The sequence below is a fragment of the Daphnia magna genome, linkage group LG7 (assembly GCF_020631705.1).
Source record: "Daphnia magna isolate NIES linkage group LG7, ASM2063170v1.1, whole genome shotgun sequence".
Lineage (NCBI taxonomy): Eukaryota > Metazoa > Arthropoda > Branchiopoda > Diplostraca > Daphniidae > Daphnia > Daphnia magna.
The window spans coordinates 6,373,645-6,495,540 of NC_059188.1; the positions used below are offsets into that span (position 1 = coordinate 6,373,645).

A 121,896-nucleotide genomic window follows, 5' to 3' on the forward strand; every position below is an offset into this window, starting at 1 on the left:
TTTCCTTTATCTGATTATTGGGCATTCACTATATAATAGCAACTGGTAGAACGATGTAACGACCTACATGGCTACATAACGAAAGAAAAAATCTTCTGAGTTTCACACTTCCTTTAAAGATAATACATGATATGTTTGAAACAAATTATTAGCACAATTTGGACGTTAGTTATTGGCATTGATCATTAGGCACATGAGGCACTAATCATACTCGTAATTGACTAAAACTTTCTGGTGAATAACTCTACCAGATCTTGTGCGCTGAACTTTATCAGTTGAACAAACACCAACACTTTCATTACAAATGACTGAATTAGCGAGAGATGTTAGATTCTCCTTATTTGAAGTCTTTTCTTGAACTTGGAACTTCCGACTCTTCTTTTTCTCCACATGAGCTACAGGTGTTTCATTCTCCTTATTTGAAATGTTATCTTTTACTTTGGACTTTCTGCTCTTCTTTTTTTCTATACAAACGATAGGTGTTTCATTCTTCTTAGTTAAACTTTCACTCTGAACTTGATTATTCCGTGACTTGCATTTTTCCTTCTGTTGCGGTAGGAGAGCCCGTTTTGCTTTTGTAGACTTCATTAGCTTTTCTTGTTGCCGAACATAATCTTGTTCAATTTCGTCTTTCTCTGGCGTATCTGTGAGAACTCTAGATTTCCCCACACGAGATTTCGTTACACGAACTTTTGCTGACTGAATTGCCTTTGGATAAGGTCTGACCTGGATGATTTGTACATAAGGCTTCGGCGAAGGAATAAGTTCAATGGAATCATTTGATAGATCACAAACAGGTGGAGGAATAAGCTCAATGGAATCACTTGATGGATCAGGAACAGGCGGAGGAATAAGCTCAATGTAATCACTCGATAGATCAGGAACAGGCGGATGAATAACTTCAATGTAATCATTCGAGAGATCAGAAACAGGCGGAGGAACAAGTTTCTCGACCACATTATCTGACATAAGATGTAAATATCGTTAGACGAAAGAAAAGATTAATATTTACAACAATTAATTACCAATTGGACAATCACGATCGGTTACCAAAGATGGTGCATATCTCTCTTCTGGTATAGCAAATCTATTAAAGGGTTCGATCCCTGTGGTCCGAAACGCCGATATGATGTTTGCTGGTGTGAAAGCTGCAACATAAGCTGGTTTTGTTAATTCTGCTATTTCCTTCACTGTTATTCGTTTTCCTGGATTCAATTGCAGCCAATCATTATGGCTGACACCTAAAGCTCTCTTAAAAGGTGAATAGACGCATACGTCTAGTGGTTGCAACGCGTGGGAACAGTGTGGCGGAAATGTAAGTAAAATGATGCCATTTTCCTTCGCAAACTTTACTGCCTCATAATGAAGATGAGACACATGGTTATCCATAGTTAAGAGAATTGGGTTAGTGATTGTTGATTTTACAAATCCATGAAAGTGTTTCAGAGATTTCAAAAAATTCTCGCCGGTCATCCAGCCTTAAATAGATGAGGTAGTGTTGTTAATACTACTTTACTAAAAGTATTTTTTAAAACATTACCTGTTTCGCTCGGAAACCCTACGCAACCACTTGGTCCCTTGTTGTACAATTCAGGGTACATCTTCTTACGAGGGAAAATAAATGTTGGGGGGATTGAAGACCCATCAGCACAGATGAAGGCCAACATCGTCACGTTGTTACCCCTTTCTCCTGAGACTGTTTGTTGTACCTTCAGAAGTCAAATAACAAGCATTTATAAAGATGAAATAAGAATAAGAATGATATAAGAGTTATTAACATACCTGCTTTGTTCCCTTAGCAGCAATTACGTTTGGTGGAGCCTCAACTGTTGTGTTGGAGGTTTCATCCAAGTTCCAAACTTGATTAGGCTTGAATGAATACTTCACCTTAACTCTAAGAAGTTTGTCATAAAATGACATCACCACTGGCTTGTTGAATGCTGCTGCTCGTGCCTGACTTGTTGGCTCTGGTTTCCTAATGGAAAGTGTAGAGTTTCTCTTCATAAAGGCGTACAACCAATCATGTGAAGCTTTTTCATTTTTTTTCCAATTAGATGGAATTGAAACTTCATTTGCTAAGGCAAATATATATGCAAGCTGGCGAGTCTGGATCGTTGTGATGCCGTGGTTCAGTAATGCACATCTCTTAAGATAGGAACATAATTCAATTTCCATTTCTTCTGACAAAATTGTTTTCGCAGGAGCTGTAACTCTTTGTGGAGCAAGGATCCCACATCCATGATGGAGCTTTGAATATCTGCCAACTGTTGTTTTTGTTAGCCCGTATTGTTGTGCAGCCTTCCTTATTGTCATGACACCACGTAGCACATCTCCTACTGCCTTCTTCAAGATTTCTTCATTTGGTCGTTCGTGACTTGTCTTCTTAACATAATTTCTGACCATCTATTAATAAAAATCATGAAGGTTTAATGAATTGACTAGCACTTAAACCAAGACTGCTTACTTTTAACTTTGACGAGTGAAGTTCAATGTTAACATATCACTTATGTAACTGTCGAGAGCATCCCAAGGAAAATACTCTGCGGTTTCAGAACTAAAGAATTTTCCTGTGGTTTCTTCATAAAACCAAGTGATACAAATACCTTAACAAAAATGTAAATATCAACTTGTTAGATAACATAGTTTCGAAAAGTTACGTCATTAGATAAAACATAAATTGTGTGTTGGAAATCAATAAAAATAATATAATTTTAAAATGTCTATTCAATGGACTTAAACTTTAATCATAAAAAATAGTTACCAGTTTCTCTATCTATTGTAGTAAAGAAAAAATCTTCTTCTACGCCTTCAAGCCCATCACTCATCACTGAGCTCATGACGCCATTATTGTTCCTTACAATGATAACAAGCAATCGATTATTCAGCATATTAATCGATTACAATAAGCCCAACCCCCACCTATCTTGTAATAAGGGTTTTTTTATCATATAGGAAAATTTTTTTATTAACACAATAATCAAATTGAAACATTTATTAACATATAAAGTCTATGCAGTGGGACGCTATTTCAATTTTTACAAATTTTTTTAATGAATTTTAAGGCGAAAACGGAGGACGTCCTTCACCACCCACCCTAGTGTCCTCACTTACCCCTCAAAATAGGCTACTCCCACAAATTTCAGAAAACTTTAAAGGTCTTATATGGGAAAATGGTTTATTATTAAATTATATAAAAAATATGGGGGGTACATTACAGTGTGGAATACATAAAAACAAAATAATAAATTAATTTAATGATTAGTTTGGGAGATATAGGGGGAAAACGAAAACTGTCCCGGCTTACTCCAGTCTCCCCTATTACATCAAACAGGGCCATTTTTTTAATTCTGCGATAACAAGAACAATAATGATTCGATTTTAATCAATATTTTTTCTAGAACGTTAAACATTGCAGTCTATACAAAAATAAAAAAAAAAAATTTTTCCATAACATGTAGCACTTAGGGTCTTTGTCCAATATGACCCGTGTCCAAGTTGACCCCGTTCTCCCCTATCGTCATCCTAGGGATTTTTCTTGCAGCTATTCGCGAACGTTTTTTCCGAAGTGTCCTCGTCGTCGTGTGTTACGCCCATGTCGACCTTCTTTTTTAGCTGTTGATTTTCTTGCTCAAAATAGATGATTGTTTTGTTTAAGTGTTCTATTTGCGTTTTGATGTTTTCTATTGTTTGTTCAAAATCGTTTGTTTGTTCTATTTCCAGCTCGTAGTGGAGTGACTTGTATCCACTGTCTGTCGGCAAGGTCAGTTCGTTTATATCTCCCACTAGTTTGGTTATTTCTCCTGGTTCGTCCTCGTCTAGCCTTGAGTCGTTGGAGTTTTCAGTCTCGATGAATTTAACTTGAAGTTTTTGTATTCTTTCACCCGGTTTTCTATTAATATTATTTGATTTTCTTGTCCTCGTACCCGATCTTGTAGTTCTTGAAGGTCTTTTTCAAGATTCTTGTTCTTCGAAGTAAAATCTAGCAAGTTTTTCTTTAAATTGATTTTCTCTGTTGAAGGATTGTCGAGTCTGTCTGCCAAAACTTTTTTCTCTTTCTGGAGCTGCTCTGCTGTTCCTGATAATGGTTTTATCTGGTTTTCTGCAGTGCTGAGTTTCTGGATCAGTCTGGTCTTCTCATCTTCAAGTTTGTTAATTATTTCTTGCCCTTTGGTCTCGACAGCTGCGTTGTTTTCCTCCTTTTTTTTTTAGAAGATTCTGCAATTGGCTCTCGGTTGCTAAGGTGGCTTCAAGATTTTGTTCTAGGTCGGCGATTCGGGAATTGGCTTTTTCAAGGGAGTTTTTCAGAGCCTCGTTGTTTTCTTGAAGTTGCTCTAACGAACTGCTTAAAGCGTATTTGGAACTTTTTGCCTTCTTTTTGTTACTCTCCAATTGTTTTTGCGCGTTTGAAAGTTCAAATTTTAGCGTAGATATCTGCTTTTTATCTTCAATTAGTGTAATTACTGACACTTTCTGCAATACACTGATGGTGCCGAACAAAAATTATTTTTCCTTTCCGTGCAATGTGTGTAGCTGTTGGAGTAAACTATCGAGTGTTCTGGTGTTCCCACCTTGTGCGACTATATCGTCTTTGAGTGTTTTAGTAGCATTTGCAATGGTTTCTGCCGTTACACCATATGTTACTTTTAAAGTTTGTTCTAGAAGGTAATAAGTGTAAAAATGCAGCGAATTTTGCGTCACCTGACTTTCTTCTTGTTTCTGTGTTTGTAACTGTTGGATATTTTCAGTTGTTGAGGTCTGGTATGATTTACTTCTTTCTAAGTCTTGCTTAAATTCTAAGTCTATTAAGGTCTTCCAATGGTCCAAAAATTGTTCTCGATGGTGACTTAGGTTTGGTTCTTGGTCGGTTAAATCAGATTCTTGTAGTACGGGGTATAAAGGTAGTAGTGTGTTTAAAGGTAGTAGCAGTCTTTTGTACAGGTGAATCAAACGGCATTCGCTTACCTCGATGGTGTTCCGATGTCGGTTGCTTGAAGACTTGGTAATAGAAGCGTAGAACACTTGCAGCTGGCAAATGAAGCACATATCAGAAATTTTTTCTTCCAGAGTCTCGTTGTTATTCTTGACTGTCTCGTTGGGACCTCCAAATGTAATAGTTTCTTGACTGTGTATTTGCCAGTAAACTAACTCTAATTAAGATGATACAACCATGCACTTATATACCAAAAGATTGAAGGTTAGGAAGGGAGGGGTTTACAATAACTTTTACTTTTGTCATAAACTATTAACCTCAGGGAAGGTTGCATTCGTGACGACCTTCTTGCTGGGTGGGACTGCTGTTGCTGGGAGGAGTTGCTGCGGTCTATTACAAGGGAAAAAATTCTAACAACGGCTACTGCCGATATCGGCCACCAAGAAGGCTCTGCTTGGCAGCGCCCCTGGCGGCCTACACAAAGTTTACAATAACAGGATACTTTACAAGTCAAAAATAATAGGCCGTCTGACGGGCCTTCCAAATTTATAAACTCGTTCTTCAGGTGGACTTTTGCAATCCGCAACATCCTTCCCGCCGGAATCGCCAGCTTCCTCGCGCGATTCTAAATTCTTCTTACGGAGCGGATTCTTCTTTCTCGTAGACGTAGTCTTTTCCACTGTGCCGATTCCGGTATCATCGATGGGCGTGTCGAAATCGGCTTGGACTTCTAATGGGTAGATAGTCTGGATGCTCCTGGTGGTTTCCTTACCCGAACGTAGTCGTAAAACAACCACTCGCACCTTGGCGTCGGTTCCAGGTATCACTCCTTAACAATAGCCGTCGACCACGAAACACGTTTGATGTTAGGTTTTCTGGACGGAATTCTGGTGCCCTTTCCCTTGCGACAGTGAAATCTTTTAAGATCAGACAGGTATGACTCTTGCCACAGCCTCCACCATGTCAAGGCGTGTTCGCTCCTCTGCTTGTCCAGCTCGATGAGGCCGTCACGGCTCATCTTCGTTGAGTCGGGTGACTCTGATGTAGCTCCAGGTTGTCTTCCGGTCAGCAACTTTTGTGGAGACAAAACTTCGTAGGAATGTGCGTCGCCAGAAACATAAGTAAGGGGCCGTGAATTCACGATAGCTTCAATTTCCACCAGTAAGGCGTGAACTTGGTCGAAACTAACCTTCATTTTCCCCAGCACCTTTCTTAGCGGTTCTTTAACGAAGCGGACCATCCTCTCCCAAAACCCACCCCACCATGGAGCTAGGCTAGGAGAAAACTTCCATTCTATACCCTTACTTGAAAGCCAGTTGGCTAGGGTAGGATCTTCCGTCACTAATTTTGCGGCACAAGTAAACGTTGACGCGTTGTCCCTGTAGATAATTTTGCAATCTTCTCGACGTGACATCATTCTTCTTAACGCGTACATAAAAGTTTGTGTTGTCAGATCAGTCACAAGCTCTAAGTGGACAGCCCTTGTGACTGCACAAGTAAACAAACACGCATGCACTTTCTTTTCGCCAACACGAGTTTTCTCGATATCGTTCCCACCACTGTCCTTTTCAATAAGAATCACTTCTTCTAGCACATATACTAGGCCGAAGTAGTCGAACCCGATCACTTAAAAAGGCTGCGCTTTCTTGGTTCGATCCAATGGCATTTCAGCAGTTTCTTCGTTAAAGGGACGCGATTGAACTCGTTGGCACTTTACACACTTTTAATCCGTTTTATTGCGTGCACGAATGATCCAAAAACGATTTCGTAAGAACGTCAGTGTTTTGGACACCAGCATGCTTCCGTTAACATGATTATAGTGAATCATCATGTCGACAATCCTCTCGTTTGATGGAAGAAGGATGGGTGGATCGATGAGCAGTTATTTTAGGGCCAGGCCTATTCTTCCAGTCACTCGGATGAGTTGCTCCTTTGCATCCCAAATGGGCCTGAATGTATCAATACCGTGAAGCAGTTTACCATATGGTTTTCCCTTTTGTAAGGACTCGTAGATTTCTGCAAATGCCCTTTTTTGAATGAGTTTTAAGATGAAGTTCTCGGTGACGGCAACTTCGTGAACAGAGAGACAGGGAACTTCCACTCCCCTGATCATTTCGGTTGCTTTGCCGGGCGACTCCTTCTTAAAAATCCTAAACATCCAGGCGATTGTACGTAAAACTCTCAGATAACTGCTCGCTCTTGATACGAGTACGTCAAACCAATCCGAAGTACTGTTAGCTGGAGGGATTTGCAGTTTCTGGTTCAATTTTGCTTCGATCTCCATCAATTGCATTACTTCCGATGTCGGCATCTCTTGTTGCGGCCATTCTGTCTTTTCCAGCTTCAGCCAGGAGGGACCTCCCCACCAGGAGAAGCCGCAACTATCTTCTTTGCTGTCAAGCTTCTTGATGCGTGGTCTGCTGGATTGTCCATCCCCGGACAATGCTTCCAGTGATCTTGCCCAAACCTCTTCTGGATGGCTTCAACTCTGTTGAAACGGTTTGCTTCTCCACGAATCCATCCAAGGGTTGCCATGGAGTCAGTCCAAAAAATGAACTTCCCAATTTACTTTGTCAATTGCGTTGACAATTCTTTCAGCTAGAACACTGCTGAGTTCAGCACTATGTTACTCTAACCGTGGTAGAGATACCTCGTTCTTCGGGAGTGGTGCTGCTCTGGTTTTGCAGCAAATTAGCCGAATGAAATCTGGATGTCTGAATTTCACGTAAGCAACAGCTCCATACGCTTTGGTTGAAGCGTCACAAAAACATGCAGTTCTTGCGTGTGTTTGCTAGGTGCCATAGAAATCATCCTTGGCACTTGTATCTTGTCAATGTATCTTAAGTCTTCAACAATTGTTCTGAATCGGCTTTCCGTTTCTTCGGGCACCTTCTCGTCCCATCCAATCCTGAATTGCCACAATTCATGAAAAAGAAGCTTAAATTGGAGCGTTACGGGTCCAATTAATCCAAGTGGATCGAACAATTTTGTAGAAATTTTTGCAAAAGCTCGTTTAGTCAACACTTGAACTTTTGCTGCTGCGTCTACGATAACGTCTGCCTTGAAATAAAAGTAATCCGTGCTAGTATTCCATCTAACTCCAAGCACTTTTTGTGGGTCTAAATTAAGACATGAGTGTGACTTGTCTTAGTCATTGGTTAGGCCTTGTTTTTGTAGATATCTACGCAGCTGTTGGCTGTTTGTCACCCATTTTATTAAGTCCATGTTTGCGTCAGCAAAAAGTTTCAGCACAATTCCGATTACGGCCATTGCTTCTTCTACTGTAGATGCATTTGACAAGTAGTCATCTACATATAGGTGGCGTAGAATTTGTTTGCTGTTTTCTGCTAAGTTACCTTCATAGGACTCCAAATGTTTCTTCAGGACAGTCCTGAGCACTGCCGGGCTGCATGTGAGTCCAAATGGAAGCCTGTTTCATTTATAAAGTTGTAGTGATCCTGGGACGTCTTCATCCTCTAGAAAAAACCTTAACGCTTCCGCGTCTTCTTTAAGCAGTTTCACCATTAGAAACGCTTGCCTAATGTCAGCTGTCCAGGCAATGGGGTTGAGCCTAAACTGTAACATGATGTCAAGAATGTCCGAGTTCTAGGCAATTGGGTCCTTCTTCTAGGCAATCATTGGCGCTGAAACTCGTTTTCGGTTTTGCTGAACCATTGAAAACTGGCCTTACTCTACTGGTGGTTTTGTCTTTTATGACAACCGGATGATGGGGCAGAACCGTGTAGATACCGTCGAATGACATATCCGCCTTGGAAATGAACCTAAGTTCCTTTAATTTGCCGAACTCGGCTTTGTATGAAGTCTTCATCTCCTGGTCTCTGTCCAATCTTCTTATCAGTGCCTTTGCCTGACCTTCTGCCATGGCTTCATTCTTGCTAAGGTATTTTTTGTTCCCATTCCATGGGAGCGGTGCTACATAATGTCCATCATCATCTTGAGTGATGAACTCTGCAAAGGTCTTCCACTGTACTGAAAGTGGCAACTTTTCCAGTGGATCTAGACTCTCTAGTTTCCACCATCTGGAAAAATCGATTTCTTCCTTTTTCGGGTCAGTGTCTCCATGTAAATCTTTGGGTGTTCCTAGTTTAGCTTTTAAGAGAAAGCTGATAGCCGTTGTAGACGATAGCGCCACCTTCTCATTTTGCCCTAGTAGTAGCCATCCCAATTTACTTTCTATCGCTCGAATACCTGTATTCGACACGATCTGTTTTGAGCCGAGAACCTTCCAAACTTGATTCGCTCCGATCAAGACGTCTATTTGGCAGGGTCCTGCTTTTCTGCTCAGTATTCTGTCGTCGGCTAGTTGGTATCCTTGTCTCCAAAGTTCACTGACGAATTCTGTCTTACTTGACCCAGCAATTTTCCCGACTTCGGGTTGCTCTATTGCTTCAAGTTCAATATCTTCCGCCTGTGGGATTGTTCCGCGAAGTCGTAGCTTTCTTACGCTTCTTTCCTTTTCTGGATGGATGTGTCCCACTGCTTGCAGCTTCAGATGGATTTTCCCGACTTCTTGTAGCCCTAAAATCTGTGCCAATTCACTCCTAACAAGGGTTGCATTCGATCCTTGATCGATATAGGCGATAGCTTTATGCCACCCGTTTGGGCCCTCCACTACCACCGTTGCCGTTTGGACGTATACGCCACCAAATAGGCGTGCTTCGATTGAGAGAGGAGCGCCATCTACTACTTTTAACATTGGAGACGCTGCCACAGTTGCTGTCACCGATTTCGGCTTAACTGCCTTGTTGCAGATAGGCGTGTGGTGACCCATTCCGCACTTGTTGCACTTTCTTGTACTCCTACACTCTCTCACCTGATGATTTTGTCCCAGGCACTTCCAACACCTTTTTTCTTTCTTGATTAGCTCCAGTTTCTTCTCTAGGGTGATATCACATTTTGCCGGGGAATGTTTATCATTGCAGAATAAACATCTTCTTTTGACCGAAGTGTTCAGTTTCCTATCTTTATATTCTGTAGCAGTGCCTGTGACTGCTAGTTCAACTGCCGTAGGTGTGGTGGCAAATGCTACCCTTTGCGTCTTTTCGCTTGCTTCTAGTCTTGTTTTCTTCTTTTCTTGCTTCTCGGTTGAGTAAGCATAGAGTTGGCTAACGTTCGAAGTTGCCAGTTCGATGAAATTGTGAAAAAAAAATTGGACACGAACTAGTAACAGTTCTTGCATGGCGGCTTACGGAGTTTCGCCCGTTGTAGTTTTAGTTTTAATTTTTTCCATTGAAATTATCTTCCGTTCCATTCATAATTGGATTACGAAATTCCTTCGTTATCAGGTAATCTTGTAATTTTTATTTGACCTCGATATAGACTGTACTTTATTTATTATTAATTTTTTTGTAGACGTGTTTACTTTCTGTAGCAGACAAATGGATGTTGTAATAGTTTACACGCGCGTGGAGCGTGCAAACTATCACATGAATTTGAAAGTAAATAAAATCTTTTGCTTTACCGCATTGTATTTAGGCTGGCACAGGTCGGGACAGATCGGTACAACTGGCGAGAGAGAGAAGAGAAGACTGAAGGGGCAAGCTAAATCTAGTCCTATTTATTAGGTCTTGAGGAAGCATTTTTTCCTTGGTTGGCGTGGGTCGTGGTAGCGTCCTTTCCAACGGTCAACTTGACCTTCCTCTTTGTTCGAGAACAAGGGGGCTTTTTCCCGCAACGGTCAACTCCCCGTATTGCTTGGGGCGCCAGAGGGGTGACTTTTTAGAAAGTCGAAGACATCGTTTCTCTGTTGTCAGAGATCTCGATTCTTTACAATGTTGTAGAGGAAACTGGCGGGCTGATAAAGGAGCCCATAATAACAATCTGTGAATTAAGTGACTATGCACAGGGACTTGATGAAAAAGACAAACGACAGTATGTAGAAAAACTAGTTAAATGTGAAATAGATTGCCCATTATAATTAATTCATTAATTATTATAACGAAGGGCACAGTTTTTCGATAACAACGGCTTCCACTACCCACATTTGTTGTGGAATAAAAAAAGGGCAATCTATTTCACATTTAACTACGAAGTACCTTTCAAAAAGTTTCCTGGAAAAATAACAGCTTTTTTGGAGATAAAATTTTTTGTATTATATCAGCACAGAGGTATAGTACACGATTCCAAAAGTTTTGTAATAAAACTAACTACAACTTAATTAAATATATTATTTTTCATTTCCCTCCTATAGGGCCCGAGAGGACAAATACCGCAGGTCGGAATTCAGCCTTGGCAACTCAGCATCCGATCTTGGTCTATTAATAATGAAACTTAGTGATCGGCCCCAATTAGTTCTAATCGAGTTAACCACCCGGCACCGATAAAGTGCATTCGGGGTTGAAATGAGGTGCCACTTTTTCAACCGGGGCGGTGCGGGGAAAAATTTGAGGTTAACCCGTTGCCCCGAAGCAATAAAAAAAATGCCGTTCTTTCGGTTTCAGAGTAAAAATCGGGGCAAGTGGGTAGAACGAGCTATTATCGGGGTTGTTATCGGATAGATCGGATCAATCGATAATGTTTCTTGCATTGATGAATCGGTTGATTGCAATCCAATTGATTGCAAACCCCAATTGAATTCGGGGAGAAGAAGTTTCCACCCTGAGCCACGCCTCGATGGCCCGAAATGAGAAACCCGATTTGCAAAAAAGTGCCCCGATTGGCTCGAGGCCGATCCTTAAATGAAACAATTGAAAATCTTTTTGGCTGTTGGAAGGGGGTCCGCAGAATATAATTTTCGCACATCCATTGCACTTCCAAGGTGACTAGCCGACGGACATCCCTGGAACTACCCATTGAGTACATAGATATCTAACGGATGTTCGGCCATGATACGGACATCCGACGGCAGAAATGTGCTATATGGGCGAGGTGTTAAAACTACCTTTTCCTCACTTTCGATATCCAAAACATCTGGTATTATTAGTTCATTGTCTGGTGATGGTGATGGTGAAAGTTTCTTAAACAAGAAAGCTGAATTTCCTTCTTTGTTTTCTGGGTTTTCAACATAAATTGTAGATCCGTTTTCACAACGTTTTTCCTGTGTTTTCGGGCCAGTGAGTTTTTTATTCTCTTGAGGTACAATAGGCTCACTGTTGTAGGATGAACTGTCCATCATAACGCTGCGCCTCTTCCAGTGTAAATAACATATCCAAATTAAGAAGCTTACCATGGTCAATCCTAAGATGTCTTCCATTTTGGAAATTTCTATTTGGTGATGCTTAACGAATGTATTCCTGGCTGAATTTTGACGTCTTCTTATAGTATTGCAAGTGCTGATAATAGAGCAGTAAAACATCCTGCATTGCGCGTTTTCCACAAATGCGAAAATCTCATTTGTGTCCAAGTTGGTCTGCTGCGGCTGCAGCTTCTTATGGAGAAACCATCTTCTTCACGTTAAAAATTAAGCTTTCATAACTATAATTTAGATTTTCCCCTTTTCTTCCTAGCAGTGGGTACCCTATTCATCTTTTCATTTCCCAATATTTTTTTCTAGCTCCAGTTCTATCTACTTTATTTTTATTTTATTTTTGTTTGTAAGTTGCTCGTCTCTTTTAGCCGAAGAATTTCGTTTCCTGCCAGAAATTCGTCTGCTACAAGGGGATGAACAACAAACCATTCACAAACAATAGCTAAATAAAAATAAACCAGATAGAACTAGGACTAGAAAAAAAATTGGGAAATGAAAAAATGAATAGGGTACCCTCTGCTAGGAAGAAAAGGGGGAAAATCTTAATTATATTTATGAAAACTTATTTTTTAACACGAAGAAGTTGGTTTCTCCATAAGACGCTGCAGCCGCAGCAGACCAACTTGGACACAAATGAGATTTTCGCATTTGTGGAGAACGTGCAACGTAGGATGTTTTACTGCTCTATTCGATAGCAAACCACTCTTTTCTCAAAAATGCTATTTTGCAAAAGTTACCTTTAGTTAACTTTAGCTTCTTGTTGCACGTCGATTCGTGACATGTATTTCACACATATTTCAAGTGAAAAAAAAACATGCAAAAATTAAGTTTGTCTTAATTTTCTTGAAAATTACAATGTCGAATCGGACATGGGTTTCATACGATTTGTTCTTAGAGAGAAGCGATGTAGCGCTTTCATGAATGGCTTAAGATGTTATGCTTTTCTTGGAATAGTTATTGCTTATCATAATCTAATTATAAAAACGTTTATTTGCAATGTAATTGTTAAAAAAAATTACGATCAAGTGGTAAAATGCACAAAAAGTGAATAATTAACGATTTGAGAATATCTCTCTGGCGCGTGGAGACCATGTTGAAATAGGTTGATCTTTCGAGATCCAAGTCCAAGAACGCCATCTGTTATAAAAGGTGATAACAACCGCGAGTATTGAGTTAGATTTTTACCGAAGATGTCTGGAAGAACAACATAATAATAAGGGCGTTAGTGACTCAAATGCTAATTGTTATTTAAAAAGTTGAATCACGTTTATTAGAATGTCAAGTGATTCAGAAGAATTTTATGACCTGGATGAACAGGACGTCACAATCGTTGCTGGGGACAAGTACCATTGTTTTTTATATATAGCTAACATCAGCCGAAAACTAGAAAATGAACTGCTTGCAACCAAATATATTTTGTGTAAATCTTAAAGAAAAATGTGTAACTAAATAATAGAAAGAAAAACTCATGTTGTCTCAGGTCAGCTATGGAAGTGACTACCTTATTCTTTCCAAATGTGACAAGTGGGAGCCACACTGAAGATGTTCATCCTTCCAGCCTTAATTCTGTGCAACAAGTTTACCCAACATCAGATTTTCCCACAGAAAAAGAAACAGAAACTGTCCAACAAACAAAACCAATTCAAAGACCAGCAGCACTAGAAGGATTAGATTCCCCAGTAAGTAGTTTATTGTTATTGCTGCTTCAAAGATTGTAACAATCTAATTTTTTTAAACATCATTATATCTAGTCTGTGTCTGGGGCTATTGAGAAACGAAGGAAAAAACTAGAAGAATTACGTAAACGGATGTTAACAGATGAAGATGAAGGTAATGCTAATACTTCCCCGCCAGGTAGCCATCCATCGTCAGTGGAAGGGCTCTATGCAGTTAGTAAACCGTCACACCCATTCAAGTAAGTGGCCACAATACAATGCATCAAGTATCATTGGAACATAATCCTTATCTGGATTCAGGTTCATTGATCATGAGACCATGAGCATGCAGAGCACAGTGTCCCTCGGGCGAGTCGGTCGTGTTTTAGGTGGAGAGATCAAGCTCGTGTCCAGATCAGGTAGCAGAGAAAACATGAGCCGTGCCACCACTCCTGAAGTGAAGACTCCATCTTCGACGGTGGAAACCCCGAAGACTTCATTGCCTGTTGTTGTGAACTGCCATGAACCAGACGTTGTTGCCAGTGCCAAAGCGTCTATTCAAACGGACGTGCCACTTTTCACGGTATTGGCTAATCCAGTAGATGAGACAACACGGCCACACTTCGAACCAGTTGCTCCACCACGACGAAGGCGAAATAAAACCCAAGCACCCACTCCTCCTGCTGTCATTTCTTTGACCCCTCCGACTCTTCAAGAACCGATTCCATCAGCAACACCAAAAATTCCGGTTGCTATACCCGTTTCTACGTCAGACCCGCTACTGACTTCTTCTGTGCCACCTACTATTGTATTGGAGCCAAGCAAAAAGACCCCACTTCACTCCTTAACCAAAGAACTGGAATTTTCGCTTGATTTGATGTCGGCTACTAAAGGGAGTTACGTCATAAAACCTCAGGTGGGATCTTTGTCAAAGTTGATCTCATCAGCAGGTGTTGTACAATATTTTCTTCCTCCTAGGACGAAGAGTGTACCAGAGGTGAAAGGAGAAACTCCTTGACGGACACGGCGAGCAGGACCCCCGAACGAAGTTTGACAGGAGATGGGGATGTAAAAATTGACAAAGTGAGCTGTGATCCCAATTGCGAGGAAGAAGCAAGTGGGATTCAAACGCTCAACATGTTTGTTCGGACTCGAACTGATTCGGGTAAGCCATTGAGTGACATGGAAATCCTTGAACAAGTGACGGTGTTGAATCTCGATACTGGAGAGCAGATTCCTCTTAGCATTGCTGAAGACAAATTGCCCCAGTGCCTGAATCCTCTTTCATTACATATCATGAGGCTAACCTCTGAATACATAAGGTAAGTTCATTTTGATAGATTTCCACCTGAAAATAACCCATCTAAGTATTTTATCTTCTTGTTTGAAGTAATTCGAGCCTTGAAAAGGATAAAGAATCCGACAACGAAAGCGTAGACTCGAAGAAAACGTACAACATTCAATCGGACAATGTCTCCGATGGTGATTCAGTATCTCTTCGCAAAAAGACGTAATTATTTTTTTGTCTTTTTCTTTGCTTGTTTTTTCTTCCTGAAAATAATTGTTCCCACTTTTTGCCTAGATCGCAACTTAAGAAATTTTTGGGATCTAAAGTTCGTCGTACCGTGGGAAAAGCAAGGATGATAGCTCAAGAAGTGTCGTTACCAGGGCGCCAAAAAGAGGAAATGATCGATATCCCCGACGAGTTAACTGGTGGAGAACAACACGTCAAGGTAACTTTACTTGTTGCTCTTCGTCATTCAAAGCAAACACGAAATATAATTCTTTTTATTGTCGTTTGGTTTTTCGTAGATGAAAGCGTCGTCTAGTCACAAAGGACCTTACGAGTTCGATACACTTCAGTGCGTTCAAGAAATGCATGGAGAACATCTCGGTCCCATCTGGTGCATGAAATTTTCGCCTTGTGGACGTCTTTTGGCTACAGCCGGCCAAGACCGTATCCTACGTATCTGGGTGCTGAAGACGGCCTTTAACCATTTTCAGGACATGCGATCTCGCTGCAACGCCGACAGTAAATCGTCCCCGACTCCTTCGCAAGAGTCTCTAGTGTCGCAGCATTCGATCGAAGATCCCGTTGCAGCCATGGTGGCTGAAAAAGAGTCAGATGCTCGTTCACCCTTTGTTGAGCGACCGTTTTGCACGTATGTTGCGCACACGTCTGATCTTCTCGATGTTTCCTGGTCCAAGGTATGCCAAGCGATCAGAAAACTACCGACATTTCAATTTCACTAATGAATTCTTTCATGTCCTTAAGAATTATTTTATCTTGTCGTCTTCGATGGATAAGACAGTCCGACTGTGGCACATATCTCGTAAAGAATGCCTGTGCTGCTTCCAACATATTGACTTCGTGACGGCCATCGCGTTTCATCCTAGAGTACGTATTCTACGCTCTATGAAAAGCAATTGAATAAGTACATGGGAACAAGTGCAATTCTTGATCCTTCCAATTTTAGGATGACCGGTATTTTCTCAGTGGGTCGCTTGATGGCAAACTTCGTTTGTGGAATATACCTGACAAAAAAGTAGCCCTCTGGAACGAGCTAGATGGACAGCACAAGTTAATAACGGCCGCCAATTTCTGCCAGGTTATTATTATTTGTTTTCTACTGCCGTGATTGACTGACTTTTATTTATTGTAACAACCGTGTTTAACAGAACGGAAAATTTGCCGTTGTTGGTTCATACGATGGTCGCTGTGTTTTCTATACCACAGAACATCTGAAATATTACACGCAAATCCACGTCAGGTCGACCCGCGGACGCAATTCCAAAGGGCGTAAGATTACTGGCATTGAATCTCTCCCGAACGAAGATAAGGTAAATTTTAGCTTTCTTGTTGGTTGGTGGTCTCTTATTGTGACATTTTCGTTTGTGCCTTCATGCAGATTCTAGTGACATCTAACGATAGCCGAATCCGACTCTACGACCTCCGCGATCTGAACCTCTCGTGCAAATACAAAGGATACGTGAATAATTCAAGTCAGATTCGTGCCTGCTTTAGGTAAGTCAATTTCTCTTGATTTATTTGCGTTTCGGTGAGGAAAAAAATCGTTTTCGTTTCTCAACTGTTAAACGCCATGGCTTTGATGTCGCTACGGCAATATTCGAAAGCGTCAGAATCCATAATCTGTTGAACGTTCCATTGGCAAGGCAGGGTGAAGAAAAATTCAGGTTTTTCGACACCGACCAATGTTAACCATTCGTCCATTTGGGGTAATACGTTGCGGCTTTTAAAATCGTATTTCGTCAGTATAGGAAACTGGTTTTCCAAATCTAGATAGCGTTTAAAAAGATGCGATTGACGCATCTCTTTCAAATTGAGAAGCATTAACTCAGTGTTGAATCCCGGCCAGCCGTGAGGAGGTGAGAGACCCAAATTAGAATGTGGTTGCAAGTAACGATAGACTGAAAAAGCCGCTGCGAATTTAGCGTCTTGTAACAACGTCAATCCAATCCCTTGTTGTGGCTTGAAACGGTCGAAATGCTCGTACAATTCGACGATATCGGCCCTGAATTTGATGTTGTTGCTGACGAATATCATGCGATCCTGGTTGTAGTAGTGCCATGGCAAAACAAGCGGCAACATCTGAGTTGCCACGTGGTCTTTTACTGCGTCGATCTTGAGATTCGGTACATTCGTTTTTAAATGATCCAGCAGCTGATCGTAGATGTGGTCAATTAACTCAGTGGTGTAAACAAAGCGACAGTCGGCTCGGCGTTCAACCCGCGTCATGATAGTGTCGATCACAGCGACGCTGTTGCTGTCGCTTAAAATGTGGAAATGGATGGGTGCGGTGCTGTGCACTAAAATCCACATGATCGTGTCCTTAGCACTGGTGATATACAAAGTCATGAAAATAAAAAAATCGCTTTGAATTCCAAACAGTATGAATACATACTTGGCTGAGGCATGAGGGTCATTGCTGATGAACAGGAGTAACATACTGACGTGGACAGTGATCCCGGCCTTCAACGAAGCCAACGCACTCACTCGTTTTTCTTTGAAGATCTGCTGGTAGATGAGATCATCTTCAATCTGCCGCATTTAGAATACTGAATTAGACATTTCCAGACATTGAGATGAGAAATTGTAATTACGTCAAAGTTGACTAGACTGGTTCTTTCTGAATGGATGTACACGATAAAGATTACGCAAGCCATAAAAAATGCAGAAGTGTACCGTTTCCATTTTCGTAAGAAAAAAATGAACAACAAACGAGAAACCAAAAATAAAAGTATTCGATTGAAACTTGGCACCATTTTAGCCTTCTCTTAAACCGGATATTAAATAGCAACACAATGTTGTTGGTAGAATCTGGATAAACTTTGATGCAATAACGATGTGATCATGCAAGGAAATTTCAGAATTCTTTCGCCGTTTCAGACGTCTAGTGTTTGCAGTAGTCAAATGCGAACTAGTTACTTTTTTCGGACTTATTCGGAAACAACGAGTTAATAGCAAAGACAATACCGTTATTCCTTTTTTTGTAAGCAACTTTTGAACCGGCACATCTGCGTAACCATATACCAGGGGGAAAAAAATATGTGTAATTTATAGGGAACAACAACAAAAACAGATTTTCTTTTTTTTTTTTTCTTTTCTTTTACCGCTATTTGTGGATCCTCCCTTTCTCTTGGTTACCCGCTGACAACAAACAGCTGTCGCTTCTTCTCGTTTAATTTTGATTGATATTCGAAAAAAAAAGTGCACAATCTTTTTGTCCTGCTTAAAATTTCAATTTAATTTTTTTTTCGCAGCTGCCAAAGCTCTGACACAACTAATCTCCCAATAATTCATTTAAAAAAAAACGAGTTCGTACCCTTCTTATCGTTCCCGTCTTGTGCAAGTAACAGGTTTTTTTTTAGAACTATATAAAATATTAGTTCAGTAGTTTTTCAGTTTCGCATTAGTCTAGTGAGGCGACACGTAAACTCACTCTTAAGCTGCCTCCTAGGTAATAGCAGTAAGGTAGACGCAGCGTCCGTCATGTTGTACCGTTTTAGCTCTATAGCTGGATTTTTTTCCGTCCTTTGAGGGAGCCTTCGACGTTTTTATGGTTTATGTAGTGGCACGAATACTTTAAAGAAGTTTACGGTCGTCATGCTCTGACGGAGTTCTTCAGATGTCCAACTTACCTACAAGTAGCTATTGGCAGTAAATAAAAAGCATTGCAGTGTTGCGCTCTAATTAATGTGTGGAAATTCCATCGTAAAGTGACACGTGTTCAAGGCTGCCCTCGGTGGAAGGCAAAACCCTGCAGCTCATTGGTGATTGGGCCAAAATCGTTCGCCATTCCAAATCTGGGTGGTTTTGTTGTTGATACGATTATCTATTTCATCGAACCTTGAATTTGAGAAATCTGTTTAATTTTGGACTAAAGAAATTCTTCTTTTAAGTCATTAAAAAAATATAACGGATTTTATCGAAATCTTTTGCAGTCATGATGGTAAATACATAATTAGCGGCTCAGAGAATCAGTACATTTACATGTGGAAGACACATCACGATTATGCAAAATTCTCTTCGGCCCGCCGTGATCGCAACGATTATTGGGAGGCCATTAAAGGTATGCTGGATTGCGTTTTTAAAGTTTGCTAAAGTGTCCATCCCTTCTACCAATTCATCATTTTGAACACTTTTTTTTTGCAGCGCACAATGCAGTAGTGACATCGGCTGTCTTTGCACCCGATTCGCATTCGTTGATTGAGCAAATGGAACGGCACCGACGTGAAAAAGAAGAAGAAAAGGCATCCTCACTGTCAACAGATGCTTCAGCAGGCAAGCGTTTGGCGGCATCCGGACCAGCTGATGGAACGAGGCAAAAACCGAATGTTGAAGGAGGTGCCTCTTCGGGCAACGGTTACGTCCTGGTCAGCGCCGATTTCAATGGTTGCATCAAGGTGTTTGTCAACCGCGTTAAACCGAAGCACAGTTCTTTGCCAGTTTCCGCTATGTCCTAAAGACGGGGAACGGCAGAGACGCGGAAGTTACAGTCGACGTTTATAGTCGCTTCTCAGTCGACACGACAAGAATTATTGTTCGAAGTTCAATTGGAGATTATGTATAATTACGCAACCCAAAGAAATTCTATAATTTAGCATGCGCAATGATTTATGGCGATGAATAATGGAACGCCTCCACAATATATTATTGATGTCAAAAACAGGTTTCATAAATCATAAGTCTGTCAGTTTAATTTCGTCCGCTAGATGGTATACCAATCGATCTTTATTATTAATATATTTTTTTTTTTTTTCATTGGCTTGTGAAGACAACCGAGGTGGCACAAGAAATAGTCGTTCGCTAGTACTGTACTTTTATGATTCTCTAAAGGTAACACAAAACATTATATGGGGGCTCATACAATAGAGCCAGCTGCAATCGCAAGGTTTTGCCGACAAGGAAAAAGGGAATCTCCTAGCTACCAGCTGTCTTGACCTGCAATAGGTTTAGAATTTCTATAGAGAACAAATCTAGGGCCCCGCTTTTATACGTTTGTTGAAATCCTACACAATAGGCACAACTAGAAACGGAAGTTCGTTCATTGGTCTTGGCCTTTTTTCTTCACAAGATTCTTGGAGCACAAATGCCATCCAGTTCATCTGATTAACAGCTGTTAGGTCAAAGGTGTTTTTTAAATATTTTATGTGAGTATGGGCTAGGAGTAATAGACTACTTTAAAACTAGAGGGCTTTTTAAGACCTACATTTTAGGTGTAACATGTGCCGATGTGCGATGTGCCCACCATTTTATTGTGACGAAAACACAGACAATTAACGCATGTTTGGGGCATTTTTAGACAAATTGTTTCCGAAGTCATACGTAGCAATTTTGAAAAAACTGGTTGTTTCTCACAACCTTTATTCGATCTTCCACTGAATTTTCTAGATATTAATTGTTCACAAGCGGCGTAACAATTATACGGTAAAAACAGAGGGAAGTTGGACCACCATCTTCGACCGAATTTTTACTAAATAGTATTTAAAACATGGTCTCAAGACTAAATGAACACCCGTTTTGCAATTATCAAAGCACGTTGCGACGTAGACATTGTTTCAGCATTTACACAGGAAGACAAAAGCACAGTTGCCACTCAAGTACTGGAACAGAAAACTGACTTTGTTTATTCAAAGAAACCCAAATTTTGGGCAATAAGAGTTCCAGAAAGTTATTATCATCGTGAGCGGCAAGTTATACAAGAACATTACACAGGGCAAAAATTAAGGTAGACATTTTAAATTCACAAGTGGCAGACCGAAACCTCAACCCTTTCTTAGGTTATCGGTTGAAGGTGAACGCACACACACTGAATTGTAACCAACTACAATCAACCTGACACACACCAAGGAGAAAAACAAGAACCAACAAATAATAGAAGGGCGAATGGGAAAATACGGGAATGCTTCAAGTCAGAACGATAGGTACTCAACGCAACCTTTGTACATTGAACTTTTGGATTCTTTTATAACAACATCCTTCCTTCGTTGGCAAAACGGATTTGCCTACAGGAATTGGTTCATGAAAAGAATTTTTCTATTCAGGCAAAGGGACAGGGAAGGAGGGGGTGGTTACCCGTCCAGAGGAGGACCTAAGTAGACCATCGAGACTTCCGTGTGCCCATAAACGGCAGACACTGAAGGATATAGGAGCTTTTCTGGCAATCCCCTAAATGCCACTCCGAGAAACTCATAATTCCTCTCGAACGCGAGTGTGTTGTCATCACAATCGAGAATGACTCGTATCCGTTCTCCAACCTAAGGAAACGGCGCCACTGGCTTAACATCAATAAATCCAAATGATAAAAATAAGGTGTAATTTACTACTTGGTATTTGGGTGCATTGTTCAACATTGGGTAATTGCCTTGGGAATCTCCATTATGAAGTAAATGGTTATCAACCAAATTCCAACCCCAACTTTGGTCATCAGATCCTAGTAAAGCTATGTAGCCATGTGTCTATCATAAAGAGGTTATGGAATAAATTTTAAATTATAGCTTGCACATTTTATACATGAACTACCTGAAGAGTTGCTTCCTTTGTGGCAATTCCAACAACTGCAACTGTGCCAAGGGGGCCTTCCCATACAACCTCCCAAGCATGCCTACCATGACTGAATCCTGGCAAATATTTAAGTCATGAGTAAAGAATTAGTAAGACAATTTTTACAATCTGTACGATATTGATATATTGCATATTTACCAATTTTCCCTCTCACAGCATCCGTACTCTGGGCAACAGGATTTCTGTGTATAGTAAAACCATTAGGTTTTATATAAATGTTTCTAGAGCAGTCTTCTGGGTTCCAAGCATGGTGAAAGGCTTTTAACTTTGTCTTGTATGTTGGAGTGGAGGACAGAAGGTCTGAGCTTAAGACTTCTTCTGCTAGCTTGTGAATACAGTGCAACCTCCAGACATCATTATCCTCATCATTCAGTATACTAATTCAAAAACAAAGAAAAAAGAGCTCTTTAACCATACAAATGCTTTCGTGTTTGTTTCTGAAGGAAGTATAGACTAACGAATGATCAAATTGTTGAGGATTTCACAAGAAACCTACCTATACCATCGCTTGCACACCAAAGAACTGCTTCTTAAATCCTGTAGCGATAAATACGAAAAAATATTCCCTAGTATAATGTCCGGTAGGAAATCCACGTGCATTCTAAAAGCCGGCTCTCAAAACCCCCAACATTCATTTAGAAATTTTTTCTTTCGATTTTTTTATTGACAAAGTGTCTACACAGACAGTGTTGCCACATCGTTATGAAAATGTCATGGTACTCGACTCTCAACTTGGCGTTTCGACTCTCGAGTGGTCGAGTCCTCATCCTCAGACTCAGTACACACGTACGTGTACTTACGTCTCCCAAAAACTGTTGACTTTGTTGAAATACAATTAATTTAAGCACGTACCAAAACGATATAAGAAAGGTTTATAAAACTTATCATTTACAAATATTACTGATCGGTGAATACTAATTTTAGTTTGTAAAAGGTATTATAGGCTCACACTTCCTACTGTTCCTAGCTTCCCGCCCCGGACGGACTAGCAGACAGCATTTCGGATTCGTCTTTTCTTTTTTAAGGGCTCTCTGGGCATAACTAAAACACGGGAAATGGTGAACTATATATCTCAGGAGTTCCGGATTAACGTCCATTTCTCGGTTGCTACTTCGTTACTCTTCTAGTTTTAGTTATGTCGGAATCACTTCCAATATTTCATGAATTGGTTCAGGAATATACTAAAGAAAATTTAAAGCATATGAGGGAACATGGAAACCGTTTAAATCGTCTTTCAGTTATATCGCGGAAAGATCATTAAACTGTTAAATTGGAAATTTGCGGTCCAACGTAGTAAAAACGTTACCCCTTTGTAAGGTGTGAAATGAGCCAACATAGGATTCATTTTCCAGAACTGTATAGATGGATATTTGTCACACCAAATTGTTCTATGTTTAAACAATATCTTTAATTTAAAGTACATTTGACTAATGATTTCTCTTTTTCCCCTATCGTTTGTGTCTTACATTTGCAGTATGTATGCCTTAAAAGGCTTATCGTTGTTGAACAGCTCTAGGTTTCTAGGAGATTTCTTCTGTCGGATATCTTGGTGGAGCAGGAATCATTTCATTATAAAATAGACCAATCAGACAAGCACAATGACATCTGCACTCAGCAATTGCCTGCCATAGCTGAAGCTATTGGCAGGTGCATCGTGGAAACCGATTTAGAACTAAAGGCGAGAAATCTGTTCAGCCAGCCAAACCCTAAATGTGGTGCTAACATTCATTCATCACTCGGAACTTCTCGTTTATGCACAAAAAGTCAAACAGTATCACGAATGATTACGATTCTTCACAATTCAAAGCTACCAGACCAAGCAGGATTGTATGGGTTCAAGAAAAGCATTAAGTTGGTCAAAAGCTTCAAGCTTCAACCTATCGTCTGTCGTACTTGTCGCCTGGGTAATATTTTCCATCAAATCATTCAAAGGCGATAATATAGCCTGACCATAGAACAGATATTTTCCATACTAATACATGAAAGACAATTACTCTTAGAGTCTTAGTCGAGTTTTAGTTTTCTGCAGACGGCGTGGCTAAGAGGACAAGAAATCTAAATTCTAGAACTCGCAACTCCGAGGAAAATACTCAAGCAGACGAGAAATGGGGCTCCCACAACTCACTTGCCGTGTTTTAGTAGTTACCCATTTCTGTTTCCCTAGTATAGTTAGCCCCGGTTTTATACCAAGATTCATTCATACATGCAACTGAGAATTCGCTACCTAATTTCTGTGGAGAAAAGAGAATAAAAATAAAAGAATGATGCAGATAATAACAAATTTTATGTTCTGATGTTAATTTGTGCAAAAAATTAAATAAAAAATATATAAATTGTTTCAATGTGCTTTTTCCGATTGTCGTCGTATATTATCATGTTTTTTCAGAGATGCTTTTTGATCTTCACATTCTTGTGTAAATATTGGCGAAAACGAGGAGAACTAGACTTAAGCGAGAAAACCATTAGTTCGCATGTGTCCTACTTAATCGAAGATCAAGGGTTTGTTTGAATTTCAAATTTCTGCCCGTTGAAGTATCGATTGAATTTCCAACTCGTGCTCGATAGATAGGGACGAACTCATGGAGCAGTTATAATGGAATTGAATCCTAGTCTCATATGACGTACATATAAGACGCTGTCTCAACCCCCCTGGACGAAAAAATAAAGAAAATATATTTAAACTAAGCTGCTGGCCTGCTGTGCTACTACTATCAGCCCCTCGTGCATTCGGTGTGCCCTATCTGCTTGCTGATGCTTCAGTTTGTGTTTGGTGACGATCGTGCTCTGTAAAGTTGGCCAGCATAGGTAAAACCTATTGTTTCTTTTTTGGGGGTTGACTGGTAATTTATTGTTAGATCTGTAAGCGAAGATTTATCTTTGGAGAAGATAATAGGTCGGTGAATTTTCAAAACCAAAACGAATATGTTGAGAAATGTGTGAATATAAGAGGGGGTGATACCGGTCTAGGGTATCGTTAGTGGTGGCGTTTTGGGCGCCATTTCGTTCATCGTTTCTCCAATAGTCTGGTGGAGAAAAGAAGATTGATATTTTATCTCCAGTCTACTCACCTGATGTAGTCGCTCTAAGTAATGCATGGATTGATGACACTCCGTAATTTGACAGGAAGTTCGAATTAAAAGCGACATTCGGTCATACTTTTGGTCCCACCCACCACAGATGCTCGTTAGAAAAAACGTTGTCAGCAGATTGGGTCTTCTGTGATCTCTTTCTGTAACACTATTTTGCCATAAGAGTTAAAGGGTTACAAAGCGATGGCACAGTCTACACCAACAGGAAATATCACAAATATTTGGATCCAGGATGCCAATGGTATGTCAGAGTTTTGACTGATAAATATTTTAAAAAGTTATTCCTAGAATCAACGTCAATCAACTGTCTTGTGTAATTCAGGTCAGCCCCAGATGATAAAAGTAGTGCATGCTACTGCTGGCAAAGGTGTCCCAGTGTCTATGGCCTCTGGAGCAGTGAGAGCTGTATTAAGATCAAATGTGAGCCAAGATACAGACCGAATTTCAAACACTGTGAATATGCCAATAATTCTGTTTTCACTTCTTAGGGGACTGTTTTGGCTGCCACACCTCAAATGCTACAATCACTTGGTAGGGTGGCAAGAGCACCTGTTCCCCGTGGGCAGGTAGCAGCTGGTCAAATTCTAGCAATACCATTATCTTCTGGAAATGGGTCCACTCAGAGCAACAAAAATACTGCTGTGCAATTGCCTGTAGTACCTGTTGTGCTCAGCACTCCTCAACGTTTAAACCAGCAGCAACAACAGGGGAAAAATTTCATTTCACCAATTCTTGATCATAGTGGTTCACGTAAAAGACAGGATCCTGACCATGATCATGGTTCTGAGAGGTAATTTTCTAACTTGATGTTTTCCTCATTGTTTTCTACAGATATATTGAAACAAATTTATCTTAGTAAACGACGTAAGGTAGACAAAGGAGGAAAAGGTTTACGCCATTTTTCCATGAAGGTGTGTGAAAAAGTTCAGAAAAAGGGTACCACGACGTATAATGAGGTCGCCGATGAACTTGTAGCTGAATTCACCGATCCCTCTCGTTGCACCTCACCTGCTGACCAAGTTAGTTTCTTTCAATTTAACCGATTTATATTCGAATGGAATTTAATTGTTCTCTCCTTATATCACTATTCCAGTATGACCAAAAAAATATCCGGCGTCGAGTTTATGATGCCTTAAACGTGTTAATGGCCATGAACATTATATCGAAGGAAAAGAAAGAAATAAAGTGGCTTGGTTTACCTACAAACTCGTTGCAAGAATTCCAGGCTCTGGAAGCAGAGAAGCAACGTCGTTTAGAGAGGATTAAGCAGAAGACACAACAGCTACAAGAATTAGTCCTTCAGCAGATCGCCTTCAAGAGCTTGGTTGTTCATATTTAGTTGTAAAAAAACAAAAAAAAATAACCCTTTTTATTAATATACTTTTTGATTTCAGGTCCAAAGAAACAAGCATAATGAGCGTCTGTACGGTGGTCCTGCCAGTAATTCAACCATACAGCTACCCTTTTTGGTCGTTAATACTAGCAAGAAGACGGTGATTGACTGCTCTATATCTAGCGATAAGATGGAGTATCTCTTCACCTTTGATGATACTTTCGAAATTCATGACGATATTGAAGTACTCAAACGAATGGGCATGGCTCTTGGGCTTAACGAAGCTACTTGCACTGAAGAGAATCTCGCAAAGGTTAATCAAATAGTTATTAAGAAACAATATATGTGAATTCTCATATTTCCTGTTTTAGGCCAAATCTTATGTTCCAAAAGCATTGGAACACTATGTAGATCAGTTGGCCAGCGGTCAGGCCGAACCGCAGTGGCCAGAAGATGTCAATCCTGTGGTTAAGGAAACCTCCGATCATTTTGCGAATCAAGGAGTTCGAGCAGTTACACCAACAGCATCTGTCTCAACAGGTTTCTCAGACTCCGAAGACGATGACGTTGATGAGGACGAAGACAATTCTGATGTAGAAATCAATTGAAGGGTCGATGATTCTACCATGGCGTTGTCTCATTGCTTCTGCCGCTTCACTTGCGGCTGTCATCGCTGATTGGATGCATTTCTTTTCGCTTGTTCTTGGTTCAGTGTTAACCTTTCCTTAGAACCTCCATTTTCAATGTCGCCAATTTAAGCCAAGTGAGAGTATCCATCAATGATTTCGTCGTATCATCCGCGCGCGCATGTGTATTAAATGACGTAGTGCTCTTGTCGGTAAAGAAGACCGCATCGACAACTGGAAACATTGGAAACTCAGGTGATGATAATTTGCTAAAGTGCCTGTCGATGTCTTTTTGAGTAGAAGTGAGGTTTCATTGTCGATAACAGTTTTTTCGTTCATATTTGTTTCCCGTCGTACAAACAGTGTCGCTCGTTATTTTCGTCTATTAAATGTTCATATCTTGTTCATTCATCTCGTTAGAAAAACACGGGATTGTCCGCATCATTAGTCTCAACGGCTATAAACTATTCCATTTCAATGTGCCCTACCTTAAAGGGTATTTATTGCAAACTTCACAATTGTATTACATTCATTTCATGAGTACACAAAAAAACTTATGTTTTGGTTATCTTATGCAAGATCATCATCATCACACAAATCTGCAAATCCTATAAAACACAAAATAAAACCTTAATTTCATTTTTCATTTAGTTGTTAGATGTTTGATACCATTGTAGAAATCACCATGAACAGCTTTCTCATTTGACGTTAAATCAACTATCATGCCTGATGGGCCAGCTGATTGCTAAACATTGCAAAGAATGATGAGAATAGGTCAAAATACTTTTGAAAATTAGTCTAAATATTATGAAGGTTGATGTAAAAGGTCAAAATACAATTGAAAACCAGCACAATGAACAAAGCATTTGCAATACGATGAATTGTAGGAATAAATCCCTGAATCTCACATGCTAATAGTATTAGATCAAAGCAAAGACTGGATGGCTCAGAACCTAGGCAACTCACAGTTGTAGGTTTGTTTAGTTAATTCTGGTAAAACTACGTATAATATCGAAAACACCAACGATTAGTCTTAGTATTCACGTTAACGTACCTCATCGAGATCCATGTAGCTGCCAGCGCCTATATAGCAAAAAAGTACAATATTTCGATTAATCCATCGTATTTCTAATGCCTATTGCATTCTACAGACCTTCAGGGAACATTTCATCGACTACTACACTTGGTTTCATGGTAAAGCTTTACGTGGGGTCAGATGATGGTTGAATGTCTAAAACAAACAAATTCTAGAACTTCTAGTTTACTTTTTAGTTCTCAGGGTTTCAGGTTTCGACTTCAAATAGTCGACTGCAACTCGTTGCTTTTTTTTTCACCGTTGCCAGTTTATAGACCATTTTCACCTTGCGAAAAGCAGTATTCATGTAGTCCGGCAACCCTGCAAGCCGCCATTTGTAGTCTTACTTAGCCTTGTTTAGGTGGATTTAACATAGGCTAACGACTTTGAGGAATGATTTCTCCCATTAATTTTGCTACCAGGAGCAAAATTATTATGGCACGTTGTACGTCAGGATATTGCCAACATTTCAAGTGCCAAATTTTCAAGAATTCGCTACAACTAGTACTTCAAATCGTCGTTACAGTGAAGGGTGTAATGGTCCGAAACTGTGTTGTCCGTTGCTGTCACTCAAAACATGCCAGTGATGTTCGGCTATTTTCAATCCCACTTTCTTATGACAATAGAAACCCGGATGATTTTAAGTAATAGTTTACCGATTATAATTAATTAATTTCCATGAGACCCGTCAATCCACACTGACATAAACAACCAATATTCAATCGGTTTATTATTCGAGTAGATATTTTAAAGCAATAGTTTTTACAGACTTAGATAGCCCCCATTATGAGTTATCCATTTCTGTAAAATTTTTTGTTTCGGAGTAATAGTTCTATTGATAGAAGCTATTTTAATTTCGTGTACTACTGGGACAAGAAGATTAACCCGAGACACGTTTAACCGCAGTAATACCACAGACTACGAAGTAGAAGTCTAGAAGACTATGATTCAACTTGGTCTGCGCGAGACGGACTCGAAGGGTCGAGACCTTCAAAACACAGTCTTCACCCGTGAACGGATTCAGATCCAAGTACAGTATCCTGCACAAAAATCCGAACACCTATTTAATTTTTTAAAGCCACCTATTGGCGGGGTAAAGGGTTTTTTGTTTGTTTTTCTTTAAGAGGGAGGGTAGACGGGGTGATGGACACATAGGGCAGGGTTGGGTAAGTCTAGACTTTTTTTTTTATGCCTTAAGGTATTACGCTTTAAGGCAAATAACAGGTCGGGACATTTTTGCAACCCCCAGGGTGGTGTGTTTTTTTAAAACGACAGTTGGAAATGTTGGACTTAGGCTGTGTAATACTCCTTACCCAAATAAATTAGATAGCTGCCTGTGCACAATTATCTCGATACCGATGGCATATGTGTAGAGCCTCTGATTGCGACGCCGTAGATCAGAGTTCGATTCCCAAAAAGGAATTGCAAAATATTTGGTATCGTTATAATATTCTTCATTCGAATTTGCTGGAAATATTAATTTCTCTAGAATGAAGGAGATTATTATTTTTTTAATTATTTAATAAACAAAAAAAGCACATATTGCTCGATGAAAATTTGTTTTATATATAAACGAGAATTTCTCGTAAGTTAACCATATTAACTCAGCACCTCATCTGGAATCGAACGCCGATCTCCAGCATCTTTTTTTTTGTTTTTTTGTTCACATTCAGAAACGCTACACCTACGCCATTGATATCGACGTAAACATTTACAGGCAGCTGGAACATCAGCTAAATTGTTTCGGCAACATTACCAAGCCCAAGCCCTAAATTTCCAACTGTCGTTTTAAAAAACACACCACCCTGGGGGTTGCAAAAATGTCCCGACCTGTAACTTGCCTTAAAGCGTAATACCTTAAGGCACCTTTTTAAAATGTCTAGACTTACCCAACCCTACCCTGTCGTGTCCATCACCCCGTCTACCCTCCCCCTTAAAGAAAAACAAACAAAAAACCCACTACCCCGCCAATAGGTGGCTTTAAAAAATTAAATCGTGTTCGGATTTTTGTGCAGGATACTGTACGTTATTCCATGAAAACGGATGCCGCGAGTGGTGACCAACGGATTCGTTTCCCTTCACTGATGGGCAAGTAATCGCGCCACCTTTCCTCCGTACATGTGAGTATAATAGTTCGAAGGCGCTCAGATTTGAATCCATTCACGGAAGTATAAAGTCATGTTTCCTTTTTTCAGAGTTTGAATGTTGAATTTCTGTTCACGGATTGTATTTCAATTTTCAGTGTAAAATTTGTATTACAAGTATTACAATGTTTACAGGATTTGTTTCCGTTTACGAATTGTTTACCTTATTTATACACGTGCCTAATTCTTAATTTTCATTAACCACTTAAAACTACTTAATTAATATTGATTGAATTGTTGTTTTCTCCAACAGTTGGTTTTCTTTTGGATTAAAATGCTTTTATCGGAAGAGCTTAAGGCAATAAAACAGATTTGCAGTACAACAGTTTTACGTGTATTAATTAATATTTAAGTTTTGCATGATTAGCAACAAGAAATTTGAAGAACTGAATCACTGAACTGATAATTACTGAAATAATGCCATTTAGTGTTATTTATTTTATACTGAATTAGAAATTATTAATAATCAATAATAGTTAAGTGATTTACGTTTAGTTTTCAATGGAAAAAGACGAAATTTTAACTGGCGCCAAAAAATGATGGCCGCCGTCGTGCTCTTTCACGATTGGTTCATACATATTTGATGATTCCTAATCTAAAACTATGTTTAATGACGTTTTTCTAAGTGTCATCGTGTTTCTCATGATAAGAGGATCACGAAAAGTACATTGTATATTAGTTTAAATGAAGAAAATTATCCAAACGGTGTACGAAAAGTTGGGTGTGTATCTACGTCATCCCCCCTCCTCCCCCAAATTTGGCAAAATTGAATAATTTATTGTATCCAAACGAAAGGTGCCATCATTATGAATTTTATGGCAATCGATAGCTATCATTAAGAGCTTTCGATTTCCGTAAAAAAAAAAATATTAATATGGAAAAAAATCCTATCATAATGAAAACATTTCCGTTTTATCGACTAGACCGAGATATGCGTTACAGCGAAAAAACGGAAATTTTTTCATTATGATAGGATTTCTTTTCTTATGCCCGCATTTGGTTGCGCAACAAAGTTTTTTTTCATTTCCATTTTTTCTGTTCTTATAAAGCGTTTTAATACAAAGATCGAATAATAACACAACAATCTTATCTATTTTAACATTTAATTTTAATAATCATTAAAACGAATAAATAACCCTAATCTGTAGTAATCCCTTATATGTCTAGATTATAGAGGTTTTTCCATTTGGTTCGTGTAAGTAGAGGGAAAAGTCGGTGCGGCTAGTCGACTAGTGCGCACCATGGCGGGGGATAGCCGAAACTTGCTGCAGACTTTGCTTGATCCAACCAATAGACCCAACTGTGTCTATTGGCTTGGAGCGTCAATCCAGATTGGCCTCCATTTGCTTTACATGGCCATCCAGATTGGCTTGACGCTCAAGCCAAGTTCAGACTACGGCCCCTGTTCAGAAGAATCAACTAGATGGATATTAGAAAAAGAGAACAGCTACCTAATTTCTCAAGAATCAGAAATGTGTCTTTTTATACTGAACATTGAAGGTTAAGATGGGAGAGGTTTATGGTCACTTTCACTTAACAGTTAGCCTATAAAGGAAGATTGAGTACGTGATGACCTTCCTACTGGGTGGGGTGCTGTTGCTAGGTGGGGTTGTAGCTGCCTGTCACAACACACTGGATTTCTTCTTGTAATTATTTCATTTTTTAACTATGTATTAAGATTTTAATTATATTTATCTATTCCCCAATTTGTGCAAATTATTTCAAAATTCTAGCGTTTTCCTAGCATTCAACGAAAAAATAGTTAATCCTTGAGAGATTTACCTTGGTAAAGCTAGAAGGCTATGCCGTGGTTATTATGGGTCCCAAACTGTTTATTGTTTCCCCAGGGGTTCCAGCCAGGTGGCGATTGGCAGCGAATTGGACAAAATTTTTGCGTGCAGAAACGGGAACTTTTTCGTTTTAATTTTTTTTTGTTTTATTCGCCGTCTAAAACTACGTGCCCTAGGCCTGTTTCGAAATCTGTAGGTTTCTTTGTTAATTTTAATTTTTTTTTTGTTTGATCAAAATTCAAATTTCAGTCTTATAAGTCGGGCTGTGATTGGTTGGTGAATTCAGGGAACCTACTGTGTCACGAGTGTTCTTTTTTTGGTGAAATTTTCCTTCTGTTCGATTCTCCATGTAAAACTGTATTGTTTAAGGTATTTTTCGTGATGAAAGATTGGTTAGTTAATTTTTAATTTGTGTTTGTTTAGAAATGGCGAGGGTGGCTGTCGTTTGTCATTTGTTTTATTAGCATTTTAAGAACAATGAAGTCAGCCGTGAAAACTGCTTGTACGAGTCTTGAACTACTTGATGGAGTCTTGGATACAAATGAGATTTTCGCATTTGTGGAAAACGCGCAACGCAGGATGTTTTGCTGGTCTATAACGGATTTAGGTGTGCAATAGCTGTTTAAACACCACGCCCCTACTGGCCGGGGGGAAATAGACAGTTTTGTCCCTAGCGCCCCCCGGCAGGCGGGGGAAATAGCACATTTTGACATTAGCGCCCCCCGACTGCCGGGGGAAAATAGGTGGGACCATATATGTATATATAGCCATGGACTACTCTAACTAAAGGACGGGACTCTTTCCCTATCTCGCCTTGTTAAAGAGTGTCGTTGTGGGCTATTTTCACGATAAAATAAAGAATACACCATTAAATGCAGCTTTAAAAGGCGATTGTAACCATAAAATTTTTTCTTTATAAAACGAATTATTTAAGAAGATATTGCGATTTTAATTTTGGTAGGAGGGAGAATTAGGCGGGCCGCCGGTGCCATCTATCAACCAAAAATGGTAAGTTCTTGCTGATTGACAACTGAACTCGAAATTGTCGGGTGCCATCTATCAACTAAAATCGCATGATCTTGCTTGATTGACAACTGAACTTGAAATTGTAGCAACTTGGTCTCCGCGAGACGGTCTCGAAGGGTCGAGACCGTCACCCGTACATCCCAGTGGGACTATCCCGGCCCTCTGATTGGCTCTCTTCACCCTTACATCCTTCTATGTCTTTCTGCTTTCCGCTCCCACATTTTCCTGATGTAGGGGAGACTGGAGTAAGCCGGGACGGTTTTCGTTTTCCCCCTATATCTCCCAACAGTGTGTTGGATTTGGGGCCATCAAATCACTCAAATCCAAATCAAATCCGAAAAATTTGAGGATTTGGATTGGATTTCCCAATGTGGGAAATGGCAGTGATTTGATTTGGATTTGACGCAAAATGTCATGAAAATCAAATCAATTTCAAATCCAAATCCAAATCATTAAGAGTAACTTAACCAATGGCCCACCAGAGGTCTGACTTCGCTGACGCTTTTCGTTCGGCAGTTGTTTCCCCGTACTCCTGGCCTAATTTGAGCTCATATTCCTTCACACGTTGAGTATCTGAATTCTGTGTTTTTATTTTAATGTAACTCTGAGTGAATTTTCTGCAGGTATAAATGTTTAATTAATATTTTTACTTTCTGTTCGGTTTTATACATGTTCCCATTTTGGCATTTTCCTTTTTGGTTTGGTCTTTTCAATAGACCACTATTCCACTAAGTTAACGGGACTGTAGGACCTCGTGATTGTGCCAGCTTTGCAATCTACATCTATCAATTACATCAAAGATTCAAAGACAATTAATAAAGGTATCAGTGTATAAGTCCTGTTTATACGCCATGTTATACGCCATTGCTAGAGACGTGTTTTTTTTTATGTTTTCTTCTTAAGTTTTTAGTTAATAAGTTATGTACAGTGACAGTTGACAAGTTGAGTGAAGAACCCAGAATAAACAAGTTTTTTTCTTAATAGACCAGTTTCGGATGCTGCGTTGCAAAATTTAAAATAATCCAGGGGGGTTTCGATTGCAGGGGGAGATAGGAAAAAAGGGGGTTTTTGATTTATTTACCCTAGTAATACTTTTCCAATTCAGGAAATGTTCTAGAATACTACACTTTAAGACATTCTGCGTCTTCTCCAGTCTTTATAAATAATTAATCAACCTTAGTTTATCTAAAAAAATTTTTAATTTTATTAAAATCAACTATTTTTCCCCCTACAGAGGCAATTCACATCGCGGTTTCGCGTGTCAATTGTTTCGATGTCCGCCATTTTCTCTGGTTGTTTATGTCATGTGTTGCGTTGTTTGTATTGGCTGAAAGTGTTATTTCCCAATACAAAGTGGATTTTGTGAATCAGTGTTTAATTTTTTTTAATTTTTTTTTGTGTCAGTTAATTGCTACGTATCTTGGTTAGTATGTGTAGCAATTTCTGTTTCCAGATCACATTTTTTGTATTTTTAAAAAAATCTTTTCTGTAGGGCTGTCATGGGTTTTCAATATTGTTGTGCCCCGGGTTGCAAAAACAAATAACATTAGAGTTTGTAATGCACATTTTGTTCTAGGTAAGTCTCGACAAATTTATTAATAGTGAATGTGTCTATCTAATTCTTCTATTTGAAATCACACAGGAAAATCTTTTTAGTACACTGGAGAAACACACCCAGACTGGGCCCCATCCCTGAATCTTGACAAAGTGTATGTTAACGCTAAGTCAGCCATGGATAGAGAGTCAAGAATAGTAATTTTAAATGTTCAAGAGGTAATACAAATTATGAAGTATAATTTATTCATACGTTATGACAACAAAAAGTTATATGTTATAGTAATGTTACAAATAAACAAATGAAGAGTAATAACCTTCGCTTTCATCAACAAATTTTTGTTTAAAAGACTGATTGCACAAAATGATCCAATTCCCTCATCGATAAATCTCTTGTAGGTCTCAAGGCCCTTGTAAGCCTTTAAATCTTCATGCGTGTATGGAGACTTGGAACATAGCAGGTAATTTACCAAATCAAGATTGGTTACCAGTGGCATTTTTCCTGCGATGCTGACAATAATTACTTTTACTGATAATACCTGATAAGTAATTAATGATTTGAAGACACTTGACTCAGGTAAATTGTTGCTGATTCTCTAGCTTTTATTCAGATTCTGACACAACTTATAATGGCGTCTGCTCTACCTTGTTGAACAATTGCGAAGAAGGAACATTAACCGAGATCGGCCACCAAGAAGACGCTGAACACAGCACCCCTGGCGGCCTTACACATACTATAAATCAAAAATAGTGGGCTTGCGAACTAGTCGGCCCGACCTAGTTAATTGCCCGTCAGGTGGCGGGTCGTGATCCGCAACATCCTCCCCACCGGAATCGCGAGTCCTCCTCGGTGATTCCTTTTTCTTCTTGCGGGGGGGTTTCTTCTTAGGCGCGGATGCACCTCCTTCTTCTTGGCCAGCCTCGGCTTCTCTAGATCCGTCTACGGAAACATTGACGGGCGGATCCACGTCATGTTGAATTTCCAATGGATAAATGGTCTGGAGACCTCGTGTTGTTTCCTTTTCTGAACGAAGACGTAACTTTACAGCTCGTATCTTGCCGTCATAGCCGGGAATCAATTTCGTTATAATGGCCGTAGGCCACGAAACACGCTTGATATTTGGCTCCTTTAGCAGGACGATTTCGCCAACGCGGGGGATTCTAGTACCCTTTCCCTTGCGACAATGGAATCTTTTTAAGTCGGACAAGTAAGATTCTTGCCATAGCCTCCACCAAGTTAGAGCGTGTTCGCTACGTTGCTTATCTAAGTCGATCAGCTCGTTGTGGCTCATTGTGGTCAGCTCGGAAGCCTCCGGCGTGGCGCCAGGCTGTCTTCCAGTCAAAAGTCTTTGTGGAGATAGCACTTCATACGCTTGTGCGTCTCCGGAAACATATGTGAGAGGTCGTGAGTTCACGATTGCTTCAATTTCCACCAGGATGGTGTGAAGTTGATCGTAGCTCACCTTCATTTTCCCTAATACCTTGCGTAACGGCTCCTTTACCGAACGCACCATTCTCTCCCAAAACCCGCCCCACCAGGGTGCCAAGCTCGGAGAGAATTTCCACTCAATTCCCTTACTTGATAGCCAATTTGCTAAAGTAGGGTCTTCTGTTACAAGTTTAGCGGCGCATGTGAATGTTGATGCGTTATCGCTATAGATTGTCTTACAATCTTCTCTTCTGGACATCATTCTGCGTAGAGCGAGCATGAACGTTTTCGTGGTAAGGATTGTCACGAGCTCAAGATGTACAGCTCTTGTGACGGCACAAGTGAATAAACACGCGTGCACCTTTTTTTCACCAACCCGAGTTTTCTCGACATCGTTCCCTTCCTTGTCTTTCTCAATCAAAAGGACCTCTTCCAAAACGTACATCGGCCCGAAATAATCAATTCCAATGATTTCGAATGGCTGTGCCTTCTTGGTACGATCCAAAGGCATGGAAGCGGCTTCTTCGTCGAAAGGGCGCGACTGAGCTCGTTGGCATTTTCCACAATGCTTGATGACACTCTTGATGCGTTGTCGAACACGAATAATCCAGAACCGATTACGGAGATAGGTTAATGTTGATTGAACACCGGTGTGTTTCCGTTTGACATGATGATGGTGGATCAGCAAGTCGACTATTCTCTCATTTGCAGGGAGAAGTATCGGCGGTTCAATAAGTAGGTCTCTTAAGGCTGGACCTACTCTACCTGTCACTCGTATCAGTTGTTGTTTTTCGTCCCAGATTGGTCGTAATGTGTCGAGATCGCGTAGCAGTTTCTTGTTGGATTTTCCTTCTTTAAGGGATCCATAAATTTCTGGGAACGCTTTCTGTTGAATAGTCCTTAGAATGAAGTTCTCGGCGGTGCTGATTTCGCAGACAGAGAGGCAATGAATTTCTGCTACTCCGACTGTTTCTATTGCCTTACCGGGCGGTAACTTCTTCATGAGTCTGTACATCCAGGCTATTGTTCTCAGTAATCGCAGATAACTGCTTACTCTCAAAACCAGTGAATCCAACCAATCTGGCATGTTGAAAACTGCTAGAATTTGTATTCTCTGTTTGGATTTCGTTTCGACTTCCATTAATTGTAGGTCATCCGAAGTTGGGTTGTCTTGCTGAGGCCATTCAGACGATTCTTGTTTCAGCCAGGAGGGACCTTCCCACCAGGAAAAAGCCTCTGTCAACTTCTTGACGGAGCAACTTCGAGATGCGAAATCCGCTGGGTTGTCTTTTCCAGGACAGTGTTTCCAGTGTTCTGGTTTGAATCTCTTCTGAATTGTCTCTACTCTATTCCGTACGAATAGTTTCCATCGCCTTGGATCTCCTTTGATCCAACCTAACGCTGCCATAGAGTCAGTCCATAGTGTCACTTCCCACTTCACTTTGTCAATTGCGTTTACGATTCGTTCAGCTAAGACACTGCCGAGTTCGGCGCTAAGCAGTTCTAGCCTTGGTAGTGAAACTTCGTTTTCGGGAGTGGTGCTGCCCTAGTTTTACAGCAAACAAGTCGGATGAATCCAGGATATCTTGACTTGGCGTATGCTACAGCTCCGTACGCTTTTGTTGAAGCGTCGCAGAATACATGTAATTCTTGAATTACATCTGTCGGTGCTGTTGAGATCATGCGAGGTATTTGGATTCTGTCTATACCTTTCAAATCTTCCACTATAGCTCTGAATCGACTCTCCGTTTGTGAATTCACATTGTCATCCCATCCGATTTTTTCTTGCCACAATTCCTGGAAGAGTAGCTTGAACTGTAGTGTTATGGGTCCAATGAATCCAAGGGGGTCGAAAAGCTTGGTCGAGATTTTAGCAAACGATCTTTTTGTTAGCACTTTTACTTTTGCGGCTGCATCTACGATTACGTCAGACTTGAAATAGAAGCAATCTGTGCTGGTATTCCACCTCACTCCTAGTACCTTTTGTGGGTCTAAATTAAGACACGAGTACGAATCGGATGAGTCGTCTGTCAAATTGCTCTGTTGTAGATACTCTCGCAGCTGCGGGTCGTTAGTTACCCATTTTCTCAATTCCATCTTTGCGTCTGAAAAAGTTTGAGTACCGTACCGATTACGGTCTTTGCTGCTTCTAATGTAGGCGCATTTGACAAGTAGTCGTCTACATATAGATGCCGTAACATTTGGCGACTGCTTACTGCTAGTTCGCCTTTGTATGACTCGAGGTGTTTCTTTAGGACGGTCCTGAGCACTGCCGGGCTACATGTTAGCCCAAATGGTAGTCTATTCCATTTGTAGGTCTGCAGCGTTCCTGGGACGTTTTCGTCTTCTAAAAGGAACCTTAACGCTTCCGCGTCCTCGTTTAACAATTTTACCATTAAAAATGCTTGTCGGATATCAGCTGTCCAGGCAATTGGATTTAGCCTAAACGTCAGGATAACATCAAGAATGTCAGGATTCAGATTGGGTCCTTCTTCGAGACAGTCGTTGGCGCTGAATCCTGTTTTCGGCTTCGCAGAACCATTGAAAACAGGTCTCACTTTGCTGGTGATTTTGTCTTTACGGACAACTGGGTGATGGGGTAGAATCGTGTAGATACCCTTAAAATTGGTGTCTGCTTTAGAGATGAATCTAAGTTCTTTCAGTTTTCTGAACTCAGCTTCGTATGAAGTCATCATCTCGTTATCCTTCTCCATCCTTTTCATCAGCGCTCTTGCCTGACCTTCTGCCATGGCGTCATTCTTGCTCACTCTTTGTTTGTTTTCATTCCATGGGAGCGGTGCGACATAATGTCCATCTTCGTCTTGTTTGATGGAGTCTGTATAAGATTTCCAGCGATCCGAAAGTGGCACATTTTCTAGTGGATCTAGACTTTCTAATTTCCACCACTTCGCAAATTCAATTTCATCGTTTCTGTTCGAATTCGGGCCTTGCATTGGGTATTGTGGTGTTCCTTCTTTTGCCTTTAGGAGGAAGCCGATCGCCGTAGTGGTTGAAATCGCAACTGTCTCATCCTGCCCAAGTAGTAACCAACCCAATTTGCTTTCGATGGCTCTAATTCCAGTCTTCGAAACGATCTGTTTTGAGCCTAGTACCTTCCAGACTTGATTGGCTCCAATCAAAATGTCTATTTGGCAAGGTCCTGCTGTCCCGCTCAAAATTCTATCATCAGCCAACTTGTAACCTTGGTTCCAGAGTTCACTGACGAATTCGGTCTTTGTCGATCCAGCAACCTTTCCTATTTCGGGTTGCTCAATCGCCTCTAAATCAATTGATTCGGCATCCGGAATTATCCCGCGTAGTCGTAACTTTCTTACACTTCATTCCTTTTCTGGGTGAAGATGACCCACTGCCTGAAGTTTCAATTTGATTTTTCCCACTTCCTGAAGTCCTAGAGTTTGAGCGAGTTCGCTTCGAATCAGTGTTGCATTCGATCCTTGATCAATGTACGCTATAGCTTTGTGCCAACCGTTTGGCCCTTCCACTATAACAGTTGCTGTTTGGACGTACACGCCACCGAATAGGCGTGCTTCTATTGAGAGTGGAGCGTCATCTGCTGCCTTTAACATTGGGGACGCTGCTACCGTAGCTGTCACTGTTTTCGCCCGAACTGTCTGATTACAGATGGCTGTATGGTGACCCTTGCCACATTTGGCGCAATTGCTTGTCTTCCAACAGGCTCTCACTTGGTGACTCTGTCCGAGGCACCTCCAACACCTTTTCTCCTTCCGAACTTGCTCTAGTTTCTTCTCTATTGCGACTTCGCATTTGTACGTGGGGTGTTTGTCTTTGCAGAACAAACATAGTCTTTTTATTGTTGTTGAGGTCTTCTCTTTTCGATCTTTCGGATGTATTGTTGCAGTTCCTGTCACTGCTAATTCCGCTGCCGTTGGTGTGGATGCAAATGTAACTCGATTTGCTTTTTCAGTAGCCTCTTGCTTAGGTTTTTTCTTCTCGTTCTTTTCAGTCGAGAACGCATATTCCCAATCTTCTGCTACACTGTCGATGAAGGTAAAGAGATCTTTTAACGTTTTACGGGATCTTCTTGTTTCCCCATGCCATCTTGAAACTAATTCAAGAGGTAGTTTTCTTGTAATTATCTCTGAAATTGCTTCATTTTGTGCAGAATTCTTTTCTAAGTCGCCAAGATTCAAGGCGTGACCCATTGCTCTGTCGTGCAACTTCCTCATTGCCTTGTAGTCTTCTACTCGATCTACCATAGGCAATTCCGTAATTGCGATGTAGTGGTCTGCTCTTGCTGATCTCGGCCTGTTGTATTTCCCATTTAAAATGTCGATTGCCTTGGTGTAATTTTCTTCTGTTAAGTCCAGGTATGAAATTGCACCAGCAGCGTCTTCGCTCATGTGCATCTTCAATCTGCTGAATTTTTCGATGGGTCGTAGTGATGGATTTTCGTGGATAAGTGTTCGAAAAATCGCCCACCAATCTCTCCATTTGTTTGAATCCCCTTCAAATTTCGCTAATTCAATTCTTGGTAGCAGATGAGCAATGCTCATGATGTTTTGCTGTTGTTGCAGTGCAACTGTATTGTCTGCTTGTACACCTGTTGCTTGCGCAACGTTTCCTGCTGTTGCCGGAGTTGTCTCCTCTCCATCCGAATTTTCCGAATGTTCAGAGGGGTCTGCTTCCGAAGGTGCAGTTGGCCTTCTTCTTTTCCAATCGATAACCATTCTATGATGATGGTCTACAAACTCTTCGTGTTTGTCGACATATTTTGCTTGCATCTCGGCGTCTAGTTGGGGTATGACATTTCTATAATGCTTAAGAAGCCTTAGCGCTCTGTCATCAGCTAGTTCGTAAGCTGTTTCTGCTTCTTCCAACAAATTGTCTGTGCAAGCTTCATCATAACTTTTCAAATTCTTGTGTAATTCCCTTTCCAATGTCTCTATTGTTAAGAGTGTTAAAGTCTGCGCCTGTTGCTTTTTGTTTGCGGTCGCCATTGTTTGGAATTACACTGATTTCAGCCTGAATACAGGCCATTGCCCCACGGTGTAACAATTGATGCAAAACTAGGTGCCTACGAAGAAGGTTTCTATAGCGTTGCAATCAAATATCTTCCCCGTGACGAAGCTGTTGCCATCACCAACATCAGAGTGAACGCTGATTATGCAAGATACCTAAACTTCCTGAGAGGATTACCGACTTGTGAGCCAACGCCAAGAGAACAAATTCATCCAGAGATTCCCTTGCCAGCTGTGCTCCAGCACCCAACACCACGTGCACCAGACTACGGAAGCACTCCGATTGCAAGATTTTACGGGTACCAAGGACCTAGAAGCCATCCGAGGTCGCGTGGTCAATCTACCGTTGCAGAGCAGTCAACATCTGTAGCAACCAGGAACGTGGTCGTTCGCAGCCTTCTCGAAAACGAAAGAAGAAGAGAGGCTGAGGTTATTGAACAAGAAGTCGGTGCAGAAGGTACAGAAGACATCACTGAAGTGGAGACGAATTTTTCGATCAGAACAAACGATTCTGAGACTGTCATTCAAGAAGAAAGTGAAGTAGAGGAAACAGTGAAAGGAGAAAGTGAAGAAAGCGGTTCGACCACATCTGAGGAATTCATCTTGTCCATCAACGAACGAGAATTTTGAAAACCCTCAGCGAATTCTCTCAAGAAGAGGCTTCATTTTATTGTTTTAAGTTTCCTTCGTGTTATGTTAAACTAAGATCTTAGCCATCTAGTGGTAACAAACAAATTTTTACGTTTGTAACTCGACGAATACGTCAATAGACTGGTTTTCAACAAGCATATTTTCTTGTTGCTTTCTCAAAATTTAAAATACTGCCTTGAACAACTTTAATTTCCTTTTCCTCAAGATCGATTCTCAAATTCGTAGATTACTGAAATCAGTGTAATTCCAAACAATGGCGACCGCAAACAAAAAGCAACAGGCGCAGACTTTAACACTCTTAACAATAGAGACATTGGAAAGGGAATTACACAAGAATTTGAAAAGTTATGATGAAGCTTGCACAGACAATTTGTTGGAAGAAGCAGAAACAGCTTACGAACTAGCTGATGACAGTGCGCTAAGGCTTCTTAAGCATTATAGAAATGTCATACCCCAACTAGACGCCGAGATGCAAGCAAAATATGTCGACAAACACGAAGAGTTTGTAGACCATCATCATAGAATGGTTATCGATTGGAAAAGAAGAAGGCCAACTGCACCTTCGGAAGCAGACCCCTCTGAACATTCGGAAAATTCGGATGGAGAGGAGACAACTCCGGCAACAGCAGGAAACGTTGCGCAAGCAACAGGTGTACAAGCAGACAATACAGTTGCACTGCAACAACAGCAAAACATCATGAGCATTGCTCATCTGCTACCAAGAATTGAATTAGCGAAATTTGAAGGGGATTCAAACAAATGGAGAGATTGGTGGGCGATTTTTCGAACACTTATCCACGAAAATCCATCACTACGACCCATCGAAAAATTCAGCAGATTGAAGATGCACATGAGCGAAGACGCTGCTGGTGCAATTTCATACCTGGACTTAACAGAAGAAAATTACACCAAGGCAATCGACATTTTAAATGGGAAATACAACAGGCCGAGATCAGCAAGAGCAGACCACTACATCGCAATTACGGAATTGCCTAGGGTAGATCGAGTAGAAGACTACAAGGCAATGAGGAAGTTGCACGACAGAGCAATGGGTCACGCCTTGAATCTTGGCGACTTAGAAAAGAATTCTGCACAAAATGAAGCAATTTCAGAGATAATTACAAGAAAACTACCTCTTGAATTAGTTTCAAGATGGCATGGGGAAACAAGAAGATCCCGTAAAACGTTAAAAGATCTCTTTACCTTCATCGACAGTGTAGCAGAAGATTGGGAATATGCGTTCTCGACTGAAAAGAACGAGAAGAAAAAACCTAAGCAAGAGGCTACTGAAAAAGCAAATCGAGTTACATTTGCATCCACACCAACGGCAGCGGAATTAGCAGTGACAGGAACTGCAACAATACATCCGAAAGATCGAAAAGAGAAGACCTCAACAACAATAAAAAGACTATGTTTGTTCTGCAAAGACAAACACCCCACGTACAAATGCGAAGTCGCAATAGAGAAGAAACTAGAGCAAGTTCGGAAGGAGAAAAGGTGTTGGAGGTGCCTCGGACAGAGTCACCAAGTGAGAGCCTGTTGGAAGACAAGCAATTGCGCCAAATGTGGCAAGGGTCACCATACAGCCATCTGTAATCAGACAGTTCGGGCGAAAACAGTGACAGCTACGGTAGCAGCGTCCCCAATGTTAAAGGCAGCAGATGACGCTCCACTCTCAATAGAAGCACGCCTATTCGGTGGCGTGTACGTCCAAACAGCAACTGTTATAGTGGAAGGGCCAAACGGTTGGCACAAAGCTATAGCGTACATTGATCAAGGATCGAATGCAACACTGATTCGAAGCGAACTCGCTCAAACTCTAGGACTTCAGGAAGTGGGAAAAATCAAATTGAAACTTCAGGCAGTGGGTCATCTTCACCCAGAAAAGGAATGAAGTGTAAGAAAGTTACGACTACGCGGGATAATTCCGGATGCCGAATCAATTGATTTAGAGGCGATTGAGCAACCCGAAATAGGAAAGGTTGCTGGATCGACAAAGACCGAATTCGTCAGTGAACTCTGGAACCAAGGTTACAAGTTGGCTGATGATAGAATTTTGAGCGGGACAGCAGGACCTTGCCAAATAGACATTTTGATTGGAGCCAATCAAGTCTGGAAGGTACTAGGCTCAAAACAGATCGTTTCGAAGACTGGAATTAGAGCCATCGAAAGCAAATTGGGTTGGTTACTACTTGGGCAGGATGAGACAGTTGCGATTTCAACCACTACGGCGATCGGCTTCCTCCTAAAGGCAAAAGAAGGAACACCACAATACCCAATGCAAGGCCCGAATTCGAACAGAAACGATGAAATTGAATTTGCGAAGTGGTGGAAATTAGAAAGTCTAGATCCACTAGAAAATGTGCCACTTTCGGATCGCTGGAAATCTTATACAGACTCCATCAAACAAGACGAAGATGGACATTATGTCGCACCGCTCCCATGGAATGAAAACAAACAAAGAGTGAGCAAGAATGACGCCATGGCAGAAGGTCAGGCAAGAGCGCTGATGAAAAGGATGGAGAAGGATAACGAGATGATGACTTCATACGAAGCTGAGTTCAGAAAACTGAAAGAACTTAGATTCATCTCTAAAGCAGACACCAATTTTAAGGGTATCTACACGATTCTACCCCATCACCCAGTTGTCCGTAAAGACAAAATCACCAGCAAAGTGAGACCTGTTTTCAATGGTTCTGCGAAGCCGAAAACAGGATTCAGCGCCAACGACTGTCTCGAAGAAGGACCCAATCTGAATCCTGACATTCTTGATGTTATCCTGACGTTTAGGCTAAATCCAATTGCCTGGACAGCTGATATCCGACAAGCATTTTTAATGGTAAAATTGTTAAACGAGGACGCGGAAGCGTTAAGGTTCCTTTTAGAAGACGAAAACGTCCCAGGAACGCTGCAGACCTACAAATGGAATAGACTACCATTTGGGCTAACATGTAGCCCGGCAGTGCTCAGGACCGTCCTAAAGAAACACCTCGAGTCATACAAAGGCGAACTAGCAGTAAGCAGTCGCCAAATGTTACGGCATCTATATGTAGACGACTACTTGTCAAATGCGCCTACATTAGAAGCAGCAAAGACCGTAATCGGTACGGTACTCAAACTTTTTCAGACGCAAAGATGGAATTGAGAAAATGGGTAACTAACGACCCGCAGCTGCGAGAGTATCTACAACAGAGCAATTTGACAGACGACTCATCCGATTCGTACTCGTGTCTTAATTTAGACCCACAAAAGGTACTAGGAGTGAGGTGGAATACCAGCACAGATTGCTTCTATTTCAAGTCTGACGTAATCGTAGATGCAGCCGCAAAAGTAAAAGTGCTAACAAAAAGATCGTTTGCTAAAATCTCGACCAAGCTTTTCGACCCCCTTGGATTCATTGGACCCATAACACTACAGTTCAAGCTACTCTTCCAGGAATTGTGGCAAGAAAAAATCGGATGGGATGACAATGTGAATTCACAAACGGAGAGTCGATTCAGAGCTATAGTGGAAGATTTGAAAGGTATAGACAGAATCCAAATACCTCGCATGATCTCAACAGCACCGACAGATGTAATTCAAGAATTACATGTATTCTGCGACGCTTCAACAAAAGCGTACGGAGCTGTAGCATACGCCAAGTCAAGATATCCTGGATTCATCCGACTTGTTTGCTGTAAAACTAGGGCAGCACCACTCCCGAAAAACGAAGTTTCACTACCAAGGCTAGAACTGCTTAGCGCCGAACTCGGCAGTGTCTTAGCTGAACGAATCGTAAACGCAATTGACAAAGTGAAGTGGGAAGTGACACTATGGACTGACTCTATGGCAGCGTTAGGTTGGATCAAAGGAGATCCAAGGCGATGGAAACTATTCGTACGGAATAGAGTAGAGACAATTCAGAAGAGATTCAAACCAGAACACTGGAAACACTGTCCTGGAAAAGACAACCCAGCGGATTTCGCATCTCGAAGTTGCTCCGTCAAGAAGTTGACAGAGGCTTTTTGCCTGGTGGGGAGGTCCCTCCTGGCTGAAACAAGAATCGTCTGAATGGCCTCAGCAAGACAACCCAACTTCGGATGACCTACAATTAATGGAGGTCGAAACGAAATCCAAACAGAGAATACAAATTCTAGCAGTTTTCAACATGCCAGATTGGTTGGATTCACTAGTCCTATAACTGGTCCTATAGTTTCCCCGAAAAAAATTATTTAAAGTTCCCGTATTACTGGGAGATGAGGGTTAACTTAGACCCGCTAAACTGCACCGACCTACATGAAAATTGCCGAAGAGGTTTACTTCTCTAATAAGGAAATTTTGAGCAATATTTTAACAGAAATGGATAGATCTTATCAAGATATATCCATTCCTATAATTGTTAAAACTTTTGGACTTTTAGTTTTCCCGATTGTCCCAAAATCGGGTGTTGAAACCGTTTTTCTCCACTCCGCACCAACCCAGTTGCCCATGAGAGTTCATTCGTAACAATAATTCTGATGGAAACACACCGATGTTTAATTCATTACTGTTTTATAAATTGTAAAGCGATTTAATAAAGGTATAAGTAGTGTAATAGCATAAATTAATAAATTAAAAACAAAAAACGAACAATAACGAAAAAATATTCATACACAAAAAAGTTTAAAAAAAAATTAATATTGTTACTTAAGTCTATTGGATCTAGTATATATATCTAGAGCGCAAAAACTACAAACAACGTCTTGTCCAAAATTTGTTTGTTTATGAAAATTATGTTAATTATTTTACAGAAATGGATAGCGCTTACAAAGAGCTATCCATTTCTGCAAAATTTATTAATTTTTTCCTTATAGTTTTCCCGCAATAAATTATTGAAATATGACGTATTTTTATGAGGGGGGTTCCTTTGACCCGCTAAACCGCACTGACCTACCCGTAAAATGGAAAAGCGGTTTACTTTCCTAATTAGTACACCCTAAGCAAAATTTTTGCAGAATTGGATAGACCTTATCAAGATTTATCCATTCCTATAAGTATTAAAACTTTTGGACATATAGTTTTCCCGATTCTCCCAAAATTGGGTTTTGAACCTTTTTTCTCCGACCCGCACCAACCCAATTGCCCGTGGATGACAATTCACAATAGTTATAATGAAAACACACCAATATTTAATTTATTCCTGTGCTATAAAATTTAAAACGATATAATGAAGATACAAATAGTTTATTAACAAAATAGTAAGTTAGAAACAATAAATATAAACATAAATAAACATAAATAAATAAACATGAAAAACAAACAAATGAAGGCGGCAGCCCGACTACTCCACACACGCCACAGCCCCATAGGCCACACACCACAAGCAGAAGGGGTGGAGGGGCTATAGGGTGAGGAGAGGGAGAGAGCCAATCAGAGGGCCGGGATAGTCCCACTGGGATGTACGGGTGACGGTCTCGACTCGACCCTTCGAGACCGTCTCGCGGAGACCAAGTTGAATTGTAGAAAGAAAACAAGCAATGAGTTAGGATTTTTGGCTCCCAGATGGCACCGGCGGCCCGCCCAATTTCCCTATTTTCTGATAGAAAATATTTAATATCTCTTTAAAGGTTAATTTTCAATATAGGGACATTTGGTAAGTCAATAATTATTTTTTTAAACTGAATTTAATAAAAAATTTAAAAAAATTACATGGGTGGCATAGGAAATGTCGAAGAGTCCCGTCCTTTAGTTAGAGTAGTCCATGATATAGCCCGGTCCTCAAAAATCGAAAAAATTCGAGAAGGCAGAATGTTACCAGCATTTGAATACACATCAAAATTGATAAAAAAGAAAAAATAGAAAAGTAAAACTAGTCAAGTGACAGATAAATTGAATCTATGTAAGCTTTATTTTAACAAACTATCTGGAATAATATTTACAGTGAAGTTTAGAGTTCTTTTGCAGCTTCACACATAATGAATCTAAATTACTTTAGATTATCCAAGAAATCTTTGGCTTCATTGATCTTAGCAGCCAAATATGGTGAACCTCCCCTATCTGGATGATTTGCAAGCATGATTCTTTTATGGGCTTCTTTTACTCTAATTTTGTTGGCTGTAGGTGATATTCCAAGTATCAAGGATGCTTCTCGTTTGGACATTTTTGCATCAAAGCCACCCTTGTAGTATCGGCTTCCAAGTAAAGACTATAAAGATAGAAGTCATAAGATCAAAATTAGAACATCATTTAGTATTCAGGTTATGAACGTGGAACAAATAAATTTCCCTAAATAGATCAATTGTACCTCGGAATCCATAGGGAACTGCTTGAGTATTTCGTTAAATTTTGTCGTCACTGTGGGAGCAGACCGTAGAATCATACGACCAGCAAATCCAACAGCAGCCAGACCAAGGCCAGCAACTATCGCCGAAGATGCCTGTAAAAAGAATAAATTAAGCCGTTGTATAAATATGAAGCTTTATCATAAATTATTTTTGTAGAACGGATCATTTTTACCATTGATGGGCAGATAGGAATAATGCCTAAGAAGATACCTCACGTTGTCCGTAACGCGTAGTCTGTATTAAGAAGTATGGAACTCATGTACGTTTCTAGCAATAGATGGCTTTGAACTTTGTTTATATGGCACGTAAGCTTTTCTGATTGGTCCACATCTATAAGCAGACAAAATCAGAGAAAATCGAAGTGATGATGTGTGTTTCTCTTCAATCTTCTTTTCTGTTCTGAAGTGGTCTTTTGTTTCTTCCCAAAGCTTGTCGTGTTAGATCAGAATGATAACTTTAAAAATCGCTGATTGGGGTCCACCGCCTATACAAATCTACTCAGTGTTTATTTGTCTAATTAGCAGCGGGATCCTTGCAGGCAAGCCGGTTTCCTTACTTTTCGAGAATTTTCATTCTCTCATAAGCTTTGCATCTAAATTCTTCATTCTCTATTTAGTTAATGGCAATGTTAATCCGTCAGAAATCGAAAAACATTTAGAGCTTGGAAAAGAAATGATGGCTAGGGGCCAACTCCAAGATGCACTTACCCATTTTCATGCTGCACTTGAAGGAGACCCTACTAACTACTTAACGTTGTACAGAAGAGCCACTGTTTACCTTGCACAGGGAAGGGCAAGAGCTGCCCTAGAAGATTTAAACCGTGTTCTTGAAATTCAACCAGAATTTATCCAAGCCAGAGCTCAGAAGGGAAATATCCTGATGAAACTTGGGCGTCTGGATGAGGCACATATTGAGTTAGAAAAAGTTGTAAGTCAAAATATTTTAAATGGTTATCATCATACACTAAAAGTATTGTATTTTGAGTAGCTTAAGAAAGAACCTGCAAACATGGAAGCAAACAAGAATTATTTAGCAATTGAAACTTTGAAGAAAAGCTACATGCAGGCTCGAATGTTTTTCAGTGACAAGGACCACCATCATGCCATTGACATCTTGACTCAAATTATAGAAGTATGGTTCCTTCAAATTAACTTGGTGTCTTTTTTAACAATAGTTTCTTGCTAATGCAGATTTGTCCATGGGATATTAGTTTACGAGAAATGCGCTCTGAGTGCTATCTTGCCATTGGGGAATCATCAAAAGCAATTTCAGATTTAAAAGCAGCCACGAAATTGATGTCGGATAACACGGGCGCATTCATGAAGCTGTCTAAACTGTATTATGCCTTAGGAGAGCCAGAGGAGTCTTTGAAGTAATTGCTCTTTTTATTCTTTTGACATTAGATAAAGTAGCTATCTTTTAATTGTTTTAAACAGTCAAATCAGAGAGTGTTTGAAACTTGACCCAGAACACAAAGAATGCTTCCCCCACTATAAGAAAGTGAAGAAAGTTGCAAAGCTTGTGCAGGATCTACAGGCTAATGCCAATGACAATAATTACCAAGGATGCGTTGCATCTGCTAAAAAGGTAGTCTACCTATTTTATTTTGCAGGCAAAGGGACAAATAAATAATTGACAGATTAGGTTTTGAAAGTGGATCCGAGCGTACCAGAATTATTGTTTCTGGCTGAAGACAAACTCTGTCATTGTTATCTTCATTTGGGTGAGCATACAGAAAGTCTAGAGTTCTGTTCGTTAGCCTTGGCACGACATGCAGAGCCGAGGATATTTTGTGACCGAGCCGAAGACTATATCGCCCTGGATATGCTTGATGAAGCTCAACAAGACTATTCTAAGGTAATTTTAGTAGTAATAATAATGTAAAAACTTTTGTTTAATATTTAACGTTATGAATATGAATGCTTCTTTATTTTACAAAAATATTGTATCAGGCGCTAGAAATTGAAGAATCGTTTGCACGTGCAAAGGAAGGTCTGCAGAAAGTTCAGAAACTTCAAAAACAAGCAAAGAAACGTGATTATTATAAGATACTCGGTGTTAAAAAGAATGCCAACAAACGAGAGATTATAAAAGCTTACAGGTAAGTAGTTAAAATTTAACTCTTACTACAAGCTTTTCTTTTATTCCTTGCAAATGTTTTATCTTGCATTTAGAAAACAAGCACAGCAATGGCATCCAGACAATTTTCAAAATGATGAAGAGTCTAGAAAAAGGCAGAAAAGAAATTTATTGACATCGCTGCAGCTAAAGAGGTTTTGACGGATCCAGGTAGTTAACAATTAAAGTTGTTTGTTCACCTTGTAGGGATCTGATCAAACTCTTTTCATCACCAGAAAAGCGACAAAAGTACGACAACGGTGAGGATCCTTTGGATCCCGAATCCCAACAAGGCCAAGGCTTCAACCCTTTTCAACAAGGAGGATTCCATAATTTCCATGGTGGCCAGTTCAAGTTCCATTTTAATTAAGCAAATAAAAAACAAAAGAAAATTAATAAAATAGCATGGCTCACTTTTGTGGAGTCGTAACAACCATTTTTGTCATAAAAGATCGTTTAGGTCTCGTCATCGTGGGTCATTGACATTTATCTTTTTTGTTTGTTTGTTTTCTTTTTGTTCTTTTTTCTTTTTTTAACCTTACAATTTTCATCGATTCGGCATGCCTGTGAATTTTGTACATAGAACTTTTGGTATCTGATTAAATATTGATACTCAAACCCCCAGACTTAAAACCGCCGAATTTTTATTTTATTTTTTTACAGCAGTAGATATCTGAAAAAAATTTTTAGCTTAACTTTTCAGCGACATTTTTTTTCAACAGTATGCTATCTTGCGGAGAAAATCGTGTCTTGCAAGCAAGCAGCGATAAGCTAAATAAAACTATCTTTCGAATAAGTCCGTGTGCCCAAATTGCACCAGAAATAAGTTGGATTTCATGCAATCCCACCACGAAAACAGAAGGAAACCACGAAATAATCAAGAAGTAAGTTTGAAAACTCGGCATTTTATTGCATAATGTTACCGGTTTTTTTATGAGGACGAAAAACTCTTAACGCTAAAAAAACATTTGAAATACTAAATGAGCCAGTACAAACATGTAAATTATAATTCTTTAAATGAAACACTTGTAAAATGGCGTTATAAAAAACGTTCATAAAGTGATGAAAAAAGTGTCCCGTACGAAATTTCTAGCTATCAGCACGATTACGTATTCAGAAACATGTTGGCTCAGCGCCCACGCGGCCACGCGCATAAATTTTATCACTAGTATACTTCACCCCATGAATTATTGATATTTATCAAATGACTTTTTAATTTTTACCCTATTTTTTTTCCTGTATCTTAAAGGCACATTGGAAATCTGTAAAGTGAGGATCCAGTTAAAGACTGAATTAGAGTTTTACTTGGGATCACGTAAAGTTATTGCACGTGGTGATTGCATATCTTCTCAGGGAGCTGCGGTAAAATGAGAGAAATTCGAATAGGTACGAATAGGGTTTGCGAGTGTCAGTTTATTTGTTTTAAATAAAAACATAAACCAAAACGACTAGAAGTCTAGAATTCTTCAAAATCACATTTGAATTCAGGTTTGATTGCTGTATATGATCTGTGGAATGCACATAAATCAGCCATTAATACTATTACGCCATCTGTTCCTTTAGCCAACTTATAGTTAACAGTGTTCGGATCGGTTTTGACAGGAATAGGCAGAGAGATCTCCATAGAGCCCTGAGGTTTTCTATCTATGTGTTGTCTATTGTTCTCTAGTTCCAATTTAAGGGCTATGATCTTGGGGTGTTCGACTGTCATAGTTTTTTTTTTAATGGCAGATGCAAATAAACCTTCAATGTCGAACATAACTTGAGGCCAGGTGTACGTAATGGTAGCAAACGTCGTTGCGGGCCCAGTGCCATCAAGAGTGAAGCGGATATCAGTGACACCACTAGGAAGCGTAACACAGATAGAGACTATCTCGGCTAATGAGTGATCCTTATAAACTGCCATCAGGACCGGCTGGTTCTGGTGAATTATCCTGCTATCCAAATCTTCTATTTCCTCGTTTAAGTCAGACTCTTGATCGTCACGGAGGCGTTTGCGAGAAACGATAAGAGAGCTGGTACTACTAGAGTTGGCCGAGTCCTCCAAACAACTCAGGGCAGACGATGAGCTTTTTTCGGAATTTTTTACTATAAAAAATATCTGAAAATATAATAATTGCTAAACAAATAGAGAATAATAAAATGTGGTATACATTCGAGGCCATGCAATTGCCTAAGCTGCCTGAAGTTGTTGTAAAAGACCGGCATGGTAAACTTGGCAAATTCTGGGTGAAACGAGAATGCAGCTTTTGCAGTGGTTGCTGGATCAATTTTTCCGTCTGCGAACATTTGACTAAGAATAGTGTGGGCTTTACACGGAGGATTGTGTTTCCACTGCGGCATTTTTTGCTCATTCTAAGCTTGAAATTAGCTATTAAAGAAATGAACACTGAGTGTGGCAAAAGACGTGACTTTCTTAAACAAAAATTATTGTCTGCTTTGTTGTGACAAGGTTGAATGATTTCTATTATTGGAAAATTTGCAAAATGTTTTTAAATGGTTAAATTAATTAATAATAGTTGTCGAAAAGTTGTTTTATGCAACATGCAATTGCCTTGACGAGTTTTGCCTTAAATTAAGCGTTCATATGGAATAACTTTTAAAAAAAGTAACTTATGCGGAACATTTCAAAAGTTTAAAAGATTTTAAAAGTCGAGATTTTCGGGATCTTTAAGATGCTAATTTGTCTTCAATATTGTTTAAATAATGGAAATTTCTTTATAAAGCTGTTGTAGACATGAATCTGCGGCTATGTGCAGTGAAAAAACTAATAAACCTGCCTTGCGGTGAAAAAATTAGTGGATTGAATGTTAAAAAATTTGAGCTTTTCTTCAAATATTTGAACATTCAATCCACTAATTTTTTCACCACAAGGAAGGTTTATTAGTTTTTTCACTGCACATAGCCGCAGATTTATGTCTACAACAGCTTTAAAAAGAAATTTCCATTATTTAAACAATATTGAAGACAAATTAGCATCTTAAAGATCCTAAAAATCTCGACATTTTTAATCTTTTAAACTTTTGAAATGTTCCGCATAAGTTACTTTTTTAAAAGTTATTCCATATGAACGCTTAATTTAAGGCAAAACTCGTCAAGGCAATTTAATCATTCATAAAAGAATTTCTTGACACCCATTTTTAAATATTTTACAAATTCTCTAATTACACAAACAGTTCAACCCTGTCAAGCAGACGAAAATCTATTGGACTTAGTGATTTACTGGGTTTTCGGTCTTGTTTTTTTATACTTTTTCATACTAAAAAAAAATGGCATCAGCTGAAACTTTCTGGCGGCTTGGCCATAATATTACTAAACATGACGTTGACGGTAGTATTGCTTTAGGCTATCGGAAATTCAGATCCTTTTTGGGACTTCCCCGAGTGTGTGCTGCTGCTTATGACAATTTATCTCATGTCCGTCCCATTAAATCGCGCCCAGAGCATCTTTTATGGACATTATTGCATTTGAAGCATTATGCTACTGAACACATAAGTTCTGCTCTAGTTGGAGTGTCGGAAAAAACATTTCGGAAGTGGTGCCATATTTTCATTCGCCTTCTCGCAAAAATGCCAGTGGTAGGAGACAACATTAATTTCTTTGGGGTTTATATATAATGCTAATTTGTTTTCATTCATAGATTGAATGGGAGAATCGTTTCCATAGAGCCCTTAAAGGCTCCAACATTCTGGTATCTATTGATGGAGTAGATTTCAGAATCATGGAGCCATCGCCATTCAACCCCAAATGGTACTCACATAAATTTCATGGTCCCGGTCTTAGATACGAACTAGCCATTTGTATCCGAACCGGAGACATTGTTTGGGCTTACGGTGGACTTCCCTGTGGCGAATGGTCAGATCTTAGGCTAGCCCGAGATGTCTTTATTTTCGGTCTTAGAGAAGGAGAGAAAGCCATTGCCGATCGCGGTTACAACGACCCAAACTTTTTTGATTTCCCTAACGGAAACAATGATGGGAAGAAAAAACAGGTTTTAGCAAGGCACGAAACCTTGAACCGACGATTAAAGCAATTTGACTGCTTACAACAAAGATTCCGCCATGATCTGTATTTGCATCCCCTTTATTTCCATTCTGTAGTAAATCTAACGCAAATGATGATTGATCATGGTGAAACATTGTACTCAGTTGACTTTTAAATTTTGATACGCAAAATAAATCTCAATCTCATTTTGATAAAAATGTACTTCTGTGTACTCTTTTGGTGTACATTTAAGAATTCATCAAAGTTAAACTAAACGAGGTAACATCTTGTAAAACTCGCATTTTACCGCTGCTCCCCGCTCCGTAAATGGCAATAATCTATTGCCTAAGGCAAAAAAATTTTCTTTTTCGTCTGCTAAGTGTTAATTTTTCTTCTTTAAATTGTCGTCTGCTTCTCAGCTGTTCTGCTTGTGGGCTGTTGCTATGCGGCCCATTGTCGTCCCAACTTTTGTTGTAAGCTTCGAAATTTAACGCCTTCTTTGACTCTTCTCCGGAGGTTGGAGTAAAATCCAACTGGAAAATTAATTATTGCTTTGTTTCGATTGACATTCCTAGTGTTGCTATCTTTCAATGGAGAAAGCTATCTAATTAACTAACCATGCTGTCACTGAAGCATTTTGCACTCACATTGTGCAAAGAAAAAAGATCTGGATGTGTGATCAGACATTTGACTCATTTTGCTTCATCACAGTCAAACAGTATTGGAAACAACAGCAAAACTCCTCCACAAAGTAACCCTAGTGTCAGTTCCTATTACAAAGTCAACAATCAGAGTGCCATTGACACAGCTGCTGGGAAAGTGAGATATTTACAATAAATTGCCTATTTTGGTTATCATATTAGCTTTTTCTAAAATATAGCCCTCCGTGAGATTGACACCCTATATGATCCTCTACTCTGGAAAAAGTCATGATGGAAGCCATTTGTTGGTAGGTGTTAGTTTTTAAAAATAAGTCACACTACAAGTTTATAATGATAACCCCCACCCCAGAAAAGTGCCCAGTATTTATGGAAGGAGCTTCCTGTGAGGATTGCACATAGAATCCATGAATTTAGGTCCTTACCTTTCATCATAGGTTGCAACCCAACCATACTTGAAGTGGTATATCACTATTTATTACATGTTGGATGTTTCTCGTGTAAATTTTTTTTCAATTAGCATGAACTTTATATTCGAGCATTTAACATCTTGAACAATCATCCTGCAATTCGAACTGCTGATGATGAAGCTGCATATAGCCGCCTATTGAGAGACCTACTTGATGATCATACACATGTTGTCACTCAGCTTGCTGCTGGGTTTAAAGAGTGCCGTAAACATATTCAAGTAAGCGCCAATAAATTGAATTCCTAGTACGGATATTATCATTTTTGCTTTGAAGAATGAAGATGTAGTGCGACAGTTTTGTGATCGAACTTTAACATCTCGCTTGGGCATTCGTCTTTTGGTTACCCATCACTTGTCGTTACGCGAAGAGAAGGTTTTTTCCCCCTCCTATTTGTTAAATTTTATTACATTCTTCCAACTAATCACTTTTATCCAAAACCTTTGTAGCCTCATCATGTCGGCATCATCAATAAATCTCTTCGATTAAAGGATCTCGTCGAGAAGTGGGCTGAATTTACCCGACGTTTAGCCTTTCAGCGTTACGGCAAGTCCCCTGACATTCGTTTGAGCGGACACATCGGTTCAACCTTTCCTTATATTACTCTACCGCTAGGTAAGCAGTATATTAAAATGCGCATATACTTTCTTGGCGAAAGAGTTTAATTCTATTTGATTTTTCATTTTAGACTATATATTACCAGAATTATTTAAAAATGCTGTGCGCGCAACAATTGAATCTCATCCAGATGCTTCGGAATCGTCGCTGCCATCAGTTCATGTTACAATTGCAAATAATGAAGTAGATTTTATTCTTAGGTAAAATCACGTTAGGCACGTTAGGATTTACTGCTTTTTAAAGAAGTTTTTCATTATTCGTGATAACGTAAATTAGGATTTCCGACCGTGGAGGAGGAATTCCACATGCCGTCCTGCCGAAAGTGATGCATTATAACTTCACTACAGCGGAAGAGAGCACGGAACAGCGGCTTGAAGTTGATCCTCTGGGTAACATCATTGACGCGAGTAATCCAGGTTCGGGCTCTACCATGTCCCCAATGCATGGCTTTGGCTTCGGTCTGCCAACGTCAAGGGCCTATGCTGAATACCTTGGGGGATCCTTGACTATTCAATCTCTTCAAGGTAAGATAATATAAGGTTTTGTTCATATTCTTGGGTTTTCGTCTCATTTTCTCGATGTTTCCAACAGGTTTAGGAACGGATGTTTACTTGCGATTGAAGCATATCGACTCAAAGCATGATGCCTTCAGAATTTAGACCGTGACTCAAACTAGTTTCTCATTCGATTGCTATCGAAAAGGTTAAGCATATGTACCTTTATGCTACCATTATTGGATCTTACCACTACGGCTTTCAACGCAACTCTTAATAATAACTTAATAATAGTTAAACGTCAACCGAACTGCCGTTTCCCGTGTTTTAAGTGCATTGTTTTTTTCTTTTCAATCTCGCTGGAAGAGAATGGTCGCTCGAGTTTGCTCTATTTTTCTTTCTCGTTTTTTTTTAAGGACATCTTTTCGTTTTTTTATTTTTATTTTGTAAGATCGTTACTTATTTGATTTTAATCTTGATATCAACCATAGTTTGACAGCATTAATGTGATGCCCTATCTTGGAAGCAAACTGAAAGTAAATGTACTCACTGAAAGACTGGTTGGCGGTAGAAAATGGAATTTGATATATTTCATAAATTTGTAGAAACGTTTAAAAAGAATAACCATCAACGGGTTGAGGAAAGAAAGGAATAGAGATTCGACATTTGTTCACCGTGTGTGAAATATTAAAAAAGAACAAAACATCTTTTCTAGTCGATCTAGTTAGAGTTAAAATTGTTGAGTGCTAACAGCAAATGGAATTGTGAACGATAAGACAACAGTAATATTTGTGCACTTGTTCGCATGAAATGGCAGGAAGTGAGGACAAAGGATAGGATTTAAGTGCATGATGCTGCGCTTCGTGATAATCGGATATTAAATCGCAAAATGGATCTTATAAGAAATAGGAAAGGAGTATGCGAAAATCCTAAATACCTATTCACTATCGGCAAGTCGTTTGTGGTATTTAAGTGGTATAAGGGGAAAGAAAATGTAAGTAGCGAATATTCCACGTTGAGTGGTAACTGGCAAAATTGAACGCGAACGTTCATGAAAAGTTGCGGAACGCGGTTATTGGAACGAAGCCAATGCAACACGTGATTAGCTACTGGGAGCTCACATCTGTTGCAGCTTCACGAAGTACGGGCAAGTCCAACGATACTCCCCTAAACGGAGTAAAATTAATGTCGAAATATATATGCAATACTGGGAAAGGACATGATACCTTTCGAAGAAAACACTGTAGGAATCCGGAGCCGAATTGGACCTTCCACCTGATTGAAATCGCAATTGCTTCCCCATCATCTCCGAACGTCCTGCTTTGACTAACGATGGATTGGAATTTACTGCAAATACAAAACAAGTTGTTTAGTGCAAACTATGTCTTACAAATATGCTTTACCTGATTACTAGCGATAACGGTTTACCTTTAAAGGGATGCTGGAATGAATGTTTGCGTAACATGGCTTTGACGAGAATGAGCGATGCGAGATGTGGAATGGAGCGAACCGAGTGAGCCACATCTTCAGCAGTAATCTCTAGAGGTCCGCTTTTGCAGTTTTCCTCTTCTGCCGGAAGCGGCCAGGAACCGTCACAAGTTACCCATGAGTGAACTTTGATCTCTGGAACAGTGATACGCTTGCTTGGGTCTTTGCAAAGCATACGAATCAACAAGTCCTTTAACTTGGCGGAAGTCGATGGTCTGGCAGGAAATCTCAACCCTTGATGTTGAATCAGTCCGTATAATGCTACGATGTTGGTGTCGTAGAAAGGAAGACTGCCATAGACGAAGGCGTAAAGAGTGATTCCCATCGACCAGATATCTGCTGCCTTGCCAGAAAACTTGCCAACCAATGCTTCCGGTGCCAAGAAAGCTGGAGTTCCGACCGTATTGTCAAGCCAAACATCTTCAGCTCCATGAAATTCGTTACAGACACCGAAATCAGCGATGCGTAGCAGACCGTCGTCTCCAAGAAGCAAGTTCGCTGGTTTGATGTCACGGTGGATAACGTGATTATGATGCACTGAAATGAAATATGTTTGTATAAAAAAAGTAATAAATCTAGATGCCTTATTCAGTCAATGTTCTTACGATATTCAATTCCCAACAACAAATCACGAAAGCGAATCCGAGCTTGATCTTCTTCCATCGGATTATCATTTGGCACTTCCACCACGGGTCCCAATTCCAGTAGTTCAAACACTGTGCACCGAAACGAGTGAATTACTACTATGTTGAGTAAATTTTAAATGTTGATGGCAATACCCAAGTATAGATTGTCTTGAGCAGGATCATCAAGGACTTCTACCAATTTGACGACATTGGGATGATCCAGTTTCTTAAGAACGGCTATTTCTCGATGAACTCGATCGAGGGGGTGTGTTATGGTCCCAGTGCTACCACTTTTACCGAGTTTATTTCTTTGTGGAGCTAGCCGGCCATAAACACCTGCTTTTTGGAGTAGTTTTTTCTTTGAAAGGATCTTCATGGCCTTTTCGAATAAATAAATAATTTAACAAATAATTAAATAAATAATTAAATAAAATAAAAATTGTAAATAAATGAAAATCGATACAGGAGGCAAAAAACAAACTATTGAGGCGGATAAACTTACATAGTGGATGTCATCGGCTTCATTGTAAGCCAATTTGACGATTCCATAAGAACCCTGGTTTTCAAACAATTACAAAGGCTAACAACGTGAATGAAATAGTCAGAATCGTAATACAATGCTTTACCTGGCCAATCGGTTCTTTCAATAAATACTGGTTGAGTTGGATGTACTGGCCAGTTTTTTCTATGCTAACATGACGGCTTTGTTTCAGAGGACAGCGACGGCGGACATTGGAGGGTGAGCTCATGGGTGAGTAAGGCAAATTGGGGAAGATGGGACGCTTAAAGTGTAGCGAGATTCCGCTTGGGATGGCAATAGCATGACTTGGGGAACGACTATTCTCGCCGCCGTCGCTCCCGTTGAGGTCCATACTTTGAATTTGGTTGGAGACATTCACAAGGCCTGTCAACGTATCATGAATACTCCAAATGTTGCTCGGTATTGATAAGTAACGTAAAATTACAACGATATTAAACCATTTACACTTTACCTGAATGACTAAGGCAGGGGTGTGGGAGGGTGGAGGGTGAAGGCACTGAACTGCTAAAGACGATTTCATGCTGAATTTCTACACCCATGGATGATTTCGCGCTGTTGTTGACTTTTCTGGATGGTAAAAAAAAGCCACTGGATGTGTTAGCCGTCTTCTCTTTCTCGGGATGCATTATTTGTAAGATCCTATAAATTCTGAATCCAAGTACTACATCGAACTATCAACCACCGCCACGCTCAATGCCCTATAAAATGAACAAAAAGAAATCAGAAGTTGAAACTACAATATACCTTCGGGGAGTAGACAATGGTTGGGCCGTAGCTCATGTCCACAACCACCACATGAAAAGCCAACAACCGGTTTCGAGGCTCGCCGCAATTTTTTAGAGTAATGCGATATGTTACGTATCCCAATGGGAAAGTCGGGAAACTAATCTTAGATTTCTTTTTTTTTTTTTTTTTTGTTTAATATTGACGCACATTTTCACTGGGCTGACTAGTACAGATTAGAGTCAAGGTTAGCTTTACATTTCTCTCAATTAATAAGGTTTTTGAATTTATGTCTTGCTGTATTAATATTTTTTAATGTTTATCCACATCTATTAAACACACTTTTACAGCTAGTTAACCAATATTTACATAATGTACTTACCAATAAATATGTCAAAAATAACATTAAGAATGCCTGACATAGAAATAAAGCTAGTTCAAGTTTATGTTATACAGTTTATCTGTACCCTAATTTTTAAATTAAAGGATGCTGAACATTAAAATTTATTTATTGGTTTTGGAAGTTTGAAATAAACATTAGTTCCTTAAATTCAGAATATCTGTTTTTAAATTTTTAAACACAATTATTGTGCACAAAAATATCTTTCCTCAGGCCAAACTAGAAAATGATTATCAAGAACAAGGTTCCTATCTTCATGTGGAAAACTAAAAACGAAAAAACCAAAACAAAGAAAAAAAACGATAGCGGTTGAATGTGTAGTCAGGTACGCCAGTCTCGATGTCTCTCGTCCGTACACACTACTATGCATGAAACTGGGTCGAAGTATGGGTAGGCATCAGACTCATTAAAACAACCGCGTACTATGTTGCAAACTGTTTCTTGAACATACTGTACAAATCGCAATATTCTAGAACTACTCTACAGGTTTCCACTTACATTTCGGGACAATATCGTGAAGATAAACATTCACCCACCGAGGATGAGCGACACTTAAGAATGTCAAGCACGGTCAAAGAGGTTTGCCAGTACCTTACTGTTGTTGTGGCTGTGAAACGCCGCCTATTGATAGCATGCTTAACGAAATGGTGGTTTTCTTCACACCCGCGCCTTATTCAAATTGGTGCTATGCAACAACAAAAATATTTAAAATCAATCTTTTCGTTATTTATACTTCATTCAATGTTTTGATTTAAATCTATAGAAAACTTATAAACTCATCATGCAATTACATTCAGATTCTTTCATGTTTCACAAAATCTCTCATTCTTGGGTCTGGAAACTCGCTTGTACAAACGTCGCATAGATGTAAATACCACTAAGGGTATTTTGTTGAAAAACATAAATTTTATAATACATCTCTGTAAATTTCGTCACACAAATTATACGAATAACTATTTCGATGACTGTACCAACAGTACCACCCGTTCATAGTCTGTATAGGTAACGTACAGGCATCCATGAAATATAGGCGTCTACTTTATTTCCCTATGTCGAAAATCACACAGATAAGAAATTTGATAAAAATATCATACAACAGAACTATAATGAAGACATCTACACATAAAGACAGGACAGTGGAAGGATAAAACCGCTTAAAATACATCCAATTATATTAAATAGTATTTACACCTCTGATCTAATTTGGTCGTGGGACTGGAAGTAAGGTAATCTGTAAAAAGTCAAAATAAATTCTCTCGAGATGATTTTAAGCTACTTAAGGTTAATAGGCAAAGAGATTACATACTTTGATTTTACGTCGGATGTCAAATGCTGCTGAACCCATTCATGATGAACAATGCTCTTCAAATCTAGGCGTTCCTCGGGTTGATATTTAAGCAATTTGCTGATAATGTCACGGGCGCCATTCGTCACGTGTGCGGGGAAGCGCAAATCAACACTGAATAAAACACGAATAAATTAAAAATCCATTAGCATAAATCAACAAAAATGGAAGTACCTGCATATCCTCTTGTAAGTCAAGTCTGTTTTTTCCTCCTCAAATGGTGGCTTGCCCACGAGAAACTCGTAGCACAAGATCCCTAATGTCCATAAATCAACTCTTTCGTCATGGGATCGACCCTCAACCATTTCCGGGGCCAAATAATCAAGTGTTCCACACATTGTTGTGCGTCTATACAAAGTAGTATGTTAGTGAAACAACTATTACAGCAACAAAAACTAAAAATACCTACCGTGAAGATGGAGCGTGGACTGACCAGCCGAAATCTGCTATTTTAACATCTCCATTTGCTCCCAATAGCAAGTTTTCGGGTTTAATATCGCGATGAATTACCTTACGAGCATGGCAATACATCAAGGCATCAGCTAATTGTGCCATATAATTTGCCACCCTAAAATTCAGATAATTAGTAGTCAGTTATATCTAATCTTTTGCTAAGAACAAAGCTTACGTTGGTTCCTCAAATCGCTGAAGTGGCTGTGCCATCAGGAATTTGTACATTTCCCCCTTTGATGCATACTCTAATATCAAGTATACTCGAGTTTCATCAAAAAAGTAACCATACATCCTCAAAATATTTGGATGCCTAAAAAGAAAAATCGAATAATTTGCTCTCCAATCTAATGAACACATCATACCTCAAATGAGACTGTATTTCAATTTCTCTGCGTAGCTGGTGTTCCAAATGACTTTTCTGAAGCTGCGACTTGAATAAAACTTTAAGAGCTACTACAAATTTTGATTTCTTCTCCCTAGCTAAATATACATTTCCAAATTTTCCCTTTCCCAATGGACGGCCAATTTCAAAGTTTTCCAAAGTCCACCTGCATTCACATGATTTAAGAGCACACACCAATAATGAACACACAAAGTCAAGAATACTTCAACTAGTAATGTAATCATCCATACTTAGGTTTTGATCTTTCATTCTCAAGTTTGACATCCGTTTTTGCTAATGGGGTAGCCGTCAAAGGCTTGGTCACGTTTTGCAAGTCCCTTAACGGTTGTTTGGTATCCATATCTAACAAAGGAATTTGTCTTTATTCAATCTTTATCAATACAACGATAAATTTTTAATTAATGCTAAATTCGACATGTAAGAAAGATCAATGTTATACCTAGTTATGACAAAAAATACAATGAGCAAGTCTACTGGGACCGGAATTGTCAACGGGAACGATGTTCCTTGTTTAAAAGTCAGAGAACATTTGTCTGTCTACTAGTCGAATTTGAAATTTGAACAATGACGCTAGAGGGCCGAGAGTGGCTTTTTAAACGGAAAACCCACCCTTCTAAAACTCGATTGGTCAATCACCCAACCCAAGGCCGTTTGGGAAACGATCAATATTTAATTTATTTTCTACTTATTGAGTTGTATAATATTTGAGTTTAAAGGAAAAATAAATTATTTTAAAGGTAAAATGAAGTTCCAAACGCAAATAACGAATTAACTTCAAGGTGCAATAGTTGGCAACTTCTAGGCGGATTAGCGCCCAAAGCCAAGTTTATAGCCTTGGCTGAAGCACAGTTAACTGATACTAACGAATGAATTAATCGAAATTGACTTCTTCAGTCCTTCCTCAATTTTGGAAGAATGAAAGAATGCAATGATTGTTTGCAGATTATTCACATATTAGCAAAATTGAGCTTGAAGACAAAGTTTATTTATAAGGGCTTTAGCATTTTGGCATTCAGTCTTTGATTTCTTAAGATGCAACAATATTACCTGGAACTGTGATCTATTATTATTATTTAGTAGATTGAATATTCTCCGGTTAATGTGTCATGTTCCAGTCCTCGTATAACAAAACGTAATACCAATGATAAAGGCTCAGACGTAAAAAAAAATTACTCAGCGAAATTTTCGTTAAGATGTTTGTTATAATACACTTTAAGGATTTAATTAAATTTTTTTTCGGTTGGCCACGATTGTAACGGTATGAAGCGGAACTGCTAAACAACAGTTGGGTCGCTGATTCGTGTTTTGAAAACAAAAGGCAATTGGGCAATATCACTCGAGTAGCGGAGTAGATGTCATTTCTGGTATCGATCGAGGAATCAGTTCTTCAGTTCTCGTAGCATGGTAATTTCTTAAAATCATGTTGTATTCCAACTCTTTCCTTGGTGATGCTGTTGAAGTCTAGGTTCTAATAATTTTCTCTAAATTGCTCACTTTTTAGGTGGATGAAAAATCTTTTGGTGATCAACAGTCTACCTTGTGGGTCGAGCTCTTCGTGGAGTATTTTGTTAATCTGATTTACGTTCTTGTCACTTCCGTCATTCACTTGACCGAAGTATTGGTTGAATACGGGAGCATTTTCTTCAATCCATTTTCCTACTGTTGATTAGTTTATCAGAAACAATAGTCGCTATTTTTGATTTGGCATTCTCTGACTTCCAAATCAAACTACTGCAAGTATTCTTTTGCATACTAGCCATCCACATATTGGCTATCTGTGTTGCATGGAAAATTTATAGTGAAAGAATAACACAAAGGTTTCTGAAACCAAGTCTCTACGAAATATCAAGTGAACAGCTAAAGACAGCAGTTTCAGAGCTCAAACTTCCAGCTGAACACACACCACGCTGGTAGAAAATCATAATGGATAAGATCAAGAAGTTTTTTGAAAAGAAGAAAGCTGATACAAAGTTTAAACTAGCAGGTAAGGTTGTGTTATGTTTTGTATTGTGAAAAAATTAAAGAAAAATTATGACTCTATTCAGGAGAAGGACATAGACTCAACGAAACAGTCCAGCCACCAACAGTAAACAGAAGTATTCAATCCCAGGCTCGTCTCAGAGGCTTCAACTAGTGCAGCACAACAACAGGCTGCCGCTGCAGCATTAGCACGTCTTGAAAAGAAAAAAGATCCCACCCCTCAGCAAAGATCTGCAGCAATAATACGAGCCCAAGCATTAAAGGAATTAGAACTAGAGAAACAGGATGCCCCTATTCAAGAACTGTCTCTGTCTGATAAAACTCAAAAATTTCTACCAGCAGATCAATTTGCTGTCAGTGGGGTTTATTACAAGTGCCCCCTTGTAGGTAATCCAAATCATTCTGGAATATTTGGAAATTAATAAAGCATACCTGTTTACACTACATAAATTATTTTTTAGGGCCTGATGTATTGCCGAAAAAGGAAATTGAAAATTTGATAAAGGAATTTCTCTATCAGCAATTAGAATGTGAAGAAGCAGGACTAACTGCATGTCTTGTTATACACACCTTGAACAAGCCTCCAGATAAGGTAATAAGCTTCTTTTTTGAATAACAATTATAATAATAATAGTAGAAGTTAAAAATATATATACCAAAGGTAAAAACAAAAGCTTTAAGCAACTACATTGTATACATGTATTTCGCATCGTTAGGTTCAGCAATGCATCGAGACGTTGTTTCGGTATCTAGACAACATCGTTCAGAATCCCACGGAGGAGAAGTATCACAAAATCCGTATCAACAATAAAATTTACCAAGAACGTGTTGCTCAACTCGAGGGAGTTCAGCATTTTTTGCAAGCAGCCGGCTTTCAACTGAAATCTGTACAAAATTCCCAGCAAGAATTGGAGGATGTCTGGGTCTTATTAAATACGCAGCCGGAACACATCGAATACATTAGTGTATTTAGTCCACAAAGGTTAATTTCTAAATCCAAGTTAATACCGAACGCTTATTGTTTGCACAGAATTTACGTGATAGTTTAATCAGCGCCGAGCCGATACGTCCTGAATTAGATCGAGGACTGCAGATTTTGATGCCGTCGCAGGCTGCCAAGCGAGTTGAATTGCCATCTGATTTCTTCTGGCTTACTGCAGAAGAAATAAAACGAGAACAACAGTTGAAAACTGAGCAGGCTGAGCGAGGGTTAATGCTACGGACGCGGGCCATGAGGGAGCGTGACGAGAAGGCTGCATCACGAAAATACCGATTTACTCTCATCCGCGTTAAGTTTCCTGATGGTCCAGTGCTACAAGGCACGTTCAAAGTGAATGAAACCATGCAAGACGTCCGTCTGTTTGTTTCCGAAGCCCTCCAAGAACCCTTCATAGAATTTAGCTTAGTATCACCAGCAGCTGGTGTTACTAATCCGGCCGATGTCCAAAACCCAAGTCTACTTGATCTTCAGCTATGTCCATCAGCACTCTTTCACTTTGCCCCAGCCGTTCCTTCATCTTCTGGCTACCTGAAAGACGATTTAATGATCCTTATGCAATCCATATGATTGTTTCCTGGTTTGTTGCAAAACCGAAATACTTGTACACTTTCCAAAAATTCCTATATTAGTCACCTTATATTGCATCGCTTCCTGTTTACTACATAGTAAAATAACTAAATTTATATTAGATGTTTAACAGCGACAATGGATGTATTCTTTAATTGGATTTTTTGGAATCCAAGGATTAAATCCATAATGACTAGGTAATCAATACATAACCGATAATTTGACATGGGTACACAACCGGTTCGTACGTTCGTTTCAATTAATCTAAACACAGGACAAAGTAAACAAAGACTGGGGTGTGGCATAACAGTTTCTGCTGACAAACATAAATTATTGTGGTTAAACATGAAATTTTAACTGAGGGTTGGAGTATTTATGATCACTTTTGTAAAACAAAACATTGAAAGGAACACTTAGATTAAGCAAAACGAAAAGTGCCATGGACAAAGGAGTTATTACCATCGCCTGAGCGGTGTACAGGAATGTATGTTTTCAACCCTCACTAAAATCGCATGCAGTAAAGTGATGACACAGTTACTTAATCGTGCGAGGTGGGACAGGTGGAAGATTCCTGGCTGGGATCGGTGGAGGAGCCCTCATTATGTTGACGGCTGGCTGGATTTGCGGCGCAGTTACAATTCCGTTGGGAGGCAAAGCTTGTCGCATTTGCACCACAGGAGGACCTGGTGGGGGAAGAGAAGTTTGCGATGCATTCCGTGCCGGAACAGGTGGGAGAGGTCGCGACACTTGTGATGGAGCTTGAATGGGCGGGGCGGGTGGGGGAGGCTCAACCGGCGGGGGAGCGCTGTTGGCAGTGTTCCACTCTTTGGTTTGTTGCTGTTGTTGTAGAGCTAAACTGTTCGGCGGTGGCGGACGTGGCATCATCGGAGATCGTGAGGATCCTGTTTGTATGTTTGGAGCTGGTTTGAATAGGCCTATGTGGGGTGATATAACATTGTTTCAATGTAGACAACGAAATAAAAATAACGTTTAATTTTCCTGTTACCGTCATTAGTTTGAATTTGGTTGGCCAATTGTGCCAACACGCGGATATCTTCATCAACCGTACGACTTTCTAATGGTATTACAGAACCTTCAGGTATGAACAGAGGTACTGTGTTAGCAGCTGCTAAAAGGAAGTCTCTTGCGACAGCTGCTGGCCAATCAGTGGTTTTTAGTTTGATGCCTAGGCGAAGATGGTTCACCTGTTTCAACAAAGAAGATCATTCAAAAATTGTCACGGAATGAGTACGAAGAAAAAAAGACCTGTATAGGCGAAAGCGCCACAGCGGCCAGAGCCGCTGTTCCGCTGCGAAAGGTCAAGAGGAGACCATCGTGGGCAAAACGAATTAACAAAACATCGCCAGCTGCCTGGTTGACTCGGCTAAGCATTGAAGTCAAAATCATTTCATCATCAGCCCAACTTGTTTGATCATCATCGTGTTCCAATTTGCCTAGAAGTTGGACTATAACAGTGGCATCCGACGGTCCTAGTCTACCAACCACGTCTTCCAAGACCGACCGCGTTTTTTCTATGCGTGTAGCGAGGATTTCTATGTCTATAAAGGCCATCACAGGCCTATGATCACTCTGTTTTAGTTCCGCACGACCGTAATAGGCAATTCGTCCTGGGTTTTGACCGTGATCGCGCCGTTTGCGGAATAGTACACGATCTGTCCAGGCCGGGGCTCGGCATTTCTCACTCGTGTCATAATCGTCGGAGAAAAGATCGTATTTGTACGTTGGCGGAAAGCTAATTTCGCCTTCAACGTAATTTACGAACGTATTGCCTTGCGCTTGTTGAATTTTAAGTTGGTCATACTGCAGAAGAGAAGACCACTCCCTTAAACTGACGTATTCTTTAACCTATTCAAGGCAAACACAGAATACGAATATTGATTTTCAGGGCGATAAGGTTGTATCAAATGGTTTTACCTCATCCCGATCGAGATCAATACGGTAATTGAAATCCCCGCACCAGAAAACGAAATCATGCTGCTCCACCTTCCTTCCATGAGGGAAAGAGATGCGTCGCGTGATCTCTGCGTAGTCAGCATTGCGCTCAGCCCACTGAGATTGGCCAGCGGCAAAGTGACTGCAGACAAAACACAACGAAGTATTGCGCAGCAAAAAGCGGATAGCCACGCCACCTTTATTTCCCGTCGCACCACCAAGACCGGTTTTGACCGAGTCGGTGGCCACGTCCCGCACATCAGCCGCTAATTCGGGTCGAATAAAAACGTAGAGACATACGCCAACAAGTTGAACGTAAGTCAGTAGCGTGAACGGGCGATCCCGCGAGAGCACCTTGAACGATATTATTTTTCATCATTGAATGTCTATTTGATTGATTTCATTTTAACAAAAACCTTTTGTAGCTCAGTTGCCCAGGCTTTGGCATTCTCACTGCTCGCTGCCATGATATTTGAAGCGTTCAAGTCCACGATTTCTTCGAAACCTACGGCATAGATGTCCGCTGACCGCCAACCTTCTTCCTCGCTGAGACATACCAATGATCTATTTAAACAAAGTAATAAAAAAAAAAAGGAAAAAAGGATAGAGAAATGAACTAGTAAGAACAAAACTGTAGAGTGATTTAAACCCAAAAGGACAACTCAGAATAAACAATTATTCAAAGAGTTATACTACAATAAAAAACAAACACTTGCATGCCGTAATTTTTTAAATACTTAACATGCTTCAGATGTAAATATTAAAAACTCACCGAAAAAACGGGAAAATAATTTTGCAAAAAAGAAATTTGGTAAATTTTTTTACATTACTTAAACGAATTTTTTGAAATACGAATTATTTTTACCTAGCAGCAGCTGAGTCCTGATGTGGACTGTCAAGCAACCAGTCGGCTAAAGTTGAGTCCTTGTAAACAACACTACGGAAATGGTGACCACCATTGACGTTGTACGTCCCAACGGCAATACGAATGGGTAACGGTTGTGTGAATTCCGCATAACGCGAGCACAAACCATGTAATATATCAGCAGGCAAAACACTCCAATGTGGGGGTAAAAGACTGCGAGCCAGATCGAAGATGAACTCATTTCCCGTACCTCCATGAATCAATAGATCGAATGCTTCCTATTTGTGATAGAAGAAAACAGTTTCTCTCAAGCTAAACAAACAAGGCAAAATATTGAAAAACGTTCTACCTGCTTGCTGCTGTCCAGTAAGTTATTCTAAAGGCATTTTTAGATTTTTGAATAAAAGTCTCGAAACAATAATAGTAAAAACAAAGCTCAAAACATCAGCTTACTTGGATTGTACGAGCTGCTGAGCGCGCTCCATCCATAATCTTTGATCCACCCTGTAAAAATAATACCATGGTTGTTAAGCAGAAGTTAAAAGCAGCTAACACAAACAGTCACTTGGATAGCTCCAGTTCCGGCATAGATTTTACTGATTTCATTTCCGTTGTTCACCCACATTGCCCGGAAAACTTCTTCAAACCTTGTCCAGGTCTGAGGTTTCGTTTGAGGTTCTAGCGCCTCCAATTGAAGCGCTAAGATCTCTAAGCCGATGAATGTCTGCACACTAATTACAAGTTTGTAACAATATTCGAATAACTGATTTACGTTAAAATTATCGTTAACATTTTTAGTTTTTACCAGTTTGTTCTGTCGAGGCAGTCGAGGCAATTGGTTCGAATAACGCCTTTTTGTTGAGATACGACTTGCTGATTCTTGAGCAAGAACAAGGAATGGCGCTCAAAGATAGGCTGCAAACTTTGTTTCAATTTTGCGAGATTCTGGAGATTACCACCTTTACATTCTTGGTGATAGTCGAACATGATGTGAGGCATCGACTCATAATAGCGCTTCTGGTCAGCTTGGAAGAGTTGACTCAATGAAGCTTCCCCTTCTTTGCGCCGACCATGTTGAGACCGAGTAGGTTCACGATAGCTGTGTCATGATAACGCTCTTGCATGAGCTTCAAATGGCGTTCTAAAGCTGGTGAAGAGGCTTCGGGACCACGCGAAAACCTGACTTTATGCGATCCTACTTGAACTCCTGGCTGTTCCCAGAAAAGTGGGACAGAGCCACGTGTTTGAAGGAAAGACGAGGCATCACCTTGATCGCCATAGATTAGTTGTTCCGTTTCGACAAAATTAGCCACATGGCCTTCATCGTTGACGCCACGTACATTAAATCGTGTACCGGCTCGCTCGCAACTAAGACGGGAGAAGATCGCTGCCTTAAACTGACGATGACCAGCATAAACAGTACGGATTTCAACACTGCCGCATGTAACTCGTAAAAGCCAGTGGGAACAATCAATTCCATAGTGTTGCAATGGTAAGTGCAACAGCCTGTAAATTTCACGAGATTATTTTTAAAATTATTATTGCACTGTGAGCCAGCCTATAGGGAATATCCACCTATTCCAGAAGAATCTGTTGTCTGTTCCACGATTCTGCTGGAGCTTTTGGGTGCATAAAGTGGCATCAATTGGGTCTTCGCCAGATGACCAGAGGAAATAGAATGTTCCAGAGTTAAAGAGCTTCCGCAGCTCAGTCACTCTTTCTTCTTCTACTGTCTGTGGCCCTTTCAGAGGTACAAAAGTTGTTTGATTGATGCGAAAAACTTCAGATTCCCCAATCTTCCCAACAGAAACACAACCTGTAACCAGGACTAGGTATTGCAAGGGTCCATCTCCTAAATACATTTAAGTATCATAAATAATTTTCAATTTTTATTCTAATTCATTTGACAGACCTGTGTTAACTAGTAGTACACCAAGACATCCATATGCATCAGAAAGTTTTGTGTACAACTTCTTTACTACATCAACCTCAGCAGGACCTGGAAAATATTTAGCAGTTATATGCAGTTTTTTTCCTTTTACTATTTTATTTTAGTTTTTTAAAAATATTTTAGCTTGATTACCCAGAGCAGCAATAACTAAAGATTCAAAGAGAAGAGCTTCGTCTCGGTTTCGTTGTTCAAGCAAAACACTGTACGGTCCCTGCCCATTAATTTTATGCCAAATCTTGTAACTTTTTCCCATAGCCATTTTAATGACTCAGTTTCAAAACACTACCCGGTCGATTGTATTTAGAATGTCATTAGCTGATATGCGACTTCGAATCAGTTTGTACGCTTGGTGTGATTCCTTATGTCAAAATCAGTTGAAATCAGCTGTGCTAGTCCAAACGGGGCAACATGGTCGCGCATGACTAGTCGATCGTTTGAGACGAATCGCACCGGCACTTTTTTCAATGGGTGTAGTCGACTGTTATAGACTAGTCTATCGCAGTCGACTGTTTAATGAGAAGTCGATGGTTATTCACTAGTTTCTCGTGCCCCAAAAAATCCATGCAACAATTCAGCCAATTTTCTAAAGTGACAATAATTCGTACTGCATCTATTAGTGTAGAGGTAAATATGAAAACATTTGCGGTTCATAAGCCTCGATATAAACGCACTTTTTTAGAAGTGTATGTTATAGATATAGATAATGCTTCGCATGAGATATGACCTATGGTGCTTATAGAGCAAGGGCGAAACGCGTACCCCCTTCTGATTTACGAACGCACCTTGCGCGTGGCGGCCATGTTTGTATCTTGAGAGTTTTCTGCGGTTTTTTGTCCTACTATTCCTTACGTGATTGGAACTCCGTCTTCTAAGAATATTCACAAAAAATATTTGCGTAACAGTTGGATTATCTAAAACTACATCATTACAAAGGTAAGTAAGCAAGCTACATTTCTATATAAAATTTATCGTTAAAAAAAATGCTCGTATTAATGTAAATTTAATTTACATTAATGTGTTTACAGTTTCACGATGTGCTGCATAGTAAAAGGATGCACTCGAAGTAGATTAACTAATAACGACGCAAGGTTTTACTCCATTCCCAAAGTGAGAAATGACGAAACAGAGTTGTTGGTGGAAAGAAGAGCTCTTTGGTTAAAAAGAGTTAACATTAAAGAAAAACAACTGCTTGTTTCTGGTAAAGTTTGCGACAAGCACTTCATTTTAGGTATAACTATGACATTTAAAATAAACTTACCATGTTTTACTTGTCAATTTGTAGCTAATACTTTCCTTTATATTCATAATAGGCAAACCTAGTTATGAACGTGATATATCTAATCCAGATTGGGCACCAACTTTGTTATTAGAAAACAACGAACAGCTTTCAGCAAACAGGTGTCAGAGAAGATATATACATAGCCAGGCTAGAGGTTTGTGGTTGAAGTTCAAATATATTTCTGTTGTCATCAATAACACTAGTTTACAGCATTATTAGATATTTCAGCAAGGTTTGCTAGGAAATTAGCTGAACTAAAAATTGTTTTATGCTTGACTATAACCATTCGTACGATGCTTCCATGACCATGAGTGCGATCTGTCTGCTTAACGGTAAAGCATCGTACGAATGGTTATAGTCAAGCATAAAACAATTTTTAGTTCAGCTATAGGCCACAGTGGTGCGCATCCGCGTAAGCTGCGCACGACTTTTGGCTTGTCGCGTACTTTTGAATTGCAATAAGATCTATACCTTTACAGTTTTGTTTTCATTTTTTACAATATGACTCAACTAGGCAACGGTATGCTTTAATTTTAATTAAGGTCACGCCTATTTCCCCCCGGCAGTCGGGGGGCGCTAATGTCAAAATGTGCTATTTCCCCCCGGCTGCCGGGGGGCGCTAGTGACAAAACTGTCTATTTCCCCCCGGCCAGTAGGGGCGTTGGTGTTTAAATAGCTATTGCACACCTGAATCAGTGAACACAATCAGGTGGATACTACGGGAAAATACAGTACAGTAGTTGTTACTTCAAGCAGAGTCAACACTGACCGCTGCTTCAAGTAAAAGAAAACGACCAGTAAAAGATAAAATTATGTAACAAGTAGCTTGCTTGCTTGTTATTTAATTTTATTTCACCTGATTGTTGCAAGTACTACCCTCTATTGTCGCATTTTATAACTATAAATGTTTCCCCTTCTGGGTCAATCCGCGCCAACTCCACAAATCGGTGGCGCGATGAAACCTCCGATTTTATTCAAATTTGCACAGTAGGTCAAGAACTACTATGCAATCACAACCCCTAAAGGATTTTTAAAAATATTTAGCCGTTAAAAAGTTACGGTGTTTTTAGTTTTGATTTTTGACACTTTCCCGTGGGCCTCTTTTGAATACAGTTTTTTAAAATTTTCAGCCTGTCTCGTCCCCTTATTCATTAAACATATAACATTATAACAATTCGATAGAGAATTTGATTCTCTTTCGAATGCTTGTTTAATTTTTAAAATTTATTCATAAATAGAGGAGTTATGTGAAAAAAAGTGTTCAAATGTTTGCCCACTTTAAAAATTAATTGTAATTAAAGCTGCTAACCGATTTTTATAATTTTTTTGTTAAATAACAAAGCGTTTTTAGAACTGTTAGCTGTATTTTTTTTAAAAAGGTGTTTTTTGTTGTTGTCCTGTAATAATTCTTCAAACGCAAACCGTTTTCCGGCTTTTCGCCGGTTTCCCCCACATCTTGCCCTTGAAAGGGGTGGAGCCTACTTCTCTTCGGGTTTTGCCCGGTTCCATTTGCGGCTGTTGCCGAAAATCTGTTGTAACAGAATTATAACTATTTTCCTCGGTGTACTAACAAAAAAGAGATAAATCTAATATATGAGCTTTATTTATATTGGTTTACTAAATATTATGGAATAAGAGAAAAATAATTATTTAAGGTATTTATCAGTTTATTTCACAAATAACATTTGGTGGCTGTGTTTTAGCTATTGTGTGTGAATGGTTTGTTGTTCATCCCCTTGTAGCAGACGAATTTCTTGCAGCAAACGAAATTCTTCGGCTAAAAGAGACGAGCAACTTACAAACAAAAATAAAATAAAATAAAGTAGATAGAACTGGGGCTAGAGAAAAAATTGGGAAATGAAAAGATGAATAGGATACCCACTGCTAGGAAGAAAAGGGGGAAATCTAAATTATAGTTATGAAAATTTAATTTTTAACGTGAAGAAGATGGTTTCTCCATAAGACGCTGCAGCCGTAGCAGACCAACTTGGACACAAATGAGATTTTCGCATTTGTGAAAAATGCGCAACGCAGGATGTTTTACTGCTCTATTGGCGCCGATGGCCATTTGGCTAGTGTAACCGGTTCCACAACCCAATTAAATTATTTTGTACCCTGTTTGCCCCGTTCCGTGTAATTACATTGTATTTTTATTGATTTCCCTTCACTTGCCCACCCTTGGAAGGCAACATGCCCATTCATGTTATTGATCTTGCCTAATGTTCATTGCCTATCGTTCAAGACGAGGGAAAGGAAGATGAAATGATTGCGGAAAATGTGCCCGAGATTACTGAGCAATCACAGCAAACAACCAGGGGTAAGTAAAAGGAATATTTTTTTTCCCGGGAAAACTTAGAGTTAATCATTGCATTTTAAAAATCATAATACACGTAGATCGCATCCATCAGGATACAACAATGGTTCTTGCAGATGACGTTGAAAGTCCAAATAACATTTTTTCTACTTGTTCTATGGAGAGGCCAATGAGCTGTCCATTGCCCCACACAGTCTGGCCAGAGAACTATCAATATCAGTACTGAAAACTTCATTCCTAAGGTTGATTAGATTTAAGTTTTGCATCAGTTCATTAAGTACTAGTTTTTGTCCATCTACATTTACAGTTGGATAATATCGTTTCAGATTTCAGAGCGAATCACAAAACGTACCTTTCATTGGCGGCGCTTGTCGAAATACATTCTGAATGGCACTGGTCGTTCAGGAACAAGGAAAAAACCATTGATGCCACCAATTCGAATCCATCGACTAGAGCGGATGGGTCACTCCTGATTTAGACGGTCAGGGTAAAAGACGTTCAGTTGTTGTCGTATCATTACCACGGAGATATTGTATCCCCCGATCGGACTAGCACAAAATTTCACTTCTTACGAACATCTCGGAGAATTGATGACAGCCTTTGATGGCACAAAACCTTGTACCGCCATTACTGAGCGATCATGAATAGAATTGGAAAAGTCCTCGTCGTCACGATTGCCGTATAGAATGAACAGGGGTTGCTGACAGTAGAACTCCTCTTCAGCAGTCAGTCTTGTGTCAGTCTGGTTTCAGTCGCTTTTCGTTCATCTTCGAGTCTATTTGCAGTCTTCGGCAGTAAGTCTCTTTTAATCGGACTCGTCTTGTTAACTGTTATCTCGGTCTTTGGCAAAAACGTTGTGCAACAATAAACCCATCATCATCACACACAACTATTCCCCATATTCAATATTAAAAGTAAGAAAACCATTCCCCATCCTTACACAAGTATGTTATTCCATGAGAACCATGCCGCGAGTGGTAACCAATGGATCCGTTTCCCTTCACGGATGGGCAAGTAACTTCAATCGCGCCACCTTTCCTCCGTACATGTGAGTATAATAGTTCGAAGGCGCTCAGATTTGAATCCATTCGCAGAAGTATAAAGTCATGTTTCCTTTTTTCAGAGTTTGAATGTTGAATTTCCGTTCATGGATTGTATTTCAATTTTCAGTGTCCCACACAGCACATTTGGTTCCCCAGGACCTCCCAAGATCCTCTTAATTTCCTCCTCAGTCTTACTTGTGAGCTTCCTAAATTCCTCTAAAAACCATCTTTTTGGTTACCTGGTGGCTTCCTGATAACCTCCTCAGTACCTTTCTCACCTTCCCGAGGATCTCCCCACAACCTCCAATAATGAAACAAATTAACCATATATATACCGGCTAGTATTCCGTACCCAGTTCCGGTTTTCAGCAATAATTGTTATGATAAAATGAATACATATAAACAAAACACATTTTTCAAATGTTTTATTTATTCATCAACTACATTTGACTTTTCAAATTCTGCTGACAGTGACGAAGCCACTCGGTTACTTGATACTGCACTTTAACTGTAGTTTTCTCATCACCAGCAAGGTCTTTGTTACCGAGGACGGCACCTGTAGAACATTGCAAAATTTGTTACTATTAAGCCAGAATAAATTTATCTTTATTGATCTTTACCAGAGATTGCAGCATAGATATTCTTCAGATCAGAAAATTTAGCTTTCTCGATTCCTTTTGAGGATTTTCCCGTCCAAGTGAACTTAGTTCCAATTTCGTATGAGAATAACTTTTCCATTATTGCATAAACCGTTTTCTGGAGATTTATTCCACCGATACGGAGCAGCAAAAGGATCTGAAAAAAAATTAAAGGTTGCAAACAGAAATAATAAAAACTGAATATTTACTGTTACCATTTGTTGTCGAGATTGTTGGTCCTTCATTGAATTTTCAAGATGCTCAATAGCATCGAACGAATCCAAAGGCAAAAGGAATTGCTGTTCATTTTCTTCGATTCTTTGTATTGTACAAATACACGGTTTCGGTCTCGAGTCCAAAAGATCGTCGATTTTTGCAGTCATTTCTCGAAATTGGATTTTTAAAAATTCTAAACTTCTTTTAGTGTAGTCTTGAAATACTTAAAAGATGAAGTACAAAAAATGGATTACATTAAATTCAGTTTTAATAAAGAAATTGTTGAAAAAATCACCTGCATTCGGCATTTCAAGAAGACTTTGGGATGACTGTTGACGGGAATTAACTCGTGAAGACGGAGTAGTAAGAGCATACTGTTGTTGAAATGGCATAATTCCCTGGCCTGCATTTGAATTCACTTTTGGGCGTAAATTCTCATTCCGAGACGGTCCAGGCCGAATAATCTGATGATGTTGTGCGTTCAGCGACAGATTGGAATTCATCTCTCGAGACGGGCCAGGCCGGATAACGTGTTGCTGTTGATTAGGGGAGACTGGAGAAAGCCGGGATGGTTTTCGTTTTACCCCTATATCTCCCAAACTAATCGTTAAATTAATTTATTATTTTGTTTTTATGTATTCCATACGGTTATGTACCCCCCATATTTTTTATATAATTTAATAATAAACCATTTTCCCATATAAGACCTTTAAAGTTTTCTTAGATTTGTGGGAGGTTCCTATTTTGAGGGGTATGTGAGGACACTAGGGTGGGTGGTGAGGGACGTCCTCCGTTTTCGCCTTAAAATTCATTAAAAAAATTTGTAAAAATTGAAATAGCGTCCCACTGCATACACTCTATAAGTTAATAAATGTTTCAATTTGACTATTGTGTTAATAAAATTTTTTTCTTATATGATAAAAAACCCTTATTACAAGATAGGTGGGGGTTGTGCTTATTGTAATCGATTAATATGCTGAATAATCGATTGCTTGTGATCATTGTAAGGAACAGTAATGGCGTCATGAGCTCGGTGATAATTGATGGGCTTGAAGGCCAAACCCGCCCACTAATGGTATGGCGACAGTAGAACTCCAAAACAGTAGAACTCGAAAGACAGTAGAACTCCAAGACATTAGAACTCCACTTTTAAAAATATTTTAAAAAATTTTTGGTAAATCCGACAGTAGAACTCCATGTACAATAGAACTCCAAAGACATTAGAACCCAACTTTTAAAAATATATAAAAAAATTGTAGATAAATCCGACAGTAGAACTCCATGAACGATAGAACTCCAAAGACATTAGAACCCCCAAAAAAAAAATAATGAAAAAGGTATGGTGACAGTAGAACTCCAAGACAGTAGAACTCCAAAGACAGTAGAACTCCAAGACATTAGAACTCCACTTTTAAAAATATTTTAAAAAATTGTTGGTAAATCCGACAGTAGAACTACATGTACAATAGAACTTCAAAGACATTAGAACCCCACTTTTAAAAAAATATTTAAAAATTGTAGATAAATCCGACAGTAGAACTCCATGTACAATAGAACTCCAAAGACATTAGAACCCAACTTTTTAAAATATATTTAAAAATTGTTGATAAGTCCGACAGTAGAACTCCATGTACAATAGAACTCCAAAGACATTAGAACCCAACTTTTAAAAATATATAAAAAAATTGTAGATAAATCCGACAGTAGAACTCCATGAACGATAGAACTCCAAAGACATTAGAACCCCAAAAAAAAAAATAATGAAAAAGGTATGGTGACAGTAGAACTCCAAGACAGTAGAACTCCAAAGACAGTAGAACTCCAAGACATTAGAACTCCACTTTTAAAAATATTTTAAAAAATTGTTGGTAAATCCGACAGTAGAACTCCATGTACAATAGAACTTCAAAGACATTAGAACCCCACTTTTAAAAAAAATATTTAAAAATTGTAGATAAATCCGACAGTAGAACTCCATGTACAATAGAACTCCAAAGACATTAGAACCCAACTTTTTAAAATATATTTAAAAATTGTTGATAAGTCCGACAGTAGAACTCCATGTACAATAGAACTCCAAAGACATTAGAACCCAACTTTCAAAAATATATAAAAAATTGTAGATAAATCCGACAGTAGAACTCCATGAACGATAGAACTCCAAAGACATTAGAACCCCAAAAAAAAAAAATAATGAAAAAGGTATGGTGACAGTAGAACTCCAAGACAGTAGAACTCCAAAGACAGTAGAACTCCAAGACATTAGAACTCCACTTTTAAAAATATTTTAAAAAATTGTTGGTAAATCCGACAGTAGAACTCCATGTACAATAGAACTTCAAAGACATTAGAACCCCACTTTTAAAAAAATATTTAAAAATTGTAGATAAATCCGACAGTAGAACTCCATGTACAATAGAACTCCAAAGACATTAGAACCCAACTTTTTAAAATATATTTAAAAATTGTTGATAAGTCCGACAGTAGAACTCCATGTACAATAGAACTCCAAAGACATTAGAACCCCACAAAAAAAAATTAAAAATAACAAATAGCATGAGACAATAGAACTCTTCTGTCCGACAATAGCACTCCAATGCCCGACAACAGAACTCCAACGATTTTTATAAAATATCAAATGCCCGACAGTAGAACTCTAGTAACCGACATTAGAACTCTTTATGGTAATTTTTTTTTCCGAACTATAGAACTCCAATAATTTAAATATTGCATTATTTACCCGACAGTAGTACCCCGCCACCCGACAGTAGAACCCCACCACCCGACAGTAGAACTAATATGATTTTTAAAAATATATTTTTTTGTCCGACAATAGAACTCCAATACCTTAAATATGATATTTAATGCCCGACAGTAGAACCCCAACACCCGACACTAGAACCCAAACACCCGACAGTAAAACTCCACTGAATATTTAAATAATTATTACGGCCGACAGTAGAACTCCAAGACTTTATTTTTCATTTCAATAAAAATCATAAAAGTAGGGCTCGGCCCCGATCACATTCTAATCGGGTACACCGCTAACGTTCACCGATAAAAATTAATCGGGGAAGTTTGACGCGGGGATTTTTTTGTCGGTGTCAGAATTGGTGCTGCACCGATTGCACCGTCTTAGCCATAGCTGGCCATAAGCGAGTGGCCTTATCAGTGACCTTGTGTTTTGATAGGACAACGAGAATCACGTGACTAGGGTCACATGGTCGCATGCTAGATGGCAGTGCCACCAAGTGCCTTAAAGGCAGTGTTGCCACTTTGCAGGTTTTAACCTGTTCTGCAGGTTTTTGAGGGTCGGGACAAGTTTTCTTTTTTATCTTGCAGGTTTGCAAGTTTCTGTAGGTTTTTATCACTTTTGCAGGTTTTTCACAGTTTTTTTCAGTTATTTTGTGTCTTTTTTGGACATTTTTTCAGTTTTTTAGAAAAAAGTGGTGTAAATTAGATGAGTTGACAACGCCACATATAAAAAATTGGAATTGGCCGCGTTTACGCCTTGTCGTTTTCGTCTAATCGTCTGTTCTGGTGAACGAAAAAGGAAAAACCATGCTCAAAGCCTCAGATCCTTTATATTTATTTAAACTATTACTTCGTTTTTGCTCAGAATTTTGATGTTAAACAAAGTAGTTGGCCCCAATTCATGTCTTCTTCGTCCACATTAGATTTGAACTGACGGAAAAAAAATGACATACTCGTGAGTTTATTGCATATAAAAAAATGGTTTTTAGATGAAGGAAAAAGCGCTCACAATCATAATTTTCCTGACGAACTACTTGAAGTAGTTTCAAAAGTCAAATCTGATGCAGTTGTCGATCCTGGTGAAAGAGATGGAGTCAAATAGAAGTCCTTTCCTTCTATCAGAGAATTTCGCTGATAATTTTTCAAATGTAAATCGAAAGTTTTCGTGATGCACAATGTGATTCTCGTTCCATAATATTTAATCCAGTTAACGTTTTCTGTTTGTCTTATTCTTAATGATCTCCTATGTTCAACTGTTTCAAAAATTGAAATTTAAATACAGATAAAGACTTAAAAAGGTCATTTTCATGAAAATATTACAAATTTTCAGCAAGTTTTTTCAGGTTTTTCAAAAAAAAAATCAAGATTTTAGCAGGGTTTCTAGAAAAATTTGCAAGTTTTCAGCAGGTTTACAGTGATCTGGCAATCAGGTTTTTCAGGTCTTTTGTAAAAAATTCCGAGTTTTCCCGATTTTCGAAGTGGCACCACTGCTTAAAGGTGCAATAGGGGAAGGCACCGAACACTGAAATCACCGCACCGATAAGAATTGTCACCGCACCGAATCGACTAAAAAGCTCCCCGATTAGCGCGGGGCCGAGCGCTAATTACCGATGCCAGAGTTTACTCCATACGTTGCGGTAATTCAACTAGGATCGATAACATTAAAAAAATCTAGATCAACAAACACACGGCAGTAATTGTTTTGTCTTCTTCTACGTATTCAAATTTAGGTAACATTTTAATTTTCGATTTCAATAGTATTAATATTCTTTTCGTATTTTAAAAATTATTGGTTCAAAAATATTGAAGCTATGGCAACGGTGACGCTGTTGACTGTTGATTTTTAGTTTAGTTTATTTAGTCGTCTGCCGAATAAGAAAGATATCGAATGAACTAAACGATTTCATAAGAGATGTAGGTTCTTTCCTGACTTTTGCATCGACTAGACGTGTACAAAGTGTCTCCAAAAATCTCGGAAAAACCGCGAAGCCTTTCAATTCCCCCCCCCCCCCTCCAAGTGAAATAAGCTTCCCCCACAGGTGACGCCCCCAAAGCCCAAAATGGCGTCGCTAGTCACTGAATCAAAGCAAATACCGCTTTTCATTAAAAGAGAAGACGGATTATCGTTTAAGCAAATGAAAACTTGTGAAATCTCCCAAATATTACAAGAACTTGAATCGAAGCTAGGCCCCTTCGAAGCTGGAGGAGTGACAATCGCCGCCGGAGGAGACCGTTTTATAAGGCCGAAATCCAAAGAACAACAAGAATTACTACTCAAGGTGAAGTACGTTCTAAACGGCAGAATAATGGTCGCGTGCACACAACCCAAATCAGCAAGCAGAACCCGAGTCACCATCCATCAAGTCCCTACAGGCGACTCAGAGGAAGAAATCTATGATGCCCTAAGAAGCAAAGGGTATCCAATCCTTTCCGTGTATCGCTTTAAAACTGATAGAGGATCAGGAACAGTCCCAACCTCCACGGTAGCACTAGACTTTGACGGACTCGCACCAGAAAAAATCCTAATCAACGAGATAGCATTCACACCGAGACCATATTTCCCGGGCCCTCCAAGGTGCGCCAAAAAGTGCCAAAAATTAGGCCATACAAGCAACAACTGCAGAGACGCGACCAGATGTAACAACTGTGGAGGGATACATGAGGATATGGCAAACTGTGCAGCCCCTCCCCACTGCATTAACTGTAGTGGGAAACACCCAGCAAGTTCGCCAACTTGTCCCAAGTTTCAGCGGATGAAATTATCACTCAGAGCAACACCATCTGAACATAGTAGACCAAGCGTCCTCGCTCAAACAAACAGTTCAACCTACAGTCAAATACTTAATTCCCCGACTCTCACAAGCCAAATTAAACCAGAGACTGAAATCCTAAAGGGGCAAATAGCAGCAATGCAGACGGAACTTGCTCAAATCAGAAAGGACCTTTCGCAATACCGTGTCCTAGAAAAAAAGGTCAATAACCTAGACCTAACAGTCTCCAGAATACAGAACTCCCTAGCATCGATTGAGACTGGGCAGAAAAAGACAAACTCCAAGATCGACAAACTATGTGACCTGATAGCGAACTTGCTACCAAGCCCAATATCCGAAGATATGGAGATAAGCCTGCCGAAGACTCTGTCAAATGAAGACCTAAACGCAAACAGCAACAATAGAGCAATCGCCAGCCCCAACCTGAGGATGGCCCCAGCCAAAAACTCAAGCAACAAAGGATTAGATCCAGCTAGCAAAAAATCCAGAAGCAGCCTAGATCTGCACCCCCTAAGCAACAATGATTAAAATAATACAATATAACGCCAGAAGTCTCACAAAATCAAATTTAGTTGAATTTAAAGCCTACCTTCACTCACAAAAACCACACATAGTATCCATATCTGAAACTCACTGGAGAGAGGCATTCACCGTAAAAATGAAACAATACTATGTAGTAAATAAAAACCGCCAAAATCAGATGGGAGGAGGAGTGGCTATCTTGGTACACAAATCCCTCCAATTCCAAGTGCTCCAACTGCCAGACCTAAAGACAATCGAAGCAGTAAGCGTCTCAATCGCAGCAGAAATCAACAACAGAAATGAGACGCTTGAGGTCATCTCAGTTTACATACCAAATGGGCAGATATGCGACGAAGAAGACCTTGCAAAGATACACGCAGCAGCAGGTAGCAGCAACATCATCATCTGCGGTGATTTTAATGCAAGACACGGTCATTGGGAAAATAATTGCACTCATCCAAACCGCAGCGGAAGATTAGTAGCTGAACTCTTAGAAAAAGAAAACAATATTATGTTAGCCACACCCACCGACCTAGGCACAAGACAGTGTCCCAGCACCTTCAAATGCACCACAATCGATTTAGCAATCATGTCACCCCATCTAGCAGCCAAGTCAGAAATTAAACGTGGACCCCTCTTAGGAAGTGATCACTTCCCTATTCACATCACAATAGAAGCCAAACTACAACGAGACTCAAGCCGTCCCCGTAGCTGGAATTTTAAAGAAGCTGACTGGGAAATCTGGAATACTTGCATGAGCAGCGAAATAGATGCAACCAATTTTCACGAAACAGATGACCCAGACCAGAAGTACCAAATTTTCCGCAAAGCACTGTTCACAGCAAATAAAAACAACAACATAAAAATTAAAAGAATACCAGAAAAAATGAAAGCTGAGCCCCCAAGGATCTGGTGGACCGAACACTGTAAGAAAGCAGTAGCAGAATCCAGAAAAACAAGAAACGCATGTGATCCTAAAAGAGGAGGAGTGAACTGCGAATCAAACAGGAAGGTCTGGCGCGAAAAAGAAAACAAGAAAAAGAAAATCATCATTAAAGCAAAAGAAGATGCACTAAACAAACATATAAACGAATTAAACCCCAAAAGCTCTCCAACAAAAACGTGGGCATTTGCAAAAGCCTGGACAAGAGGTGTAGCCACTCCTGATCTCTACTCCTCTTCCATAAGAGACCCATCAACCCAAAATTTCATCACCGACTTAAAGGAAAAAGCCAGAATCCTAGCTGATCAGTATGATCACGGGGGTGGAAACCCCCCCGACAACCCAAGACTCGAGGAGATAATCATGAAACAAGTATACCTGTCAGAGCCAAACGAACTGAACTCTCCAATCACGGAACGCGAACTTAAATATGGATTGGGAAACCTGAAAAGCAATGCAATGGGCCTGGACAAGGTGCATAACAAAATGCTCAAAAACCTGTCCGATGTCAACAAAAAGCACCTTCTCCATCTTCTAAACCATCTCTTGGAAACAGCCTATGTTCCCGAAGACTGGAAAAAGGCAACCATTATCCCCATCAGGAAACCAGAAAAACCCGCGTTTGAACCTGAATCCTACCGGCCAGTCTCGTTGACCTCCTGTTTGGGGAAAATTATGGAGAGAATCATAAACAGAAGAATTGCTTGGCTGCTTGAAACAAAAGGACTTAGATTGAAAACGCAATCTGGATTCCGAAAAAGAAGGGGCACCATGGACAATATAATCAGACTGGAACACTATATCAGAAGAGGATTCAATAAACTTAACCCGGTGAACACCTACGCAATATTCTTAGATATATCGAAGGCTTTCGACACCACGTAGATCCAAGGCCTTTTATACAAGTTAAGCACGAAAGGTATTACCGGCAAAATCCTCCTATTGCTGAAAAACCTCCTCTGCAACAGAACCTACAACGTTCAAATAGGACAAACTACATCAGAAGATCGTGAACTAAAAGTGGGAGTACCCCAAGGATCTCCACTTAGCCCACTACTATTCTCAGTTATGCTAGACGATTTTCCTGTCCTTTCCGAACCAGGAGAAACACTACTGTTTGCTGATGACATAGAATGCCATACGCATGCCGAAAACGGAAGAGAGGCAGAAAGCAAACTAACTCCATACCTCGACAAAGTCTCAGCATGGAGCAAAAAATGGAGATTCTGATTCTCAGCCCCCAAGTCATGCCTCATCAATTTTACTAGACAAAAAAGGAAACAAGAAAGCCCGCTCATATTCATAGCCGGTTCAAGAATACCCGAAGAAAAAAGATATAAAACATCTTGGAGTGTACTTCGATAGTGGACTTCGTTGGACTAGACAAACGGAAGCCGTGTTAAAAAAAACTTAAAAACTCAAAAACCTATTTAAAGTCCTGGCCCAAACGAAGCATGGACCAAGCATCGACTCCCTTGTATTTATGTACAAAGCTCTCGTGCGTAGTCGCATGGACTACGGCATCATGGTGGCTGGAACATCAAGTCAAAATAGGCAAAGACAACTTGAAGCCATTCAGAACGGAATAATGAGGATAATACTAGGCGCCCCACAATCTCACCCATCAAGGAAATGCTCCTAGAGCTAGACTTACAGCCAATATCAACAAGAAAAACCTGGCTCGGCGGGAGATATCTAATCAGAATCGAAAAGCAGCCTAACCATCCAATGTTTCAACCGTGCTACAACCTAAGGCGGAACCCGACCAACTGGAAACCTAACAACACGCCCGCCCTTAAACTGGCAACAGCCCACACAATAATGGCAGGTCTTGAACTATTTAGAGAAGACTTTAACGCCCAACGCAACGAGCCCCCGCCATGGTCAGAAATACCAATAATCATCGACTATCTACAAATCAGCAAAAGAGATGCCCAATCAAACCAAACAAGAGCCAGGGCGCTATTCTATGAATACAAAGCTCAAAATAAAAATGGAATCGAGGTCTACACAGACGGGTCACTTAACAAACAGACAAGAAATACTACCTATGCAGCAATTATTCCAGCACTTAGCATTGAAGAATCTGGCAGGTTGGCTGAAGGGACGTCAATTTTCACAGCGGAAGCCTACGGAATCCATAGGGCCATGGAAATAATGTACAACTCATCTGTAGACATTCAAGAATTTATCGTCTTCACAGACTCCTTATCAGTGGTGAAAATGCTGGAATCACCTGAAAACGGTAGACACCAGATTATTAATGACATAGTACAAACGGCATTCAATCTAAAAAGCTCAGGTACCAGAACCAAGATCTGTTGGATCCCAAGCCATGTGGGTATCCCAGGTAACGAGAGAGCTGACATGTTGGCTTCACAAGAAAGTTCCTTGAACGAAACACCCAATTCATCCAACAATCAACTTTCTGGGTCTGAGCAAGTAGCCATATACAAGCAATATCTGAAAAAAGAAAATTTAAATGAATTAAAAGAAGGCCACGAGAAAGAAAATATCCACATAAGATTAAAAACCGGACCCTTGAAGTGGCATCAACATAAATCAAGGAAAATCTGACGTATCCTCTTCAGATTAAGAACAGGACACAACAGACTAATTGCTCAGATAGCCAGACTGAGCCCCCAACAGAATCCAACTTGCCAAGACTGCGAAGAGCCAGAAACAACTGAGCATGTCCTCCTACACTGTACCGCCCTAGAGATGGAAAGATTAGAGCTCACTCAGTATTTCATCACAAAAGAACTCAGCTTCAACCTATCGAACGTTTTGGGTCTCAATCTCGAATTAAGTCACAGCATCCAATTTGAGATCCAACACCACCTGGTTAGATACCTAACGAAAACAGGGCTCATTAACAGAATCTAATCTACAAAACAATCAAAATAAACAAACATAACAACAAACAAGCACTCTATTCCGCTACATACCTTAAGGCACCCACCAACACCAGAAACAATGCTAGAAGAAGTCTTTAAAAACGAAAACACTTCGGACGAAGCTCGAAGATGTGGAGTAAGTCTACAATTTGAACGATTGGATAATTTCTACTCAATGGCTTTCTTTGGTAGTGCTGCATTGGCTTTCCTGTGCGACGAGGGACATATCAACTCTACAGTGGATGAAGTTCACTTTGAATCTACAGACAGCTACATATCATGTTAAGTTACCTTATTACGTCTCACTTTTTAAAATTACGGTGAGGAACATTCTGTAGAAACTTACTTTAACCACCTCTTTCAGAAGTGTTGCAAAGTGCATTTGTCTAATGGCTATTTTTTCTATAGTTTTTTGCTTCTAGGAGCGTTGATGTTTGTTTTACAAAAGGTCACGGCGGGCCGCCTCCTTGAAAACTTTTATGAAGACCATCAAATTACCAATAGAGCGAATATATTAAAGTGTCGCAAGAATAGTGTACCTGTTGTCAGTCACTCGGACGATATTGAGACAAAATGCCCAGCTCCAAAGAAGAGGTATTGGTCGCTGCTCCAAAGAATAACACAAGTAATGCAACATTTTAAACTGCTTTACGTGTCTCCACTCAAATAGCTATTTATCAGATGTCATGAGTCCAGTTGCAAATCGTGAAACCTGAGCTAAATGTTCGTAAATGAAGTTTCCTACACTGCGGAATCAAACTTCAGCCAACTAAGAAGAAACAAAAGCACTGCAAGACGTGATTGCAATCAGGAACAGCACGTTCGTCCGAAATGGCCACAGTTTGAAGAAGAGCTTTCTTAAAAAAAGGCAATAAGTTCTGGAAACCCAACGTAATCAAGATTCCACCTCGAACAGTTTGAGCGAGCCATATTCCTTCAATCCTAGAGATCGAGCTCTGAACTACTTGGTTGGGCCAAAGTTATTTGCTTTTGAAGTGCAAGTGTAAAGGAGTACACGACGTTGTCATGTTGTCTCCAATACGGAAAAGTTTAATTTAATGCGGCGTCTTTACTCACAATGTCTTGTATACTTAGCAAGCATAGAACAACACGCACACAATAAATAAAAAGCCGTGTATTATAAACCGATTTGCAACAGGTCGCCGTAGAATAATTAAACAAGCTCGTAAATTGAGGGAAGAAGACTCATGACACTTTAAGGTTACCAATGGGTACTAACTTCAAGGCATAGACGTAATAAAGTAATAGTCAATCAGCTACTTAGTGATTACTTAAAGGGTACTTATTCTGCGGCTTGCAAGAGTTACGGTAGCGGGCTTGGCGGGAGAGCGGCAGAGGCCTAAGTTGGCACACGGAACATGCAGAGTAGATCTGAGTGCCTTTTGGGAGTTTGCGGTGGCTTTTTATATGTTAGTCATCATCCCGTGGGGGACATACGGAACAATGTTAAGGTATAGGCGGACAAAATCGGGCGGTATCGGGCGAATTTGGACGTCACGAAGAGGTATAGGCGGACAAATTCAAGCGATATCGGGCGAATTTGGACGATTGTTAAAAATAGGCCGGGCAGTTTCGGGCCGTTTCGGGCAATTCCCAACAGACAAAAATATATCTATTTTTAGCTACGGCAGGTTAAGGCCGTTTTGGGCGGCTTTTGACAAATCATAAAAGTTTCTATTTATAACGGGCGTGCTGAGACTTGTTCTCTCCGCTTGTTATATTTTCTAGAAAGTCTACTAACTAGGTCAACATGTGGGGTATTAAGTTAAGGAGAGTTTAAGAAATAAGGTCTTAGTTTAATTAAGCAAAAATAAAAGGGGCAAGAAGGGGCTTCGCTTGGCGTTTCGTTACACAAGCAAGTATTCAATCAAGTGTTTCTTAATTCAAATTGTAAACAGCTTTTCGGTAAACCACCGCCCACAATTATTGGCAGAAAATGATGCAGAATGTCCAGATGATGCTAGGGATTCTTCTTACGCACTGGATAACAGCTGATTCACAACTGAAAAATCATACGAATGATATTATTCATATCCTTAATGAAGAAAGGAAAGTACTGTACAGTTACGCAGCTCCATATTTGCTTGATTATCCATATCCAGGAGTGGAAAAGTATACGCACTACGAAATGGCTCGCTTAGGGATGCTGCCATTAGTGAATGTAAAACCATTCATTCCTAAACTGGGCCCAGTCATCAACGACGTCACCTCTTTCAAATACCCCATCACCGTTTCTTCGTGTAGAGGGAACCCAACTAGTCGCAGTGTATTCATGTCATTTCGGCAACAGAAAATGTTCTGAATAGGAAAAAAATCCGTAAAACATGGAAAAACCACGTCACCATTGTTGTTGGAAAAAGTTTGCTGAGCATGGCTCGTTTTGTCTTTGTTTTAGGGATGACAAACGACAGTTTGTTGCAGAGCAAAATTCGAGGGGAAAGCATGCTTCATGGTATCATTTGTTGATTTGTGTGGTTTAATTGCAGAAATGTATGGAATGAATACACACCTACCAATATTGAATAATACTGCCATCAATTAGGATTACGTTTCATAAATGGGGATTGTGATGGAATTTTTCCGCCGTCTGTTCTTTGCTAGAGTCTTTCACCTTGACCGGTTCTGAACCTTCCGGCTGCCGACCCTTTTGCTACTGATATTCGGAAGAGAAGTCGGATTCCATCAAACCGACCCAGATTTTTCTCATTCTTCTGCTCTTAATGTCTTTGGTCACCCTCTAGGTCGGAAGGTATCTTAATCATAAACAATCGGCACCTCTTGATGATTGGGAAAAGGAGGTACTCGTCCGTGGGGACTTGTTTAGTGTTCCGACTGTGGACTCCCTTGTAACTAAGAAAACTGTTACTCCTCCATATAAAAGCCAGGAAAGAAGTATATTAAGTCATTCCTGGTCGACTGTCTGTCTCCCACTGTCACATTCAATTTGCTCTCGTAGATTTTAACTTCATTATAGATGGTGGAAAATGTTTCTGATGGCGAAGTTGAGGACAATATAGGTGATGCTGGACGAGTTCGAGAAATCGTCAATGTTACCGAGATTCAAGGAGAAAAGAAAAACGGAAAGCTCTACAAGACCGAGCAGAATTTATACCATCGTGCAAAAACATCGTATGTTTGAAACATTTTCAATATCATTTATTTGTTTTTACGTTATTGCTATCTAGTCTTTAAGCTTTTATTTTTTTTTTATTTTAGGAGAAACTCTGTATCATTTAGATGTCGACGCTACACATCAGATAATTGCCAGGCCCGTCTTACTTAAAGAATGGTCTTTATCGCACCTGTGGTCTTGAACATTGTCATCCAAGTGAAGAAGAAGAGATAGCGCGAATCGAGTTTGTAAATGAGTGTGGCAGACGTGTTATTCAGCAACGGGCACCTGGAGGCCTCAAGCGCATATTTGAGCAACTTCGGCACGAGTAGGAATTCATTTGATAATGATATATTTTTCTCTTATAATTTGATTTCTTCTTTGTTTGAATCAGGCGACCCGAAATTATTATCGGATTTGACGCTGCGATTGAAAAAAGAATGCAGCGTGCTCAACAAGATAATAAGCCACCTGTACCGAGGACATTTGACGAGGCAGAGGCTTTGCTAGTAGAGCTACCGCAATACCGGTAATAAATGATTATAAAACAAATGAAAATATTAATAAAAATAGTAGATTTCTCGTTTACAGGAAAACACTAGACGGTTCAGCTGAATTTTTTAGGAGCCGTGTCTCCACGGCTACCGGAACGGCATTTATCTTCATTTCAATGGCTCTATTGGGATCCCTCAACCAGTCAAAACAACTGCAAGGGGACGGAACATTTAAAACGGTCCCTCATTTATTTTACCAATTGTTCACGCTCCACCTGAAGGCGTACAAAAAGGTCAGTTATTGAATTCATTAATTTGGTGTACCATTTTTTAATTTTATTTTTATTACGTCTTGTCTAGCCATTTCCAGTGGCTTATGTTCTAATGAGCGAAAAGACGCTACCCCTGTATAATCTAGTGATGGGAGTAATAATTGGAGCCACGCTTGAAGTGAACATCGACCAAGGCTTTGTTTGTGAACGCATTATTTCTGATTTTGAAGAAGCAATTCTTGTTGCCCTTCAAACATCATTCCCTGCCGCAGAAACGCGTGGTTGCTGGTTCCACTACGGCCAAGTATGATCATTTAAATTTAATGTAGTAAACTACAGAATAACTATATAACGTTATGCTATTTTTTTTTGTCATTTAGGCTATTTATAAGAGAGCATGCAGAGAGGGGTTAGCCGTCGCTTATAGGTCAAGACCGGTTGTTAAACGAATCATCCAGATGACGATCGCCCTTGCGTTGCTTCCTGCCAATCAAATTTACATCGGATTCGTTGTATTAAAACACATTTCTTGGTTTTGCCGTATTGCAAAATGTTAATGTTTTTTTTTTCCTAGGCAATTCAACGTGAAAATAGTATTGCTTTGCCACTGGAGTTGCCGGAAACGCAGGAAGCAGTGCAGCGGTTTTATCAATATTGGGCGGGATATTGGCTGGCAATACAAACCCCAGCTCGGTTTAGCGTTTGTGGCCAAACAAATCGAACCAACAATGACGTGGAGTCATGGAACCGTTGGTTCAATGCCCGCTGTCATGGACATCGACAAAATTTCTGGGATTTCATTTGTAAAACTACATCATATAAACTATATTTCTTTTGCAAATTTAATATAATATTTAATTGTTTTTTTAGTTCGTCTTCAAGAGTGCGAAGAAACCGCACGCCTCGACTTTATAGCTTTAGGTCAAGCTGAAAACATTCGTCGGGAGGCATTGTCGCAACGGGCTGCGCGAAAGGAACGTCTTATCATCCAACGGGAGAGAGACTTGGAAGACGGTCTCATAGACGTCTATGAATTCCTCCACCAATCGATGTCCTCTTTTGAACCTGCTGAGGTATATTTAATTATTATACTGTTATGAAAGTGTAAATATATTAAATAATTTTTGTCGGAAAATTAGGAAATCAGGATTTTCAAAGAGAATTGCCTGGTAATCCAGTGCGAAGGAACCAATGGCGAGTTCATTTGAACGGCCCAGTTGTCATACCACGAGCTGGGCCTCACAACGCTTGGCAAAGGGCTGACCAACCACGGCGAAACCCTGCTCCACCCCTTGATGAACAAGCTTTGGTGGTCGCTCGACCTGTTGGCCGCCCTCGCCGTATCCTGCTCCGTTAGTAGAAGGGGTTGCCGCTATTCCTCGACCTGTTGGCCGCCCTCGCCGGAATCCTGCTCCGGTTGCAGAAGGTGTTGCTGCTATACCCCGACCTGTTGGCCGCCCTCGTCGGAATCCTGCTCCGGTAGCAGAAGGTATTGCCGCTATAGCCCGAACCGTTGCCAGGCCTCGCCAAAATCCTGCTCCTGAAGCGGTTGTCGACGTCGTACAACAACTCGACCAGCGTCATCAAAATCATGTGCCACTTAATGAAGGGCAAGTTGTAGCTGCCGGAGCTGTTGCTATACCTGGTGGAGACATAAATGATGAAGGTGAGGCTGCTCCGGCTAATGTGCGCTGTAGCGTATGTTTGTTTAATGTCGTGAATCGAATATTCTTGCCGTGTGCCCACACATTCTGTCACGAATGCACTGATCGATTTGAACGTAACTTTCCTTGTCCGCAATGCCGTACGCCTTTCCAAACTGCGATCGTTTTTTTTCTTCCATAACTGTTTAAAATTCTTCCTTTACATTTGATACTGCATAAGTAATTCTGATATGATAAGACTGCCAAGTGAACACAGACAATTCTAACATATGTTTTTCGTACCCCTGCATTACAAAGAAAACTAAGCCTTTCGATGTTCTGTAATTATTCCATAGATTTCTGCAATTTAACCACACAAATCACCAAATAAGGTAACTTAACATAATTTGTACTTGCCCGGCTGGTGTAGAGGCCTTGTATAAAAAACAAAAGGGAAGCTGCCAGGCTGCCCACCAGAAAACAGAAGACGTTCCAGCATGGCATGATGAGCGATAAGCAAAGGACATCTTCAAATTGGTGCTTCCATAACTTGAATATGAGCCATGGCATTCTGTATCAATTAGGAAACATAAACAATTTGTAGATAACGCAGCAAGAAGTTAATCTTACCCCTTCACCTTCAAGCACTTCAATTGAACCTGTGTCACCCCTTGCTGTGTATGACACATTAATCGAGCTGTGCTCAATCTGTTCGACACTGCCTACAAATGTAAGTAAACAGGAATTCAGGTTAAAAGAAAGGCTACATGCTCAGTCTTCAGAGATGCAGAGACATTTGATACCGTGTGTGCTTCTGTGTCATCAATCTTTAGTGTTTCGTCAACTGCATCCAATATATCCTTAATAGGCCTATTAACTTTTCTGTTTGTGGTCCCTCCTAGAAACTAAGAGAAATAAATAATTTCAAATGTTCTGAAAACATTAAAAAAAAAAAATTAAAATAGACTATGGAAATGCAACTAGAGATTAGCAATAGTTTTGTTGCATGCCTTCAGAGGATATATTCAAGTTTCAAGTTTCAAGTTTTAGGCACCCGGCTGCTTCTGCAGCCAGTTTTGGAGTCTCTTTAGACTCCTTTTGCGCCGTTAGGTGTCACTGATATATTTCCGGGAGTTTTCATGTGCGTTTTGTTTGGTCACAGTCGCGTTTCCTCAGCGTTTCTGTTTACAGTTGGCTGAGAATATTAGTTTCTCCAAGGAATTTCACAAGTGCTTTTTGTATAACATATTGGTTGGTAATGGGAATAGATGAGTTAATGCCGAGTACAGTAGGTAGAGAGAAATCAGTATTCAATTTTTGCATTATTTGTTTCAGTTTGTCTCTTTCAGGTTGGAAGTTTGGGCAGTGGATAATGATGTGTTCAGAAGTAAGAGGGATGTGGCATGTTCGGCATTGGGAGTCTATTGTGTCGTCTATTTTAGACATGATAGGTGACAACTTGTTATGCCCACTGCGAAGTCTATGGAGTTTACGGTTGATTGGAGTTGAAAATATCAGATGCCAGGGGAGGGAACCCATTTCTGTACGCAGCATAGCATTTATCCTGTTTGAAGAGCTTTGTATAGAGGTGAGATTGGTAAGTGTGGCTTTGTTGATGTTTTTTATTAATTTCTTGTAGGATTTCTTCTACTGAGTTGTTGTTGTTCTCATTTACAAGGGAGGATGTGTGCCCAAGTTTGGCTAGGGAGTCAGCCCTTTCATTTCCTGCAATACCTACGTGGCTTGGGATCCACAGTTTAATTATTTGTTTCTTAGAGCTTCTTATATCTTCTTGTTTTTGCAGGATCTTGTTAATTAGAACACTTTTGGTGGATTTTGAACCTGTAGTCAATTGGAGGGCAGATAGAGAGTCACATACTAGTACGTTGTCTTGTGCTTCATACTCTTTGATAATATCTAATGTTCTTTCTATTGCACATAGCTCCGTCGTTGTAGAGCTGCGAGCTTCGGTCAGTTTCCAGGATTCTGCCAGATGACGTTTTGGGCACCATACACTATATCCGGCTACATCTTGTATATGGTCATGGGAACCGTCAGTGAAGTATACCATGCTGTACTTGGGCATGTTAACTAGAAATTTGTCAAAGAGTGCTCTTGTTTTAGGAGGGTTCAAGATGGCTTCCTTCTTGCTGATGGCCAGTTTTTGGAATGGAAAGTGCTTGATTTCCCATGGCGGAGGTAAGTGTCCTATTTGGTGTGCCTCTATTCTTCCCCTATCATTAAGGCATTCGTTAAGGTAGTCGTTGATTAGGATCAGGCTCGGTGTGGATCGAATTTTCCAACTTGTTCGATGGTGTAGCAAGTTATTTAGTAAAGATTGAACTGGGTTATTGTGGTTGTTTGTTGTAGCTCTTACTAAATATCTTGTTGCAAGGTATTTACGTCTGTCTAGGAGTGGTTCTATCCCGAGTTCCAGCTGTAATTGTATGATGGGGGTGGAGCGGAAGGCTTGCAGGATAAGGCGTAGAAATTTATTTTGCGTGGTTTCCAGTTTTTTTTAAAGGGAGTTCGTCGCAGAAATTAAAACTGGTGAGGCATAATCAAAGACGCTTCTGGCTAAGGCTTTGTATAGGTTAATAAGCGTAGTGATGTCCGGTGGCGATCTTTGCTTGCTTAAGCATCTTAGCACCAGTCCTTTCTTTTCTACCTTGGAGCACACATAGTCCACTTGGGCGTCCCATCTTAGTTTGGAATCGAAGATCACTCCTAGGTATTTGAATCCGTTTGTCATGTTGATTATCTGGCTATTTAAAACGAGTTTTGGATTTTTTGGAGGATGTCTCTGCCTTGAGAAGACAACTAACGCACATTTGGGGACGGCGAATTTCAGTCTCCACTTCGTGGCCCACTTTCCTATTGCGTTCAGGTGGGGTTGAAGGATCTGGAGTGCAGTTTGATTGTTCTGGGCTCTGCATAGGGTAGCTACGTCGTCTGCGAAGATGATGTTAGTGTTCAGTTTTCTTGATGGGAAATCGTGCATCATCACTAGGAAGAGAATGGGACTCAGGACTGATCCTTGGGGCACTCCTACGTTTTGTTTTGCGGTGTCAGATTTACCTCCATCAATTGTTACTTTCATCTTTCTTTTTTCCAGGAAATGTTTTATCCATAGAAGGAGTTTGCCCCGAATACTAAGCTGGGAAAGTTTGAAAAGCAATCCGAGGTGCCACGTCGAGTCGTACGCTCCAGCAATGTCCAGAAAGACAGTATAAGTATTAATATCTTTGTTGAAACCTTGTTTAATGAGAGCCTCCAGGGTCAGGATCTGGTCTAGGGTTGAACGGCCTTGGCGGAATCCTGCTTGATTGCTTGGTAGAAGTTTATTAGTTTCAAGGTGCCATGCCAGTCGTTTACTGATTATTTTCTCTATCAGCTTGCTAACGCAGGAAGTTAAGGCTATAGGTCTGTATGCTTCCGGGGCCGAAGGTACTTTTCCTGGTTTGGGAATAGGGATAATGGTGGAAATTTTCCATTGTCTAGGTATGTATGACGTGTTGTAGGATAGGTTTAAAAGATGAAGGAATAATTGTTTGTTTTGTCTAGGTTCCTTAGCATAGTGTTGTGGACTAGGTCGTCTCCCATGGTGGTATTCTTCAGCTGGTTTATGGCTTCCTGTATTTCGGTAAGTGTTATCGGTTGATTGTAACTTTCTATCCAGCAATCCTGTGAGGCTTTCCTGATTTCTCTTTCCATCTGTTTAACGTGGGTTTTTGAGTTGTTGTCAGAGGGTGTTGGTGTTCGTTGATATTTTCTGAAAACTTCTGCTAGGATTTGTGCTTTTTGATGCGGTTGGGTGATTTCCGTTCCGTCTGGTAGGATAAAATGGTTGCACTGGGGAGATTTCACAAGGTAAATTGGACATTTTCTTTACGAAATTCCATGTAGCCTTGGGATTTTTATTCATATTTATGGAGGCGAGGAACTTATCCCATACATTTCTTTTCGAGGTCAGAATAGTTTTCTTTTTTTCCGCGATTGCTCTGTTGAGGTCTGATTTATTTTCAGGCGTGGGCCATTTGGTCCAAGTTCTCCATGCTTTGCGGCATAATGCAACTCTTTTTGAGCACTCTAAATTCCACCATGGTCTTTGGGGGTACTTTGTCTGACTTCTATTTGATTTCAGGCGGAAAGTTTCTTTACTTGCTTGTGTGATAGCAGTGTAGAAGATTTTGAATGCCTCTTTTGGGTTGGCTATTGTCAGGATATGCTCTCTACGGAGGTAATCAGATATCTTCCTGTTCCATTCCGGCCATTTGTCATCTACCAGAGTCCATCTGGGTTGGGTTTTTTCTTTGTTGATGCGGTCTGTAGAGTTCAATTCAGTGAGGATTGGGAAGTGGTCACTGCTTAAGAAGGGTCCGACCATGGAATTAGCATGATAGGCGAGGCTTGGACGGGTTATTAGGAGGTCTAGCGTGTTGCACCTGCGTGTACAGTACCCACACAAAGTTTGGAAACACGACGAGTGTTTCCGCGCTTTTAACACGGCGGCCTACGGGCCGAAGTGTCTGCCTTTTTACGCGATAACTCACGTTTGAGTTATCGCAAAGCAAATCCAAAAAAATCCTCTTGTTGAAGAAAGAATGTCCTTTGACCATGATTTTTTTTTAATTTTTGTGAATAGAAGTCTAGCCCCAAAGTCATAGGTATAAAGTTTGGAAACATCGAAGCGCTCGCCATATGTTTCCATGCTAAAGTGTATGTTACTGAAAAAATTATTAAAAATTCCAATATATCAATTTTTACTTGAAACTTTTACAAACGGTAGACGACATAGTCATCTACATTTTGACAAAGTTTCAATTTTGTTTAATGAAAGGCTGATTTTTTCCGATTTTTTAATAAACAATGCCGATTAATCTTTCGTGGCGAGGGGACGAAATCCTAGCCCGGGGGAAGAATGGAAGGGAAAAGCAAAAGGGGAAAAAAGGGGGAACAGAAGTTCCGACGACGGAAGCTATTGGAGCTGGCGATTCATTTCTGTGGCTTTGTTTTTTTGGGGGAAGGGTAACCAAATCAAATTTAAATATTTTTCAGCCCAAAATTGATCGGCATTGTTTATTTAAAAAATCGGCAAAAATCAGCCTTTCATAAAAAAAATTGAAACTTTGTCAAAATGTAGACGACTATGTCGTCTACCGTTTGTAAAAGTTTCAAGTAAAAATTCATATATTGGAATTTTTAATAATTTTTTCAGTAACATACACTTTAGCATGGAAACATATGGCGAGCGCGCCGATGTTTCCAAACTTTATACCTATGACTTTGGGGCTAAACTTCTATTCACAAAAATTTCAAAAAAATCATGGTGAAAGGAAATTCTTTCATCAACAAGAGGATTTTTTTGGATTTGCTTTGCGATAACTCAAACGTGAGTTATCGCGTAAAAAGGCAGACACTTCGGCCCGTAAGCCGCCGTGTTAAAAGCGCGGAAACACTCGTCGTGTTTCCAAACTTTGTGTGGGTACTGTACTTGGATTCATTCTAGTAGTTAGGCCTCTCGGAGTGATTAAGATTAGTTGATCTGCACCTGTTAGGAATTGTCCAATTTCCCTGCCCACCGTATTGAACGTGTTGTCTTTGGTCCATCTTGGGGAATGTCCATTAAAATCTCCACCGATAATGCATTCATTTTTCCTGTTTGACAGATAGGATAAGAGACTAGAGATGGTAGAGTTTCCATTTGGACAATAAATTGAAAATATTTCAATTTTCCTTGAGGCCAAGATGGTCAGGGTAACCCCAATTGCTTCACAGTTTGAGAGGGTTGGTATAGCGATCGGGGTAGTTTGCCAGTCCTTACGTATCAGTAAGGCTACACCTCCTCCTCTTCCTGATGGGCGATTACAGAAGTGCATCTTAAAATTTGGGAAGGTTGGTACGAAGTTATCCTTTTACCACGTTTCGGATAAGAGGATGACATCAGGTTTTATGTGATAGAGGTATGCTTGAAAGTCGTTTTTTTAAATCTTTATTAAGGCCCCTTGCATTGAATTGTAAAATTTTAAACTTCTTATTCATTATTTTCAATTGTTCGTTGGTTTATCCATGTTCCTGATAGTATTCCGTCTACATCCATGTCGATTTCAGGGGAAGAGGGCAGGTATGATCGTCCTGGAGTTGTTACTTCTGGTTCATACTGTTTGCTGGTGGTTGTTTTACCCATCAATTTAGGAATTTTGCTTGAGGGTGCACGTCTATTCGTTGCTATGTTGCTTAGCAGCATGGCAAATTTTTGGTCTAGCTGGTTGAGTAATTTGTTCGAGCCCTCTTGAATAGAATTTTCTAAGGAAGCTATTTTTTCCTCAATTTTGACCAGTTTGGCTATGTTCAACTCAATTTTCGTTAGTGCTTCTTCTGTAGACTTTTGTTTGTTTTCTAGTGTTTCGATCCTTGATTTGAGTGTTTCTATTTCTTGGGTTGATTCAATTTTCTGCTTACTGGGTTGTGAATTTCTGGGGTGTTCAGCTTGATGGATCTCTGGGTCGAAAGTCCAGTCCTGGTAAGTATTTTGGTTCAGCCTTGCTTCAGCTTCATTAAACGAAATTTTCATCTTGATAGCCATCCTGATAATGTCTTGTTTCTTCTTGTATTCAGGGCAATCCTTATCAGTGGAGCTATGGTCTCTACTATGACAATTTATACAGAACTCATGATGGTTGCAGTCTTCGTTCTGTAGATGACCTTTGTAACAGTTTGGGCATACTGTTTCTTGTCTACATGTTTTCTGGGAGTGACCAAGTCTGCAGCATTTTTTGCATTATAATGGTTTTAGTATATAAGGTTTAATTGGGTAGCTCCAATCAGCAATCAGGAGACTTCGGGGGATAATGGTCGTCGGGAAGGTGAGTATAACTGTGATGCTGTTTCCTGCTTTCGGTGGGATACCTGTGTAGTTTGTGACTCCTACTTCCTCCATGAGGGTGTCTAGTTCGTTGCTTCCATGCAATTCGATTGGAACCCCATGTATTACACCTTTATTGAGCCATTCTGCTTCTATGTTGGTAATAGTCACTTTGTACTCTAGTACCTGGGAGGTAGCCAATATTTGGAGTTTTAGGGCCGTAGTTTTGGGGTGAAGGATAAGAGCTGTGCCGGCTTGATTCGGTTGCATCTTATGCAGTTGTCCAAAGAGACGGGTGACTTCTTGGGTGAGTTTCACCTTTTGGGCATATGATAAATCACACAACGATAAATTTGGATCACTCAATTTCAACGACACACAATTCTCGACTTCTAATGAATGTAATTCAGTGTAGCCTGATTGGTTATCTGGCGATTGTGATGTCAAACCTTGTAATTCCCTTTCTGCTTCAAAATTGGTGGATGCAGCAGTATCTTCGTAACTTCCCTCAGAATCTAGTGAAGCCAATGATTCATCTTTGCTAAGTGTATTATGATCTCTAAAAGACCACTGTTCGGTGCCCTGGCTTGTTTGTTGCGTTCGGAAAATTGGTCCGTCATTGTTATCATGGCTGGATTCTATAAAATAACAATTTACAATAAATAGAACGAAAATACATTTACGTGAACGATAAAATATTACCAGCTCAAATCGAACAGTCCTGGAAAGTGTTATCTGCATTAGCTGACGTCCTTGAGGCCTTCGGTGGTCTTATGTTTTGATTCGGTGGTACTGGAGTTTTATGTAAATTTGGGGGCTCAGACTCGCTAAAAGTAGCATCCACATAGTCGTCCAAAACTTTAGCTACACGCTTTCTTGTACCAACTCGACGAAGATTGGTGGTCGAAACCTTCTTCAAATTAGGCTTAGCAGGCATGTTTCCACTAAAATAACGAAAAAAAAAACAAATAACAATGAATCAGTTATATATTGTGAATGTTTACAAGTTTTCTATGGGGAAAACAGCGAATTCATCAGTAGCGATTATTAGCATCAAATACATTTTACATTCACACTGTTCAGCAGGCCAAAAATCGAAATCAAGGGACATCTTACATTTATATATGCCCAGCATAGTTGAATCAAATGGTGCTGGAAAAAAATTAGAAAATTCAGCAAATTTTCTACCAATAAGATGTGGAATTCCAGTGAGCATAACAAAGTTTACTACTTTTACGACATTTTTATCAGATATCATGACACAGTTATACCACAGTCAGTAGTCAGTTCGAAATTTGGTAGGTTTAAGAGACCGAATTGGGGAGTTGTTAAATTCATACCAGGTAACAATATGCCCCCTTTAATTGGAAGTTTTAGTAATGGGCAAGTTCTTTCAACAGTTTCAGGCATAGAAATACGGGACACTTGTATTTCATACAATCGCCTAACAATTTGTTGCAATGGTCTCTCACTTTTGCGCAACAAGCGTTTAATTATGCCGAGAAAGTTTTCAAAAGCGTACGCCGAAAACGAATATATGGGCCCAAAACGCATAACGTCATCACTAAGGTGAATAAGATAGTGGATATTATATGAGACGAAAGCATTGCCATATAATATACTTGAGTTCATAACAAAAAATTTTAAAAGATCTTTGGCGTACGCGTTGTGAGTGTAACACAATCTTTTGGACGTCAAAATCTTAACGGCAACATGAAGAGATAATAGATTTGCATAACTTTCAGCTGAGAGTCTGTTTCGAAATACGACGGGGGCCGTGTACCCAATTGCCTGTGCCCATTCTGTAGCCTTCATTTTAGAACTAAACTTTCTTGCTCTACGGGCAAAATCACGGGGAGTAAATTTAGATAAAGCTTCCATATTTTCATTTACTCTACGAACACTAATTGGGCTGATTTTGTAATCACTGTCTTCCATAAAAAGCATTATTAGTTTTTTGCAGCTCCTTCATGTACTAAATGCATAGGGTCTACGGGAAAATCATTGACCATATCAACAAGTTCTAATTCTTCTATGATCGAATAGTAGTTATGATGTGCTGGGTCATCGCGCTGTCTAAAAGACTCGTTGTCTCTTCTTGGAGCTGCAACACAAAGGAAAATGACACGGCCCTTTTGACGGAACAGTCTCCTAAGTTCACTCGGCTTAAGCGCAGTAAATCCAACAATTTTGCATTTAGAACAGCTGTTCTTCCCAGAGTGATATTTTACCCCAGAAACAAAAGCTCTGGCAGGAGAATCGCAGACAAAAATAATACCTCTAACACTGAACAAGTGTTCACAATTGAAAAATCCATGTTCTAAAACATCTTTAATATCGTTCACGAGTGCCCTCAAAAATGTATTTGGACCTCCTGTAGGTTTTTTTAGACAAAAGTAAATTCCCATGATGAAAGGATATTTTTCTAAGCCGTCAATCCCACGGATAATTCTCAAAATTACCCACAACTGTTTTGAGGTTGTCACTTACAGTGCTGCCCTCACGGGCAGGATTGTAGGTGGCAAGGGCCTTCGTTTTGTGTTTATGCTGGAAGTGGCCCTTGCCCCCTTTTGTTCAGTGTTTTTTTAGTATAGTGTACCGTAACGGTCGTGAACGAGGATCTCTCGTTTACCTCCCCGTAATCCAGTCTAAATTCTAAGTTCCCAATTTTCTCTCTCTCTCTTTGTTCTCCCCTTTTTTCAACAAAGAATAAAGCCGTGCGTTTTCCCTCAAGTCATATTTTTCATCTTCATTATTTTTCATCCTCCATCCCACATATTTTCTGTTGCGACGTTCCACTGCACGTGAGCGTACGTAACAGAGGTGCTTTTACTAAATATGGGGAGCCCGTCAACGTTAACTATGATTTCAATTTCAATCGCATTGCGGTTTCTTGGAAGAATTTTTTTATCAATTGCAACTTTCAGACCATTCAATAAATCAAAGTGATAATATTCACCCGGATGCATTGGGATTAAAGAAACGTTTCTTTTTGTTTTTAGCAATGAGTGGGCATCAACAGGGAGATCGGAATGGCACGGATGGGATTTTAAAACAGATAATAGTTTGTTAATATGTACAGTATCCTGCACAAAAATCCGAACACCGATTTAATTTTTTAAAGCCACCTATTGGCGGGGTAAAGGGTTTTTTGTTTGTTTTTCTTTAAGAGGGAGGGTAGACGGGGTGACGGACACATAAGGCAGGGTTGGGTAAGTCTAGAATTTTTTTTTATGCCTTAAGCTATTACGCTTTAAGGCAAGTAACAGGTCGGGACATTTTGCAACCCCCAGGGTGATGTGTTTTTTTTAAACGACAGTTGGAAATGTTGGATTTAGGCTCTGTAATATTCTTTACCCAAAATAAATTACACAGCTGCCTGTGCACAATTTTGTCGATACTGATGGCATATGTGTAGAGCCTCTAATTGCGACGGCGGAATTCAGTGTTTGATTCCCGATAAAGAATTGCAATATATTAGGTATCTTTATAATATTCTTCATTCGCATATGCTGGGAATATTATTTTTCTTAGAACGAAGTAAATTATTATTTTTTTAAGTTATTTAATAAACAAAAAAAAAGCACATATAGCTCAATGAAAATTTGTTTTATATATGAACGAGAATTCCTCGTAAGATAACCACAATAATTTATCACCTCAACTGGAATCGCACAACGATCTCCAGCATCCCATTCAGAAACGCTACACCTACGCCATTGACAACGACGTAAACATATACAGGCAGCTGGAAGATAAGCTAAATTGTTTCGGTAAGCAACATTACCAAGCCCAAGCCCTAAATTTCCAACTGTCGTTTAAAAAAACACACCACCCTGGGGGTTGCAAAAATGTCCTGACCTGTAACTTGCCTTAAAGCATAATACCTTAAGGCATTTTTTTAAAAATGTCTAGACTTACCCAACCCTGTCCTGTCGTGTCCATCACCCTTAACCCTCCCCCTTAAAAAAAACAAAAAACCCGCTACGCCGCCAATAGGTGGCTTAAAAAAATTAAATCTGTGTTCGGATTTTTGTGCAGGATACTGTACATGGGGGACCCCACAACTAACAGCCCATGACGCTAATTGATCTTTAAACGAGTGTGGAGGTTGTTCTTCAATTTCAATAGCTACCAATGAATCATCAATGTAATCAAAATCCTCATTCAATTCAGGATCACTCTCGCTCAAAGTTAAACCACGGTCGCTCAAAGTTAAATCACGGTTGTTAACATCATTAAGAGAAAAGTCTACATAATTAGGGTCGTCTACATTATCGCCATCAACATCATGAAATGATTCACAGTCTACGAAAGGTAAATTATTTAAAACGAGTCCATGCTCCTCAGGTTCACAAATACTGTTGATGTCACGTTCAACTTCAAACTGAGACAAATTAGCAAGCTCCACGTTTTGATTTGCCTCCCGACGCATTGTCCTTAAGTTAGCCTGAGATGTGCTGCTAGCAGTATTAACCCTTTTCATTATCAAATTTACCTTGAATAAATTGATGTTGACGTATGACGTTGACGACCAAGTTTTTTCTGTAACTATGATGCTGCAAGCCTGCAACACTGATAACAAAAAAAATTAATACAAATTTTGACTGTAATTCTTTTAAACTAATTTACTTCTAACTTAGAGCATCAATGCACTGACAAAACAAGAGTTCAGAGTGAGTAGAGTGTGGATAATTAAGTAGACTGTACAGTTACGGCCACGAGATTCAAATTTCAATCCTGATGATAGAATAGTTTTGTAATGCCACGAGGAATTTTCACTACTTAAATTGATTTTTTAGATAAATTACCAAGGCAAGAATATCAGGTAATTCCATTCCAGAATGCAGCAATAGTTGACGAAATCCACGAGAAGATGTAATCCACTTTTCAGTTGAAGAAGACGATATCCAGAAGGCGAACTCGCCAAAGAACGAAATAAAATGACTGCCAATTTGATAGCGGCTAAGGTTGAAAAAAGAGTGATTGATTTTTTACGTATTGCCAGCACATCAAACGATTTCAGTTAGCACAACACGATGCTGCATATACAGCTGGATTACAGATGGCAAAGTGATGTGGTGGATGCTATTTGTAGAGAAATAAATGAGAGCGCTCACGTGCGAGGTTTGCAGAGTTGAAACTAGCTCACCGAAACGTGAGCTTAGCTCAAGCTTTCCGCTCACGGCCTAAAAGTGAGCGGAGCTCAAGCTCGCACAAAAGAAGTTGAGCTTCGCTCAAGCTCACGTTCGCTCAAGCTCATTTCCAAGTTCTTTTTATTAATAGATTACCTTTGACATTTGACAATCAAAACGGTGTATTTTTTTCAGATTTGCTTTCATGAGAAAGCGGTCAATGATCAATGGACACAATGGTCTAACATTGAATGAGAATGACAAATCTCAAATGGATAGACCGAGAAAAGGAATTAATAAAATACGCCAAGTTCGAATCATTGATCATTTTTTATGAGTCTTCGATGGAGAACTCTTCCATTTCCTAGATGACACACCGTTTTGTTTCATGAAGACGAGATTATCGAAGTTGGAATCAGACAAATTACTTCGTTTCGGTACAAAGACGAGTCCTGCTGCACTAAAAAGTCGTTCGCATGCAGCGGAGGATGGTAACGCGCTGTTGAATTCCCTGAATATTCAAATTATGTTTAATTTCTTGCTACTGGAACTGGAACTGGAAGAATTTAGTTGGCAGCTCAATAGTCCCTTTGATCCATGGATGTCCTGCATATTCTCACTGAACTCATTGCTGAAATTGAGAAAAAATGTTAAAAATCAGTCGATCATCAGGCTCAGTGATCAGGCCACTCAGTAATAAACACAAAAGTAAAAGACTCAAAGTCAGTCAGTAGGGCAATAGCCTAAATCCTAATATCAATAAATTTGTCTAATTTTCTTTACCTTTCATCGCTGCCAGAATCATTATTCTCTACATTTACAGTTTCACAATCAACTTGATCATCACCACCTACAGCACCCACATGACTTTGACTTTGTAAACTTGTAGAAGCTGTTCGCTTTTTTGACGCCATTTCTCATTAGTCTCTACTCTCTAAAGAGTTTAAGACTTTCAGTTTCAGATTTCCTGGTTTTAATTTGAACAAAAATTATTGTGAATTAAGCAATTAACTACAGAAAACCGATATTTAAGACACAACTCACAAGTTTATGTTTTTATTTGTTCAGTTCAATCACTAAGCTGTAACTGTAAGCATAAGCAACTAGTATAGGCTAGGGTATTAGCAAGTAGTACAGACAGCTTTCCACCTCCAAACGTGGAGACTTGTCTCATTTCGGCAACCACTTTCAATTTTGGCCGCTAGATGCGCCAAAAGCGTGAGCTTCCGCGCATGAGGCAAAAGCTCAAGCTCAAGCTCACACTTTTTCAAAAAGAGCGAAGCTCAAGCTCAAAGCTCACAAAATGAGTGAGCTTTTGAGCTAAAGCTCAAGCTCTCGTGAAGCTCGTTTCAACTCTGGAGGTTTGTCACTAGTACTATTCGAACTGGAGATGGCGACTAACTGAGAAGCTCCACCCTTCGTAGCCGATTCCCTACCCCTCGAGTGGCGTTGCCAGATCGGAACTAGTTGGACATTCACAAGTCTTAATTAATTTTTGCCAATAAATAAAAATTAATCAGTATAGATATGAACATTTCATTTAGATAAAAATTGGTCGGAACTCTATAAAGTGATAAATAAAGACCTGATCTAAAAATTACAGCTCATTCTTGCCTATAGTACTCTCACTGCTAGAGTAAAGGCAGTGATGACAGCACAGACGTCACTTGTTAATGGCCAGCATTTCTAAGTTTGTTATCAGGTTTCTTAACGGGCGCCAACAAATTTTCTTCAATTTATCACGGTAAATAGACGAAATCTGTACACAAAGAAATAACATTAACTGAAATCTAACTCTTGGTGCTGTAAGAGCTTTGAATGATCTTCTCCGGCGATTTGCTCAGGTCGTTGGCACCAGATCGAACGCCTCCGCTGCTGTTGGCTTTATGGATAGGCGGAGGTGACGTGACTGGGCCACCCGCCAGGGCCTTCTTGTAGGGACTCAACTGCGTCTTCATGGGGTTGACCGATTGGCGGTTGTTGCCGCTGTTGGGCGAGACGATCTTGACGGGCGGAGCCGATTGCGGAGGCGGAGTCGGAACGGTGAAGCTCTTGAGCGGATGACCGAGTTGAGTGTTGCGTTTGGCATCGGCGCCGGCCATGAGAGCCGACGACGGAGGTACCATAGACGGCGGTTGGCCCAATGCAGCCATGCACAAATAAGATAAACAATTAAGAAATAATTCAAATAAACGAAACCAAAACAAAAAAGAAATTCGCAAATCAAGCGAAAATTTATAAATACTGATAAAATCTTACCATACAAAAGGCATCCTGAAAACATCATAAATAGAACAGTGTAAATTTTACGAATGATGCCGTATACGCAAATCCGATAACCTTCCTGAGGACAACATTGGGAGGTCTAATAAAAGCTTGGGAGGCCAAGAGCCTATTGGCAGGGTCCCAAGAGGAAGCTGTGCTGTGTGGGGTAAAATTTGTATTACAGGTATTACAATCTTTACAGGATTTGTTTCCGTTTACAGATTGTTTACCTTATTTATATAGGTGCCTAATTCTTAATTGTCATTGATCAATTAAAACCACTTAATTAATGTGTTGATGTAATTTCAATGTTGAATTTCCGTTCACGATTTGTATTTTAGTTTTCATTGTAAAATTTGTATTACAGGTATTGTAGCGCCAATGTACTTTGTCGCTTAGCACCGGATGCTAGGAGATGCAAATGTGCGATGTCAATGGACTTTGCCACTCTGGCCGGAGGTCAGAGGACTCAAAAGCCCGTCTATGACTGGCCAGAGGGGCAGTACAATGTAGTGATTCAGTCTACTTGTTGGTGCTGTCAGTGCTGTCTCTGTGTAATGCTGTATGTGTGGGTCGTGTAAGCTGTCTATGACTGAATACATCCCTTAAACCCAGTGAATCTGTTACATGGTGGAGATGCTACTGCGTTGTTCACTGATCAGGTACACGTTTTAACTCAGGTAGGCGTTCGCTGTGAGGGGTCTCTGGAAATCGAACTCGGCAATTTATTGCCGGGCACGAGACCACAGCAACGGTCTGGGAGAGCGTGTATTTGGGAAGTGGGATCGCAGCGGATCCTCGTGTGAATGTCACACGGGAGAGGTGTGATAATAGACGCTGGGGAAAGGAGCCGTAGACGAGCAGCTGAAGAGGCCGCCAAGGAGATTCAGACCTATTACTCGGGTTTGAGGGCGGCAACACCTCTAGCACGATCTTCAACAGGATTGCAGGCAGCAAGCGCTGCTTCAGCTCGGTCAAAGGGCCGTTCGAGAGGCCCTCCTGGAGAAGTGAGTGACCTCACTTTGGGACAGAAAGGTACGTGGTTGTCCAGGGAAGTTTCCCTACCGCGGGAGGTTCCAGATCCGTCACAATTCCAGTCTGATTCCGAGCCACGGGGCGAGGAATTCGAGGACGCACAGAGCTGCCAGGATTCTGGGAATCCGGAAGCAGGGGGTGCTGTGACGGAAGGGACATACGAGTCCGTAGCTGCACGTAAGCAGCACGAGGGGGCTCGTGAGGTAGGGAACGAAGGAAGGGTTAACGCACGTACCGGGGCGGGTAACGAGAAGCGGCAGGAACTGCGGGTCGTCGATCGTGATCAGGGATCACGCACGCGTCAGGCGGAGTTCGACGACCGCGAGTCGCTTATCCCGCAGGTGTCAGTCTCCAGTGTCCAGGAAAGGATCGACGAGCAGCGGGGGAAGTCGTACGACCCAAATTCGCTCGGAACGCAGGGGTCGGTGACTGGAAACCGAGAGGTGTGGCAGGGGTCGGCGTGGGCGGAAGGCGCTGCCGACAGGAAACGCATAGTTAGCGTGGAAGCCGATACCTCCGGGGTCATCAACAGATCGTCGGGTAGCGACAGCGGACAGCCGTTGGAAGCGAGGAACGACGAGCAGCGAGGGGTGGGCTTGGATAGAAGAAGCCTGCGCGAAGGCCTACGGCCTAGAGCGTTTAGTACTCCACAGGAAGCGGCAACGGTGAGACAGGGACGCGGTGGATTCAGCGTAGGAGGATCGCCAAGCCGACAGTCTCTGGAAGATCCTGAACTCGAGTGGGACCCGTTTTTGGAAGAGGAGGAAGACATGGCGGAACGCCCAATGTTCCACTACAAGGAGCCGGAAAAGTTCCGGGGCACGCCAAAGGAAAACGCAATGGAGTGGATAGACCGGTTCGAAAGGATTGGTCGCCATAATCGTTGGTCGAATAACGATCTTGCAAGGGCTATTGATGTTTCGCTCGAGGGTGCTGCCTACAAATGGATTGTAGGCCTTGAGGCGAGAAACGCACGCCCAGAGCACTGGGAGGACCGGGAGGTCCAAGTAGCCGGAACTGAGGACGAGCCAGCACACTACAGAGAGGTGCGTGGGCTCAAGACGCTTTTCCTGAAGCAGTTCGTGGCGGTAAACCTGAAGCGGCAGACGGAAAGGAAGCTGCGCATGCGGGTCCAAAGGAAGGAGGAAGACATCACGGAATACTACCATGATGTTATGGATATGTGTCGCATGGTTCAGCCAGACATGGCCGAAGAGGTGCGCATAGACCACCTTTTCAGGGGATTGAGCCCGGCTCTCTACGAGAGGCTTTACGTGTTGGGCATTAAATCGTGTGAAGAATTCCTGGAGGAGGCGAGACTTCACGCAGATGCCGTAAAAACAGCCTATGAGAGGGGGTACGAGGATGCGCGTAGAGAGCGCGAGAAGCCGGCAGTCGGGGCGGTAGGCCTTGACAAGGTGCAAGACCTACAGCGCCAGATTCAAGAACTGAGGGACGAGCTAGCCCGGGCAGGAGATCCTTCGAGGAGCCAGAAAGCCAGAAAGAAAAATCTGTTTCGCTGTTATAATTGCGATGAAGAAGGACACATTGCAAGAAGCTGCCAAAAAGAAAAGAAGGAGAGGGCGATGAAACCCAAGAAGCCCGAGGGGGAGGAGCCTAAGGCGGCCTGCGCGGTGATTGGCGGAGACCAGACTATGGGAATGACAAATGGTGATCGTCAGCCGACCGAAGAAATTTGGATTGGTGGACGACCAGTCGATGCCTTGGTGGACACGGGAGCAATAATTTCAGTTATTTCACCATCATTGGCGAGTAAATTGAAGCTGAAAATAGTCCCGTGGGAAGGACCTATGGTCGTGACGGCTGATGGACAACCGATGAACCCGAGAGGAAAGGTTTCCTTAACGGTCACGAATAAAAACGCGTCCGTGGAGGGTGAAGCCTTGGTCCTAAAGACGTTTGGACCAGAATTTATCATGGGAAGAAATCTACTGAAGCTGTTTCGAGAGCTAAAAATTTGTTTTAGCGACCCGCCAATAGTGGAACTCGGTGCCATCCACATGGAAGCGAGCAGCGGGAATGAAACAGTGAGGAAAGTGACAGCGATGGTGCGGGTGACGGTGCCGAAAAGAAGTGCGGTGCCAGTGAAAGTGTCAATCCCTGAGACGGGAGGAAATGACACGATTATGTTACTCAGACCGTCAAAGAAACTGCTGCAGAATAGTGGACTGTCGGCGGGTCATGCGCTGATCGACTGCTCGAAGACGAATGCAGTGGTTCACGTGATGAATGTCGATCATACGGATCACGTCATCGTGGAGGGAACATCCATCGGTCACCTAGTGCCCATTGACCAGACCAGTAATCTCTCTCTGGAAGTTGGTGAAGGGAGGGATGCAGCTGGAGAAGTGAGGGGATGGCCGGGAAAATCACGGGAGCCAGTGGCATTCGATCATTGTGTGGCGTCGACCTTAGCGGCGCAAGATCGAAACGACCTAATTGAGCTGCTGATAGAGTTCCAAGATGTGTTTGCCGACAGCGGTGATTGTTTGGGCCAGTGCACTGTGCTTGAACATGCAATCCCAACGGGAGGAGCGGCACCGATTAAACAACTGCCAAGGAGACGTGCATGGAGGGAGCGGGAATTGATTAAGGATGAGGTCGACAAGATGCTTAAGCAGGGGGTTATAGAGCCTGCTCAAAGTCCGTGGTCATCGCCCATCGTTCTGGTGAAGAAAAAGGACGGGAAGTGGCGATTCTGCATTGACTACAGGCGGCTGAATGAAGTGACAACGAAAGATGTGTACCCACTCCCGCGCATTGACGATGCACTGTCCAAATTGGAGGGAGCGGCTCTGTTTAGTGTTGTAGACCTTCAGAGCGGGTACTGGCAGGTGCCAGTCGCGGAAGCTGATAAGCCGAAGACAGCTTTCGTTACACCGGATGGCCTGTACCAGTTCCGAGTAATGCCGTTTGGGCTTTGCTCAGCTCCGAGCACATTCCAACGACTAATGGATATGGTGTTGGCAGGATTGAAGTGGACTGATTGCCTGGTCTACATGGATGACGTGGTCATCTTTGGAAAGGATGCTAAAGAGCATTTGGAGAGACTAGGAAAAGTCTTATCATGCTTCCGAAAGGCCAATTTAAAGCTGAAGATGGAAAAATGTGGCTTCGGGAACGAGCGTGTGCGGATGCTGGGTCATGTGGTAAGCAAGGCCGGAATCGAGCCTGATCCGGAGCACTGTAAGGCTATAGAAATGTTCCCGGGGCCAAACCTTAATGCCAATGAAAAGGCAAAGAGGAAGGGGGTGAAGAGCTTTGTAGGCCTTTGCTCATTTTACCGCAAGTTTGTTCCGAACTTCGCCCAGGTGGCGTACCCGCTTACGGTAATGGAAGGTAAAGGGGTTTTTCGTTGGGGAGAGCCGGAACGGAACGGGTTTTCCGAGCTGAAGGCTGCGCTGGTGAAAGCAGCACAGCTTGCTCATCCGGATTATTCAAAGAACTTCGAAGTGCATCCTGATGCCTGTGATTACGGCATAGGGGCGGCGCTGATGCAAGAAAGAAACGGGCACCCCATGCCAATTTGTTTCGTCAGCAGAGTGTTGAACAAATCGGAGAGAAATTACACAATAACGGAAAAAGAGTGCCTTGCCATTGTATGGGCTGTAAAGAAGTTTCGGCCATACATTTGGGGTACAAAAATTGTGATAAAAACCGATCATCATGCCTTATGTTGGCTGATGACCAAGCAGGAGCTAAGTGGCCGGCTTGAGAGATGGAGTCTGTCGTTGCAAGAGTACGACATTTCCATCCACTACAAGAAAGGAAGCTTGCACGATGACGCAGATGCCCTATCGCGTTACCCAATACAAGAAAGGGGTGAGGAGGAGCAGGCGGTGGCCATCCCAGTCGCTACTATAGGGTTGGATACACGGTCTTGGGCGGATGGTCAAGACCGGGTGAAGCAGTGGCGATGGATCAAGCAAGTAATGATCAAGAATGACTCCACCCAATACGGAAACTTCATGCTCAAGGAGGGCTTGCTGTACCTGAGAACAATCAGGTTCGGGCAGGAGTTTGATCGGCTTTGTGTGCCACCGGAACGTCGTAAGGAGGCATTGTCGTGGGTTCATGATGAACCCACGGCTGGGCACCTGGGGCAAACAAAGACTCTGGAGAGAGCTAGGCATAGATTTTATTGGCCTAAAATGGACAGGGCGGTTACCCGTTATGTCCAAAGCTGCAAGAGTTGCCAGACCCGGAAGCCGGATCAAGGGAAGAAGAAGGGGCTGATGGAGATAACGCAAGTTGGGGGACCCTTCGAGCGTATCGGCATTGATGTCCTGGGCCCTTTCCCGCGATCGCGAAACGGAAACACAAACATCGTTGTCGCGGTGGACTACCTTACGAAATGGGTAGAAGCCAGGGCCTTGCCGGATGCCACGGCCCGACAAATCGCAAAATTCTTTGTCGAGGACGTAGTGGTACGACATGGATTTCCACGGGAATTGACCTCGGACCAAGGGAAGTGTTTTACGGCTGAAGTCACCCGGGAAGTGTTGGCCCTGTTGCGACTGTCACATCGCATGACAGTGCCTTACCATCAACAAGCGAACGGCCTGGTTGAAGACAAAGACAGAACAATTAAGCGCTGTACGTGGATGAAGCAGCAATGTTAGGATGTATGCACGAAGACTGGGATGAATTTTCCTGGGATTTGTGACTTTTGCCTACAACACCGCGCGACAGGAGAGTACCAACCACACACCTTTCATGATGGTGTATGGAAGGGAAGCGGTGATTCCAGCGGATCTGCTGGCGGCGACGGGGCCAAGCCAGACGAAGCTCGTCGGTGCAGAAGACCTAATGAAGGCGATTATGGAGCTTAGAGAAGACGTAAAGGACCGGCTGGCCATGGTACAGCAACGTCAAAAGACGCAGTACGATGCCAGAGTCAGTGCAGCACCAGTGTACGAACCCGGAGACCTGGTGTTAATCTTTCGCCCGCAGCGGAAGAAGGGGCTCGCGGAAAAGTTACTGCATCAATACGTGGGGCCCTACAAAGTGATCAGGCAGGTCACGGAGCTCAACTACGAGCTTCGGAAACCAAGTGGAAAAAGAACTCTTGTGGTGCATGTTTCGCAAATGAAGAAGTTCGTTGTGGAATCGGACGAGGAGTCCGATAGCGACGAGGAAGATAAGAGGCTAGAGCATGCCGACACCGACTTGGATGTTGAACTTGCCGACACCAACTCGGGTGTCGCGCGTGCCGACACTGGCTCGGAAGAAGCACGCGCCGAAACTGAAGAGGGTATAGCGTGTGCCGAAACCGACATGGGTGAGACGCCTGAAGTCGACACTGGGGTGCCATTCGACGCCAGCACTGCTGCGACAGCTGTGGAGCCGCCAGCCAGGAGAGAAAAGGGGGGAAGGAGGCGCCGGCCATTGGAGCCGATAGCCGAAATGGACGAAGGTCTACAAGACGGAAAAGAGTCCGCGGCCCCAGCAGCAAGGGAATCACCAGAGGGTCGTCCGACCAGGAAGAAGCGGGCACCCGGTTGGATGAAGAACATGCTGCTCTTCACTTTGGTCTGTGTCGTAGGCCAAATGGTTCAAGCAGATGAAATGAAGGGGAAATACGTCGCGACCGAAGGAGCGGTTTTTCATCCCGAAGGTACTTTGGCCCTGGGGGACTCGGAATGGGTAGTCATCTATGATGTGCCCACTAAGCGAGCGGAACAAGTAATTAAACTTGTCATCGTTTGGATAGACGATATGGTGCGGGCGTTTGACAGAGCACTCACGGGGAATTTCCCTATGGAAGTCACTCCGTTTTTGGAAGGTCCAGCACGTGACTTAGCGGAAATCAAGGCAAGAGCGGAGCGCCGGAGGCAGGAATTTCGGGAGTTGGAACGAGCTCTGAAAGGTGATGGAACCAGGCAGAAGCGCGGGCTGTTTGACGGAGGGGGCCAGCTGCTTAACTGGCTCTTCGGGACCGCTACGACAAAGGACCTGGAATCAGTGCACTCGAGGCTCGAGTCATTTGACAAGAAGGGTCTTGAGGTGGTGCACCTTCTCCAGGAACAGGCCACCCTGTTAAACGTGACCATGCGGCACTTGGCGGAGCATGAGTCCGAAATCGGTGCTCTCATGGCGGCGGCGGGTCAGATGCGGAGAGAGCAGGCGCAGCTGAGAAAAGTCTTCAATGACAGCTGGACCCACCTTGCCAGAGAATTACTTTTCCTGCAGAAGGTAACGAGGTCTGTGGAAAAGGCAAATAGGGCACTGGATTGGACGGCTGACGTTTTGCACGGCTGGCAAACCGGCTTAGCAGATGCAGCTATAGGGGAGACTGTCACCACTCCTTTGTCCTCCAAATGTATTGGCTAAGGCGCTGAATTCGGTTCGACAGGCCTTGCCCCAAGGCTGAGGACTGACACCAGCATTGCAAGGAGGAAATGGCTGGAGAGCATACCAGGAGGCCAGGGTGGAGGCGGCGCTGGTGAACGGAAACGTTCGTTTGTTCATTCATCTGCCGGAATTTGAGTTTAATTATGCCTTGCAGATTTACAGTGTGTTTCCTATGCCGGTAGCCACCAGCAAAGGGGAGTCGGTATCCCACTCGTACGCGGGATTGGCTCCATACCTGGGGGTATCGCCAGATCGGCAGCTGTTCGTTGAGTTCAACGTGGACGAAGTCCGGAAATGCGCTCCATACATGGGCAGTGTGTGCCTATTCTTGAAACCGATTGACCGAAAAGGAAGGATGAAGAGCTGCGCGGCGGCTGTCTTTCTGCAGGAGCAGGAAGGAATCCAGAGGAACTGTCGCCTAGACAGTAAGAAGTGGACCGGCATTGACTTGTTCTACATTGGAGGAAGGAAGTGGGGTTACGCTGGTAAAGACAACGTAACCATAGTGCTCCAGTGCCCTGGGAAAAGGATCGGCGGAATCGGTCTACCGCAAGTGCTGCCAGCAGCGGGAGTCATAAAAATCCCACGGTTGTGTTCGGCAACCTCGGACGAATGGGTTCTGCAAGCGAGCTTCCGACAGATGATGCCAGTGAATGTGACGAGCGTCATCGACGAGGAAGCTGCAGGGATGCTGAGTGGTCTATTGGCACCGGTGGTCGAGCAATCGCAACCAGTGGCAAAGAGCCCCATTATGGAGGAAGCACCAGCCGCCCTAAGAACGCCTACGCGTATAGACCTAGCGGGGACGAGTTCACACCTGAAAGCGGTCGAACGCCTACAACGGCGATGGGAAGAAGAGGAGAATGCCAAGCGTTATCCGTTTGAATGGTTGGTCGGATGCTTGTTACCGTTGCCAATTGTGGTGTACCTGTGGATCGAGTATCGGAGGCTGAGTAATCACGTGGACACCCTACTGTTGACTCGTCTTGTGGAGGTGCGGGAGCCCGGAGAAGAGGATCAAGGCCAGCCCGGGCCAAATGCAGTCGCGTGAATATTGTCGTTTAACCCAGATAAGTTTTACCAAATGTTAAAGTAGAAAACATAGGGGACTCTATTTGTTATGCCTTGTGGGGTTTGTTATCCAGTTTAGGGAACCCATGTCAGTAGGTAGGAGGGGGGATGTAGCGCCAATGTACTTTGTCGCTTAGCACCGGATGCTAGGAGATGCAAATGTGCGATGTCAATGGACTTTGCCACTCTGGCCGGATGTCAGAGGACTCAAAAGCCCGTCTATGACTGGCCAGAGGGGCAGTACAATGTAGTGATTCAGTCTACTTGTTGGTGCTGTCAGTGCTGTCTCTGTGTAATGCTGTATGTGTGGGTCGTGTAAGCTGTCTATGACTGAATACATCCCTTAAACCCAGTGAATCTGTTACAGTATTACAATGTTTACAGGATTTGTTTCCGTTTACGGATTGTTTACCTTATTTATATACGTGCCTAATTCTAAATTTTCATTAATTAATTAAAACCACTTAATTAATGTCTTGATGTAATTTCAATGTTGAATTTCCGTTCACGGATTGTATTTCAATTTTCAGTGTAAAATTTGTATTACAGGTATTACAATGTTTACAGGATTTGTTTCCGTTTACGGATTGTTTACCTTATTTATGTACTTGCCTAATTCTTAATTTTCGTTGATCACTTAAAACCACTTAATTAATATTCATTGAATTGTTGTTTCCTCCAACAGTTGGTTTCCTTTTGGATTTAAATGCCTTTGTCGGAAGAGCTTAAGGTAATAGAACAAATTTGCAGTACAGCAGTTTTACATGTATTAATTAATATTTAATTTTTGCATGATTAGCAACTTATTGCAGAAAATAACCTTAGGAAGACAAGGCCAACGGGAGCAAAATGGACTAGTGGAAAAAGATTGGATAGGATACAAACTGTAAGAAAGAACTTGGAAAGACTTCATGAGGAGAATGAAGTTTAATATGCTTTTTTCTTAACTTACCCGAATCGTAGGGGTAATCCTTCCCATTATCTCTACGTGGAAGGAGAAGAAATGAAGAATTTAGTGAAAGATGAGAGAAGATTTCCCAAGTGCTTTTTGGAACTGAAACCAAAATGGACCAATCCTGCTACATTTGTGCTGAGTGAAACCCTTGTTAAGAGAAAAAGGCTTCATAGTGATGAGAGCATGGCACGTGACACTGAGGAGTCTGCTAGTGCTGGTCCAGCTTAAGACAATGATTTCCCTGCTGGTCCAGCTGATGACAATGATTTGCCTGCTGGTCCAAGTCGAAGTTATGCTCCTGAAAGTGGAGAACTTGATCAGCTTGCTGCCCTTGGTACCTCACAGCTACACCATAGTAACGTTGATCCTGAGAATCTAATACAAGAAGACAAGGTGTTATTTCAGGCAAAAATATAGTTAAAAATGTAAATTATGGTTACGGTACATCATCATCTTTCTTTTCAGAATCAGGAAAAGGTTAGATTCCAGAATGCAACCGAGCCTTTTACCTACATAGTCAACAATAAGAACTACCGTGTGGGGCCAGCACGAAAGGGTACAGTATCCTGCACAAAAAGGTGAACACCGATTTGTTTTGAAAAAGCCATCTGTGGGTAGAAAATATTAATAGTTTACCTTTTTAAAGAGAGGTAGGGAAAAAATAGTTCTGCTTAGCCGGGGGGTAGGGGAGTCTTCCGATGATACAGTCTACACTTTTCCAGACATTTAATACCTTGGGCAAAAAAAAAGGTGTCTGGACTGACATTACCCAACCCCCCTTATGATGATTTTGCGCCAAAACCGCCCTACCTCTCCTTAAAAAGGTATACTATTAATATTTTCTACCCACAGATGGCTTTTTCAAAACAAATCGGTGTTCACCTTTTTGTGCAGGATACTGTACAATTAACATATAGGTTTGTGTTATAATCGAAGAGTTAGAAATTGTTCTAAACACGTAAATTTAAGGCCACAATTGGAAATTTTTACGGATTTGAAGCCAACAAGTTGGCACTACGTACATTTCGGTTGCAAGTGGCCAACCCCTCGTTTTATGACATCTTTTTTTCCAGAGCCAAGTCAGCGCGTAAAAGCTTTTAAAAGTTTTTTTACGGAACCTTGGCCGGCAGCTGCCAACATGTACTCACTAATGCGTGACGCTATTGCCCAGCTGCCAAATAGCAACGGTTCACTCAGAAAAATTGCCGAACTGTTGAGCGAGTCGCAATATATCACCCGCTTCAAATCTATTAGAAAATTGCTGGAAGTAGTCGCCTGCCGATACTCACCAAGGAAAACCAATCGTGTGTATCCTTTGACGAGGATACCAATTTATTTTCCTACCTCCAACACGGGTTAAGCCTCGACGATCATAGTAAGTTTCTTGTTTTTTGCAAGTTTATTTACAATTGTTTTTTTACGAATTCTTTTTTCTCTTTCTAGGAGCATTGGACAAATGTTTTATGGCATGACAGAATGATAAAAAAACAAACATGGAATCGAAAAGAAACGTCAAGACTAACGGTACTGACCATGAAGTCCAAGGACACTAAAAAAAAATCCACAGTGCCACGGTCTCCACAAGTGAAAATGATGCAGGTCATTGTTCCATGACATAGTGAAACAATTGGGGTGATGATGTTTATTTAAATTTGACACCAATTACATTTCAAAACACAGCGGCAAAAACAAAAGGGAAAAGGTAACAGACGGATGGAGGAAGACTGACTCACTGACTGCCTCGCTGGTCGACTGGTGACTCTCCCTGCTGGTGAAGTTTGTCCATCTTTTATACGGCAACGCAGAGAGTCGAATTTAAAGTCAAACGAGGTCAGGCGTGTTCAAAAATATAAGGTCGGCGGAAGAAGGCTGGCTTTACCGTTAGAGTAATAAAAGTAGAAAGTCGGTCATTCGGGGCAACAAATTTGGGGTCAAAACAGGGCAGTAAAAGCAACGCGTTAAATTTTACCGTTTGAATTTTGATTTGGTCGGCGGATCCTTACATGGGTCCCCGTCAAAATAGATTGCGTCTCGCAATCTCTTTTCTCAACATAGTAAAACATGCAGTTCAAGAGAAGAAAAAGTAAGCCAGGAATATTCAAGGACTTTTATCGCGTTGGTAGCTTTCTCAGATGGAATGGGACATTTTTTTAAATTTGGAACGAAATACAGCGAAGGAGAAAAGATACAGAATTAAACGAGTAGTGACGCGGACGTCTGGGAGCGCGGAGCTCAGTGTGGCGTGTTCCGTTGAAGGAAATACGTACGCCTTTGAGCACGGAGCTCGATAAAAAATAATCTGAAGTAAAGTGTCTAAGCCTAGACGGTCTTTTGAAGTCAGATTTTACAACAGCAAAACAAAGAATATGAAGAAAGAGTGGTGACGCAGACGGCTACGAGCGCGGAGCTCACTGTGGCGCATTCCGTCGAAGGAATTTTTACGCCTTCGAGCGCGGAGCTCGATAAAACAAATCTGAAGCCAAAGTGTCTAAACCTAGACAGTCTTTACGAATCAGATTAAAAACAGCAAAATAATGAATATGAAAAAATGAGTAGGACGCGGACGTCTGGGAGCGCGGAGCTCAATGTGGCGTGTTCCGTCGAAGGAAATATGTAACGCCCTCGAGCCCGGAGCCCGGTACAGATACAATTGCCTCTGCAAGAGGTGTGCCTAAACCTAGAACACAGCTTCGCAAACAGATGTGTCAATAAGAGAAGAAGCGAGATTATAATCTCAATAAAACTTCAGCTGTTCCAAAATAAAAAAAGAAAAAGAATGGTTTGCATGAGAATGTCCTCTTTGGTTAAGTGGAGGTATAGAGGGGGGAATAGAAGTGAAGTTGATTTTCTTTTGCCGTAGTCTATATAAATCTGGAGGTGTCAAATTCAAAGGGGAACTAGTTTTAGGTGGAAAAACTATGTAAGAGATGGGGGGTCTAAGATAGTTAGGAAATAAAAAAGATCGGTTTCAAATTGTAATGTTGAATTTCCAATGTCGGTTTGGTCGGGTCTTCGCGTGGTCTAGGTGATGAGGGCTTAGGCAGCTGGGCAGACAAGCACGCACTGTCTTTGCGCAAAAAGCAACGGCTCTTTCGTGCAACCTCTGCTTCGTTTCTTAATTTTGGCCGTTGGCCATGGGCGATCAAAGACTCTGAAGGTTTCGGCTTGGTGTACGGCGTTTGAAGCGCGTTGATCGTCGCCTGGCGTCAAGTGGGCATCGTGTAGGATCGAGTGTAAGAGCTTCAACTGGTCCAGTTGTTTCAGCTCGGGTTGGTCTTCGTGGTCACCAAGGTGGTCGGAAGTCACAGCGATTTTTTGTTCCTTTGTTTCCTCACTTGCCGACGTGGTAACAGCTGCGTTTTCGCAAGTTGGTTCAGGAAAAGGAATGGAAAAAATGCAACTTACAGTCGTTTGATGTTCCAACACTGATGGTCGTATGACAGATTCATCCGCGAATATGCTGTTTCCATTTTGGTGATTTTTCTTGTCTTGGTGTTTTTCCGGGTGGGAAGAGGCTTTCTCAATGGTGACTCGGCTTGCGACAATAGCAGCCGAAAAAACAGGTCGAGATATTTTAATTTTCAGTGTTTTACTTACAAATTTTTTTAGTTTCTTGAATTTCTCCAACCACAATGCCTTTATTTTCTTCTTTAAAGGTTTTTCTTTGATGTCGGTGACAGAATATTTGTCTTCAATTTGTGCCATCATCGGCGAAGAACTGCTGTAGTAAAGTTTTTTTTGGTAACGCGTCCGTAACGACCAAGACTTCGGTCGGCGGTTTCGTCCTCGCTGCCACCAGATGAAACAATTGGGGTGATGATGTTTATTTAAATTTGACACCAATTACATTTCAAAACACAGCGGCAAAAACAAAAGGGAAAAGGTAACAGACGGAGGGAGGAAGACTTACTCACTGACTGCCTCGCTGGTCGACTGGTGACTCTCCCTGCTGGTGAAGTTTGTCCATCTTTTATACGGCATCACAGAGAGTCGAATTTAAAGTCAAACGAGGTCAGGCGTGTTCAAAAATATAAGGTCGGCGGAAGAAGGCTGGCTTTACCGTTAGAGTAATAAAAGTAGAAAGTCGGTCATTCGGGGCAACAAATTTGGGGTCAAAACAGGGCAGTAAAAGCAACGCGTTAAATTTTACCGTTTGAATTTTGATTTGGTCGGCGGATCCTTACAATAGCAAGCGATTGCAAATGCCAACACGGTACCTTTTTTCACCATCGCAGAGGCTGTTCATCAATCAGCCTGTGTCCGAAATGAAGAAATCGTAACTCCTCTTAGTCATGCACCAGCTGGTAAGAAACAAGCAAACACAATGTTAGCAGTGGAGAATTTTCCTGATGTTTATTTTGGTTACTTAATCTCTACTGCAGGGCCTAGCGACAGAGCAGAGCAAGAATTCGATATTGCAAATAACAGCACGGCATCTTTTTTCCCCGTCGCTAAGGCCAGTCAGCAATCAAATTGTGATGGAAATGGAGAACCAGTAACTCCACCTGCTGATCGTTCACCAACTGGTAGTAAACAAGAAACCACAGAGTTAATAGTGGAGGATTTTCCCGATGTCGAAGTTGGTTCGAGGTTTTTCATACTATGTTCTACGGGGAAAGAGGGGCAAGAAATTGAATTACAAGGATTACCAAAAGCTTGGACCCCAGACGAGGCCTTGGCATTCTTCTCTGCCCTTTTTTTTTACGAGGACATGGAGAGTAATTAGGTACTGTTTCCATTTTTTTTCTATCACTTTGTGTATTTTAAAGTTTACACCTTTAATGTATGCAGTCCAACTTGATGGCACCTGTCTGGCTTATGTAACGCTACCGCTCGACTGGTGGGCATCTTCTCCCATTTCGCCATCGTTTCCATCGCTCAATGCGGGCATTTTAGATCTTCAACAACATCCGACAGTCAAAGCCAAGCACAGTAAAGCCGTCCGTAATGTCTTCGAGATAAGTTACTCTGTTTACAAAACGAAGGCCCGACAGTGTTGACATTCTAATCCAGCATTATCCTACACTAGTCGTGCTGGCCATGAAATATCTCAACAACAACGTAAATACTTTCATCTTCTTCATCTAACAGTTTTCTATTATCATCCGCTGTCTTAATCCAGACATACAGGCCCATCAGTGCTGTCCATTTGTTATCCAATGTCTACGCTCCCAGCGATGTGCAGCGTAAAGGCAATGACGCGAAGCTCAGTGCCCTTTTTTTTTTAAACTAAGACCAAGTTACCTGTTTTTTCCATTCGTTATTCAATTTTTACGCACCCAGCGATCTGCATAAAACCAATGTCGCGTTTGGGGTCCCTTTTTTTTTAAAACAAGACCGAATTACATGTTCTCTTAAAGATTGGCGATAACGAGGAGGCTCCTCTTGCTTTTTTGAAACTCCTATGCGTATTTTTAAATTTGTTTGTTCTTTGAAGTCCTGGGGCTTGTCACGCTTCCTAACTTCTATTTGAAAACAAGATCTAGTTTTTTTGTCATTTAAATCTGCATTTTAAAAGTTGGTGTAAAAATTTTCAATGTCCTACTATTTGTCAGTGTGTGTCAATAAGACTAATTATGACTGAAATACTGTCATTTCGTATTATTTATCCAATATTAAATTAGCAATTATTAATAATCAATAATAGGTAAGTGTTTTACGTTTATTTTTCAATGGAAAAAGACGAAATTTGAACTGGCGCCGAAAAATGATGGCCGCCGTCGTGCTCTTTCACGATTGGTTCATCCATATTTGCTGATTCCTAATCTAAAACTATGTTTAATGACGTTGTTCTAAGTGTCGTCGTGTTCCTCGTGATAAGAGGATCACGAAAAGTACACTGTTTATTAGTTTAAGCGAAGCAAATTATCCGAACGGTGTACGAAAAGTTGGGTGTGTATCTACGTCATCCTCCCTCCTGCCCAAAAGTTGACAAAATTGAATAATTTATTGCATCCAAACGAAAGGTGCGATCATTATGAATTTTATAGCAATCGATAGCTCTCACCAAGAGATTTCCTGCAGACGAAGCCGCGGTGCGGGCGTTGCAGGAAATTTGGACTAATGTCCATTGCCACCACCAGGGGGTTGTTGGTCCCTTTGTTTGGCGACGATTGGTGTCATTGAGACGCATTTCGGTACGGGTCATGCTCAGAGGATGTGGTGAAGTTTAGTTTGGAGTAGGAAATTCGTTAGCAGTTTTTGGATTTCAAGTTGGATTTTGTGATGACGCCATATCTGGCAACACGGCACCCATCCCCCCAAGCCTGAGGTGCCCAACGGAGGAGCCCTCGCCGGTGAGTTTCCTTTCGCCACTCTTTAATCGTGTCTACTCTCCCGGATTCCAATACAGATTGTATTCTCACTTCTTCACAGATTTTTCGTGTGAGTGATGGGTTCAGGCCAAGGATATTGTTGGATTCCCAGGTAATTTTGTTGTTTGTGAGGTATTGTTTGAGCGTCATTTAATGTTGGTCCAAATATTTGCAATTTGTAATTGTGTTTTCAATGGCTGGGCATCCATGGCGGCAATGTGGTTCAACGTCAATAGTTAATATGGGCATTGAGATTGTTATGTCCTGATCGTAACCTATGGAGGGCTACGTTAATCGGCCTGTGTGGGTGGTGGAACCACTCTGTGATGCCCAGTCTAGATTTGAAGGTAACGCTTGGTTTCCCACATTTTTTTAAGTCATTGAGGGTGGATGTTGACCATTCTTTTTTGTATAGGGCAATGATCTCCTG

The 121,896-nt window shown here is 40.8% G+C and overlaps 19 protein-coding genes, 9 long non-coding RNA genes and 1 pseudogene across 40 annotated transcripts in view; 16 read left to right on the plus strand and 13 right to left on the minus strand.

Annotated features, from left to right (window-relative positions):
- The window catches only part of LOC116930180, a 2,922-nt gene extending 47 nt beyond the window's left edge, over window positions 1-2,875 (minus strand). The window contains exons 1-6 of the mRNA XM_032937568.2: window positions 2,762-2,875; window positions 2,465-2,603; window positions 1,783-2,403; window positions 1,541-1,709; window positions 1,026-1,478; window positions 1-962 (exon numbers count right to left, since the gene is read on the minus strand). The exon at window positions 1-962 is cut by the window's left edge and continues 47 nt beyond it. Coding sequence (XP_032793459.1) covers window positions 202-962; window positions 1,026-1,478; window positions 1,541-1,709; window positions 1,783-2,403 — 2,004 coding nt within the window. The 5' untranslated portion in view covers window positions 2,465-2,603; window positions 2,762-2,875 and the 3' untranslated portion in view covers window positions 1-201. The remainder of the gene's footprint in view (window positions 963-1,025; window positions 1,479-1,540; window positions 1,710-1,782; window positions 2,404-2,464; window positions 2,604-2,761) is intronic.
- A 10,414-nt stretch (window positions 2,876-13,289) lies between these two features.
- Window positions 13,290-19,980, plus strand: LOC123474438 (WD repeat-containing protein 44-like). 2 transcript variants are annotated; one of them, XM_045176646.1, is made up of 14 exons: window positions 13,290-13,480; window positions 13,618-13,816; window positions 13,889-14,052; window positions 14,114-14,708; window positions 14,771-15,114; window positions 15,183-15,302; window positions 15,375-15,525; window positions 15,605-16,000; window positions 16,068-16,190; window positions 16,270-16,401; window positions 16,472-16,633; window positions 16,702-16,817; window positions 19,256-19,383; window positions 19,467-19,980. In XM_045176646.1, the coding sequence occupies exons 1-14, from the start codon at window positions 13,413-13,415 to the stop codon at window positions 19,775-19,777; spliced, it is 3,009 nt and encodes a 1,002-aa protein (XP_045032581.1). In that variant the 5' UTR covers window positions 13,290-13,412; the 3' UTR covers window positions 19,778-19,980. The 2 variants fall into 2 exon arrangements, with proteins under 2 accessions (XP_045032581.1, XP_045032582.1); XM_045176647.1 differs by lacking the exon at window positions 13,290-13,480 and having other exon boundaries at window positions 13,755-13,816; window positions 13,889-13,967.
- LOC116933696 (LARGE xylosyl- and glucuronyltransferase 1) lies at window positions 16,427-18,327 on the minus strand. 2 transcript variants are annotated; one of them, XM_032941426.2, is made up of 3 exons: window positions 17,915-18,327; window positions 17,716-17,852; window positions 16,427-17,649 (listed from the first exon to the last, which is right to left on the minus strand). In XM_032941426.2, exons 1-3 carry the CDS (start codon window positions 18,074-18,076, stop codon window positions 16,878-16,880), a joined length of 1,071 nt encoding a protein of 356 aa, XP_032797317.2. In that variant the 5' UTR covers window positions 18,077-18,327; the 3' UTR covers window positions 16,427-16,877. The 2 variants fall into 2 exon arrangements, with proteins under 2 accessions (XP_032797317.2, XP_032797316.2); XM_032941425.2 differs by having other exon boundaries at window positions 16,427-17,852.
- A 935-nt stretch (window positions 19,981-20,915) lies between the features above and the next one.
- LOC116933698 (F-box/SPRY domain-containing protein 1) lies at window positions 20,916-22,590 on the minus strand. The gene is made up of 5 exons (XM_032941429.2): window positions 22,375-22,590; window positions 22,017-22,255; window positions 21,837-21,934; window positions 21,641-21,772; window positions 20,916-21,571 (listed from the first exon to the last, which is right to left on the minus strand). The coding sequence occupies exons 1-5, from the start codon at window positions 22,476-22,478 to the stop codon at window positions 21,386-21,388; spliced, it is 759 nt and encodes a 252-aa protein (XP_032797320.1). The 5' UTR covers window positions 22,479-22,590; the 3' UTR covers window positions 20,916-21,385.
- A 16-nt stretch (window positions 22,591-22,606) lies between these two features.
- Window positions 22,607-24,220, plus strand: LOC116933703. The gene is made up of 2 exons (XR_006649323.1): window positions 22,607-22,748; window positions 22,813-24,220. It is a non-coding gene; the product is annotated as an uncharacterized LOC116933703 (long non-coding RNA).
- A 230-nt stretch (window positions 24,221-24,450) lies between these two features.
- LOC116933694 (transcription factor Dp-1) lies at window positions 24,451-27,483 on the plus strand. 4 transcript variants are annotated; one of them, XM_045176651.1, is made up of 8 exons: window positions 24,451-24,683; window positions 25,056-25,208; window positions 25,290-25,387; window positions 25,456-25,757; window positions 25,824-25,986; window positions 26,061-26,291; window positions 26,362-26,613; window positions 26,672-27,483. In XM_045176651.1, exons 2-8 carry the CDS (start codon window positions 25,151-25,153, stop codon window positions 26,906-26,908), a joined length of 1,341 nt encoding a protein of 446 aa, XP_045032586.1. In that variant the 5' UTR covers window positions 24,451-24,683; window positions 25,056-25,150; the 3' UTR covers window positions 26,909-27,483. The 4 variants fall into 4 exon arrangements, with proteins under 4 accessions (XP_045032586.1, XP_032797314.1, XP_045032587.1 ...); XM_032941423.2 differs by having other exon boundaries at window positions 24,452-24,683; window positions 25,002-25,208; XM_045176652.1 differs by lacking the exon at window positions 24,451-24,683 and adding an exon at window positions 24,690-24,964.
- On the minus strand, window positions 27,412-28,258 carry LOC116934799 (COP9 signalosome complex subunit 9-like). Its single transcript, XM_045176656.1, has 4 exons — window positions 28,080-28,258; window positions 27,981-28,009; window positions 27,596-27,671; window positions 27,412-27,534 (listed from the first exon to the last, which is right to left on the minus strand). Exons 1-4 carry the CDS (start codon window positions 28,117-28,119, stop codon window positions 27,497-27,499), a joined length of 183 nt encoding a protein of 60 aa, XP_045032591.1. The 5' UTR covers window positions 28,120-28,258; the 3' UTR covers window positions 27,412-27,496.
- A 6,218-nt stretch (window positions 28,259-34,476) lies between these two features.
- LOC123474444 lies at window positions 34,477-35,021 on the plus strand. The gene is made up of 3 exons (XR_006649321.1): window positions 34,477-34,537; window positions 34,604-34,734; window positions 34,915-35,021. It is a non-coding gene; the product is annotated as an uncharacterized LOC123474444 (long non-coding RNA).
- A 556-nt stretch (window positions 35,022-35,577) lies between these two features.
- LOC123474486 lies at window positions 35,578-38,694 on the minus strand. Its single transcript, XM_045176698.1, has 5 exons — window positions 38,338-38,694; window positions 37,847-38,221; window positions 37,604-37,759; window positions 35,684-37,490; window positions 35,578-35,642 (listed from the first exon to the last, which is right to left on the minus strand). Exons 1-5 carry the CDS (start codon window positions 38,692-38,694, stop codon window positions 35,578-35,580), a joined length of 2,760 nt encoding a protein of 919 aa, XP_045032633.1.
- A 5,179-nt stretch (window positions 38,695-43,873) lies between these two features.
- On the plus strand, window positions 43,874-44,740 carry LOC123474487. Its single transcript, XM_045176699.1, has one exon. The coding sequence runs from the start codon at window positions 43,874-43,876 to the stop codon at window positions 44,738-44,740; it is 867 nt and encodes a 288-aa protein (XP_045032634.1).
- A 2,522-nt stretch (window positions 44,741-47,262) lies between these two features.
- LOC116933699 (mitochondrial import inner membrane translocase subunit TIM14) lies at window positions 47,263-48,157 on the minus strand. The gene is made up of 4 exons (XM_032941430.2): window positions 48,070-48,157; window positions 47,858-47,989; window positions 47,544-47,758; window positions 47,263-47,330 (listed from the first exon to the last, which is right to left on the minus strand). The coding sequence occupies exons 1-4, from the start codon at window positions 48,070-48,072 to the stop codon at window positions 47,303-47,305; spliced, it is 378 nt and encodes a 125-aa protein (XP_032797321.2). The 5' UTR covers window positions 48,073-48,157; the 3' UTR covers window positions 47,263-47,302.
- Window positions 48,158-48,223: 66 nt separating this feature from the next.
- Window positions 48,224-50,641, plus strand: LOC123474439 (dnaJ homolog subfamily C member 3-like). The gene is given in 10 exon segments (XM_045176648.1): window positions 48,224-48,435; window positions 48,514-48,824; window positions 48,885-49,028; window positions 49,088-49,269; window positions 49,334-49,484; window positions 49,542-49,754; window positions 49,850-49,998; window positions 50,072-50,123; window positions 50,126-50,186; window positions 50,252-50,641. Coding segments are annotated over 10 exon segments (1,488 nt in total). The 5' UTR covers window positions 48,224-48,344; the 3' UTR covers window positions 50,386-50,641.
- A 767-nt stretch (window positions 50,642-51,408) lies between these two features.
- On the minus strand, window positions 51,409-52,495 carry LOC123474441 (annotated as a pseudogene).
- Window positions 52,496-53,269: 774 nt separating this feature from the next.
- On the plus strand, window positions 53,270-54,221 carry LOC123474706. The gene is made up of 2 exons (XM_045177178.1): window positions 53,270-53,593; window positions 53,656-54,221. The coding sequence occupies exons 1-2, from the start codon at window positions 53,285-53,287 to the stop codon at window positions 54,172-54,174; spliced, it is 828 nt and encodes a 275-aa protein (XP_045033113.1). The 5' UTR covers window positions 53,270-53,284; the 3' UTR covers window positions 54,175-54,221.
- Window positions 54,222-54,332: 111 nt separating this feature from the next.
- LOC123474709 (3-methyl-2-oxobutanoate dehydrogenase [lipoamide] kinase, mitochondrial-like) lies at window positions 54,333-56,619 on the plus strand. The gene is made up of 10 exons (XM_045177182.1): window positions 54,333-54,472; window positions 54,575-54,818; window positions 54,880-54,948; window positions 55,011-55,121; window positions 55,179-55,346; window positions 55,402-55,500; window positions 55,575-55,740; window positions 55,814-55,943; window positions 56,020-56,267; window positions 56,335-56,619. The coding sequence occupies exons 2-10, from the start codon at window positions 54,618-54,620 to the stop codon at window positions 56,400-56,402; spliced, it is 1,260 nt and encodes a 419-aa protein (XP_045033117.1). The 5' UTR covers window positions 54,333-54,472; window positions 54,575-54,617; the 3' UTR covers window positions 56,403-56,619.
- Window positions 56,620-56,798: 179 nt separating this feature from the next.
- LOC123474707 (calcium/calmodulin-dependent protein kinase kinase 1-like) lies at window positions 56,799-60,648 on the minus strand. Its single transcript, XM_045177180.1, has 9 exons — window positions 60,514-60,648; window positions 59,344-59,590; window positions 58,978-59,255; window positions 58,854-58,907; window positions 58,505-58,730; window positions 58,331-58,441; window positions 57,666-58,262; window positions 57,464-57,584; window positions 56,799-57,404 (listed from the first exon to the last, which is right to left on the minus strand). Exons 2-9 carry the CDS (start codon window positions 59,516-59,518, stop codon window positions 57,344-57,346), a joined length of 1,623 nt encoding a protein of 540 aa, XP_045033115.1. The 5' UTR covers window positions 59,519-59,590; window positions 60,514-60,648; the 3' UTR covers window positions 56,799-57,343.
- Window positions 60,649-61,040: 392 nt separating this feature from the next.
- Window positions 61,041-62,809, minus strand: LOC123474710 (aurora kinase C-like). The gene is made up of 8 exons (XM_045177183.1): window positions 62,656-62,809; window positions 62,447-62,558; window positions 62,176-62,361; window positions 61,989-62,123; window positions 61,770-61,928; window positions 61,535-61,708; window positions 61,322-61,474; window positions 61,041-61,246 (listed from the first exon to the last, which is right to left on the minus strand). Exons 2-8 carry the CDS (start codon window positions 62,554-62,556, stop codon window positions 61,201-61,203), a joined length of 963 nt encoding a protein of 320 aa, XP_045033118.1. The 5' UTR covers window positions 62,557-62,558; window positions 62,656-62,809; the 3' UTR covers window positions 61,041-61,200.
- A 306-nt stretch (window positions 62,810-63,115) lies between these two features.
- Window positions 63,116-63,982, plus strand: LOC123474712. The gene is made up of 3 exons (XR_006649641.1): window positions 63,116-63,348; window positions 63,483-63,620; window positions 63,718-63,982. It is a non-coding gene; the product is annotated as an uncharacterized LOC123474712 (long non-coding RNA).
- Window positions 63,983-63,993: 11 nt separating this feature from the next.
- On the plus strand, window positions 63,994-65,987 carry LOC123474708 (UBX domain-containing protein 6-like). Its single transcript, XM_045177181.1, is given in 6 exon segments — window positions 63,994-64,200; window positions 64,262-64,332; window positions 64,334-64,583; window positions 64,658-64,788; window positions 64,913-65,161; window positions 65,227-65,987. Coding segments are annotated over 6 exon segments (1,299 nt in total). The 5' UTR covers window positions 63,994-64,139; the 3' UTR covers window positions 65,764-65,987.
- On the minus strand, window positions 65,889-71,002 carry LOC116925985 (synaptojanin-1). The gene is given in 14 exon segments (XM_045177179.1): window positions 65,889-66,698; window positions 66,770-66,968; window positions 67,030-67,629; window positions 67,699-68,070; window positions 68,133-68,280; window positions 68,582-68,859; window positions 68,931-68,957; window positions 69,035-69,085; window positions 69,147-69,312; window positions 69,387-69,645; window positions 69,648-70,087; window positions 70,157-70,433; window positions 70,494-70,580; window positions 70,665-71,002. Coding segments are annotated over 14 exon segments (3,432 nt in total). The 5' UTR covers window positions 70,792-71,002; the 3' UTR covers window positions 65,889-66,297.
- On the plus strand, window positions 67,891-68,404 carry LOC123474713. Its single transcript, XR_006649642.1, has 2 exons — window positions 67,891-68,031; window positions 68,142-68,404. It is a non-coding gene; the product is annotated as an uncharacterized LOC123474713 (long non-coding RNA).
- Window positions 71,003-71,141: 139 nt separating the features above from the next.
- On the plus strand, window positions 71,142-72,940 carry LOC123474711. Of its 4 annotated transcripts, none has more exons than XR_006649637.1 (5): window positions 71,142-71,156; window positions 71,212-71,465; window positions 71,558-71,760; window positions 71,843-71,965; window positions 72,022-72,940. It is a non-coding gene; the product is annotated as an uncharacterized LOC123474711 (long non-coding RNA). The 4 variants fall into 4 exon arrangements; XR_006649640.1 differs by having other exon boundaries at window positions 72,031-72,940; XR_006649638.1 differs by having other exon boundaries at window positions 71,227-71,465.
- Window positions 72,941-73,749: 809 nt separating this feature from the next.
- Window positions 73,750-75,580, plus strand: LOC123474334. 3 transcript variants are annotated; one of them, XR_006648961.1, is made up of 4 exons: window positions 73,750-74,128; window positions 74,206-74,367; window positions 74,452-75,173; window positions 75,249-75,580. It is a non-coding gene; the product is annotated as an uncharacterized LOC123474334 (long non-coding RNA). The 3 variants fall into 3 exon arrangements; XR_006648960.1 differs by having other exon boundaries at window positions 74,433-75,580; XR_006648959.1 differs by having other exon boundaries at window positions 74,452-75,580.
- Window positions 75,579-76,561, minus strand: LOC123474333. Its single transcript, XM_045176274.1, has 4 exons — window positions 76,318-76,561; window positions 76,022-76,245; window positions 75,789-75,963; window positions 75,579-75,724 (listed from the first exon to the last, which is right to left on the minus strand). Exons 1-4 carry the CDS (start codon window positions 76,523-76,525, stop codon window positions 75,609-75,611), a joined length of 723 nt encoding a protein of 240 aa, XP_045032209.1. The 5' UTR covers window positions 76,526-76,561; the 3' UTR covers window positions 75,579-75,608.
- A 12,343-nt stretch (window positions 76,562-88,904) lies between these two features.
- Window positions 88,905-91,016, plus strand: LOC123474488. Its single transcript, XM_045176701.1, is given in 10 exon segments — window positions 88,905-89,059; window positions 89,147-89,208; window positions 89,211-89,370; window positions 89,437-89,571; window positions 89,634-89,829; window positions 89,897-90,112; window positions 90,189-90,320; window positions 90,383-90,611; window positions 90,679-90,881; window positions 90,948-91,016. Coding segments are annotated over 10 exon segments (1,557 nt in total).
- Window positions 91,017-92,591: 1,575 nt separating this feature from the next.
- On the plus strand, window positions 92,592-98,162 carry LOC123474140. 3 transcript variants are annotated; one of them, XR_006648789.1, is made up of 6 exons: window positions 92,592-92,838; window positions 92,894-93,332; window positions 93,394-93,513; window positions 93,576-93,650; window positions 95,016-95,094; window positions 98,070-98,162. It is a non-coding gene; the product is annotated as an uncharacterized LOC123474140 (long non-coding RNA). The 3 variants fall into 3 exon arrangements; XR_006648788.1 differs by lacking the exons at window positions 95,016-95,094; window positions 98,070-98,162 and adding an exon at window positions 94,567-94,701 and having other exon boundaries at window positions 92,597-92,702; window positions 92,787-92,838; XR_006648787.1 differs by lacking the exons at window positions 95,016-95,094; window positions 98,070-98,162 and adding an exon at window positions 94,567-94,701 and having other exon boundaries at window positions 92,594-92,838.
- A 904-nt stretch (window positions 98,163-99,066) lies between these two features.
- On the minus strand, window positions 99,067-103,291 carry LOC116933684. Its single transcript, XR_006648916.1, has 4 exons — window positions 103,128-103,291; window positions 102,949-103,056; window positions 102,815-102,891; window positions 99,067-99,260 (listed from the first exon to the last, which is right to left on the minus strand). It is a non-coding gene; the product is annotated as an uncharacterized LOC116933684 (long non-coding RNA).
- Window positions 103,292-104,368: 1,077 nt separating this feature from the next.
- LOC116926139 lies at window positions 104,369-104,637 on the minus strand. Its single transcript, XR_004395870.2, has 2 exons — window positions 104,496-104,637; window positions 104,369-104,418 (listed from the first exon to the last, which is right to left on the minus strand). It is a non-coding gene; the product is annotated as an uncharacterized LOC116926139 (long non-coding RNA).
- Window positions 104,638-106,522: 1,885 nt separating this feature from the next.
- On the plus strand, window positions 106,523-111,394 carry LOC123474489. The gene is made up of 2 exons (XM_045176702.1): window positions 106,523-107,499; window positions 107,659-111,394. The coding sequence occupies exons 1-2, from the start codon at window positions 106,523-106,525 to the stop codon at window positions 111,392-111,394; spliced, it is 4,713 nt and encodes a 1,570-aa protein (XP_045032637.1).
- Window positions 111,395-121,896: the final 10,502 nt, after the last annotated feature.

Excerpts from the sequence above, each read along its gene's own strand:
- LOC123474438 (XM_045176646.1), top strand. The coding sequence starts at position 13,413 with ATGTCAAGTGATTCAGAAGAATTTTATGACCTGGATGAACAGGACGTC. Across the intron at positions 16,818-19,255 it reads CAGATTCGTGCCTGCTTTAG|TCATGATGGTAAATACATAA; the intron begins GTAAGTCAATTT and ends AATCTTTTGCAG. Across the intron at positions 19,384-19,466 it reads TTATTGGGAGGCCATTAAAG|CGCACAATGCAGTAGTGACA; the intron begins GTATGCTGGATT and ends TTTTTTTTGCAG.
- LOC116933696 (XM_032941425.2), bottom strand. The coding sequence starts at position 18,076 with ATGGTGCCAAGTTTCAATCGAATACTTTTATTTTTGGTTTCTCGTTTG. Across the intron at positions 17,853-17,914 it reads CCAGTCTAGTCAACTTTGAC|ATTGAAGATGATCTCATCTA; the intron begins GTAATTACAATT and ends TAAATGCGGCAG.
- LOC116933698 (XM_032941429.2), bottom strand. The coding sequence starts at position 22,478 with ATGCACGTGGATTTCCTACCGGACATTATACTAGGGAATATTTTTTCG. Across the intron at positions 21,935-22,016 it reads TGCTGTGAGAGGGAAAATTG|GATTCAGTCATGGTAGGCAT; the intron begins GTAAATATGCAA and ends AATATTTGCCAG. Across the intron at positions 21,773-21,836 it reads CAAAGGAAGCAACTCTTCAG|ACACATGGCTACATAGCTTT; the intron begins GTAGTTCATGTA and ends TCTTTATGATAG.
- LOC116933694 (XM_045176651.1), top strand. The coding sequence starts at position 25,151 with ATGGCACAGTCTACACCAACAGGAAATATCACAAATATTTGGATCCAG. Across the intron at positions 26,292-26,361 it reads AGATCGCCTTCAAGAGCTTG|GTCCAAAGAAACAAGCATAA; the intron begins GTTGTTCATATT and ends TTTTGATTTCAG. Across the intron at positions 26,614-26,671 it reads CTGAAGAGAATCTCGCAAAG|GCCAAATCTTATGTTCCAAA; the intron begins GTTAATCAAATA and ends TTCCTGTTTTAG.
- LOC116934799 (XM_045176656.1), bottom strand. The coding sequence starts at position 28,119 with ATGAAACCAAGTGTAGTAGTCGATGAAATGTTCCCTGAAG. Across the intron at positions 28,010-28,079 it reads CGATGAAATGTTCCCTGAAG|GCGCTGGCAGCTACATGGAT; the intron begins GTCTGTAGAATG and ends TTTGCTATATAG. Across the intron at positions 27,672-27,980 it reads GCTACATGGATCTCGATGAG|CAATCAGCTGGCCCATCAGG; the intron begins GTACGTTAACGT and ends TGCAATGTTTAG.
- LOC123474486 (XM_045176698.1), bottom strand. The coding sequence starts at position 38,694 with ATGGCAGAAGGTCAGGCAAGAGCGCTGATGAAAAGGATGGAGAAGGAT. Across the intron at positions 38,222-38,337 it reads TCCGACAAGCATTTTTAATG|CCCGGCAGTGCTCAGGACCG; the intron begins GTAAAATTGTTA and ends GCTAACATGTAG. Across the intron at positions 35,643-35,683 it reads CCATTGTCGCAAGGGAAAGG|GAGCCAAATATCAAGCGTGT; the intron begins GTACTAGAATCC and ends GTCCTGCTAAAG.
- LOC123474487 (XM_045176699.1), top strand. The coding sequence starts at position 43,874 with ATGCAAGGCCCGAATTCGAACAGAAACGATGAAATTGAATTTGCGAAG.
- LOC116933699 (XM_032941430.2), bottom strand. Across the intron at positions 47,759-47,857 it reads AGTTCCCTATGGATTCCGAG|TCTTTACTTGGAAGCCGATA; the intron begins GTACAATTGATC and ends CTATCTTTATAG. Across the intron at positions 47,331-47,543 it reads GATTTCTTGGATAATCTAAA|GACCGGGCTATATCATGGAC; the intron begins GTAATTTAGATT and ends TCGATTTTTGAG.
- LOC123474706 (XM_045177178.1), top strand. The coding sequence starts at position 53,285 with ATGGCATCAGCTGAAACTTTCTGGCGGCTTGGCCATAATATTACTAAA. Across the intron at positions 53,594-53,655 it reads TTCTCGCAAAAATGCCAGTG|ATTGAATGGGAGAATCGTTT; the intron begins GTAGGAGACAAC and ends TTTCATTCATAG.
- LOC123474709 (XM_045177182.1), top strand. The coding sequence starts at position 54,618 with ATGCTGTCACTGAAGCATTTTGCACTCACATTGTGCAAAGAAAAAAGA. Across the intron at positions 55,741-55,813 it reads TTATATTACTCTACCGCTAG|ACTATATATTACCAGAATTA; the intron begins GTAAGCAGTATA and ends TTTTCATTTTAG. Across the intron at positions 56,268-56,334 it reads GACTATTCAATCTCTTCAAG|GTTTAGGAACGGATGTTTAC; the intron begins GTAAGATAATAT and ends TGTTTCCAACAG.
- LOC123474707 (XM_045177180.1), bottom strand. The coding sequence starts at position 59,518 with ATGCATCCCGAGAAAGAGAAGACGGCTAACACATCCAGTGGCTTTTTT. Across the intron at positions 59,256-59,343 it reads CCCCTGCCTTAGTCATTCAG|GCCTTGTGAATGTCTCCAAC; the intron begins GTAAAGTGTAAA and ends ATACGTTGACAG. Across the intron at positions 58,908-58,977 it reads TGAAAGAACCGATTGGCCAG|GGTTCTTATGGAATCGTCAA; the intron begins GTAAAGCATTGT and ends TTTGAAAACCAG.
- LOC123474710 (XM_045177183.1), bottom strand. The coding sequence starts at position 62,556 with ATGGATACCAAACAACCGTTAAGGGACTTGCAAAACGTGACCAAGCCT. Across the intron at positions 62,362-62,446 it reads AATGAAAGATCAAAACCTAA|GTGGACTTTGGAAAACTTTG; the intron begins GTATGGATGATT and ends ATGTGAATGCAG. Across the intron at positions 61,709-61,769 it reads GTCCACGCTCCATCTTCACG|ACGCACAACAATGTGTGGAA; the intron begins GTAGGTATTTTT and ends TACTTTGTATAG.
- LOC123474333 (XM_045176274.1), bottom strand. The coding sequence starts at position 76,525 with ATGAATTCCAATCTGTCGCTGAACGCACAACATCATCAGATTATTCGG. Across the intron at positions 75,964-76,021 it reads AACAATCTCGACAACAAATG|ATCCTTTTGCTGCTCCGTAT; the intron begins GTAACAGTAAAT and ends ATTTTTTTTCAG. Across the intron at positions 75,725-75,788 it reads TATCTATGCTGCAATCTCTG|GTGCCGTCCTCGGTAACAAA; the intron begins GTAAAGATCAAT and ends AATGTTCTACAG.
- LOC123474489 (XM_045176702.1), top strand. The coding sequence starts at position 106,523 with ATGTCACACGGGAGAGGTGTGATAATAGACGCTGGGGAAAGGAGCCGT. Across the intron at positions 107,500-107,658 it reads CCTGAACTCGAGTGGGACCC|GGCTATTGATGTTTCGCTCG; the intron begins GTTTTTGGAAGA and ends CGATCTTGCAAG.